The sequence below is a fragment of the Musca domestica genome, unplaced genomic scaffold (genome assembly GCF_030504385.1).
Source record: "Musca domestica strain aabys unplaced genomic scaffold, Musca_domestica.polishedcontigs.V.1.1 4, whole genome shotgun sequence".
Taxonomy (NCBI): Eukaryota; Metazoa; Arthropoda; class Insecta; order Diptera; family Muscidae; genus Musca; species Musca domestica.
The window spans coordinates 20445861-20590039 of NW_026712328.1; the positions used below are offsets into that span (position 1 = coordinate 20445861).

At 34.2% G+C, this 144179-nt stretch overlaps 1 protein-coding gene across 2 annotated transcripts; it reads right to left on the reverse strand.

Moving 5' to 3' along the window:
• Nucleotides 1-2721: 2721 nt before the first annotated feature.
• Nucleotides 2722-112633, reverse strand: LOC101897500 (homeobox protein abdominal-A homolog). Of its 2 annotated transcripts, XR_002194114.2 has the most exons (3): nucleotides 112527-112633; nucleotides 111639-112156; nucleotides 3607-3702 (listed from the first exon to the last, which is right to left on the reverse strand). XR_002194114.2 is itself a non-coding variant. In XM_020035090.2 (2 exons), exons 1-2 carry the CDS (start codon nucleotides 112531-112533, stop codon nucleotides 3419-3421), a joined length of 291 nt encoding a protein of 96 aa, XP_019890649.1. In that variant the 5' UTR covers nucleotides 112534-112633; the 3' UTR covers nucleotides 2722-3418. The 2 variants fall into 2 exon arrangements, 1 of the variants encoding a protein (XP_019890649.1); XM_020035090.2 differs by lacking the exon at nucleotides 111639-112156 and having other exon boundaries at nucleotides 2722-3702.
• Nucleotides 112634-144179: the final 31546 nt, after the last annotated feature.

Sequence of the window (144179 nt, forward strand, 5' to 3'; positions counted from 1 at the left end):
ACACCACTTTGCATATCTAGTAGAGCTTCACATAACAATTAAAAGTTTTTGTGGGATAATTAAATCATACAAGCTATGATTATAATTATAATTTAAGTTTAAAGGACTAAATTTGCCGAAGAATTTGTATCTTTTCAATTGGGGCTTGTATTGCCCATTTGGTACACAATTAACTTGAAATCGGATAAAGATATATATGGGAGCTATATGCAAATCTGAACCGATCTCGATAAAATTTGGCATAGATATTTCTGAGCTGTATTTGATATATGTCCCTGAATATCGTTGTTACGGAGTGCATATTACTGCTGTGGGGATCAAATATAACTACTCGGATGAACAATATATATGGGAGCTATATCTATATCTAAACTGATCTTCACGAAATTTGACGTACTAGCTTCTAGACTATATTCGGTCGTAAGTTATTCGGACGAAGTTATAAATGGGAGCTATATCCAAATCTGTCCCGATCTCGATAAAATTTAGCAAAGTTATTTCTGAGCTGTATTTGATATATTTCCACAAATATTGTTGTTATAGAGTGCATAATACGGATGCGATAGACAAAAATAACAAATTGGTTGAACAATATTTATGGGAGCTATAGTTATATCTGAACCGATTTCGATCAAATTTGGCATACTTTATTTCAGGCCTAATTTGATTGTATGTGCAAAATTCCATACTCTTTGGGCTGATATTACACGTTTGGTGCACAAAAAAGGCAAATCGGACGAATATATATATATGGGAGCTATATCTAAATTTTGGCCGATGATCTCAAATTTCAGTAGGGTTCGTCATTGGGCCAAACAAATGACTTGTGCAAAATTTCGTCTCAATCGAATAATAAATGCGACCTGCATTTTGTTTACAAAAATACATGGACAGACGGACGGACACACATGCATAAATCGACTCATACTGTGATTTTATGCTGATCACCAAAAGGAACTATGGATCTATCTCGTTTCCTTCTCCATGTTACAAACAAATGCACAAAGACATAATACCCTTACCACTATGTGGCGTAGGGTATAAAAGTGCGATTTTTGAGGTAGAATTTTTTTTGAGATATGACACTCTTTGAATATATTATCGATATGTGCCAGTTCTGAAGCATTCATACTGATGCAGTCACCAATGTTATTAACCAGTACAGTACGAATATCGTCCTTGGACTCCCCATGAACGTAAACTGGCTGAGATATCCAGGCTGGACTTTGCCAACTACGTCCGGGGTGATGTAGTCGTCTCAATTGGTATTGGGCACTGATTGGTGAGAGTGAGCATATCGTCTGCCCAGCATTGAGCCCGACACATTACACTGCATCTTTCCATTTGATGTTGAGCAAGAACCAAATTAGCAGGATTTAAACGTGCAGCATTTACTGTTACAATAACAAACCAAATATACCACGACCACTTACTTAGCTCCCAAATCACAACTTATGGCATACTCCGATCCATATACTATTTAAATACAGATTTTATACTCCCACGGATATGCTAATTTTGTCATTCCACTCATAACTCGTTGAAATAATCATTTAAGATTCTATAAATTACATATACCCTTGATCAGCATAAAATTCTAAGAATATTTTAAATCATGTTCGTCCATGTTTACCACTTCAACTTTTGAAGAGATATATCCAGATTAAATTGCTTCAGGTTTTCTATAGCCTCCATAACACGGAACCAAAAATTTGCGAAATTGATACACATAACGTTGCTGTACAAATTAAATTTTTTTGAGGGTTTCGACCTTGTTCTAACTCAATTGGCTATAATTAAAGATTGTATTATAATATTTTGTAATAAATTATCTTCGACAAAATACACATACATGGTGTATTTTTTCGAATTCGGCAACTGCTTCACTCGGAGACCTTTGGTCCATTATGCACACATACATAGAAACACAACAACGGTATGGCAAAAACTAAAAAGTGCTCTGCAAAAGTAGATTCTGCTCACACACACGCATACATATGTGTAGAAAAACAAAATAATTCCTAAAACTAGAAAAGGGCTCGGTAAGAGTAGATTTTGCTCGTTTTTGAACGAATTTTGTCCCCACATTAAAAGAATTGTGTCCCCACATTAAAAGGAATTTTGTCCGCACATTAAAACGAGTGAAGTACGCACGCCCTTATTCCAGCGAAACCGAAATATTAAGTTTGTTCGTTTTGTTTTTTCTACAATTCAAAATAATGACGACTGCTTTTGAATTAAAAGTAAAACAAAATAATGCTTTTATTATTCCAGATAATGAGTAACGGCTACAAAACTATATGTCGCTGGTTCGAATCTTTGCGCCAGCAAACAAACAAGGAAGAAAAAATACGAAAATGTTGCCTTCATACGGAGACGACGTTAGACAACAATTACGGATGTAACAGGGCATGGTGTGCACGGCTACCATTTAGACAATCGGGCATTTATATGATCAAAATACAATTATATGATCAAAAATACACTATATGTCTTTGGAAGGAGCCGACCTAGCGATGTCCGTCCATCTGCCTGTATGGCTACTACGTACTATAAATCTTGGAGAGATTCAGTTCGAAGATGGGTCCTTTTGGAAACAAAATTTAGTTGAAAATTCGCAATCTTTTGGTCAAATTACAAATTTCGATCAAGAACAAATGGCGTCAGAAGCGCATATGCTGAATATAGGTCTACTTATTCTTTCCCACAAAGGGTCAATAATTAGATTGTACAAACATTTTTGAATTTCATGTTTATAATTGACAACAACACTATTTCAATCATGTGGAAATTGTCAGCAAACATATGCCTGTTATTATGGCATTTACCTATAATTCATTCAATTATTCATAGAATCTCTATTTAGGAAACAATCATGATCATCTAAATTTGTTTCTGTTTTTACATAGGCTGCTGGCACCAGACTATTTATATCTGGATATCTCGTAGGAATAATACAGCTTACTGTAACCGCTGTCGAAGGAGTTGCAACAGTCGAGGGACTAGATGAATTTGTAACTTCTCTCCAATCCTGGTGGAGATTATGAAGCTGTTGGGCGGAATACGGGTTTGTATGATAATCATGGGTGGTAACGGGATGAAAATAGAATGGTTGATGAGTATGAAATTGCTGATGAAAGTGATCGTGATTAGTTTTATTTACACTGCCGTACGTGTAAACCTCATTATCTAATATTTCTGGTCTAACCACTACCCTTTGATTTGGAAATTCTGATGAACGGCTATTTGATGTTTTTGCTTGTAATGTTGTCTCATTGAAAATAGATTCTGCTGTTGTTATTGCGTATACACCTGGTCGTCTGTACACACAATTATTATTATTGCATTTATTATCTTCTCTATTGTTACCATTATCTTGAGTACTATAATTATAATAATTTATAACATTTTCCTAATTTTATTCGCCTAAATGATGTCCTGCCGCCGCCGCTGCTGCTTTAGCTGCCTGTGCCTGTTTCTCTTGTTCGTTCAGTTCTTTGATGGCTTGTATCTCCTTTTTCAATTTCATTCGTCGATTTTGGAACCAAATTTTAATTTGTCTTTCGGTCAAGCATAGGGCATGCGCCATTTCGATTCTGCGCCGGCGGGTTAGATAGTGATTGGTGTGGAACTCCTTTTCCAATTCAAGAGTCTGATAGCGGGTGTAAGTTTGTCGGCCACGTCTTCGAAGGCCGTTTGTACCTGATAAATAAAGAAGAATAAAGAAATTTAGAATTAATACAATGCATAATGAGTGTGATACAATATTTGTTTTGTTTTTGCGAATTTTTATAATTGTTTCAAGATAAAAATTGAAGGGAAGAAAGCAAGCCATTATATGACTTTTTCCTCGAATGAAGCAGCTCATTCCAATTCTAAAATACTCATATACATTTTACAAGGACATGACGCACAAAATAAGCACTGCTTTTATGTTCGTAAAAATATTGGGATTTAACACCCCTGCATTTGCTCCCTTCATTTTCTACTAGATTTATGATTTTATTATCCCCAGCATTATGAATGAAGAGAGAATAGATCATTTGATACGGCCAAAATGTGTCCAATTCAAATGCGTTTTAAAATAATCGCGTATGAGCTTCTAAATGGGATATTCAAACTGTACAGATTTAGAGGATCAGAAGTCAAATTTTCTCCTATTGATAAATATAAAAGAAGACCGGGTCGGAATAAAGTTATGAGTTGTGTGTGGGACTAATGTCAAATGAAAAGGAAAACCGATGGCAGGATTCGAGGGCTGCTCTGGCATTCTTTTATGAGATGTCACAAATTATACCACACAAAGACTTCAAGATAATTTGGCGGGTGTAGTGTTAATAATGTAGGTTTGCCCAAGAAAAGAAGATGGGTTTGCCAAGAAGGTCGAGTTTGGAATTACTGTGGAAGACCTTACACTGCAAATTTCGGACCTTCAAACATATACGCTATGATTATAATTATAATTTAAAGTTCAAAGGACTATACATGCCGAAGCATTTGTATCTTTTAAATTCGGACTTGTATTGACCATTTGGGAGCTATATCCAAATCTGAACCGATCTCGATAAAATTTGGCAAAGATATTTCTGAGCTGTATTTGATATATTTCCCTGAATATCGTTGTTACGGAGTGCATATTACGGTTGTGGGTAACAAATATAACAAATCGGATGAACAATATATATGGGAGCTATAGCTATATCTGAACCGATCTTCACCGAATTTGACATACTAGCTTCTATATTCAATACGGTCGTAAGTGCCAAATTCCATCCCATTTGGACAAATATTAGACGTTTGGTGCACAATAAAAGGTAAATCGGACGAAGTTATATATGGGAGCTGTATCCAAATCTGAACCGATCTCGATAAAATTTAGCAAATGTATTTCTGAGTTGTATTTGCTATATTTCATCTGGATAGAGATAGGGCGATAAATGCGATCTGTACTTTGTTTACAAAAATACATGGACAGACGGACAGACACACGGACGGATATTGGACAAATATTAGACGTTTGGTGCTCAATAAAAGGTAAATCGGACGAAGTTATATATGGGAGCTGTATCCAAATCTGAACCGATCTCGATAAAATTTAGCAAATGCATTTCTGAGTTGTATTTGCTATATTTCATCTGGATAGAGATAGGGCGATAAATGCGATCTGTACTTTGTTTACAAAAATACATGGACAGACGGACAGACACACGGACGGACAGACGGACATGCATAAATCGACTCAGAATGTGATTCTATGCAGATTATAAAAGGAAGTATGGGTCTATATCGTTTCATTTTGCCTGCTACAAACAAATGCACAAAGACATAATACCCTGACCACTTTGTGGTGTAGGGTATAAACATGATCTTGGTCTTATCATATGTACAAATGTATTCAATATATACAAAAAACAAACATCATTCATAAATAAAAGATGAATTTAAAAATTTGTAATATTGTTTAATAATATTTATGATTCTGGACGAACATAGAACTGAGTAACTGTCTATTTGGATTTGTTTGTTCAAATTTGTTCCGACGTTAAAAACAACATAAACACTCAACAAAACAAAACCATTCCATATCCTGACAACGCACATATACCAACACACTTGCAAATACCGAGATAAGTGTATTGGGCTTTATGACTGTAATAATTTTAGTGGTAATATTCGGTGAGATGGTAGTCAAATGCGGTTGATGCATGATTTTAAAATTTGTGCTTCAACACAAATTCAAACACTTGCACACACCAGCACAAGCTCAGAGTACATAGTAAAATGCAAACAGCATGCCTCGAATTCGAGTTTTCAACCGGAGACGGATATTGCATGTGTTATGGCAAATATTTTACGAGACGACATATGAATGTCGCAAACACGCAGACAAACGCTGGCAGTTGTAAAGTAAAAGGTATATCTTTTACTCGCACATACATACATGTATATATATAAATAAGCACTTAAGGTAAATGTAATAATGTGCATTGTGGGATTCAAACTGCGCATAAATATAAGGGTCATCAGGATATTGAAGTTATTCCAGATTGTCAGTATTAAAATGGATTGAAAAAATTAGCTTATAGTTTTAAAGTAACGCCACAACGCATATTACGGCATCAAATATCTTTGAAATACAGAGGAATAAAGTATAATAATAATATATAAAAATATTACTTTGGGTAAATCGTCAAAGGTGACTTATTCTAACAAATCTAAACTTATTCTAAAATTTTATGCTATTTCCGATATTTTTGCTTTCATTCAATAAAATTTTAAAGTAATGTAAAAATTATGGCGTTTGACTTTGTTACAGTTTTTTATCTCAAATTAAAATTAGGGATTAAGTACTAAAAAATAAGTGGCCAACAACACGGTCCTGGTATGTTAGTTGAACATATAATAACCTTTTCACAGAGTGGTATAGGGGATAAATACCTCTTTCCACCAAAATCTCCGGATACCAATCCGTTGGACTATTGTGTCTAGAGGATTTTGGAAAGCAAGGCTGACACTAAAAATTAACATCAAGCAAGCGTTTGCCGGGAATGGGCCAAAATACCGCAGAGCAACATTCGGGCAGTGTATGACGGTTTCATTGGCCGTTTGGAGGCCTATTCGAACAAATCTAAACTTATTCTAAAATTTTATGCTATTTCCGACATTTTTATACCCTCCATCTTGGAAAGGAGGGTATATTAACTATGTCATTCCGTTTGTAATATCCTTAAATATTCGTCGTAGACCCCATAAAGTATATATATTCATAATCAGCATAAAATTCTAAGTCGATTTAACGATGTCCGTCTGTCTGTTGAAATCACGATACAGCCCACATTATTTGACGTAGAGCGCCAAAATTTAGCAGAGCCATTTGTATTGTGTCTAGGACAGTTGGTATTGAAAATGAGATATATCGGTCCAGGTTCTGGTATAGTTCCCATATAACGGTACCTCCCGATATTCGGTATTTTGATAATTTATGCTACATTTTTTCACGGATTTGTCTGAAAATTGGTATTTGTAGGTCATAATGGGTTCTAACTGCAGTGGCGAAACATTGCATGTATAGGTCCACGTTTTGGTATAGCCCTCATATAACGGTACCTCCCGATATTCGGTATTTTAATTTTTTTGCCACATTTGTTCACGGATTTGTCTAAAAATTGGTATTTGTTGGTCATAATGGGTTCCAGTTCCGGTGGCGAAACATTGCATGTATGGGTCCATGATTTGGTATAGCCCTCATATAACGGCACCTCCCGATATTCGGTATTTTGATGATTTTTGCCACATTTTTCACGGATTTGTCTTAAAATTGGTATTTGTGGGTCATAATGGGTCCTAGTTCGTGTGGTGAAACATTGTATGTATAGGTCCACTTTTTGATATAGTCCCCATATAAAGGTACCTCCCAATATTCGGTATTTTGATGATCTTTGACACATTTTTCAAGAATTTCTCTGAAAATTGGTAGTTGTAGATCATAATGGGTCCCAGTTTGTGTCAGTCATTGTAATTATAGGTCCACGTTTTGGTATAGCCCCCATATAACGGTACCTCCCGATATTCGGTAATTTAAAGATTTTTGCCACATTTCTTCTAATGTTTCCTTTACCCTAAGGTGAAGGGTATTAAAAGTTTGGCCCGGCCGAACTTAATGTTTGCTTTCATTCAATAAAATTAAAAAAAAATGTAAAAATTATGGCGTTTGACTTTGTTGCAGTTTTTTTTTATCTCATCGTGTATATTCTTAAAATTAGGCATTAAGCACTAAAATTAGTGGCCAGTAGTTGAACATATAATAACATTTTCACAGAGTTGCATGGGGGATAAATACCTCTGCAAAATGTTGTTGAAATCGTTGCAGATTCGATATAGCTCACATACGTAGCATCTAATCGGCATAATAAAAGCGGTAATGAACAATCAAATAAATAAGGAAATTAAAATCACTTGATTGTCAGCTTTCACCAATTTGTGCTAAATAACAATTTAAAAAGTATCAGTCGGTTTTGCCGTCAGATTTATACCCTCATACCATGTCCATATGTTTAAACAAATTTTGACTTGCGTTATAATTATTCAAAATATTAACCCGTTGTGGGAATGGTATCAGAAGAAGCAGCCCGATATATTCCATCTTCAAAGCTGATCTTGTGTTTATAGAAATGTTGAGATGTGCCGAGTTTGAAAGGGTTTGAATGCTCATTTTTCGTTTCATGACCTTCATGATTATTTTACATGTTGACGCCTTGTGGGTATGTACCCGAAAGTGTAGTCCATTCTATCCGTTCTACACACCAGATCTTGTTTTGTTAGAAATACTATGCGAAATTTGAAGACAATCAGAATTTTATTTCATTATACCCTACAACACTTTGTGTTGGGGGTATTATAAGTTTGATTGGGCCAAAAATTATGTAACACCTCGAAATATTGATTTCCCACATAGGAAAGTATATATGGATCTTCCTATCTCGCCGAGCTGAGTCGATCTAGCTATGTATGTCCGTCCGTCCGTCTGTCCGTCTGTCCATGTTAATTTGTAATCACTCTACAGGTCGCAATTATGGCCCGATCTTCACGAAATTTACAATGGAGGTGGGGATAAGGTCAGAATAGTACCTTATTTCTTTTGGAGATGATCGCACAACATTTAGGGGTCGAAATGGACAAAAAACTGAAAAAAATCCTGATTTTGCAGTTGCTCTACAGGTCGCAATTATGGACCAATCGACGCGGAAATTAGCATGGGGCTAAAGCTTCGGGCTGGGTAGAAGCCTTCCGATTTTGATGGTCATCGGGTAATATTTAGTGGGTGAAATAGACCATAACATTTGTGTTAAATAAAAGTCAAATTTTCCATAAAACCGCGAATATTTTTAATCCCGGCGAAATAACAAATAGACGAACAGGTCAACTCTAACCGTTACGTAGATGCCGATAGTAAATATATCGGATATATACAGCGAAATATAATACAATGTGTATATACAAAGGAAAGGAATGTTAGATGGAATGCTTATATCTCAAGAATGGCTGGACCGATTTTGACAAATTTTGTCAATTCAGAATGCCCTCTTGACATAAAAGTATAAAATCTAAACAAATCGCATGAAAAGATGCCAATAATGATGCTAATATAGATTTTTTAGTATTTTGTGACATTTTTTTATTTTTTCATATTTTTATCGCATGCTATTTTTTCAATTTGACTTATAATATTTAGGTGTACATTTTGTAATATTTTTCCACCTTACAACACAGGTTTGGGATATTATATACAGATTACAATTATCGTCCGATCCTCACGAAAAGGGTAGGGTTAGGCTCAGAAGGGCTAGGCTTATTGTTTTTAAAGATGTTCGCAATATATTTAGGGGTTGAAATGGACCAACAACTAAAAATGTTCCTGATTTTGCAGCCGTTATAAAGGTCATAAATAGAAACCAAGGGACACGAAATCTCGCATGAAGAGTTTAGGACAGCGGGAATGGAACACTACTTTTGTCTAAAAAATACCAACATTACTTACAGGCGATAGCCGAAATACACAAAATGCGAACTTCTGCCTTTTTTTGCTGATTTCGTTGACGAATATAGCCAAATATAGTAGACAAGAAGATCGTATAGAAGAGTCTAAATTTGGAGATATGATCGCAAAATACGACGGAGTGCGTAAATATTGGGCATCTGGTCAAATATTGGGGTCTGGTCAAAATGCTAAGGGTAATACCTGGGCAGTGCTCCATCACATAATTTCAAAAGCGAAATCTTCCAAAATGGATTTGGACATAAGGGGGCTTCTAACATATTGTAGTGTTGTAGGGTATCACATGGTCGGCCCCGCACGACTATAGCCTTTGCTTACTTGTTTTTATTTTATAAGAGTTACGAATATAACATATTCAAAAGTTATTATATAGTCAAAATTTTGACCCTTTGTGGGGGAGGTACTTGATGGAATTACAACAGGTTATCCATTTTCATACCTGATATAGTACCGGTGAAAATATTAGTATTTCCCATAGTTTAGGATAATTTGAACAAAATCGGATAAATTTTTTTTCTATAAATAAAAAAAATGTCATTTGAAATTTTGATCATTTGTTGGGGTTGTACTCGAAAGATTGGACCGATAATGCCCATCTCCCAACTCGTTTTAAGTTTGACAATAATGTTACGATGTTCCAAGTTTGTACCAAATCGGATACTCCCTTCGAGAGTTATCGTGCAGCCAGCAAGACGGATAGATGAACGGACGGACACCCCTAGATCGACTCCAAATTTCCTGAAACGGCTCAAAGGGACCCTGAGTTTGAAATTGTTATTTCGATGAGGTATGTTTTCGGGCGTATCAAATGATATACACCCCCTGTATCCACATGACTAAGGGTATAAGAAGGATATTTCGAGGTGTTACAGAATTATAATATGTCCCTAAATTTATGGTGTGGATATAAATAGGTAGCCGTATTTCTATGCTTTTAATTTAGTACCCAAAAAATTGATTGGTTCAGTTTTATGTCCTAAGGTTTATGTATTAGGTACCTAAGGGATTCGTTCCTGTGTTCTATTCTGATTAAAGCTTGAAGAAAGGATGTTGGCTTAGAAACGTAGCATATAACTTTTTATGACAATTCTTTAATAATATTGCCATTGAAACTATTATATACTGGGGAGGTACCGGCAACGTAAATTTGGGAATCACGTGTCTAATGCTTTCAAAGATTTACCAAACATTACTGAACTGGATATAGCAAAATAAGTATGAGGTTATTTTAATCTCTGCATTTTCCATTTTTTTTGTCATTTTGCCAAATCTGATTAATTCCGTCTTCATTATATTCTCCTTTTATACTTTCCCTACTGATTTTACTCCTTAAATATTACTCATCTAGAGAACGTTTTTTTACTGTATTTACCTTTCATTAATTTTTTGTTTGTTCAACCTAATATTCATGCAATTGTTGGTGTTGCTTGGCTGACTGTCTGATTCGACTATGTTTGTTGTTGCATTATAAAATGTGAGTTATTACACTTGAGGCAAATTAAACTTCATAAATATGTTAAATCAGAGATTAACTGCCAAAGTGTTCACAAAAGATTTTATGAGCCATTAAAGTGTGAGATGTCATATGGATATTCTCGCACGAATAAAACACCAATAAATTACAAATATTATGATATAAAATTTAATTCACTTTGCAATAAACGCTATGGTTAGCTATGGCTATGTGTGTGAGTTTGTATTGGTGTGCTGTTGTTTTTTTCTCTTACTTGCAGCTACATAAAATACTTAATGCAATAATCTCAACACCTTAAGCTTTATCAAATGACCATCATAAGAAATGAAGACACACTGAGCCATGTACATACATACATTCTTACATAGCCACAGAAAAATATAGAAAGAACAAAACAAACATTAGTTAACCCATTTTTGGTTGTGTTATTTTGGTTCGGCTGATATCTTTAAATGTAACATTTTCTCTTCTAACACCATTAATTTTAGCCAACATTTTCCGCGTTGCTCTTTGCTGTGGCGGCCTGGCTGCTTACTTGCTTCGCTGTTTGTTATGTTGCCGGGTATTGTGATCAATTTAAAATAATGATCTGGCTGGCGTACGCGAAAATGTACCATCATCATCGTAGTCATCATCGTCATTACCAACAACTTAGCCATAGCCAAAGCTTAGTTAGCCACGGTCCTCTTATTTGGCTTTAAACTTAACAACAGCATTTACTTTGGCTGGCCATAAAAATGAAATGTTTTTGTTTGGTTTGCTGAACGTTTTTTTCTGCAATTCTTTTGGACATGTTTTCTCAGATTTTTTTCTGAGCTTAGCATGATTTTATTTACCTGCTGTTGTAACCACATACATGGGGAGAGTACTACAATTGCTAACAGTTACAACAGTCTCGTAGTCGTCGTCATCATAGTCGGTACCAGCACCAGAAAATTGCACAAACAACATTCAGACAGACTAGCAGACATTCAGCTAGCAACATCGGCTCAATAACCGTCTTTTTTATGGTCACACATAAAAAGTATCAACAGCTTTTCGATCTTACGAACATGAGTGAGTTTTTTCTGAATTAAGTCGTTGAGAATCGCTGGAGGACTAGGGGACTTTCAAAATACCACATTATATTGGGAAGTTATTAAGAAAAACTTAGGAATATTGGAGAATGTAATACATTTTTTAAGATCTGTTCTAATTACAGATCAAAGTCTAGATCAAAGTTGTATGTAAATCATGGTATTGAGCAATTTATAATTATTTGACATGTGTATGTAATATATGTAAATAGTAATATATTTAAATAGGTAACTAAATTTAGAATAAATTAAATCAAAGCTCAGTGAAATTCCATTTAATATACGAGGGCTGTCTCCATGCCATGAATAGAACAGTGTAGGGACTTTACGATAAGGCGAATAAATGCTGATATTTTTAGCAAGGATTTCAATTACCATCTGGAACGCAAAATATTAATGTTTAGATGATGTATATGGATTAAACTACTACTACTACTAATTGAATCGGGTATAGTTATATGGGGGCTCCGGTGTGACGCTAACATCACACACTGCACGACATATTATAGAAGAAATATGATAGCCTATAGGAATCTTCCTGGATAATTTTTTATACCCTCAACCATTCTACGGAGGCTATTTTAATTTTGCCATTCAGTTTGTAACTCTTCGAAGTATTCATAACACACCCACAAAGTATATATATTCTGGATCAGCCTGAAAATTCTAAGACGATCTAGCGATGTCCGTATGTCTGTCTGTTGTAATCACGCTATCTTTCGATCGAATTGAGATAGAAGGCTAAAATTTTGCATGTATGCATAGTTTACCAGTAGACAGGTTAAGTTCGTCGGTCCACGTTTTCATGGAACCCCCTTATAACAGTACCTCCTGATATTCGGTATTTTCATGATTTTAGAAACATTATTTACCGGAATTATTTAAAATTTGGTATTTGAGGTTCGTAACGGTACCTCCCGATATTCGTAATTTGGATGATTTCAGTAACATTATTTACCGGCATCGTTTCAAATTTCGTACTGGAAGATACATATGGGTACTACAGCCTATGGTAAAAATTATTGTATGCAGGTTCAGATCTTCGTATAGCGCAAACGGTACCATATAACGGTACCTCCCGATATATTAGCGACATTATTTACCGGAATTATTTCGAATTTCATATTTGAAGTTCGTAACGGGTACTACAGCCTATGACAACAATTTTTATATGCAGGTTCACGTCTTCGTATAGCCCCCATATAACGGTACCTACCGATAATCGGTATTTTGACGATTTCAGCAACATTATTCACCGGAATCGTTTCAAATTTCGTATTGAAAGATCTTAATGGGTACTTCAACTTATGGCAAAAAATGCGTATGCAGGTCCACATCTTCGTATAGCCTCCATATGATAGTACCTCCGGATACTCCGTATTTTCATGATTTTTGCGACGTTATTCACCGTAATTGTAACAAATTTCGTATTTGAAGTTCGTAATGGGCACTACTGCATATGACAAAAAATTTCGTATGCAGGTCCATGCCTTCGTAAAGTCCACGTATAACGATTTTGATTTATGTGGTAGTTTTCGGATTTTTTTTTTTTTTTGACATTTTTCAATTGCTTCGAAATGGTGGAGAGCATTAAAAGTTCGGTCCGGCCTTTTTTACTTGTTTATATTGTACCTTTTCTTGTTCGAATTCCAGTGTTTATTTATGTCTGTCAATGTAGTTGAAGTAAAGTAGTGGTCACTTTTATAGTCCAACTGCCATTTTTTTCAGAATTATTGGGCATAAAATGCACTACAAATGCCACAATATATTGGGAAGTTATTAAGAAAAGTTTTAGAAGATTGGAGAGTGTATTACATTTCCTTCAGATCTATTCTATCATTTCCAAAACGTGTAGATTTTAACATTTAGTAGAATAACGGCTTCCTAGTTCGATTCAAACCGAACCTAGAATTTATTTGCGTCAGTAAAAGTAATTAGTACCGTCGGTATAGAGAGTGCGCAACCTACTACAAAAATAAAGTTGTGAGTACGAAACTTGCCAATGGCAAACGAAGAAATACATTACTATGACACCCTACAAAAAAAAAAATCATATTAACAAATAAGGAACTCTGAACTGACGCCCGACAATTACCTTTTCTATATGGCTTAAAATTACAAATTGAGTACTCCATGTAAAGGAGTAGCTAAGCTCGGCCAGACTAAACTTTTTACAGCCTCCACCATTTGAAAGGAACTTGATAAATGTAAAAAATCAATCTATAACTCATTAAAAACTCGAATATCAGGCGCTGCACTTATATGAGGCTAAACAAATCGTCGGTTATCTGTCAAAGAAGGTATTGCCTATTACTAACTTCAAACACCAACTTTAAGACAATTCTGTTGAATATGTATATAAAATTCACAAAATACTGAATATTGGGAGGTCCCAATATTTAGGAGATAAACAAAGACTTGGATCTATACAAGTAATTTTCTGTCATAGTAAGAAGTACCAATTCAGAAGTCTAAATTACGAATAGGGAGGTGTCGTTATATGGAGGCTGTACGAAAACGTTAACCTCTATAGACAATTTGCCAGAATTTTTGTTTGAGATAATTCTGTTGAAAAATGTCGCTAAAATCCTCAAAATACCGAATATGGGTAAAATGTGAGCCATTATCAAAGTCATAGGAGTAGTACCCATTGCGAACTTCAAATACCAAATGTTCCGGTGAATTGTGGTCTAAAATTATCAAAGTGCCGAATATATATGTATATACAATTTTTGTCATAGACTGTAGTATCTCTTAGGAACTTCAAATACGAAATTTGAAACAATTCCGGTGAATAATGCTCTAAAATCGTCAAAATACCGAATATAGGGAGGAACCGTTATATGGGGGCTATATTCTAAATTTGAAGATTTTCCGGTGAAAAGTGTGACACAAATCATCAAAACACCGAATATGTGGAGGTACAGTTATATGGGAAATGTACCGTTCTGTGCAAGAATGCTGTTTACATAATGACATACTGCCAATTTACAGTAAATTCAAGTTGAACATATAACTAAAACACACAGAAAATCTTAAATCTGTCGGTACAGTTCTATGGGGGCTATGAAATATTATTGAAAATACATATTTTAATGAAGAAATCAAAATTTTTGCGACAGATTGAAGATATGGAGATACACCAGGGCCGGGTAGATAATCCCACCTTCCACACGTTATTTATATATAAACGAAGGAGTTCATGGGTATATAGCATGAATCATAGTTCCGATGTAAAAGCGAAATTCTGATGCCGCTAAATGTGGCAACAGCAGGCCTATTTTCCATCTGTTGTCGTTTAGAAAATGATTCGAATTCTTCCTTCTTGACAGGTTTTCCTCAAGATTTCCTTCGCAGTTCGATGTCATATAACACATTTTCTAGTGACTTCTTGGCTTTTCCCTTTGGCCGTCTACTTTTTTTGCCGGTTGACTTTGGCAGTCAAACCTATCTAATGATCAATATCCTTCTTTAGGAGCAAAGTTTGTGAGCGACTCTCAAGCCGCTGCTGGTGTTCTTCATATATAAAATATTTTTTAGTGACCATAGCCGATGATGTCCTGTTAGCCTTTTCTAATCATCTTTTTAGGTTGGTCAACGGACCTGGTTCAATGTAGTGAAATATTGTGCTAACGCCTTCAGGCTTCATCCGCTTCGAATGAGAAGTTTCCTGTTTCGAAAGAGATGAAATACTTGGGGTTGTATTTCAAGAGAGTTTTCGGGGTCCAGGGCCAATAGTCCGTATTTCAAATTCAGTGCAATATTAAAGATGAGTGGTGTTCATCTATTAGACCCTTTTTTTGGTTTGACATTTCTGCTCCGGCCTATTTGGGCATAATTATTTATATGCTTTGAGGATGCAAACTAGCTAGAAACTTGAAAATATTTTCCACAAGCCGCCCTTACCAAGCTGAATGAGGTCGGTTTTCTCTATGGGAATGAGGACCTTCTGTTTTACTATGCGCTATTTTTAGCCTCGGACTTGAGCAACCTGGTGTACAACGTCGACCAGCCTACCACCTACGTTATATTTTACCACTTGTAAGTTTAAAGTAAATATCTGGTATTTATTATTAAAAACTTAAATTTTTTACCTTTCTTTGAATTGTAGTTGTAGTCTTTAGACTGAACTGCAGAAGCATTGCAATGCTACCAATGCATCCAGAAAAAATCAAAGTTTGGCGCGGTTTATGTGTTGGTAATACATTGGATCATATATAAACCCGAAAATGAGATATTTATCCACCTAATATGTAATATGAATATATCATTTTCAGATTTCTGAAATATTCTTTCAATATCTTTTTTTTAACTTCCCAGCATGGGTTAAAGGGCAAACAGCCTACATACAATTGAAGCTCATATTGTTTTGCTTGATGTGCTGGTTCATATAGTACATGATCATGTGAAGAGAAAGGGGCATCTAGAGCAAGAAAAAAAAACTGATGATCATTTCAAGAAAAACGTTTATTTATGGTATTGCTTAAATTTACCACAACAACATGAGATCTGATCATGTTTGTATTTCCACCAAACCGCACAAAAGTTGATATGGCTTCCAAACGTGTAGGTTTTGCTGGCAATTTGGAATCAAAACTGAGAGAGGAGAAGTCTTCATAGTTTTTATTAGGAATTTTTTCAATTGATGCTAAGTAAAGAACCACAAAAGATAAAAATTATCTCTTCTCGAAATGAAAAAGAACTTGCTTTATTTCTTTATAATTTATTAATAATTTATTATACAAAAGATGAATCTGGGTTAGCCATTGTAGCTTCCTAAAAGATTGTTATCAAATGTAAGCAACATATAAAAACAAGTATTATCTCATCATCGTTGCTGGTGGAGTTAGCTCAGTAGTGATTATTGTCATTGTCTTGCGGCGTGGAGGGAGACAACCCTTTTTGTCAACAACAATGTCATTTGTTGGCTGGTGGTAAATGACCATTTATGGCGTTCGTTTAGAACGTGACTTTTATTTCAAAATTTAGATTTTTAAGATACAAAAAATGGCTCATTTTATGCTTTGTATGGTTGGACCAATTCCAAAGGAGAATTATTACAAGCCACACAAAATGGTACGCCAACACTACAAACGATGACGACATGAAAGGAAAAACTTGTTTAAATGCATTAAATAATAAATTTGGAAGCAGTCGTCTACCAAGTTAAGGAAGAACATCAACCCCAGCAACTATAGTCTCGCATAATGGAGTATCTGAAGAAACAAGTGGCACCCAATTAAGCTAAATTTATGCAACAAGACATTCTTCAAGTTAATTGGCAAAAAAGGCCATTTTTGTTTAATTTTTCCCCCACTTTGGTTGTTCAAACCCGCTGGTAACTTCAACTGGTAGTGGTGTCTGGTTTATTGTGTTTTGAAATAAAACAAATGGCATGTCCAAGGAAGCACAAATGCTGGTAGACCAAAGGCCAAGTCGAAACGACTCATATGATTAAACCAACGACAGGACGGGAGAAAATACAACTATATACAAAAACTTAAAGTTTGAAATAAAAAAATGTTTACAAAATAAAATGTATATATCATTCAATATCAAACCGCCTTGGAATATATATAGCCCGACATTTGCGGTTCAAGATAAAAACGCATTTGCTCTTTCCGCCCCTTTTAAGTAACAAAAACAACTTTTCAAGAGGTTTCGTCTATTTTTTTTAGAGACAAGCCTTACCTTTAAAACGAATTCGAATAGCACAGATATTTCTAAAATAACAAAGTAGGCCAAACGAGCAAAGGACCAAAAAACCAAAGGTAATTTCAAGCGGACTGATTGCATGTGGTAAACACCTAGAAGCGGGGACGAAATCGTTAACATGTTGTTCCGAGACCTTGTTTGCAGCCAAAGTGCTACCGGCTTGCGCTTTGAGGTCCTTGTTCCTACTTGCAAAACAGTTTTTCTCATAGATATACATCTTCGTCTGGTCTCATTTTGGTCAACACTGGTTTCAAGACATGTTATGAACAAATTGAAATGTATGATAGTTAGGTAGGTTAAGGATTTGTCCGTAATAATCAGTATGAAGATACTAAATATCGAATATCCGGAGAAACCGGGGATGTTATCCATATACACCGTTTCCATCCAGATGGCTGTGTGCACATTGGGAACATAAAATGTGGAATTGGAAATAATTCCATTGGAAAAAGTGAGGACCTATTTTATGTGTACTGATCGGAACTGAATCTTCGCCAATTTGTGCCCAATACGATTTGAGACGACTTCACCATCTTTAGGATTTGACAAACCTACCCTGGTTTGTCTGGGCAGCCGACGTTCTTCAGCTGCAATGGATGGGGGTGGACTCCGAGGACGGCATTCATATTAATGCCACGCAGACCTACCTGATAGGCCTTTTGATCTAGAGGCTCTCTGTTATAATGTTGGAACTCAATCTCTACATCATGAATGTCTTTCATGATACGCCTGGGTGGGAAGTTTTATCCCCAAAATGATGGTTTGAATGTCTCGCACGATAACAGCCGAGCAGGTACTGCAACAAAAGCATATGGTTATGCTGACGTACGGGAAGGACCTTTGCTTCCTCATGTAGATGGTCCACGGGTGTCATGAAGAGGCACTCTGCCGCAGTTCTCAGGGCAGCATTGGGTCAGGTCTAGATGTTCTCCCACTGAGTAACACTTTTATTTGCAAGACTGGGCCATACAACTGACCACAGGCCAATATATCGCGTTCTAAGAGATCAACAAGGTCTTCTTGTTCGCACCCCAAGTGCTGCCGGCTTGCGCTTTGAAGACCTTATTCCTACTTATACAGATAACTATGGCTTGAGAGGACGACTTGAACATTTTGGTGTAGTTCGGGGTCAGTATCATATATCCCTCGACTGGACAGTCAGGTCTGTTCTAATCTCCGCAAACCATGTGATAAAGAGTGTAGGGGTTGATTTTATCTTATTCCTCGCATAGGAGTAGGCAACAAGGCCCGGAAGATGGGTGTTCAATTTTGAACATATGCCATCAAAACAGGGGTCCGAATCATTGATTGCACACTCCTCCGCATACAATCTCTATGCCGTCGTGATCAGTTTCGATGCGACGTAATGGATGCGGAGCATGTGCACTTTAGACAGTTTCGTTGGAGATTATGGAGAAAATCGTCTAGATTACAAAATAAAAAATGAAGATTAAAATTGAACGAATTCAACGCCATTTTCATTAATTTTACTTCATTTCATCATTGGCAACAACGATTTTCATTGCCACTGCAAATATTGGGTGGGCTGATGTGTGACAGACCTGACATTGTTGCAGTTGCTCTGGCTTAGTTGCATGGCTGCAAACTACCCCATCTTGGAGGTTGGTGGTAATGATGGCTCTGGACTCGATTGCAGCTGTAAAAAACGTTTAAATATTTACGCAATAAAACACCCAAACAAGTACAAACAACTGAAATAAACTACTTAGTTAACTGGAGACAAAAAGAAAACAGAAGATAAGACGACAAAAATATTCCTTAAAACTCAACAACATCTGAAAAAACAACATCTGAGAAAAAATGTTAACAATCAGTTTGTTATTTCTACGTTTTCCTTCTGGTTGTTGTTTTACTTGTGTGTGTGTTGTCTTTTTTCTAAATACATCATTTTAACGTTTTCTGCCTTTTTTAGTTGGATTTTTCTTTTACTCCTCCCCTTCAATTGTCGGTTGGTTGCTGACTCGTTGCTTGTTGATCTGTAAAGAGTTAAGACTTTAGTTTTGTATTCGTCGTCGTCATCATTGTTGGCGTCTTTTTTGTCATTTGGCAAATTTTATGCGAATTGAAATGTAAAAAATGTAAATTAATGCAAACCATTTTTTGTTGTTTGTTTTGTTTTTGCTGTTAGTTCGGCTGCTTGCATTTTGCCAATGTTTAGTTTAGTCAAGCCAATGAGGGAAATAGCGCACCAGCAGAAACAGAAAAAAGAAATAACAAAATTCAGCCTTATTATTTATACAGTCAGTTTTGAAAATGTCATTGAAATAAAGGAATCGCAACAAAAACTACAACGACTACAATGTCGAAAAGGGGGAAATTTTAAGTCGTTTTATTTTCATTTAATTATGAATAAATGCATTTTAATGCATTTCAACCTCCATTGTAGCAACGAATTGTCTGTCAAAAAAGGAAATTCGTCATTTTGTTGAATATTAGCCAATAACCACAAAAAAAAAAGTGGAAAGGCCTCTTACATTTGCAACTTGTTTAATAAATATTTATGTTTTAACATTCTTAGAAATAGTATTTTTATTGAAAAAAAAAAAAAAAAAAACATAGTTTTAGTTAAAATTATAATTATTTCATTATAGATCAAAGTAATGGAGGTGGGGGTCTACAACGCATTTTCCTTTTTCAAAGAATACAGTTCGATCGAAATAACATGAATTATGTCCGGCCAAGACTTTTGTATCCTCCTTAAAGAGTTTATAACCGCTATTTATTTGCACATTGTGTGTGAAAATTTGACTGAACCATAAACTACTTCGCATAGAGAAATATACGCTAAAATTAAGTTGACCGGTATTAAAAGTCAAGTGATAAGATACCTACTTTATTTCAAGTTCAATGAGAATAGCCCATATGATTCGACTTGAATTTTTGGCGTCGGTATATATATGACGGGACTTTATTTTTCTAGGACTAAAATCCTAATTAATATTCAAAAATCTGGACATTGGGGACTTCGAAATGAACTTTTATACGGGTTAGTGAGAAAACCATATGAGTCAAATAAACTATTGCAAGGCAAAGTAATCAAACAATAAGTTTCTAAAACTTGAAGAGACAATAACTTTTGTATAGACATGTCTCTGCTAAAACAATGGGCTAGTAGTTTGGTTTAAAGAAGATACAACATTTACAATTCTACGAGAAAACTTGTTATCTGATAATGGAGGTTTTTGAAAACTTCCATTCCGTTATATAGGGAATATATGATGGTAGACAAAATAATTGTTTTTGTTTTAAAGCTGTATACTAAATAACATCGTCTGTATCATAATTTCAGTGCGCAGACGGCCATAGTTAAATGCTCGTACAGTTTTATTCCGATCAATAATTATATTTGAGTTTTCCATTCATGGTAAATATCACATGATTTTAATTTAATTCGTTAATATTCAATCACGATGAGTTCTTTTAATTGAATTTATCAATGAGGCAGTCACTATCGTAGGATGTGTCTCTCTCAGGGTGAGATAAAAAACTGCAACAAAGTCAAACGCCATAATTTTTCCATTTTTTTTTTTTAATTTTATTGAATGAAAGCAAAAAATATCGGAGATAACATCAAATTTTAGAATAGAATTATGCCCTCCAAACGCCCAATGACACCGTCACACGCTGCCCGAATGTTGTTCTGCGATATTTTTGAATATTCCCGGCGAAGCGCTTGCTTGAGGTGATCGACACTTTGGTATTTTTTTAGTACCAACCTTGTTTTCCAAAATACTCCAGACACAATAGTCCAACGGATTGGTATCCAGAGATTTCGGTGGCCATTGAGCGCTGGAAATGAAGTGAGGAACCTCATTTTGTAACCATTCTTGGGTGGGGCGTGCTGAGTGCGATGGTGCGGGGTCCTGTTGGAATGTCCAAAGTCTGCGGCCAAAATGTTTGCGTGCCCAAGGTTTTAATTCACCTTTCACTATATTTTCGCGATAATATTCGGCATTTATTATGATTAGTCGATTAATACGAGCGGAGAGCGACCATATGCCGGCCCACACCATCACCATGGCTGGCGCTTGAGTTCTGGTGGCCAACCGAAGGTCCACCTTTTCAGCTGACCTCTTTGGCAAGTAAACACGATCATTTTGTTTATTTCAAACTGCTGGATAACGAATGTTTTCTCATCGGAGAAAACCAAATTCGGCAGTTCACAACTTTCGGCCAAGCGAAGCAACTCTTTAGCTCTTTTGAGTCTATTTTCTTTCTGTTGTGGTGTAAGTTCTTGTACTTTTTGAAATTTCAAAGGCTTTACCCCGAGTTCATTTTTCAATATTTGCCGAATGGAATATTACGATATGTTCAGCTCACGAGCAATTTTTCGGCCACTGGGACGCGGGTTTCGATCGAGTCGCTTCTTTACTTTTCGAACCATTTCTGCTGATGTTGTTGTTTTCTTCCGTCCGCTTCATTGACGTCGGGCTACGCTACCAGTATCACGGCAACGAGCGATGGTACGAGACACAAAAGATTTATTCACATTTAAAAGCTGGAGTGCTCTAACAATAGCCACTTGTGGTTTTCCAGCCTTATATAAAGAAATAACACTATCACGCTTGAATTCCATCACGAATAACTTTTTTTCCGGAAAATTATCATCAAAATGCTTTTGTACGCTTGTAAACAATATAATGAGCTGTCACTGGAATAATTTTAACAGCTGTCAGACGAGTGGTTTATAAATGACAGCAGTCTGAAGTTGTTTGCAGTTTCTTCATCTCACCCTGTATGTGGCTTCTGTTGTTCCAAAACTTGGTTCTGTTTAAGGATTTAAAGTTAAGTGATCTTTGAGGTACTAGAAGATGTAAACCTACACGTCTTCATGTGAAATCTAATAGATACATGAAAGATATATTAGATTTTCAAACTTACTCTAACATAGACAAAATTTTTAGAATATATACAATTTGAAGAAAAACGGAAATTTATTTTTAATATTAAAATTGTTGACACCTTGAATGAATTGATCCCCTACTTGAAGGAATTGATCATTTTCACTCCTAAGTTAGGCCTTAAGCAAATATTACGATTTCTTTACTCTTTCACCCAATGTGAGAATTTGATTTTTGTTTTTAAAAACTTTGAACTTTTATGGGGGAGCTGCCAAAAACAGTTACTTCAGTATGGGCGAAAATATTAGGATGTAAAGAGTTAGGGTTGAAGCAATCACATATTACAAATGTTGACCTTTTGTGGGGTAGTCCCGAACTCTATTTAAGTTTTGTGAAAATATTACGATATACCAAATTGGATACTCCAATCGAGAGTCATCGTGCACATTGACAGACGGACTGAAATTTCGACCGTACCAAAAGATATATTCTCTTAGCCATGCGGTGATGCATGCGAGGTAATACAACAACACTACCTATGGAAATAACTCTATTTTTATATATGGATGGTATATTAAGTTCGTCATTCCGTTGGTAACTCATCGAAATAATCATTTTAGACCCAACAAAGTATATATATATATTCTTGATCAGCGTAAAATTCTAAGACGATTTAGCCTTGTCCGTCCGTCTGTCCGTCTGTTGTAATCACGCTACAGTCTAAACGAATTAAGATAGGAAGCTAAAATTTTGCACAGATCTCTTTTGTCTGCAGGCAGGTCAAGTTCGAAGATGGGCTATATCGGTCCACGATATCGTATTACCCCCATATAACCGTACCCCCAATATTCGGTATTTTGATAATTTTACACACGTTTTTCAACGGAATTATCCGAAAATCCACACAAGGAGTTCCTTGTGGGTACTTTATACTTCGGAGGAGAATTATCTAAATGGGTTGACGATATCGTATAGCCCCCATATAATGGTAACCCCCCGCTATTCGGTATTTTTATGATTTTAGCCACATTTTCTAATGGAATGGTCTGAAAATGCATACAAGGAGTTCCTTGTAAGTATTTCACCCCCTGAAAGAGAATTGTCTATATAGGTCCACGATATCGTATATACCCCATATAACCCTCCTATATTCGGTATTTTGATGATTTTGGCCACATTTTTCAATTAAATTGCCTGAAATTCCACACAAGGAGTCCCTTATGAGTATTTCACCCCCTGAAAGAGAATTGTCTATATAGGTCCACGATATCGTATATACCCCATATGACGGTACACTCCGATATTCGGCGTTTTGATGATTTCAGCCACTTTTTTCAATGGAAATGTCTGAAATTCCACACAAGGGGTTCTTTGTGAGCACTTTAACCCCTGACATAGAGTTCTCTATATAGGTTAACGATATCGTATAGTCCCCATATAACAGTACCTCCGATATTCGGTATTTTGATGATTTAAGCTATATTTTGTCTGAAAATCCACATAAGGAGTCTTTGTGAGCACTTTAACCCCTGAAAGGTATTTGTCTACGTAAGTCCACAATATCGTATACCCCCCATATAACGGAATGGAATTATCTGAAAATTCACACAAGGAGTTCCTTGTGAGTACTTTACCCCCAGACATAGATTTGTCTATATAGGTCCACAATATCGTATATCCCTCCATATATCGGCACCTTCCGATATTAGGTATTTTAAAGATTTTAACAGAATTTTCAATGGATTTTATTTTTTAATTCGTTCCAAATGGTGGAGGGTATTCAAAGTTCGACCCGGCCGAACTTACTGTTTTTTTACTTGTTACGCTTACTGATAATACAGAGGGTATGTAGCTATTATAATTTGTCGTCCTACTGGTAATTTATAGGGTTTGTAATTCAGATTACTAGTAATTCTGAAGTTGACACATAAGCAGTGTGACCATTTTAGCATTTTTGCAGCAAAATTTCGTATTTATTTTTTGTATTTAGCATCAAAATTTTCATTTAGCATTTTTTTTCCAAAAATTTTCATATATTTTAGTACTTTCTTATAAATCCAATTTTTCTTAAATCTAAAAAATTAAATTACATGAACATTTTGAACAAAATTACTATTTTCAAAAATAAATAGCAAAAGCTAACTACATATGAATGGGAAAACATAAACTCAACGATTTAATTTTGGATATGTGCATAAGAATTTAAAAATGTTTTAAATTAAAACCCGAATTGCCTTTTTTTGTTATGAATTTTCTAGTTTTACCATTTACTAAGGCAGAAGTTGGAAGAGTTTTCCGTGGCATGAAACTTATAAAAGCAGAAAATAGAAATATATGTGAATCCACATCTTTACATCAGGTTAAATAAAGGTTGCGAAGGTTTTAAGATTACAAACGAGCTCATTCTAATCATCATTCGGACTCTAATTTTCAAGTAGTAAGTCCTGCTTTTTAATTAAATCATATTAAATTAAAAAAACAAATCATGGATCTGGAACCAAACTATTTGTCAAAAAACTGTCATCTCTAAAAAATTTCATGGTTTGGACCGAAGTAATGCATATTCTTATAGAATTTGCCCTATACTAAAGCTCAAGGAAAGAGAGTCATGCTAATGGCTATTCAGAACAATATTTGTAAATTAAGGTATCTCTATTTGAATTGCTGTAAAAAAGATCAGAAGTGCACCATTCGTGTATTTTTTAATTCGCCTGGAATACAATTTCAGCATTTCGCTGGAATAAACATTTTGTTATTTTTTCCCATAAAAATTGGGGCCCATTTTATCCGCTAACTAACGATTTAAAATGCTTGGCAGGGCAGATACCAAACTTCCACTTAAAATTTCCTAAGGATCGGACGATAATAGAAGATAGACGTATAAGAAAACTTTTTTTGGTCCATTTGAACCCCTGAATATTTTGCGATCATCTCGAAAAACATCAGGCTTCTATTCTGACACTAACCCCACCTCCATCCAACATCTTGTGAGGATCGGGCCATAAATGTGCCCTGTATATAATATTCTAAGGAATAACAAGTAAAAAAGCAGTAAGTTCGGCCTTGCCGAACTTTGAATACCCTCCACCATTTGGAACGAATTAGAAAATTTAAAAAAAAAAAAAAAAAAAAAAATAAAATAAAATCCTTTAAAAATTATTTTAAAATCTTTAAAATATCTAATATAGGAAGGTGCCGATATGGGGGGATTTATGATATTGTGGACCTATAAAGACAAATCTATGTCAGCGTGTAAAGTACTCACAAGGAACTCCTTGTGTGGATTTTCAAAATACCGAATATCGCGGGGTATCGTTATATGGGAGCTATACGTTATCGTTAACCTATATAAAAAATTCTCTATCGGGGGATAAAATGCTCACAAAGAATCCCTTGTGTACAAAGAATCCCTTGTGACCATTCCGTTGAGAAATATGGCTAAAAACATCAATACGGCTATACGATATCGGGAACCTATATTGATAATTCTCTGCCGAGGTATAAAGTACCCACAAGGAACTCCTTGTGTGGACAATTCCGACGAAAAATGTGGGTAAAATCATCAAAATACCGAATATCGGTGGGTACCGTTATATGGGGGATATACGATATCGTGGACCTGTATAGACAATTCTCTCTCAGGGGGTGAAGTACTCACAAGGAACTACTTATAGGGATTTTAAGACAATTCCATTGAAAAGTGTGGCTAACATCATCAAAATACCGAATATCGGGGGTACCGTTATATGGGCGCTATACGATATGGTGGACCTATATAGATAATTCCCTGCCGAGGTATAAAGTACCCACAAGGAACTTCTTGTGTGGATTTTAAGACAATTCCGATGAAAAATGTGGGTAAAATCATCAAAATACCGAATATCGGGGGTACCGTTATATGGGGGATATACGATATCGTGGACCTGCATGGACAATTCTCCTGGCTAAAATCATCAAAATACTGAATACCGTGGGGGTACCGTTATATGGGGGCTATACGATATCGTGGACCGATATAGCCCATCTTCGAACTTGACCTGCCTGCAGACAAAAGACAGACCTGTCCAAAATTTTAGCGTCCTATCTTAATTCGTTTAGACTGTAGCGTGATTACAACAGACGGACAGACGGGCGGACAGGGCTAAATCGTCTTAGAATTTTACGCTGATCAGGTATATATATACTTTGTTGGGTCTAAAATGATTATTTCGATGAGTTACAAACGGAATGACGAACTTAATATACCCTCCATGGTGGAGGGTATAAAAATATTACAAAATGTAAAATTCTATGTTGTAAGTCAAAATGAAAATATCTCATGCGACAAAATGGAAAAATATAAGGAAAAATTACAAAATTAATATCCACATCTTTATTGAGATCTTTTCATGCGTTTTTGTCTAGATTTTTTTCTTTCCTGTCAATAGGGTATTCTGAAATGACAAGATTTGTCACAATCAGTCCAGCTATTTTTGAGATGTAAGCATTTTATATATCAGATATCTTCACTATCGACATTTACGTAACGGTCCGTCTATTTGTAATTTAACCGGGATTTAAAATATTCGCTGTTTAATGGAAAAATTGTTTTTTTTTTTTTAAACAAAACTTATGGTCTATTTAACCCGCTCAATATTATCCGATGACCATCCAAATTGGAAAGCTTCTGCTCAATTCTAAGCTCTAGCCCCTTGCTAAATTCCGCGTCGATTGGTTTATAATTGTGACTTGTAGCGTGATTGCAAATTAACATAGCTAGTTCGGCTCGGATTAGCGAGAATGGTAGATCAATAAATATTTTCCTATGTGGGAAGTCAAAATTTCGAAGTGTTACATCATTTTTGGCCCAATCAAACTTATAATACCCCCAACACATAGTGTTGCAGAGTTTAAAAACGTATTTATATTTAGCATTATCTTTTGGCAGTTCAGTTTTTTGTTTGGCATTCTTAGCATTATTTTTATTCTATTTTAGCTGCAACACTATTTGATATCTGGTCACACTGCACATAAGAGCAACCAAAATTTTGGTATTCATCATACGATTAATTTTTTTTGAAGATTAAACGTAATATTTATCATTCTTCTTTTCATATTGGAGTCTTACACGCTTTGTTTAATAGAGCTGCCCGTAAAAATTTATCGTTTATATTGATAACATATGTGGAGTAAATCATACCAGCTATTATTGCATATTACGGTTTTGGGCGACTTAAATAAAAAATCGGATTGAATATGTGTATGAGAGCTATAGCTACATCTGAGCCGAATTTAACTACATTACATAAACTTGGTTAAGTCCAAATGTTAGATATTGTGTGCACAATAGACGTGAAATCGAACGAAGATATAAATGTGAGCTATATCTAAATTTTCACCGATCATCGTGAATTTCAATACAGTTCGTTTTTAGGTCCAACAAATGAATTTTATTTAGGTCATCAGTGCGAAAGTTCTGGAAATTTGTAATAACGAATTGCGGTCTCTATTAATGATCATTATATCCTAAACTGCCTTGAATCGAAATGAGCAGTCATGTTGGAGCTATATCAAAACTCGAAATGATTTAGATGTACGTTATGTTTTTTAAATATTTTAACAATGTGGAAAATTATTAATTATTCGGTGTTAAATTAGCGAGTTCGACCACTGTAAGATGGTTGGTTTAACCTCTCACTTTAATTAATTTATAAATGATATATGTGTATGTTAGAAGTGAAGCCCCTATCATTGAGCTAAATTTGAAAGATGGGAAATTAACTCTTAGGTATATTTCCCAGCCATATTATTTTTCTCTTCAAAAAAAAAAAAAAAAAAGGGCGGATGCCCTTAAAGCACGTACATCACGCTTAGGTGGTTATTTCTTTGCTTACAACTTTAATTTTATTTATTAACTTTAAATCCCTACAGCAGAGGGAAAAGCAGAAACCAACACTACTTAAGCCAACTGTTTGCTATTCATTAGACATCAACACAGTTACCAACTCTTTGTACATATTGCGGAGAGCATTCATCCCACACAAAAAAAGATTGTAATACATTCCAAGTTTTTCTAACAATGTACGTGAATTTCAGTTACATTTGATTTGATTTTGTTGTCGGTGGTTGTGGCGGGCGGGCGGTCGGCATTATTTATTTAAAGCGTATTGTAAATTTTAGAATGGCATTTGTCACGCCCGTGCTTTATGTGCGGGGATGGCAAAAAAAGAAAAGATTTCACAGCGCAAAAAACAAGGCTAAAAAGAAATACAGATAACAGCATCAGCTGTAGCAGCAGCAGCAGCAGCAGCACAAGGCCGCCAAAAAGTTTAAGCAGCTGAAGAAAATTATATAAAGTATTATACCAGATTCTAATATACTACCAAAACTCATAGATATCTCTTTTTTCGCCTTTGCTGCCATTAATACAGCTTTACTTTTATGCAAAATATAAAGTTTTGGCTTGCATGGCAAACTAAGATGGTTCATACATTTTTTTTTTTTGGAAATCTGAGCATGCCGTTTCCCCTCGCATTTCGTTGCTTCCATTTCATTTTATTTCTGTGTATTACTTTACGTAGCAAAACTTAAAATTTATTATGCGAAAAAGTGCGAAATTCATTTTGGCGCTTAAGCCTGGTTCTTTATTTTCCCCAAAAAAGTTTGGTTTTTTTATTTTTTGGTGTTTTGCTTAGACTTTGTCTGTTGGCGAGGTTCATGCTATGGCTGCTGCGTGCCTTATAGCTAAATGACACTAACAGTTTTTCTCTTTTTCTACTCTTTCTTAAAGCTTCTGATTGTAGGACTTTCTTCCAGTTGTTGTTGCTTTTGTATGTTGCCGAATACAAAGTACGAGTGAGTATATAATTTAAATTGTTGGAAGAGGCCATAAACTTAAACATCTTCAAACAAAATTCCGTTTCTGTCTTGGCTTTTCTTTTTTCTTCGATATTTGGGTATTTAGATTTTTTATGTGTTTTTCGTTTTACTTTTTTCTTTGATAATTTAAGGCAACAATGGAAGAAAACCTTTGAAAAAATCTCTTATAACAGAGTTTAAAGTTATATAAAGGAATGCAAAACATAAAATCTAGTTTAAATATTTATAAAACAATTTCCTAGCGATATATTGTTGACAAGTTCAGACTTCACGTAGCAAAGACATAGAAGTATAAACATAGGACAAGTCGACGTCAAAATATTGACACCAAGTGGATTTACCTCTGTTGTTATGAAATCGTAAAAACATACTCACAAATATTAAGTGGTTTTAACACCAAATACAATTTTCATTACTTGAAAACGTAAATAGAATACAATTTTGAGCCCAATTTTTTTTTCGTAAAACTACTGTGCACTTGTGTTTTTATATCCTCCATCATACTATGGAGGGTATATTAACTTTGTCATTCCGTTTGTAACTCCTCATGTCAGACCCCACAAAGTACATATTCTTGATCAGCGTAAAATTCAAAGTCGATTTAGCTATGTCTGTCTGTCTGTCTGTTGTAATCACGCTATCTTTCGAACGAATTGAGATAGAAGGCTAAAATTTTGCACACGTATTTATTTTTCCAGTAAGCAGGTTAAGTTCGTAAATGGGCCATAATAATATATAAGTACCTCCCGATATTCGGTATTTTGATGATTTTAGCGACATTATTCATCACAATGGTTTCAAATTTGGTATTTGAAATTCGAAATGGATACTACAGCCCAAGGCAGAAAAATGTCTGTGCAGGTTCACGTCTTCGTATAGCCCCCATATAACGGTACCTCCCGATATTCAGTATTTTGTTGATTTTAGCTACATTATTCACCGGAATTGGTATTTGAGATTCGAAATGGATACTACAGCCTATGACAAAAAATTGTCTATGCAGGTCCACGTCTTCGTATAGCCCCCTTATAACGGTACCTCCCAAAATTCGGTATTTTGACGATTTTAGCGTCATTGTTTAACGGAATTGTTTCAAATTACGTATTTAGAGTTCGTAGTGGAAACAACAGTCTGTGACAAAAAAAATTGTCTATGCAGGCACAGGTCTTCGGGCCTGGTAGGCCCCATATATCATTACCTCCCGATATTCGGTATTTTGACGATTTTAGGTACAATACCCACCGAAATTGTTTGAGATGTCATATTTGAAGTTCGTAATGGATGCTACAACCTGTGACGGAAATTGTCTATGCAGGTCCAGGTCTTCTCACAGTCTCCTCCCTATATACGATATTTTGATGATTTTAGCTACATTATTCACCGTTTAAGTTTCAAATTTGAATATAGTAATGGCTTATGACAATCAAAGCCTATGTAGGTCCACGTCGTATAGACCCCAATATAATGGCTATATTCGGTATTTTTAAAATTTGAACAGAATTTTTTAAGTACATTATTTTTTGAAAATGTCCAAATTCGTTCCAAATGGTGGAGGGTATTCAAAGTTCGGCCCGGCCGAACTTACTGCTTTTAAACTTGTTTTATTCTACCATGTCTCTGTTTTGAGAATCGCCTCTACATATTTTTCACATTAACTATTTTTCTATAATGCATTTTGTCTAGTCCTTATCATTTTTAGTCTTTGGTACTTGCTATATCTTCCGTTGGGATAGTAATAACTAGTACTTAAGGGCTTGATTTTCAAAAAGCCAAGGACAAATTCTATTCGGACTCTACAAAATATACCCACTGTCCAAATTGATCTGCTAAAATTGTATCCGAGCACTATGAATATAACGTATTGGGGTCCTCTAAAGCCAATTCTGCCGGAGAAAGAGGAGAAAGAGGAACTCCAAATACAGAGTTTGAGAATTGCCGAATTTTGGGGATACCGTTATATGGTACCCATTACGAAACCCAAATACCAAATTTGGAACAATTCCGGTGAAATGTGTGACACAAATTATCAAAATACCGAATATGTGGAGGTACAGTTCTATGGTACAGTTCTCTGCAAGGATGTTTCCTCAAACTGAAAACACATATTCATAACTTAGGGAAAATTCATTTTTAAATTGTGACAAAAACACTTTATAGCCCATTTTCTGTAGTAAAAATTTTATCAACCGACATCATTTCGTTCAATAGCTAGAGTAATTTCACAGATGGATGTAGAAAGTATATTTGGAGGAAGTCAAATAATATTTGAAAATTTAGATTCATGCTTTATCTGACGTCAACAAAATTTGTATCAATGTAAATGTCAGAAGTGCCTTTTCATAAATTAAAAATATATGAACATCCAAAATTGTGGTCTTATCCTAAACACAAATCTCTCGCAAAGTTACTGCAATATCTGTAAAAAAATAATATTTTATCTATTTCAGCCCTAAATATTTTCGGATCGTCTCCAAGAGAAATTCACTTCTATTCGGACTATAGGCCTGAGATCAGACTATAATACTGGTTTGAGAGCAGGCTATATTACTGGCCTGTAGAGTGATTACAATGTAACTTGGCTAAGTATATTCATCCCAGTGAGATAGAAGATCGATAATAGCAAGATTTAATTGAGTTTGTGTTAAATTCTTTTTGTGTCTCTCATAGGAACCTTCGATTATCTGGTACTGATAATATCGGATAACAAATTTGCATCAAACACTGTGTTAAAACTGTCCTTTATTTTACACCGAGAAGAATAAATTTTACTTACATTGGTTTTCTCTATAACTCCTCAGAACCTGTCAAAATACAGATGCAGCAGTTTATTTATTGGAAAATGTAGCTGGACCTTCAAAATCCTAAACCCACAGTACTATTTATTTTTTTGAAAGTCTTATTAAAATGAAAAATATAAAATTACAAACTGCAGAACCTTTTAAATACGAAAGGAGCCCATATTTGGGGCATGTGTCAAGGACGATATACAGTCAAATAGTTTGGAACTTGTATTTGTAACCTTGTAAAATACAGATGGAATCTTCAAATACTTTAAACCGATGTGCGCCATTATATCAATACTAAAAGAAAATACTGAAAACATTTTACAGATATATATTTCATCTACTAAGAACATAAAATTTTATAGTTATAGGCTGTAATTGATGTCTGGTACCGAATGTCATTGTCATAGAGCTGAGTGCGATGGTGCTGTGGTCTGCGGCCAAAACGTTTGATTGCCCAAGCCTTTAATACACCCTCCAGAATATTTTCGCGATAATATTCGGCATTTATTCTGTTGCCACGGTCGATTAATACGAGCGGAGAGCGACCGTCGGCTGTTATGGCGGCCCACAACATCACCATGGCCGGCGCTTGAATTCTGGTGGCCAAGTGAAGGTGCACATTTTTAGCTGACCTCTTTGGATAATTTTGTTTGTTTACAAACTGGTGGGCAACGAATGTTTTCTCATCGGAGAAAACCAAATTCAGCAGTTCACCATTTTCGGCAAAGAGAAGCAAATCTTTAGCTCTTTTGAGTCCATTTTCTTTCAGTTGCGGTGTAAGTTCTTGCACTTTTTTGAATTCCAATGGCTTTATCCCTAGCTCATTTTTCAATATTTGCCGAATGGAATATTGCTATATGTTCAGCTCACGAGCCATTTTTCGGCCCCTGCGACGAGGATTTCGATCAAGTCGCTTCTTTACTTTTCGAACCATTTTCGCTGATGTTGTTGTTTTCTTCCGTGCACTTCCTTGACGTCGGTCTACGGTACCAGTATCACGGTAACGTGCGATGGTACGAGACACAAAAGATTTATTCACATTTAAATGCTTGAGTGCTTGAAATCACACTATCAGGATTGAATTCCATCACAAGTATCTTTTATTCTTGAAAATTCTCACCAAAATGCTTTTGCACGCTTGTAAACAATATAATGAGCTGGAATAATTTAAACACCTGTTATCTCACCCCTGTATATGGGAGTTTCAGCTTTATCATTTTTATTTTCTTTTCAGATTTTTATTAACATCTTCTTATGCATTTTTATAGATTTTATTCCTTTCTGTCAAAAGGCCACTCTGAAATGGTGAGAATTGTCAAAATCCGTCCAGCTGTTCTTGAGTTATAAACGGAACTGACTTCCCCTTCCTTGATAAGTGAAATTGTATATATTTTGCCATTTTTGCGATATCTTGGATATCAGCATCAATATAACGTCAGAAGTGGCCGCTGGACTGCACAGTTTAATAGAAATAGTCGTATTTTTTACATACAAGTTATGATATTATTCGATGACCATTCAAATTGGCAGCCCTAAACTCAAGCACAATGCAAAATTTCAAATAAATTGGTTTAAAATTGTTACCTCTAGAGCAACTGCAAAATTTGTATAAAAATCGACACAAGGAGTTCTTTGTGAGTACTTTATCCCTTGGCGGAGAATTATCTATATAGGTCCACGATATCGTATAGTCACCATATAATGTTACCCCCCGATATTCGGTATTTTGATGATTTTCGCTACATTTTTCAATGGAACTGTCTGAAATTATACACAAGGAGTTCCTTATGAGTACTTTACCGCCTGAAAGATATAGGTCCACAATATCGTATATCCCACATATAACGGTACCCCCTCCCCCCGAAATATGGTATTTTGATGATTTTAGCCGGAATTGTCTAAAATTCTACAGAAGGGGTTCTTTGTGAGCATTTTACCCCCTGAAAGGGTATTACCTCTACAGGTCCAGAATATCGTATAAACCCCATATTTTGATGAGTTAAGCCACATATTTGAACGGAATTGTCTGAAATTCTACACAAGGAGTTCTTTGGGAGCACTTTACCCCTAGACATAGATTTTTCTATATAGGTCTACAATATCGAATATCCGCCCATATATCGGCACCTTTCCCGAACTTACTGATTTTTTACTTGCTTCACCTCAGTCCTCTCTGCAATGACATTTCTGATTTCCCTTAAAGAGACAAAAGCTGGAAGAAAAACACTTTCGTATATCTTCACTGTGTTGGAGTGCAAACTACCAAATCGTTTACCTATTCTGTGCATATATCACCGAGACATTGTTTGTATGTAAGTGTGTGTGAGTGCGTCTTCTTTGTTTTGTTAAGTTTATTAACACAGCTGTGACTTTTTTGATACTTCTGGGATTTCGAAGTTTTATAAAGCATCACAATGTTTTTTGTTGTTGCCATTGCATTTCCCTTTGTATTGGAGTTGGATAGTTTTTTTTTTCGTTTCTTTCTCTTCATTTCTAGGGAGCGTGACACTTTTAAAATTGAGTATTAGTCCTAGCTTGTCTCGGAATGATTTTTTTCGATGTTTTTTTTTTTTTTTTCATGTGCATGTCTACTTCGTTTAGATGATAGAAAGTGGAAAAGTCTATCATTGATGGTTTATGCTGCAAATATGCCACCATATTACACACAATCTGTTCTCGTCCCACTCATGAATATATACGCCTGTCTGTCTGTCCTTGTGTGCCAGCTCACTTGTGTGACAGATAGACAGACACCATTCCCCACGAGAAAGTGTAGATATCACACCCTACTTTAGACGACAATCAACATTTTAAAGTAACAACGACGGACGTCAATGGCAAAGATAGCGGCGACAATGGAGTTGGGCTAGAGAAAGAAAGAAGTTGGTGTATTCATTTCGTTGTTGTTTTTTATTCTGGTTTCCGATATTTTGTCTGTTCTGTATTTGTTTTATTTTCTGGTTCGGTATTTTCCTTGATTGTGTCTCGCATTTGTTGTTGTTTCTGTTTTTATTTCGAATTGATACAATTTCATTGTAACATTTGTCTTCAGCTATTGTTATGGGGTATGGGCTTTGAGTACAACATTTACTACTGGTGGTGCCGTATGCGACATGGCTAATAAATCACAGGGCTTACACTATATTCATGTTGGTTGTTACGTACGATTCTTGTCGCTGTTGTTGTTCTTATTGCAAGTAGTGGTGGTGGTGCTGCTGCTGTTATTCCTCATGTCGCATTGCTGATAAATCGAGTACATATAGAAATGCTGCTACAACTACACACACAAACTTCAAAACATTTGTTGATGTTATGCCATTATAACGTGATACATTTATATAAAATGTGTGCATATATGACACCACATAAAAATATGTATGTATACTTATAATTCTTAGAAGATACATTTGCAAGTGTAAGAATGTATTGAGATATTTTGAATTTTTAAATTAGAAATTCAGAATAGTGTAAAAGAACAAAAGTCGGATTTTTTAATTGTGGACATATTACAGATCATCGATTCCAGTTGGCCTTAACGTCTCATAGTATCTCGCTGTCGCTTTGAAATTTACCTATTTATATTACCTCTAGTACGTTTGGTATTGAAAATGGGACATATCGGTCCAAGTTTAGCTATGATCCCCATATGGCGTTACTTCCTGATTAACGGTATTTTTAATTTCTGATCAAAATTTTTATCCAAATCATGCGTAACTTGACATTGCGAGTTTTGACTGACAACACTTTACCGTAGGTATCTGTAGAGCCCAGTCGTTTGATCTCCAAATAAAAAAGATAAATTCAAGTAAACATTATGCTGCTCTCATTCTGTTGGTTTTACACCCTACAGCACTATGTGTTGGTGGCATTATAAGTTTGATTGGGCCAAAAATTATGTAACACCTAGAAATATTGGTCCCCGAAATAGGAAACTATATATAGACTTTCCTATCTCACAGAGCTGAGTCGAACTAGATATGTGTGTCTGTTCGTCTGTCTGTCCATGTTAAATTATAATCACGCTATAGGTCGCAATTATGGTCCGATCCTCATGAAATTAAGATTGGTGGTGGAGTTAGGGTCAGAATAGAAAATTATTTTTATTATTTTTTTTTTTTTTTTTTTTTTTTTTTTTTTTTTTTGAGAAAGCAAAATATTTTGGGGTAGTAATGGACAAAAAACCGAAAATTTCCCTTATTTTGCAGCTACTTTACAGGTCGCAATCGGACAATATTTAGCGTGCAATATAGGCCTTAACTTTTAGGTAAAAAATACGAAAACGTCGCTACCCCGCGAATCGAAAATTTCACCGGCTAAATCACAAACACATTAAAATGTCACTTCTGGCTGTGACCCTGATAGCCAATCCATATGTACAAGAAATGCACAAAAATGCCAATAAATAGCGAATATTTATCGCATGCGATTTTTATAGCCTACACCACAAGGTGGTCAGGGTATTATGTCTTTGTGCATTTGTTTGTAACAGGCAAAAGGAAATGAGATAGACCCATAGTTCCTTTTGATGATCTGCATAGAATCACATTCTGAGTCGATTTATGCATGTCCGTCTGTTCGTCTGTACATGTATTTTTGTAAACAAAGTACAGTTCGCATTTATTGCCCTAACCAGATGTAATTTTGCACAAATCATTTGTTTGGCCCAAGGACGAACCCTATTGAAATTGGAGATAATCGGTCAAAATTTAGATATAGCTCCCATATATATCTTCGTCCGATTTGCCTTTTATTGTGCACCAAACGTGTAATATCAGTCCGAATAGTATGGAATTTTGCACGTACGATCAGATTGGACCTGAAAATAAGTATGTCAAATTTGATCGAAATCGGTTCAGATATAGCTACAGCTCCCATATATATTGTTCATCCGATTTGTTATTTTTGTCCACCGCCGCCGTAATATGCACTATGCAACAACAATATTTGGGGAAATATATCAAATACAGCTCAGAAATACATTTGCTAAATTTGGATATAGCACCCATATATAACTTCGTCCGATTTACCTTTTATTGCACACCAAACTTCTAATATTTGCCCAAATTGGATGAAATTTGATACTTACCGAATTGAGTCTAGAAGCTAGTATGTCAAATTTGGTGAAGATCGGTTCAGATATAGCTATAGCTCCCATATATACTGTTCATCCGATTTGTCATATTTGTTACCCAAAGCCGTAATATGCACTCCGTAACAACGATATTCAAGGAAATATATCAAATACAGCTCAGAAATATCTTTGCCAAATTTTATCGAGATCGGTTCCGATTTGGATATAGCTCCCATATATATATATATTTATCCGATTTCAAATTAATTGTGCACCAAATGGGTAATACAAATTTAAAAGACACAAATGCTTCGGCATATTTAGCCCTTTTAACTTTAAATTATAATTATAATCATAGCGTGTATGATTGAATTCTTCCATAAAAAGTTTTAATTGTTGTGCGCAGCTCTACTAAATTAGCAAATTAGGTGTAGGGTATCATAAAGTCGGCCTCGACCGACTTTAAGACTTTCTTTACTGGTTTCATATTAGACTTTCATTTTTTTCCCAATATTTTTGTACCGATTCTCAGAAAATTATGCATTGAGGTAGGATAAGGGTATGAATAGACGCCTATTATTTTGAAGAGGCACATTTAGGGTTTAAAATGGACCAGCAATTTAAAATTTTATGGAGTTTACTGTCGCTCTATGGGTCACATATTAAAACCAATCGACACAGAATTTTACATTAGGAGAGAGTTAAGGACTGGACAAAGTCTAGCATTTTGGAAATTGTTTTGTATACTAATCCGAACGACACAGAGGGCTAAATATATGGCAAATGCCTCGGCCAAAAACCAAAGGAAAGATTTGTGCAGGACTGTATGGCATTATTTAAAAAAATTCCAATAAAATGGGTTTGAACCTAATATTTTTCCAATATATTGTAGTGTTGTAGGATATTACATAGTCGTCGACTATAGCCTTTGCATACTTGTTTTTATACCCTACACCAAAGTATGGAGGGTATATTAAGTTTGTCATTCCATTTGTAACACCTCGAAATATACATTTTAGACCCCACAAGGTATATATATATATATATATATATATATATATATATTCTTGATAAGTATAAAATTCTATGTCGATTTAGCAATGTCCTTGCCTCTGTAGAAATCACTCTAGCTTCCCAACGAAATGAAGTAGGTTGATAAAATTTTACTCAAATATGTAGTATGTCTGCAAGACTTTTGGTGTTAAAAATGAGTCAAGCGACAATATTCACCGGAAACGAATAAAATTTGGTATTTGAAGTTCGTAGTGGATAGTACAGTCGAAGACAGAAAATTGTCCGTGCAGTTCTACGTCTTCGTATAGACCCTAATATAATGGCTATATTAGGTATTTTTAAGATTTTAAGAGAATTTTTAATGGAATCGAATAATTTATTTTTTCGGCCTGGCCGAACTTACGGCTTTTTTGCTGGCTTAATATTCGTATCATATTCAGTAATAAAGAGCAAAATCTGAGCTAAGACAAAAAAGAACTTTATTTTAAATGATGTTTTAGATTTACCGCTAATAATAGGATAAAAACTCAGGAAACTAGATCAAAGCGCATATACAAAATTAGTTGTTTTTAATATGCCTTCTTTCGTCATTTTTAAATAAACCAAATACGGCACGAGTTTTTTTGCTGATTAGGAAAGATGACATCCCATAAAAATACAAAATTAAAATTTTAAGACTAAATTTGTCATTCCGTTTGTAACGCCTCTAAATATTCGTCGTAGACCCCATCAAATATATAAAATTTGGCGCAATAGTTGGTCGTGTTTACTTGCCAAAGATATCAGCTGAAAATGTGCCCCTTTGGTTGGCCACCAGAACTCAAGCGCTGGCCATGGTGATGGTGTGGGCCGTCATAACAGCCGATGGTGGCACTCCGCTCGTATTAATTGACAGTGACATCAGAATAATGCCGCGAAAATATTCTGGAGGTTGTATTAAAGCCTTGGGCACGAAAACATTCCAACAGGATTCAGCATCAACGCACTCAGCACGCGCCATCCAAGAATGGTTACAAAATGAGGTTCCTTGCTTCATTTCCAGAGCAAATTTACCACAAAAATCTCCGGATACCAATTCGTTGGATTATTATGTCTAAAGTATTTTGAAAAGCAAGGTTGGCACTAAAAAATACCCAAGTGTCTATCACCTTAAGCAACGCTTCACCGGGAATGGACCAAAATACGCTTTACATTTGTCCCAGTTCCGGTCTCTGTACGATAAGTTGCTTAAGATGGGTCTGTCGTATAATCTCTTGGTCATATTTTCAGCTATTGATTCAATATACACTGACACACCTTTATTTTAATAACGCTATCTTCGACAAGTCGGCTTACATTTCAGTGTAGTTTGTTTGGCGTAGTTATACCCTACACCACATAGTGGTAAGGGTATTATGTCTTTGTGCATTTGTTTGTAACATGGAGAAGGAAACGAGATAGACCCATAGTTACTTTTGAGAACCTTCATAGAATCACTTTCTGAGTCGATTTATGCATGTCAGTCCGTCTGTCCGTCCGTCCGTCCGTCTGTCCGTCCGTCCGTCTGTCCATGTATTCTTGTGAACAAAATGCAGGTCGCATTTATTATCCGATTGAGATGAAATTTTCCAAACAATATTTTTTTGGCCCAAGGACGAACCCTATTGAAATTGGTGAGAATGGGATCAAATTTAGATATAGCTCCCATATATATCTTCATCCGATTTCGGGTTAAATGTGCACCAAATGTCCACTATCAGTCCAAATTACCTGAATTTTGGCACACCCAACCGAGTTCGGCCTAGAAGCAAGTATATCAAATTTGGATAAAATCGGTTCAGATATAGCTATAGCTCCCATATATATCTTTCATCCGATTTGATCTTTAAGTCCCTCACATTCCTACTATGCACTCCACAACCGTGATATTTGGTACCAGGTATTAGATGGAGCACAGAAATAGCTGTTTTAAATTTTATCGAAATCGGTTCAGGTTTGGATATAGCTCCCATATATATCGGGTGATTAACCACCAAATGGCCGTAATAGCATCAATTTTGGCAAATCCGACCGAAACCAGCTTAGAAGCAAGTACACCAATTTTAGTAAAAATCGGTGCAGATATAGCTATAGCTCCCATATATATCCGATTTGGTCTTTAAGTCCCTCACATTCGTAATATGCACTCCACAGGAATGATATTTTGTACCAGATATCACATAAAGCCCAAAAATAGTTGATTTTAATTCTATTTAAATCTGTTCCGATTTGGATATGCCTCCCATATATATCTTCATCCGATTTCGTGTTAATTGTGCATCAAATGGCCAATATCAGCCCAAATGGCATGAATTTTGGAAAATTCAACCGAAACCAGCCTATAAGCAAGTACACCAATTTTAGTAAAAATCGGTGCAGATATAGCTATAGCTCCCATATATATCCGATTGGGTCTTTAAGTCCCTCACATTCGTAATATGCACTCCACAGGAATGATATTTTGTACCAGATATTAGATAAAGCCCAAAAATAGTTGATTTTAATTCTATTAAAATCTGTTCCGATTTGGATATGCCTCCCATATATATCTTCATCCGATTTCGTGTTAATTGTGCAACAAATGGCCAATATCAGCCCAAATCACCTTAATTTTCGTACATAAGACCGAATTCAGTCTAGAAGCTAATACGTCAAATTTGGAGAAACCCGGTTCAGAGATAGCTATAGTTCGTAAAATGCACGATAGGATTAGATAGATTTTGATTTTGTACCAAATATCTCATAGAGCTCTGAAATGCCCTGTATAAACCTTTTCACGAGAGCTCAACTAAATATGCATAGTGGTGTAGGGTATCATATAGTCGGCCCCGCCCGACTTTTGAGCTTTCCTTACTGGTTTTTTCTTATTTTTGAAGCTTTTTTTCACATTCTTCAGTTTGGCATTTTATTGTTCCCCAAAGCCAATTGAAATGAACACGAAAGGAAACCAGTAGCTCGAAGTTAAATTAATGTGGGGTTTTCTCATTATTTAATTTAGTTCTTTATTTACGTATACCATACGTTTCCCTTCGAGTTGACGATTCTTGTCACCATTCGAGTAAAAAGTATAGTTAAAATCAAAGGAAGCCTTTCGATTGCCTTAGCGCAAAAAGGCCATAAGTTCTCCAAAGAGGACTGAAATCTTTTGCACAAAATAGTAAATTTGTATCTATGTTCCCACATATCTTTTTTACAGGGATACAGACTTTCAACTGAGGGGATAATCTATTTACGATCTATCAACAAAATACCGATTCCCAACGAAGATATATAGACTATATACTTTCAACCTGACTTACAGACAGTTTACCGAAGTTCTATCGACGTGCTTTCGGCGTCCTATCGGCGACATTTTAATCACTTATTCTGCCGACAATATATCAGCTACCTATTATCAACCTTTGATGGACCCTGATCTATCAGCGACATAGTAACGTCGCAAATGCATGTATCTTGTATGGCTTTCAAACTCTAATTAGCAAGCAAATCGCCTTTAAATCGCAATTTGTATTAATTGGTTAAATCTTAATCCTCATTAATAACGATTTTAGAAGTAAATTGTTAGTTGTCTATACCCCAATTTGTGATCTTAATTCAACATGCAAATTAGTAAAACAGGTTGTTCTTGAAAGAGAAAATAAACGTCACTTTTAATACCAAAAACATGATTTTTTATTGCGACAATGATTGTCGTGAATCGATTTTTAAATGGAAAATAACACCTTATTTTCTTTATCGAATCAGATATGTGTAGATGTGTTTGTATACACACAATAAATATATGTGAATACACACAGAGTAAACGTCAATTGTATATCATCAATAAAACACACTCCAGCAATGAGAATATGAATTAAAGTCATTGGTTATTTGTATTTTTGACCGCCCCTTCGAAATGAAACGAGAATGAAGATTGAAATTATTGATTGAAAACAATGGCACGTCGACTTTAAAGTTGTCGGGTGTTAAGATTCAGCTTCTTGTCATGAATTGTAGAAATGAAGCATGCCATAGTTACCTTGCAGGCTTTTGTTGCATTATAATTATCAGAAGCTGCATGAAGACAACAAACCATCGTACATATTAAACCGCAGAGACAACAAACATTGGCACTCACACTAACGGAGAAACGTCGGCCGCAAATTCGTACCAAGTCCAGACTTCCTGGGTATTTTGGTTGTTTGACTTGTTCTACATCTTGGAGATCTCTACTTCTGGTCGTAGATGTCGTTGCAACAACATCGGTTGGTTAGTTGCTAGGTTGGTATCATACATTGGCTACATGTTCCTGCAGTGAAGCAGCTGTCATTCAACATTTCTGTTGTTTTTGCTGTTCACAATTCGACTACTGTTCTTTTTTTTTTGGGGGGGGCTTAATGCAATTCTGGTGTACGTTCCTGTTTTGATTAAGAATATCACAAAAGTATTCGATGAGCGGTGTGGCAAAGGGGCATGTGACTTGCAATTCAAGGATAACGTACGCCTTTAGACTTTGCCGATTTTTGTTGCTATTGTCGTCGTTGTTGTAATTGCTGGCTTCATCATGCCAGTAAGAAAAACCACACAAAAGTAATTAAAATGTGATTGCATTCAGGAAAGACTTGCACTCATATACATATGCACATATTCCAAAGAATCTCTTATATGTTGAAGAAGAAGGATACAAATAATGGGTTATTAAATAAATATTAGAGAAGAATTATATTTAAAACAAGTAAAAAAGCTGCTGAGTTTGGCCGGCCGAACTTTTAATACTCCCTCCACCATTTGGAAGAACTTGAAATTTTTCAAAAAAAGATCTGTCGAAAAATACCTCTTAAATGAAAATCGTTATATGGGAGCTATAGTAAGATGTGGACCTACATACGTAATTATTTGTCAAATGCTGTAGTACCGATTCCGAACTACGAAATTTGAAACTATTCCGATGAATAATGTCGCTAAAATCATCAAAATACTGAATAAAGGGAGGTACCGTTATATGGGGCATATACGAAGACTTAGACAAGAATAGACCACTTTTTGTCATAAGTTGTAGTACTTTTTATGAGCTTAAAATACGATATTTGAAAGAATTTCGGTGAATAATGTCGCTAACGCACATAGATTCCAACAGAAATATAAATATCAAATTTCAGAATTTTCTCTCTATCCCTTTAACCCATACTAAATATAGTACCATTCCGTACCTTTTAGTAGAAATATTTTACATATTACGAAACCATCTCCATATGTCCAGGCTACATATGAACAGCGACCCTTATACCAAAATTTCTAACTGTAATTATCTTTCAGTTCCCTCAATACCAAATTTCAAACTGCAATTATCTTTCAGTTCCCTCAATACCAAATTTATTACCTTTTCGCACAATTAGTACACATTTCCAAGACCACCTTCATATATCAAACATATTTTCCAACCTTGACTCACATAATATCAATGAAATTTAGTACCATTTTCGAACTTTTCGTAACCTCAAAGTTCGAATTTGCCAAAACCCATTAGTGACTATCGTTCCAAATTTCAGAATTCAAGCTCATTTCGTTTGTCCAATACAACATATTCTATGATTAGCACATTTTGGTAAGTTTCGTTTCCATTTAGTACGGATTTTCCAACAACTCAGCCTTGTCATATACCTACGCATCAATACCGATAATCGTGAAAATTTTCAGTATTCTGCTTCAGCTATTTCGTCTGGGCGTTGGTTCTCAGTCAGTCAGTGATTTCACTACTCTTTCTGTCCGTATGTGGAAATCACTGTAGCTTCCGAACGAAATGAAGTAGTTTATATAATTATAAAAAATATATAATTTATCAACTATTGCTCAGATGTGTGTACTGACTGATAAATGTAACTGCACTGACTGATAAAAGTTTTTTTTGGGAGTTTTAGTCACAATTTTAATGCGAATTTGCTGTTAATTGGCAGCATTTTCCCCCATTATGTAAGAACATCCTTAATAGAACTGTTAATGTAGGTCTAAACTTTGGTATAGTCCCCATATAACTGTACCTTTATATAAAGGGTATTCTCATAATTTGTGTCACACTTTTCTCCGGAAATGTTTGAAATTAGGAATTTTAAGATCCTGATATGCAAGATCACGTCTTCGTATAACTCCCACATAACGGCACCTCTTTACATTCGGCATTTTGTAATTTTAGCAGTATTTATCAACGGATCTTTTTTTTTGAAAATTTGCATATTCCTTCTAACTGATGGAGGATATTCAAAGATTGGCCCGACTGGACTTACTGCTTTTTTAAATGGTTCCTCGAAACAATCTTCAATTGAGAATTTGTAAATTATTCGATCGGCTATACGATGTTAAATGGCGATCTTTCATGTAAACAATTGGCATCTAGCTTTCAACTCCAGGACCTACATCGTGCTTCAGCTGGTCCTCACATTAGTGTATCCGCAAGTAAGCTTTCCCAACTAATGTGTGAATTTGTAACCCCCATTGGTTGGGAACGTAGATTTGGGATGTATGTCTATATGATATAAACTCCGAAATGTCAAACCGTTACACATTCAGTCGGAAATTGTGGCAGAAACATGAAAAAAATTGCGAATATTAGAAAGTATCACGGGAACGAACATTTTTTAATCGTCATTAAATTATACTGTGATGAAAAATATAAAATGACAATAAAAATTAATTCCCATCTGACGGTAATGGGCGAAAAGAGTGATTATCTTTGACTATTCTGAAATCATTCTGCGCTCAATTATGAGGTGGACAAAACTAAATACCACGCAACTCGGTATTCTAAACGTTGGAAATACAAATTCCAAATTACAGTTCATTTGAATGGAAAATGTAGTTCTTTTCAATACCAAAAACTGACCTGAGTGTTCACATGGGGCTATTATAGACGTACTATATCACTCAAATTAAAGCCTATGACTGAAAAATAAGATCAGTCTAATGAAAATATATAAAACCGACATCTATTATAATTTTTGCCATGAATATTTATTTCTATTTAGAAATTACTATGGAGTCATTACTTATTATGAAAAGTGTGACTTTTAGTAAGAATATGCATTTTTTAGTCAAGATATTTCAGTCAAAACATATGCATTAAAGACTAAATGTATGGGCCGTCAACGCGGACCGGACCAGCTAGTAAATACATAAAAATACACTTCTGACCTTTTCAATTATGCTGATTTTGTTGACATATAGGGTCAGATATTGGAGATATTGTGAAACATATACAGGAATCTTAATTTTCAAATATTGTTTGTATTTGGCACGATAGCGGTCACGAAATTAGCAGGAATATATGACATTATTTTAAGAATATGAAAAATTCTTCTATCATACGAGATGTTTTTCTAGTGAAAATATTGGCTTCAGATCCACACGGATTGTTTGGACGCACAAACGTAATAATGACAACAACAAAATGATAATTAATACAATTCATAACCCCAAATAATTAAAAACTAGGGAAATTACATCTAAGTCGTTCTAATCTGGACCCCAATATCTTGAGGGATTTGTTCATTTTTCAGTTGCCGCAATTTATAAAAGTGTAGAGTGTTACAAGATCGTCTCCAACGGAATATTTTCAAAAACTATTTTTCATATTTTACATTCCTTTTAAATTTTACATCCAATAACCCTTTCTGTGGGCCACTTAATCAACCATTTACCTATGCTTTCGAACATTTCCTTAATCATAGCTGAACATTTATCTAAATGTTGCAGCGTTTGCCGAACATGAAATTGAAACTTTTCAGCTCAAATCTTTAATTTCAAACCAATCATACCTTTACCAGGAAGAGGTGGAGTGCCATTTGTTACTTCTATACCAAAAATTGCAACAACCTTTAAGACCTGCCCCATAGTTCTATGGCATTCTTAATTCCCTTCACATCCCCCCCCCCCCCCCCCCCCCCCCTCATTTTGCATGAACCAACAAAGTATGTGTAAATTACTCAATTTTTGCATTTGAAGCCATGTCGAGCTCTGCACCTTCGTGTCGTAGTTACTTCGTTCTACCGGTATATGCACCACAATTGCAACAATTGTTCCTTAGTTAGTTGGGCAATCATTTGGAAATAGTTGTTGTTGTAGTTTTTGTTGCTGCCCCATTCCAAGTCACTTGGTTAAGTATTTGGCTTAAGGATCATTGCAGTTATTTTGGTTTGTTCGGCTAATGGAAGGAGTAACCGGCTGGGGTAACAGATAATTGCTGCCCGCATCTTTTTGAAGATGGTTTGAGTTCGAGTACCGGAATTATTTTACCTTCAGCTACAGAGTCATTTGTAGCACGAGTTTATTACGTTCGATTTTCTCATTTGAACAATTGCGTGGTTTGATTTGGACCAAGAACATGCCAAGAAGGCTAAACGGGAAAAAGGCGGCAATAATAATGAAGCATTTTTCTTGCCCGGTTGTTATTGTTTAGTTGGCATGGCGTGGCAGTAGAAGTTGTGCAGGAAAAAGGTAAACGTAAACGAAAACGCACTCCCCGCCGGCAATTTAATTGACAGATTTAGTGGTTTTCGATTGTCAGTGTTTTTCGTGCAGAAATTAGTTTACTTCTACCCACCACTACCACTGCTGCCACAATCACTACCAGCGTTTCTCACAGCCGCGACTGTCTCGGCAGCAGCAGCAGCGGCAATACCACCATCATCATCATCATCATTGCCATCTCCATCAATTGGTGGTGTTAGGACTGGGTATGAATTGCTTGCCGCCACCACCACCTTCACTACCACACCGCCACCACCACCACCATTACAGCCATCGGTGTTTTTCCATTTGATTATAGGTATTGTTAAAAGTTTCAAGTGTTTCTTTTTTTTTCCGTTTTTCCTTTGCTACAATGCCATTGCTATGGCATGAGCCTTTCTGTCTGTCTGTCCATCCACCCGTTCGCTGCCACTTTCCAGCCTGCCTGCCTGTTTGCCTACCAGCCTCTTTGAATGGAACGGGTACGAGTTTGTGAGCCATAATACAAAGTAATGTTACGCCTTTTTATCCACCCCATAAACTATGCGATACAATTGTAATTTAATTTGATTTTATTTCATTTTGAAATCTATTGAAAATGGATTTCCAAGTGCAAAATGAAAACAATGGCTTTGCTTTGATACCAAGTTAATTATTTTCCAAGGACGATTACAAGTCTGGAATTGTGGTAAGTGTGGGAGAATTAAAGTTGGGATTTTTAAGCGGTTTTGATTCTTTATTTGGATATCTTTAAAATACTTAGCCAGAAAATTTGTTACAGGCCGAATATGATTAAAACCTAATTTTTTAAATCAGTGCTGTGCACAAAATGATTTGTGATTGTACGATTTTTTTTTTATTTTATTTTATTTATTTTTTTTTTTAGTAATGCAATTGCTTCTTTGCATCTCTATAAACAGAGAGCAATATTTGGTTATTTTCTAATATAAAATATCTGTTTTGCAAACAATTTAAAATTTAATGTTTAAGTTAGCTTTGTTTTTCAAGAGTTAGTTCGTTAAAATTAATGTGTTGATAAGGAGAATTCAGTGCTAAATTCGCACAATAATTTGGTGATATTTTCACTAACCTCAAACTATTTTTTTGAATAACGTGGTTTAATTTCAGACATAACATGCGTATAACCAAAATGTTGGTCATCTAGGTAGACCCTTTCAAAAGGAAGAGTCGTGCCAGTAGGACATACGAAAATCGCCTTAGAATTTTGTGGTTATTTGTTGGATCCTAAATGATTATTTCTATGAAATGCAAACGAAATGACAAACTAAACTTACCCTTCATCATATGATGAAGAGCATAAAGAACTGATTTATATGGTCCAAATTTCACACAACCTGTTATTTTTACAAAACATTGACCAAATAGATCGTTGTCATTTATACCATTTTGAAACAAAAACAAAATATTTTTTTACAATTGTGGCGTTAGGCACACTGACATCCCACAAATGAAAGTAAATAAACAATTATTTTTGAAGCTATTACAAAATAAGTTAAATTTTCCATTGCAGATATATTTACTACATCATTTTGGTAAGTTCAAAAAAAAAAAAAAAATATTTTCCGATTTTATTCCATTTTATAACTTTGAAAGAACTTAACATAAAATCGGTGAATATATATCGGAACTATATATAGTCAAACTTAATCGTATGATTCAAAATTCTAAATAGAATGTAGAATAATGAAATTCTAAATAGAAGAATTGCATGGAATGCAAATGAATTATAAGGGAGCCATAGCTATATCTGAAACGATTTTCAAGCATTTTAGATACTTACTGCAAGGCTGATATCGGTCTTTTGTGATGATATCGTCGTACACTGGAATATACATTTATTAAAATCCAAGATATACATGGGACCTATATCTAAATCTGAACGAATGTTTACAAAATTTTATAGGATCTATATCTATAAAAGAGAAAAAAGTTCGTATGTTTATTTGTTTGAAATTTATTGACCCGAAAACCGCTGCACAGACTTACCTGAAAATCCAAGTATACTACAACATCGCCTGAAAGTAACATAGGCTATATACATTTTTGAAATTCCACTTGAAACTGGAGATGTATATATTTGATGCACCAAATACGATACGCATGTCCGATTCCAATGAAGTTCGGCATGAGTGACTAAATTTGATACAAAAATACATTTTTCAAATTATATTCAAATCAGTTCAGGTTTGGATATAGCTCCCATATATATTTTTGGCCGATTTTACATATTTGATGCACCAAACACGATACGTACATCCGTTTGCAATGAAATTCGGCATGAGTGACTAAATTTGGTAAAAAAATAAATTTGCCAAATTATATTGAAATCGGTTGAGGTTTGGATATTGCTCCCATATATATTTTCCCCCGATCTGAGGGGGAAACACGATATGTATGTCCGATTCGTATATAAAATTTTGAAATTAAAAAAGGGGTAGAGAAGCGCACCCGGTTCATTGTATAAATTGATTCGAAATCCAAAATACACAAAAGGTGATTTTCTGGCTTTTTCTACGATGATTTCGTTGACGAATATAGCCAAATATCGTAGACAAGAAAATCATAAAGTTGAGTCTAAATTTAGAGAAAAAGAGGGGCCTCTGGCTTTTGGAGATGAAAAAAATTGTATCAACCTATTTTATTTTGTGCGACAGCGAGACGGACAGGATTAAAATATTGCTTACTTCTTGAATGGTAAAATTTAACTCATTTCTTATTTGAAAGATAAATATTTGTATCCTTCCGCTGAACGAGTATGGTTGTGCATACGCCTAAGCAATGAATATACAGCTGCACAAAATCGATAATGCGCTTAAAAAATGGATCAATGGTGTAGCCTTCGAAATGGACAGCCGAAGCAGCCGTTTTTTGTGAAATTAATTTTTATGTTTTTGATAAAAAAAAAAGAATTTTGAGAAAATATTCAGTAGTTTTTTTATAGCACGTACCCTGTAGATACCTTGTATATACTTTATACGACCGCTAGAAGGACATTTAATATCTTTGAAGCAAATGCATATGTTAATGGCAATTGCCCAATTATATGTGCTAATGCGAACCCAAACTATAATTAAATATTTATATTTTTGTTCTCAATTTGAAATACATCCGACATTTTCGTAAATACGTCAACAAAATCAGCATCAATGTAAGTGTAAGAAATGCAGTAAATTTGCGGTATTATGTTATTGTGTTTTCACCGGCTAATTATTATTCCATTACCATACGAAATGCAATATCAAGTGATGTAATGATCTCAAAATTACAAAAAAAATCTGGTGTTTGTCCATTTCAACCCATAAATATTTCGCAATCGTCTCCATAAACAATTTTGACCTTAACTCTATGAAATTTTTCTCGAAAATCTCCAAAATTTATAGGCTTCCATTTGATTATAACTTCATAAGAATTGAACAATAACTGCCACCTGTGGAGTGATTACAAACTAACATGGCAGACAGACGGACGATTTTCTGGCTTTTTTTACGCTGATTTCGTTGACGAATATATCCAAATATCGTAGACAAGAAAATCATAAAGATGAGTCTAAATTTAGAGATACAAAGGGGCCTCTGGCTTTTCGAGATGATCGCAAAATATGTAAGAGTTCAAATGACCCAAAAACAGAAAAAAAAATCCAGATCACACAATTGAAGCTAATCAACACACCTGAGAAGAGAGTTAAGCCAATCAACCTACCTGAGAAGAGAGTTAAGGATAGGAAAGAGTTCTAGCATTTTGGATGACCATTGGATTATATTTAGTTGTAAAATGGACCACATGAACTAACAGCACGGCGGAGTGCGTAAATAGTGGCCAAATTTCCCTGGACAAAATGCTAAGATTAATATCTGGGCAGTGTTCCGTGACATAATTCCAAAAGCGAAAACTTCCAAAATGGATTTGGACACAAGGGGGCTTCTAACATATTGTAATGTTGTAGGGTATCACATGGACGGCACGCACGACTACAGCTTTGCTAACTTGTAACTTACCTATTCTTTCTCAAAACTAGAGAGCATACAATTATATTCTTGTAAAATATAAAAAATATATAATGTTGTAGTCTTCTTTATTTCTTTAATATCATTTGAGACGAGCTTAGTGATTGGCAATTTGCAGTGCAAAACTTTTATTTATTACGGGCAATAAGCTCGAAAATTCTAAAAATGGCTATCAATATCTTTTGCCAGTCAGTGTAAGCTGTTTCCCTAAAGTTCGGCATGTCATGTTATCAAGATTTCTGGTATGACTTGCTTTGGAGTTTATCAATGACATTTGATTTATGGCAACGGAAATTACAAACGCCTAATGACATTCAAAAGTATGCCAAATTATAGAAATTACATGAGTTTGCACCCCAAAAAATCTTGAAACACTGCATGCAATGAAAAGGACAAATCATATGCCTTTAATAGCTGTAACAATTTTCTTCCCTATTGTTGCTCACTTATTTTATTTTATTCTTTAATTTTGTTTTTCTTTTTCATTCTAGCCAACGTCCTTTTTATGGCTGCACTCGAACATATACCAAATGTTTACATGTTTTCTAGCATTTCCTATTGCTTGTTGGCAATTAAATGAGCTTTGAAATTGAAAAATTATTGGTTATGTACAAAGTTTAACACAAAACACAACTTATAAGCTGAGTCAAACCCTCTTTGGAAAAACGAATGCAAAGCTTTACGGAATTCCAAACAGAACAAATGGTCAATTTTTATAACTGATAATTTAGTTGAGATTATAACTATGATGATAATGATGAGCATGATGTCTATGTTGTCGTTGTCTAGATAATCTTCTTGCCATCATGACTTCCAAAACAGCAACAACGTCAATGAACAAATCGAAGCCAAGACGGTCAGAAGTGTCCCAAACGGAAGGAAAAGGGGCCAGTCGAAATCACACAGACGCCATCATTATCGAAATGAAATGATACGTAACGCTTGTGTATAACTTTTCGAAGAGTTTTTTTTTTTTTTTTTTTTGAATTTTTCAAATGCAAACAAATGTGAATATTGATATGATAATGGTTATGTCGGTGATGGTGGTGGTGGCACTGCCACAACAAAATAGAGACATTTATTATAATAATGATGCAGAGGCGTTTCTTGGTATTCCTTTTTCATTTGGACAAGCCCCATGTTGTGTGGTGGTTTCCTGTCGCCCGCCTGTCCTAGTTCAAGATCGCGTGCTGGTTAGAAATTAAAGGCAAATCACCAGAAATGCTTGTTGAAAAAAAAAAAAAAACATAGCGACTTAAACAACAAATTGTGAATTTGTGTGGTGGCAATGATGAGAGTGGTGTTGAGAATGATGATGTTATTTTGCTTAATTCCCTTCATGAGGTTGTAAATTAAGACAGAACTTAGATCTAATAGAGAAATAGTGAAGAAAAAACATTGTGGAATGAATGTTTCTTTTCCAAAGCAGGTCAAAAGATTTGAGTCAGGGATATCATTAAAAAATTATGTTTGATTAGAAGAATGTCTAGCTTTTCGGTTTTGACGCTGCAAACAATGATGTATAACACGAGGACGGCGATGATGATGTCATTAAAATACATCGTTTCTCTTTCATTTCTTGTATATATTTATGGTTTTAAAACGAACTTCAGGCAACACATTTTTCTGATATATGTATGAGTTTATTAATTTAGAATATTTATTATGTATGGCCATTTTAGAATGTTGCTGCTGTTGCTGTGGTGGCCACTGTGTGTGTTTGTTGGAATGAGCCTTTAAAGTCAACGCTTAATAAACAAAAATCATTATTTTAACTTATGGACCATTGTGGCCAATCATTATGCTACTGTTTCTCATATATTCGTATCGAGGTTGGACATTCCAATGAGTGCATCTACGTTTAAGCCATTTATGGCAGACGCATGATGAGGTTTAGAATGTTTTAAAAAAACAAGTAAAAATACATTAAGTACGGCCGGGCCGAACTTCTAATACCCTCCACCATTGGGTAAAAATAATATTTGTATGAAAAAGTATTTGGATTCAAACGTATTCCACTTTAAACTACAAACTCCAGTAAGATCGGTAGGAGAATGGTTAGAGTCCTTATATGGAACCATACTAAAACGGGAACCTATATTGACAAATTCATACTTCAACGATTGTAATCTATGGCGAGTCTTAAATAACAAATTGTTCATAGTTTCATGGGTTAATGTAACTAGGATGACTAGGGCCAATATGAATAAGGTTTTGACAATCGTTGAAGAACCCATTATGTTATTAATTTACTTTAATTTCATACAAATCTGTTAGAAAATGTGGCTTAAATCATGGATGTGATAAAAAAACTGCAACAAAGTCAAACGCCATAATTTTTATATATTTTTTTCAATTTTATTGAATGAAAGCAAAACATTTTGGAAATAGCATATAATTTCAGAATAAGCTTAGATTTATTCGAATTGGTCACCTTTGGTATATTTTTAGTGCCAACCTTGCTTTCCAAAATGCTCCAGACACAATAGTCCAACGGATTGCCGCCATGGCGGCCCACACCATCATCATGGCCGGTGCTTGAGTTATGGTGGCCAACCGAAGTGCACATTTTCAGCTGACCTCTTTGGCAAGTAAACACAATCATTTTATAATGAGCTGTTACTGGAATAATTTTAACAGCTGTCGTACGAGTGGCTTGGAAATGACAGCAGTCTGAAATTGGTTGCAGTTTTTTCGTCTTACCCTGTATACCAATTTAGAGATAATTATGTTTAATAATGTAGTTATATTCCTCAATTTACAAAATATTAGGAGGTACCGTCATATGGCGGCTATGCAAAAATGTGTATACAATTTTCTGTCACACGAAGTAATACCCATTGCGAACACTATATTCATTCATTCATAAAAATTCCGCATATTTTTGGGTACATTTGCATGAGTACCACACCAAAAGTTGGACCTACCATTGTATGGGGGATATACGATACCGTAAACCTCTATAGTCAATTAATTGTCAGAGAAAGGGGCAAATACCAAGTTTTAGATAATTCTGTTCAAAAATGAAGCAATAAGTATCAAATACCGAATATTGAGAAGTATCATTATATGGTGGCTATACGAAGGCGTTGATCTGTTCAGGAAATATTCTGTCATAGGAGGTAGTGCCCATTACGAACTCCAAATATCAAATTTGAAACAATGCCGATAAAAAGCGTGGAACAGAGAAGGAAATCATCAAAATGCCGAACAAAAGATGTATGGGGACTGTACCAAAATTTTGCCTATATAGACAGTTATAAACATACCGGGAATAGCAAATTCGAGTTAAAATTTCAACTAAAACAATTAAAAGGCCTTAAACCTGCTGGTACTGTTATATGAGAACTATACAAAAATGTGGACCTATATAACCCGTTTTCAATACTAAAAGTCCTATAAACCTAAAACACATCAGAGAAAAATTGTAGCAACCTACTTCATTTTGTGCAATATTTAGAGTGATTTCCACAGACGGACAGACGGCAGACATATAATTTTATGATGATTAGGAATAAACTAATGCTTATTTCGTGAATGGTAACATTTAACTCATTTCTGATTTGAAAGACAATTATTTTTATCATTTAGCTAAAGGAATATGGTTGTGTACACGCTTGAATAATGCTATTAGTGAAATACAGATACACACCATCGATAATGTGCTTAAAAATTGGACTAATGGTGTAGGCTTTTAATGGCCAACCCAAACAGCCGTTGGGGTTCTTGGGGTTCCGTTCTAAGGAATTGTACTATTTAATAATTTTTTTTTGAGAAAATATTCTGTAGTTTTTTTAAGAGCACGTACCCTGTTGATATCTTGTGTATATTTTATACGGCCGCTAGAAGAACATTTAATATCCTTGAAGCAAATGCAAATATTAATGGCAATTGCCCTATTATATGTGCTAATGCGAACCCAAAACTATAATTAAAATCTGGTGCTGGTCCATTTCAGCCCATAAATATTTAGCAATCATCACCATAAACAATTCTGGCCCTCTATGAATGTTTCGCGAAAATCTTCAAAATCAATAGGCTTCCATTTGACCATAACTACACAAGGATCAAACATTAACTGCCACCTGTGGAGTGATTACAAACTAACATGACAGACAGACGGACGGGCGACAGATACATAGCAAGATCGGTGTTGGGTCTAGGACCATTATATCGAGGTGTTTTTTTAATTGCTGTCTAAAAATTCAGCTGCAATGCTCTTTTTTCTTTGCGAAATTCATTACAGTATAAACAGTTCACACCCATTTTTGGCGTAGATGTACAAGTTTTTGCCCGTATTCCTCAGTTTGCTTAATTTATCATATATGAAATCGTTGGGAAAGCTCCTTGTAAAGAATTGTACGCTGAAGATTTTTAAATTTTACTGAAAATTTTTCATATAAATCCATATAAAAGTGCATCACATTTTAATATGAAGTAGAAAATTTCATCACTAGTTTTGTATTTCCGATGTGTAGGGTAAACCATGTTCAGTGTAACAAAACAAAATGTATAACAATTTACGAAAAAATCCCTGTGATTGTAAAGATTCTCGTTTTAAGTTTTTTTGTGTTTCCTTCATTTGTGAGTATCTTTAAACTTAGCAAGGAGCCATGTTGATGTTTAGTCAGCAACCAGTTTGTCTGCCTACTTCTTTGCAACGCTTTTGTTGTTGGTTGCGACGCCGACTTTGTCATCATGCTAGATGCTGCTGTAGTTGTTGTCCTCTTGTTCTGTATCCCAAACACAGCATCCTACCACTTCCACAGTATTTTCGCCTTTTAGGCTTCTATTTTTTTATTTTTTGTGTTTTTCTGCCAACTCAAAAATTAAACGTTGCATGCTACACTCTACATGGGATTACTTTTTTGCGGTGGTTGCAGCCTGTTAAAGTCTATCTTCCTACCTAACAGCCAGCCAGCCAGCATGCCCGCTAACTAGCCATTCGATCAACCTACCTGTTACCTGCTGTTGCAAAATGCGTTTTTTCATCAATAACATTATTTGTATTTTTTAGCTATGCGTCTGCATGTTTGTACCGGCCTTTATCGTATAGCCAGTCCATAATGAATTATTCTGATGAGTGTTTTCTGTTTTTTTCCTCAAACAACTTTTTATTTCCATCCGACCAACCATCAGCTTGCCAGACATGGCTCTAGACTTATTCTATATGATCTTATAAACATATTGAAGAATTTATGATCAGCGTTTTATGATAATATACACGATCACATTGCAATGATGATGTGGCTGATGACGACGATCATCATCATGCTCCATGGCATCGTCACTATGAGAAAGAAAATAAAACATTTATATTCACCCGTTTTTTCTGCCATAGATCTTTTTTCTTTACTTCTGCGATCAGGTTTTTAGTTTCAAGGAAACAAGTATTAAAGGGCTGTTTTTATGATCGTTTTATTGCTGTTCCTTGGCGGCTTATGGCGTAACACTTAGCATGGCCATCAACGATACCTTAATTCATACAACAGACCTGAACTGAACACAGCCCGAGGATGTACAAAAGAAAGTCAAGTACTGTCCGATGTCCGCAAAAAAGTTCATTGAGCTTTTGTGAATGATGTAGGGTGAATTATAATTGGCTGCGTGAGTGAAAGGATAAAGGAGACAAAAATAAATTGTGTGGTCACATATTTCTAACCTGGAGGGGTCATTGTCCATGGTGAGTCGCCCCTTTGCAAAACCTGTTGTTTGTAGGATTAAATATAAATTTGGAGAATAAATAAATGTTTCAAACGGGCACATGGAGACAAATTTAGTTGGTTTTGTCTCGAATTGTATTTGGTTTAAATAGTCAGGGTTCAAGCTTATAAAAATATGGGACAAGCTTAATGTAGAAATATACTGATAAAGATTTTGTGCTAGGACTCCCAAATACTATGCGACTGTTTATTTTCAATCACAAACTGCAGAATCTAGTAAAAAAATATATGTTAAATAGATGTAGTGAGTACACAACATTTGGGAGACTGTATTGTTAAAGTTTTTTCCAAAGTATATTATCTGCTATAGAGAATAAGGGATATTTAGCATTTGTTAATTATATGGGGTTAAGATTATATGTTTTTTTAAAAATAGATATTTTTCGCGTGATGCCTCGCGATATAAAAATCTTGTGTAAACAAACAATAACTCCACTTTCGGTGTCTGAGAAGCATTCCATGAAAATTCCTTACTGACTCGCCATCCTGTTAGACAGAGTCTTATGTTAAAAAGCATTAGGCAATGACACATAAAGCCGGTTCCTTCCCGCAGAGTCAGCAGCAGTCAGAATCGTTTTCTTCCCATTGGTTTTATATGCGGATACTGAGCCCGGTCTAATGCATGCTTTAGGTTCAGTTTGATTGGAGGGTATATAAAACCCTTTCGTTTTTTGGATAGGAAAGGCCAAATTGCCTTCGAGATACTGTATCTAGTCTTATTTAGTCATTTTGTTTTGCCTTCCTTTCCACAGTCAGCAGCAATGACAATCGTTTTCTTCCCATTGGCTTTATATATGGACACTGAACCCGGTCCAATGTATATTTTAGGTTCAGTTTCATTAGAGGGTATACAAAACCCTTTCGTTTTTTGGATAGGAATGACTATACTGTCTTTGAGGTACTGTATCTTGTCTTATTTAGCCATTTTGATTTGCCTTTCAGGACTTGTGTCCGTTAATCGTTTGGACCATGTGACACAGAGGATGTTCTAATCACTTTTATCTGCTTCCTATATTGTCAGTATGACCGCAGTTTCGTTTATAACGAATATGTTTGTCTTCAGGACGTTTCAGCATTTCGGAACTCGCATTGTAAACCTATTTTTTCGAGAATTTATATGCAGCTTTCTGAGCTGTTTATATATATATTATATTAAAATCGGTTAAGGTTAAGATATAACTCTCATGCATATTTTCCATTTCAGATTGACACTTCTTATGCCTTAAAATGAAGTATGGATTCAATACATATATGCAGATATTTCCGTTCCGATTTTAGCTTTCACAAATGCCCGGTGTATAATTTAGAAAGTTTTGATAATTAAAAATTTGCGATTAATTTATCTGAAATATATTACCTCAGCTTCTGATAATTTATTGTTGGAGGTCTCCTTTACCATAACTTTTGTCCCAAGCGACCCAGCGTCTAAATTTTTTATTTTGATGGGGTTGATTGCGCTCTCATCAAATTATTTATACCCTATATAGCCATGAGTCTGAGGGCATAATAGATTACTTCAAAATAAGTTTTTTTATATAAATTTTATATATTTCCTATAAAAATCTGAAGACAGCAGTGTTGGCGTTTTATGTGGGATGCTGTATATTAATTTGTAGTTGCTAAAAAGTCGAGTTTAATATCATTGTTTTAAACAACACGACATTCATTTATTAGTGAAGAATTTTTGCAAGGGGCAGGTAAAGAAAAAGTTCCCCAGGGTTTTGTCTGGGGATATTCTCCCCAAGAGTTATTCAAAATCAACTATAATGACAAAAATGTTTTTGTATCGAAGTGACCATCGTAAGCTCTTTATTAACTTGGTAGACAACTGCATTCAAATTTATTATATATATTCTGTGTGATAAAGTGCTTCTTTTAACAGATATATAGCGAGTATATATAAAAATTAACTTGAAAAAATTTACCAATTATCATTCAAATACCGAATATTGTGGGCTACAGATATATGAGAAATATACGATATCCTGGATAGACAAGTATCTGCCGTATATGGTGGGGCTATTGCTACCTCCAAATACAAACTTTGAAAAAATGCATAGAAAATGTATCTAAAATCGTTGCCGTTATATGTGAGCAATATGAGCACGTGGACTTACATAGACAATTTTCGGTCATAGATTGTGGTACCCATTACGAGCTTCAAACACTCAAATATGAAACATTTCCTGATAATAATGATTTTAAAATCTTCTAAATACCGAATATCAGAAGGTATCGTTAAGGGGCTATACGAAGATGTGTACCGTTATATCGGTCTATGGTACCTGTCTGTCCACATATTTTTGTGAACAAAATGCAGGTCGCATTTATTATCCGATTGAGATGAAATTTTACAAACAAGATTTGTGTCTCAAGGACGAAGCCCATTGAAGCCCATTAATGTCCCATACATGCGTAATATGCACTCCACAGGAATGAGATCGGATCAGATTTGGATATAGCTCCCGTATAAATCTTAATCCGATATCAGGTTTATTGTGCACGAAATGGCGAATATTAGCCCAAATGAACTGAACCTTTGCAATTCCGACGGAATTCGTCCTAGAAAAAAAGATCTTAAATTTGGTGAAAATCGGTTCAGATATAGCTATAGCTCTTATATGTACGTTTCATCCGATTTGTAGTTTTAAGACCCTCGCATGCGTAATATCCAATCCACAACAATGATCTTCGGTACCAGATATCAGACACAGCTTAGTAGTAAGTGCCTAAAATTTTGTCCAGATCGGTCCAGATTTGGATATAGCTCCCCTATATATCTTAATCCGATCAGCCCAAATGGAGAGAATTGTGGCACATTCGACCGAATTCAGTCTAGAAATAAGTACATCAAATTTGGAGAAAATCGGTTCAGATATAACCATAGCTCCCATATATATGTTTCATCCGATTTGGTATTTTAATCACTCACATTCGTAATATGCCTTCCACAACAATGATATATGATACCAGACAACAGATACAGCTCGAAAATACCTTTGCCAAATTTACAGAGATTTTCAGATTTTTATGTAGCTTCGATATACATCTTTATCCGATTTTAAGGTTATTGCTGAAATTGAATATATTTTTTCATATTCCATTGAATTCTACCATTTGGTAATACTCCGTCCTATTGCTCCAATAAATATTTTTTAACATAATTCTTATCGAAGCCATAGCATGCTCTATAAAGCAATGTTGTTTGGTTCATATGTGGTATTATCTACTTCACATATATTCCCAATATCCTCTACTAAATACGCATAATGGTATGGGGTATCATATAGTCAGCCTAACTTTTGAACGTTTCTTGCTGGTTTCTTTTTTAAAAGTTGTGTAAAGAAATATTTTTTCGAAGAGCTTGGTTTTACTTGGAAGTCCCCATAAATGCTTTGTGAGTTTTTAAATTCTTAGTTCATGGAGTTACAAATGGAACGACAATAGCAATGTAAATGTTAAACAATTAAGCAAAGTCTATAGTCGTGCCGATCGACCATGTGAAACCCTACAACACTACAATATGTTAAAAGCCCCCTATCTCCAAATCCATTTTGGAAGATTTCGCTTTTGAAATTATGTCATACAGCACTGCCAAGATATTACACATACCTTGTTGTGGTCTATTTTACAGTTAAATATAATCCAATGGTCATCCAAAATGTTAGACTTCGTCCCTGCCCTTAACTCTCTTCTCATGCAAAATTCCTTGTCGATTTGATTCAATTGTGTGATTAGGAAAATTTTTCTGTTTTTGGCTCATTTGAACCCCTAAGTCCGCTTTGTATATCAGAATTTAGACTTTTCTATATGATTTGCTGTCCTAAACTCTAACTTCACGTGAGATTTCGTTTTTCTACTTGTGATCTTTATAGCGGCTGCAAAATTAGGAACAAAATCGAAACCAATAGGCTTAGCACTTTTGAAAATTTTCGGATCGGACGATAATTGCAATCTATATATAATAACCCCAACCTGTGTTGTAAGGTAAAAAAATATTTCAAAATGTACACTTCAATATTATAAGTCAAATTAAAAAAATTGCATGCGATAAAAAATATGAAAAAAATATCACAAATATACTACAAAATCTATATTAACATCATTATTGGCATCTTTTTATGCCAAGAGGGCATTCTGAATTGATAAAATTTGTCAAAATCCGTCCAGACATTCTTGAGATATAAGCATTCTAGCTAAAATCCCCTTCCTTTGTATATACACAATATATATATTTCGCTATATATATCTGATATTTACTATCGGCATCTAGGTGACGGTCAGAATTGACACTTTCGTATATTACTGATTTGGTCGGGATAAAAAATATTTGCGGTTCAATGGAAAATTTGACTTTTATTTAAGACAAATGTTATGGTCTATTTCACCCACTAAATATTACCCGATGACCATCTAAATTGGAAGGGTTCTGCCCAGCCCTAAGCTCTAGCTGCGATCTGTAGAGCAACTGCAAAATCAGGACATTCTTCAGTTTTTTGTCCATTTCAACCCCTAAATATTATGCGATCATCTCCAAAAACAATAGGCTTCTATTCTAACCATAACCCCACTTCCATTTTAAATTTCGTGAGAATCGGGCCATAATCGAGACCTGTAGCGTGATTACAAATTAGCATGGACAGGTGTTACATAATATTTGGGCCAATCAACCACAGTGTTGAAAGGGTGGAAAAACAAGGGAAGTTCATCGGGATTGAGCTTATCATATCTTTCGCGGTAAAACAAACAAAGAGTTCCAGCATTATATTTTCACATCGATGTTGTGATTTAGACTTTGATCTGTTTCACCCTTTGGAGCTTAATGCAAATTAATATACCGCCTATTGCACGGTGGAACGTATAGAGTCCAAAAAATGATTCCACATAATTGTTAACATATTTATAGTTCTATCCCATTGAAAAGATATTTTGAATGGTCTATTTTTATTGTTATAAGGTATGTGTACACAACTCCGCTTTAACGCTGTTTCCTTTTCACAATAATTTTAATATTTTTTTATTTTATTCCAACTGAATTGATTTCAAAAAATTTGGTATATTTGTTAGGCATTAAAATCTTCCTTCCACAAGTATAACAATTATCGCGATAAATAATATGTATTCCGTTAACGACTTCTTAGCTGACAATTAAAATTATTTATTACCTTCGGCGAAACAACCAAAACAAATTGTGGTTCAAAAACTTTGAAATTCTCCATGCAGGACACTTACACATTTGGGCCAGCAGCATTAATGTCTTCTTATATCAACAAAAGTTAATAGAATCAAAATAATGTCCTTTTATCTGTTGGAAAACATTCACGAAAATGACAAATAAAGCCCATAAAATATAATTACTTAGATATTTTCATAAGCTGATGCTGCTGGCCCCTTGCTAATGGAGTCAAAGAAAATGGAGAAATTGGATGTTGGCTGGTTTTCATTCGTCCAAGTTAGGGGATAAGAAGTACAACAATTATGTTTCGCGCATGACTTAATACCACACTTATAATTAACTTAAGATTTATGATCATTATTTTTTCCCTCCAAAAACCGAAAACAAACAGAGAAAGAAGACTCAAATTCGATTTTTTTCTCCATTTTGCAGTTCATTTTCCAGGCTATTTCTCAAGCAAGAACTAAGGCGCGCGTGCTTTATGCTGAAGTTTGTAAACTAATACCCGGCAAGAATACTTATTTGTTTAGGCCAAGACGAAGTAGAGGCTTGCCAAACAACAATGACTTTCCGAACGAAATGAGGCTAATTTATCAGTTAAGGTAAAACAGAAACTGAAACTTTCCTTCCGAATTCGACAATCAGCTGTGCGTTGGTGTTCAGCCAAACACCTAGCAAAGATATTAAATGTTACTCTGGGGATACATTACGATGAAATATTTCTTAAAAAGTGTCTACAACATTTCCGAAAAACGAAATGTGCGTGCAGCATCTTCTTGTGCCTCGTTGCCGGTATCTTTGTGTCGCCTATCGTTTCTTTGGCGGAAAAAGAAAACTTTCTCTTTGGGTAAAAAATGGAAATTTTTTGTGAGTTTGTTGTTTTGATTTTTTTTTTTTTTTTTTTTTAAGAAGCGAGAATGTAAAGGAAGAAGTTTGTAAATTCGTTACAGAAACCTTGCAATGCACAACGAAGGAAAATCATCCAGCATTACAACACAGCGAGATGAAGAACCACCCTCCGAAGTAGTGGCAGCACAACTAGCGTATGGGCGGCAATGTGGCCACCACCAGGCCTTAAGGCAGGGTGTTCTTGTTCGAATACAAAATACTCTCGGCTACGACTGCAAATGTTATAAATACAGCAGTTGTAGCGGCAACGGCAGCAGCATCTCTTGTATGTTTTCAAAGAATTATTACAAGCCAAATAAGCAATATATCTCGAGGGATGAATGTGCTTTGGTGCGTGTTTTATTTTATTTCGTTGAATTACAACATGGTATTTGGATGGTGTAAAATGTGGCCGTTTCTGCTGCTTCTGCTCCTGCTCCTGCTACACAGCTCCTGTTTCGCTATAAGTTCATGCTACATTATTAGGGGGCGACTGTCTTTACGCCGTAAGCTCATATTTCACAAAGGCGACTGACGGGGTTTGCATGCTTGTTTGAATGTAAGTGAATGTATGTGTGTGCGTGTTTCTTTGCCCTGGGAGGATGCCTCCCATGTTTAGCAATATAACATTCAGAGAAAAACACACACACACTAACTTACTCACACTTTCGCATACACAATACGGAAAATGTCGAATGTTAAATTAAGAAAAAAACATGGCCGTACAAAATATCAAAATTCCTTACAGGAGAGTTCCGAACAAATGGCAAGAGCTATGCGCCAGCCGCAACATTTCTTTGGCAATAAATCAAGGCCAAAAAGCCAAAAGGTTTAGAAACAAATAATGCGTAAGCTTTGTGTATCTCATATTTATTTGTTTATTCTGTGAAATAGGAAGCGGAAAAGGAAACGGTAATAAATATAATTACAGGTGTAAAGACATAAATTTTAATTTCCACTCTTGTAAAATTTTGAACCCGGCCTCGACTTGGGGTAGGAGTTTTCTTTGTGTGTTAATACAAGTTTGGGTTCTGGTTAATTAAAAGGATATAGGTTGGACGTTTTGAGGTATTATAAAGAACGTTAGTCAAATTTTTTTAAAAAAGTTGAGTTCACATAGGCTTTATAGGATCTAATAAATTGATACAAATCAAATAAAGAGTTCCTATTGGAGAAATTGCATATTACTTTGGAAAATAATCTTGCTATAAAGTGCAACTATTCATTAACGAATCAGAGATTTCTACATAGAATTATGTATCGTTCTTGATCTTGGATTTTGAAATTGAAAATGGATAAATTATTTCATTCTTTTTTTCTAATAATCAGCCAAGAAATGTATGATAGATATCAACGTTTCCTATGCCGCCTTAGCGGTTTAAACCTTTTTAAGATTGTATGTACAAAAATTTTGAACTTTGCTTAATATTTGGATTGGAAAGGCTTAGTAGTTTGAGTAAAAGATCCATGTATCTTTATGTCTTTGTCACCCTTTGTCGGATCTGGATTGAAGTATTGCTAAAAAAAAAAACCAAAAAACCAAACATCGGGGTTTCCGTTATCTGGGTCAAACATTGATTTATTATATGACTAAAAACTCCATGGAGTAAGTTTATACCACAATTTCACACCTTTAATAAAAGCGATATCATTAAGTTTAAAAATTACTTCATTATTTTATGGTTGCAAATTTCTTTATGTTCCATTTGAATCATTTGTAACGAAGCGAAGATGAGGTATCCAATTAGAATGAAAAACAACCACCGTTCTGCTTTTTATCTTCTTCTAAGACATATGAGACTCGACTAAAAATTGAAAAGAAAAAACCCAAAGCCATTCACCCTTAAAATGGGAAAAATCTACATACACACATCCACACTTTGTTAAAGTATACGACAAAGGATTTCGATATTTTATACGACAAGTAGGAGCTGCAATGTGTGCGTATGTAAGAATGGCTGAGAAATACATACATACATTCATTGTTGATAGGCAGGTAGGCATTAAAATAGGGATAGGGTAGTTATGAAATCTAATATGTGCGTTATAACGACATACTATATTCAGTCTAACTTACTCCTTCCCTTTCATACCATTCTTGTGAATGTATGCCATGATGATGCCAAGAATGGAAGACAAAACTAACAGCGTATAAAAAGTGACAAAAATATATATTTTATCAGCATCTAAAAAAGAGACAATACCAGGAGTTTGAATCAGGGGGCAGTAGCAGAACCATCGTCATCAATAGTGTGAAGCAGCACAAGCTAACAATGAAGCGTGTAATTACAATCTTTTGTGCCGCAAAGTTTGTAACTCACACCGAGCGATATAAAACAACCGACAAGTTCTATAGAAGACTATGTAGGATGGTACGATGTTGTAATAATAGCGGGTTATCAAGAAGCATCAAAATGAATATAGAGAATATTATATGAGAATTTTGATTTAAAATGAATGTATGAAAAAATTGTCTCTTGGCTTTTTGTTTCTATAAAATCGTTATATTTGCCTATTATAAATGAAAAATTCTCCTTATAAACAATTATTTGTCAATTTACAGAAATTGCATCCAAGGACAATAATCAAAGATTCCACGTCTTCAATATTTCAATATTTGGAATGGGGAAATTCCTTCTAAACACTCCGAGTTATTTAAAACTACTAAGCTGCATTTTAGCAAAAATTTGCTGTTCTTTAGAAGAAAACAAGTAAGCAAAGGCTATGGTCGTGCGGGCCGACCATGTGATACCCTACAACACTTCAATATGCTGGAAGCCGCCTTATGTCCAAATCTATTTTTGTTTTTGAAGTACTGAATTGCTTATTTACGCACTCCGCCGTATTGTTATGTATTCGAAATTAATTCAACAAAAGTTGAATTTTACAACTAATGGTTATCCAAAATGCTCGACCTCTTCCCTTTTCTTAACTCTCTCCTCATTCAATTCATGTAGATAGGTTTTCAATTGTGATCTATAGAGCGACTGCAAAATCAGGAACATTTTTATTTTTTGGTCCATTTGAACATCAAAATGTACATCTCCATAACAATAGGCTTTAATTTTGACCCTGACCCTCCCCCATGCAAAATTTCGTGAGGATCGAACGATAATTGCAACCTCTATATAATACCCTCAACACATAGTGTTACACGGTGTAGAAACATGCATGCGATAACAAAAATTAAAAAAAAAAATGTAACAAAAAATATTCACTTTTTTGTTGGTAGAATTTTACACCATTTTTTTGAGGCTTTATCTTTTTTGGCAAGAGGTCATTGCAGATTGGTGAAAACTGTAAAAATTCGTCCAGCGATTCTTGACTTATAAGCGAAATTACTAATATCAATTTCATTTACATATAGATTGTAACTATTTCGCTACATGTCCGATATAATGACTCAGCATCACTGTAATGGTCAGAAGTGACCTTTTAATGTATTTGAGATTTCGTCGTGATAAAAAATATTCGAGGTTCAGTGGAATTTTTTGTACGTAAAAGTATTGGTTTTTTACCCGCTAAATATTGTCCGATGGCCTTCCAAATTGCTAGGCTTCTGCCCAGCTCCAAACCCTAACTCCATGCCAAATTTCTTCGTCGATTGGTCCATAATTGTGGCATGTAGAGCAACATAGAAAGAGAAAGGATCCTCCGATTTTGATCAAAATCCTCACAGATGTAAGGTAAGTGGTAAGTCAGGCCAATATCGGTCCACTCCTTCTAGTAACTCTCCCACAAAGGGTTAGTCATAATACCTATAAAATGTAGAATAAAGTGTTAGGTTTTCTTCAATACCGGACCTCTACTTCTGATATCTACCTCACATGCAAATCAAGCTAGAAATTTTTAACTTGAAACTTCGTATATCTCAATATATTACCATATATAATATGAATATGCGATTGGTCAGTCCACCCCTTCAGGTTATATCAAATATGGGAATAAAAGTATAAATAGTTGAATAATTGTGACACTTATAAAATGAGAAAATATTTCATGGTTGCTTCACAGCTCGCATATTGCAATATTAGAACTGAGATTAGATTTAGATTAAAAGTAATATAACGAGGACCAATCTCTATAGCACTTCCCAAAAAATGTATACACATATAAATGGTCAAGTGCTGACGGCATTCAACTGTCGGAAAATAGACGAAAGCTTTTTAATTGCTTTTTCTGCAAATTTCCAGAACGGCACAAAATTTCAAAATTTTAGTTCCATCTTAACATAGAAATCTTAGAAATCCCGTACCAATGTACATTAACTTCTAGCAACCTTTTTGTTTTAGAGACCTACATAAACAAATATTTACCGCCCTACATCAATATGTAGATATTTTGTGCTTTTAGTAACCTTTCAGTACGGGTTTTTAAAAGATCCTCTTTTCGCTTACTCAGATCAGCAAGAAGTGCCTTTGATATATATTTCAAATTTATATGTTTACAGGGGAAATACCAATATTTAGTTCATTTTTGTACTTTTCGTACCATTTTAGTACAATTTCCCAACAAAATTCACCACATAATTTGATGGTCATAGACAAATTAATATCAATACCATGTTTTGGTAGGACCCCAAGGTCTACAGTTATCCGAGAGCTAGAAGATACCTCAGCTGGAAATGTGTTTTAAATTAATGTTTTGGAATGACAAAACCAATATTCTCTCTACTCACCATAGGCCCGCCGTACTTAATGTTTATACCTTACACCACATAATGGTAAGGGCATTATGTCTTTGTGCATTTGGTTGTAACATGGAGAAAGAAGCGAGAGAGACCCATAGTTCCTTTCGAGGATCTTCATAGGCAGGTCTCATTTATTTTCCGATTGAGACGAAATTTTGCCAACAATATTTGTTTGGCCCTAAGGACGAACCTATTGAAATTGGAGATAATCAGACAAAATTTAGATATTGTTCCTATATATATATTTAATTTTTATTGTGCACCAAACGTGTAATATCAACCAAAATGGTATGGAATTGGGCACATACGACCAAATTGAGTCTAGGAACAAGTATGTCAAATTGGTTGAAAATCGGTCCAGATAAAGCTATAGGTCGCATATATATTGTTCATCCGATTTGTTGAATTTGCCCTGCACAGCCGTAATGTGCACTTCGTAGTGACGATTTTCGGGGAAACATATCAAATACAGCTCAGAAATACCTTTGCCAAATTTAATCGAGATCGGTTCGAATTTGGATATAGCTCCAATATATCTTTAGTGCACCCAATGGGTAATATATGCCCGAATTGAAAAGGCAAAAATGCCTCGGCAAATTTAGTAGAAATATATTCAGAGGAGTATTATTAGTTCCTCATTATTAGTTCCTTTAGACTTTAAATTATAACTAGAATCATAGGTGGTATGATTTAATTCTCACAAATTCCCCATAAAAGCTTTTATTTGTTATGTGAAGCTCTACTAAATATACAAAGTGGTATAGGGCTATATAGAATTTCGTTACTGGTTTTATTGTTAATGAAATAAAAATGATCAAAATATAACTCTGTTTTGATAACCCTTTGGACGATAGGAGCCACATCGAAAATCATCTTAACTTTGTCTCTAAGAACCGAAGGGAAACATGTTGCCATTTGTTTGAGGGTACAGTGAAGAAAATACCCAACCCGATGGCAGCGATGCTATTCTCCAAGTCGCCGTACCTAACTCTCGCCTCCATAAAGCACCGAATAAAAACTTCAAAAGATATAGGATTTCCATGCAGACATACCGACAGACGGGCATACATATTTTATATGCAACATACAATACATTTTTCTATAAATTATAAGCACCATCCCTATGTATGAGTGTGTTTGTCTGCATGTGCGAGAATACTGTGCCTAAGGATAACAAAGCTAATGAATGTCCGCCTGTGAGTGTGTACAAGAGAGAGAGAGAGAGAGAGAGAGTGAAAGAATTTGAACGTGTGTAACATCAACAATTACACGTTCCATTCAACACATAAGCTTAACACAACACCAAGGAAAAAGGGTTAATTTCCTCAGCCAGTCACGAACTTGAAGGCATATGCGTTCGCTTGCTTCCTTGGGTGCCACAAAGGCTGCAGGATAGAGTTAATTTTTGATATTTAGTCACAAAGGGAGTGTCGGGGGTTAACAAGATACAAAATACCCAAAAGTGGCATCCTCTAACAAAACTCGCACACACAAACGCGTTGCAGCGCATAATTACTTTACAAGTTCATTATAGACCAACATAAATCTATGGTACAAAAGGATAACAAATACGCCCTCCCACATCTTGCAGTCCCCATTCTCAAGTAATAGAATATAGAAGATCGTTGTATGTATTAAGCTTACCTTCATTAAGGTATTGTATGGATAATGTTTACGATTTCTTTTATTCATTGCCCCTGTTGGTGTTGTTTTTTTTTCGCTTTGCCCGAAAGTCAAGAAGTTATTGTTGGCAATTGTTTGAGAGAAGACCACGAGGAAAGGATAATGATAAAAAAAAAAAAAAAAATCAACCGGAAGCTTGGTTATAAACTTTAACACTTTGTGTTATTTTTGTGTGTGTTTTTCAACAACCTCTTTCCTCTATAACTAACATTTGAACTATAATTTAAAAAAGATTGTGGAAGAAACATCATGGATATGGAAGAGATACAGTTAAGGAAGGTGGAGCATTCTGAAAAATCTTGCTTCAATTTTTTTTTGAAACTTAAGGAATTATATTCTCCCATTGTTGATAATTCATTTAGTCATTATAAATTTTGACCACGGATCCACTTTTATAATGTAGTTTAATCTTAGCTAAAACCTCGACATTTACAGCCTTATTTCCTCCTATTTTAAAATCTCATCAGTGGTACCACCATGAAGCTTTTCTTTGTACGTTACACTATTACCCTTCCAAAGAAAGCTCTTTCATGGATAAAACTGCTGTGATATATCATCTATGTCTTGCATTGTATGTACATGAGATTGACCAAATAGAAACAAATGTTTTTTTTTGGTTTATTAAATAACATTTTCCATATAATAAAATCAATGTGATATTAGTTTTGTTAGAGCAGAATCAAGTTCATGCGCGTTCATTAATCCAACGATATTCGTAGTCTTAGAATAATCAAATCTTAAAAGTATTATCAACAATAGATTGAGTAGGTAGTAGTAAATAAACAAAAGTTTTCTTTTATACGACTGATCCGTAATCGCCACATATCCACCACACAATAGGTGTTTTATACCCTACGATATATAGTCTATATATATATAAAAGAAAGTTTTGTTAGTTACTACGCTTATAAATTAAGAACTGGTACACGTAAAAATGTGACACATTAACATTTTCATTTTGACTTTTGAAATGTACAATAGCAATGTTTTATTTTGCATGATTTTTCCATTTTGACTTACTTTTTCTAATGTACATTTGAAGTGTTTTTTATATTTTATTTTTGAATTCGAATATTAATATCAATTTATTTAACTGACTTGATTTCTTGAGAACTGAAATTGATGGCGGGTTACATGGAAGTGTAGTACCGAATTATGTTGTGGCGAAACGGAATAGATGATATCGAAATAATTTAACGCGATCACGCCAAAGTTAAAAGATAATTACTTTTTAAAATCACGAAAAAAGATCTCATTGCAAAACTTCTCAAATCGGTAAAATATGAAAAAAAAATTCAATGGAATTGAATTTTAAAATAAGAGCACATTCTATTGACAAACTTTGTAAGGACCTTTAAACATTTGCTGTAAAAAATCAGCGAACAATTTGAAGATATTTTCAATTTGTTATTCTTCTTTTGTCAATTTTTTTCAATTTGTATTATCATATTGGATTCAGTGGATTTTTTGTGAACAAAATAAAGAATAATTTTTCACTATATACAACTTTTCACCAAAAAAATGAAATAAGTGCGAAATACGATGTTAACTGACATATACCTTTCAACTCCAAGGCCTACATCGTGCTTCAGCTGGAAGATGCGAACACATTTAAACAAACAACAAGTAAAAAAGCTGTAAGTTCGGCCGGGCCGAACTTTTGATACCCTCCACCATTTGGTACAAAAAAAAAAAAAAATAAATAAAATCCGTTTAAAATTCTGTTAAAATCTTAAAAATACCGAATACCTATACGGCGACGTAGACCTGCATAAACAACTTTTGTCATAAGTTATTGCAATATTTAAATGCGAAACTTGAAGAAAAATCTGTATATAATGTAGCTAAAATCATCAAAATACCGAATATAGGGGGTACCGTTATATGGGGGCTATACGAAAACATGGACCTGTACAGATAATTTTCTGTCTTTGGTTGTAGTATCCATTACATACTTCAAATGCCTAATTGGAAACAATTCCGGTGAATAATGTCGCTGAAATCATCAAAATACCGAATACCGTTTAAAATTCTGTTAAAATCTTAAAAATACCCAATACCTATACGGCGACGTAGACCTGCATAAACAACTTTTGTCATAAGTTATTGCAATATTTAAATGCGAAACTTGAAGAAAAATCTGTTTATAATGTAGCTAAAATCATCAAAATACCGAATATAGGGGGTACCGTTATATGGGGGCTATACGAAAACATGGACCTGTACAGATAATTTTCTGTCTTTGGTTGTAGTATCCATTACATACTTCAAATGCCTAATTGGAAACAATTCCGGTGAATAATGTCGCTAAAATCATCAAAATACCGAATATCGGGGGTACCGTTATATGGGGGCTATATGAAGACGTGGACCTACATGTCTCATTTTTGACTTTGGATGAAGTATCCATTACGAACTTCAAATACCAAATTTGAAACGATTCCGGTAAACAATGTCGCTAAAATCATGAAAATACCGAATATCGGGGGGTACCGTTATATGGGGACTATATGAAGACGTGGACCTGCACAGATAATTTTCTGTCTTAGGCTGTAGTATCCATTACGAGCTTCAAATACCAAAATTGAAATAATTCCGGTGAATAATGTCGCTAAAATCATCAAAATACCGAATATCGGGAGGTACCGTTATATGGGGGCTATATGATAACTTGGACCTACATGGCCCATTTACGAACTTAACCTGCCTACTGGCAAAATATACATGTGTGCAAAATTTTACTATTCTATCTCAATTTGTTCGAAAGATAGCGTGATTTCAACAGACAGACGGACAGACAGACACACAGACAGACAAACGGACATAGCTAAATCGTCTTAGAATTTTACGCTGATCTATATATATTCTTATATATACTTTGTTGGGTCTGACATGAGTATTTCGAGGAGTTACAAACGGAATGACAAAATTAATATACCCTCCATAGTATGGTGGAGGGTATAAAAATGACCGAAAAAGACTAATGGGGCTCATTTCAAAGCGTGGACCTACTTCTTTCATGTGACAATAATCCGTCCAATGAGAGCTCAAAATGCAAAATTTTTTGGGAGTACAATCAGTAAAATACCAAATATAAAGGGTGCAAAATAGTAGAGCGAATGGGACTTTTAGTAAGAAAAGGATTTCTATCCTTCCAGAAATTGCTTTCCGAACATTCAAGATACCTTAAATCGCTTTTGCAGGTCATGATATCGATCATATATAACCATCGTATGATTTAAGCTATTTTTGGCATCTTCGCCACTTTCTTCTATCTTATTTTCGGTGTAGGGCCCATCCTTCACCACATTCATCAATTGATTTAGCTAAAAAATTGCAGTTATGCTACCCTGGGGTAAGGAACAGATAATGGCCACATAGAATTTTTTTAAGTAAAGTCCCCACATTGGAGTATCCCCAAGTCCACTTTTACATCTAATGTGTGGTCAGAAAAGAAAATTTTGTATTCTATTGAATTTGTAACCCCCAAGATAATATTGGTTGGGATTGTAGATTTGGGATGAACATCTATATTGGATGTACATCTGTGAAAACATGAACAAATTACAAATATAAGAAAGTAGCACGGGACCGAATATTTGTTGAATCGTCATTGAATTATACTATGATGAAAAATATGGACTTTATGGGGTCTCCAACTTACCATTTAAATGACAAATAAGATTAGTTCCCATATTACGGTAATGGGTGTAAAATAGTAATTATATTTGACTATTCTGAAATCAGTCTGCCCTCAATTATTAGGTGGATAAAACTATTTTTACTTATTTAAATCACGTCATTTTTTCAGTTTGACATGCTATGTTGTTCTGCTATATTTTTGATTTGGCCTGTCTTGTCATCTTGGATTATAAGGGGTAAAGAAAGTTTTCAATGTAGGTCGATGTTTCGCAGTAGTGCCCATATAAAGGTACTTCCTGATTTTACCATATTTCAAAGGATTTGGCTAAAAATGTCTTACACAAAAATTTCAACATATTTACAAATTTTAGAATTTTCTCCATGTAATAGTACCCCCTCAAGTCCACCTTTTGACGGAAAAACAGACTGACATGGTTAGGGGGACTTATGAGGACTCTAATGCACAATCTGAGGTGCTAATGGGTTTAAAAAAGTAATTAACTTTGGCTATTCTTAAATCATTCAGTCCACAATTATGAGGTGTACAAAATACAGTAAATTCCAAATTTCTGCTCATTTGACTAAAAATTAAAAATTAATCGACCAGTGCGTGAACACATATAACAGTCATATCTGTGAATAATTATGCTTTGACAAATATGCAACGCGTCACTCATCGAAATAATATTTTTAAGACGAAACAAAGTATATATATATATTCTTGATCAGCGTAAAATTCTAAGACGATTTAGCCCTGTCCGTCCGTCAGTTGGAATCGCGCTACAGTCAAAACAAATTAAGGTAGGAAGCAAAAAATGTTGCATAGATCTGTATTTTGTCTGAAGGCAGGTCACGTTCGAAGATGGGCTATATCGATCCACGATATTGTAGCCCCCATATAACGATACCTCCTATCGGTATTTTGATGATTTTAGCCACATTTTCCAATGGAATTGTCTGAAATTCAACACAAGGAGTTCTTTGTGAGTACTTTACCCCCTGAAATAGAACTGTCTATATAGGCCCACGATATAGTATATGCCCCATATAACGGTACCCCTGATATTCGGTATTTTGATTATTTTAGACACATTGTCTGGAAATCCTTGGGAGTACTTTATCCCTTGGAAGAAAATTATCTGTATCGGTCCACGATATCGTATCGCCCCCATATAACGGTACCCCCGATATTCAATGTAATTGTCTTAAAATTCACCAACTGAGTTCCTTGTGAGTACATTACCCCCTGGAAGAGAAATGTCTATATATGTTCACGATATCATTTATCCCCTATATAACAGTTCCCCCGATACTTGAATTTAGTATATAAAATTTGGAACATTTATTACAGTCTATGACACAAATTACATATACAGGATCACGTCTTCGTATAGCCCCCATATAACGGTTTTCATTTGAGCGGTATGTTTTTACTTGTGAACTTATGAACTTAAAATATGTTAATATTTCGTTTAATTTTTAAAAATTCAGAATATCAGCTGTTATGTATATGGGGCTATATAAAAACATGAACCTCTACCTTCAATTTTCTGCCAGAAAACGTGGTGCCTATTACTTTGAACTCCAAATTGAAATAATTCTGATGAAAAATGTAGCTATTATTAAAATACCGAATATTGGGAGGTACCGTAATATGTGGCCTATACGAAGAATTGAATTAGTATAGACAAATTTTTAGTCATAGGAGGAAATATCCAGACTCCATATACGACATTCACAACAATTCCGATGAAAAGTGTGACACCAACTCCAAATTCCAAATATGAGAAATTTTTTGTCCTAGTATCCATTACGAAAGCCATATACCACAGTTTAAACTAATTCCGGTGGAAACTGTGTCACAAATCACCAAAACGCCGAATATTTAGAGGTACTATACCAAAACGTGGACCTATATAACCCATTTTCAGTACTAAAAGTCCTGCAGACATAAAAAAATCATCTGAGTTAATTTTTATCAACCTACTTCGTTTTGTTTGAAGCCACAGTGATTTCCACAGGCGGACTAACAGCTAAATTTACATAGAATATAATATTTTTGTGGTCCAAAATATATATTTCGAGGTGTTACAAACGATATGGCAAACTTAATATACCCTTCATACTATAGTTGAGGATATGAAAAAATATTCCTATAAATTTTGAAGCAGAATAACTTATTTTTTGTTGTGTAAACACAACTTTAACATTTTTGTTCCTATAACATATCCGTATAAGGCCCTAGGGATGAAATTTAATTTTTAGCTGTGATTTTATTTAATTTCGATATTGAGATTTCTGAAAAAAATTTGTTAATATCGATGGCAAAAAAAATCAAAATTCCTGTATTTAAACACTAAAAAGCCGAATATCTGGAAGTATCGTAAAATGATGACTATATCTACTTAGAAACCGAAATTAAAAATTGTAGATAAAATGTTTAAAATTACCTAAAACTGGAAGAAGTATTTAACATGTGTGACATGGAACCGTAAATTAGGGACCCAAAGAACACTTTGTTGCGAAAAGGGGTCAAACCCCACAAAAAACCTAAAATTTATACCCCTCTTCTCCTGACCTATGCAATTTCTGGCTATATTGCTAGTTCTTAGGCTTCTTAGGGAAATGTTGAGGACAAGGGGTGGTCCTTTTGATCTACCGGCAAGTGATTGGCAAGTGATTCTGGCTATATGACAATAGGTGGTCCTTCTAAGTATGTTAGGCTTTTGATCTAACGGCAAGTGATTGGACCTATCGTCGCATATGCCATTCCTTTTTTGTTTTCATATTACTCACCTCTTGTCTGAGACTCCGACTCCCATATGCAGGTCAGACGGCTCCTATAAATCTCTTTATTGCGTCTTTATGAAAAGAACTGCTCTGACAGACGGGGACAGATGCCAGACAGAGGCCGGTCCCAACCGAGCTTGTAAGCATTTGCCGCCAGTCATCCTCTCAAGGCTGAACGAGCTCTACGTAGAAGAAGGTTTTTTGTTCTACCATAGGAGATTTTAGTCTCTGGTGTATAACACCGACCGGGTCGCCAGCGTTAGTAGAGGTTGTTGTAAGTGTATTACAAATATCTACTTTATGTACTACTTTTTTATACGCTACACCACACTCATTATCAGCTTAAATTCTAAGTCGAATTGACGATGTCCGTCTGTCTGTATGTAGAAATTATAATACATCCCACATTATTTGGGGTATGACTTTGTAATTTGGAGGAACGGTTTTCATTGTGTCTAGAATGCTTGGTAATGAAAATAATATCTGTTCACGTTTTCGTATAGAACCCATATAATGGTACCTCTACGTATTCCGTATTTTGATGATTTTAGTTTTTTTTTTTTTTCACGGAATTGCTCGAAAATTTGCATTGATTTCAGCCACAATTTTCAATGACATTTTTTAAATTTTGATATTTAAGATTCACAATTGCAGAATATTGTAAATATTTACAAACGATTTTGTCCTTTTTGACAAATGTTTAGCGTTGTTTATTTTTCTACAAAGTTTTACTTATTTTGCCTGAATAAAAACTACATACTTCTTCCAAAAAGACAAAGAAAATACTGATACCTTAAATTTTTAAATACACCCAACCTATATGTTCACGTGGATAGGTTTTCAAAAGTAAATAACAAACAAAAAAAAAAACGCCCCATATTTTTATTTAATTTCATTACAAAACGCTTCTGGTATTCGAAATTTATAACTTTTTTGCCTGTTGGCGTTTTGATTTTTTTTTTATTTTTTTTTTTTTTTTGTGAAACTTAAAATTCTGCTCTTCAACCAATTAATTGCTTTAATTAAAAGTACGACAAGTACATGTTTTATTGTAGCACGATTCCAACACCACGACTGGGCATGCTACTATGTACGTCTTTCGCTTTCGAGGTGGAAGTCTTTTTTAACCACTTTTGAATAGACTAACAGCAGTCAAAGATAGTTACTGAGATTGCCATAGAAATGCTTAGTTATAACTGGTTTCGCATTGTGTCATAAATTATTTAAGCACGGATTCGTCACGCCTACTCATTTAACGCCATTGCTACACCACGCTGGAGGAACATAGACTGCGGCGTATTTTCATGAATCTTAACAATAAAAAAACGCAAGTACATACCTTCTTCATTCATACCTATAATTTTTTAACTTGGTTCTAGTTATTTGTAATTTTACTAGAGGCAACAACAAGAAATGTTTTGTCGTTCGGATGCTGCCACGTTGTTGTTGCATCGCCGTAATTCAACGTACACACAATTATTTTATTCACAACTTGAAAGTAAATACGTGCATTTATTTAAGGTTTGTTACTGCGAACTGTCGGTTTTTTGTTTTCATTTTCATGGCCATATGCAGTAGGCACGCAGGCAAAACGGCTGGCAGAAGGCTGTTAACTGTCTACAACTTGGTTTAGTTATCGCATGTAAAAAAATCTTATTTTGCAATGCGTTTTTAATTGCTTTTTCTCCGTTTTGTATGAAGAAGGCAGACAAAATAAAAAAAAAAAACAACTGAAAAATTTACAATTTTAAGTCAATTTTCAGATTTGTTGTAGGTAAACCCAGTTACGTTTTTGTTGTTTTCCCTTTTTTATCGTCTGCAGCGTAGACAATTCTTAACGGCGTTTTTGAATTTCCTTTTGGTTTATTTTGAGTACGATTCTTGGAAAGGAATGTGGGCCTCAAGGCGGAAACACCCATTACAAAAAAATACGAATAGAATTTATTGCCATGATTTTAATTGGCTTCCACAAAAAAAAGAATTCAATGTCTAACTATAAAGCAAGACTCTCTCAAGAATATATCGAGGGTTTACTTTAAAAAAATCAAAGAAAGAAGGAGACTGTTTCTCTAAAGACAGAAAAAATTAAAATTGTTAATTGCCAATGCTGAAAATAGTAACATATTATGGAAATAGATAAAGGGTGATTATTGGTGAGATGATTTATTTTCTAATTTCGCAATTTCATTTATTTTCCCATAACGTACTAGATCAGGCGCGATATGTATTTTTCAATTAATTTTTGGGGAATAAATGTGCTAGGTTGTGCAAGAAATATAATAAGGTAAATACTTTTTCTTTTGAATTATTTAAAATTTAAAAATCACAATACGACATATTGCAGTGGACTTGTGCTGATATTATTTAGAGGAAGTGATTAAATTATTGGGACTTATAAAACAAGTGAAGAGATTATTGGCAAACGAACACAAAAAAACTTAACCACATAAAGTTTTATTTAAATTTTTATGGAAAGCCTTTTTTAAACAACTAAAAAACAATAAGTTCAGTCGGGCCGAACATTCAGTGCCCTCCACAATTTAGAAGGAATTAAAAAAAAAGTTGAAAAATAATATTAAAATCATACAAATACCGTATACAGGGAGTTACCGCTATTTTGGGGCCTATACGAAGGCGAGTATCTGAATAGGTAATTTTTATCATAGGCCATTAGAGACTCGAAACTTAAAACAATTCCAATGAATAATGTCGCAAAAACAACAAAACACTGAATATAGGTATGTACCCCTTTATGGGGGCTACTTAAAGACGTGGACCTGCACTGTAAAGTTTCTACCGCAGTCTAAAGAACCCATTACGAACTTCAAGTACGAAATTTGATATAATTCCTATGAAAAATGTCGCTAAAATCATCAAAATACCTAATATAGGGAGATATCGTTGTATGGGGGCTATACGAAAACGTGGACCTCAATATGCAATTTTCTGTCGCAGGGTGTTGTACAAATTCGGAATAAAATTGTGACCATAACACCTAAAAACCTTTAATCTGTCGGTACAGTTGTATGGGGGCTACCTGTCCTATAGATGTGTGCTAGATATCTGAGTAAAACTACTCCATAAAATGATGAAGAGTATAAACAAGTAAAAAAGCGTAAGTTCGACCGGGCCGAACTTTTTATACCCTCCATCATTTGGTACAAATTTGGCAATTTTCCAAAAAAAAAAAAAAAATAAATAAATAAAATCAGTTAACAATTCTGTTAAAATCTTAAAAATACCGAATGCCTATACAACGACGTGGACTTGCATAGGCAACTTTTGTCATAAGTTATTACAATATTTAAATGAGAAACTTGAAAAAAAAAATGTTTATTTTGTAGCTAAAATCAACAAAATACCGAATATAGGGAGTACTGTTATATGGGGGCTATACCAAGACGTGGACTTGCACAGACAATTTTCTGGCATGGGCTGAAGTATCCATTACGAACTTTACATGCGAAATTTTCAACAATCTCGGTAAATAATGTCGCTAAAATCATCAAAATACCGAATATGAATATCGGGAGGTACCGTTATATGGGAGCTATATGATAACGTGGACCTACATGGCCCATTTACGAACTTAACCTGCCTACTGGTCAAATATACATGTGTGCAAAATTTTAGCCTTCTACCTCAATTCGTTCGAAAGACGTGATTACAACAGACACACAGACGGACATGGCTAAATCATTATACCCTACACCACAAGGTGGTCAGGGTATTATGTCTTTGTGCATTTGTTTGTAACAGGCAAAAGGAAACGAGATAGACCCATAGTTCCTGAGTTGATTTATGCATGTCAGTCCGTCTGTCCGTCCGTCCGTCCGTCTGTCCATGTATTTTTGTGAACAAAATGTAGGTCGCATTTATTATCCGATTGAGATGAAATTTTCCAAACAACATTTGTTTGGCCTAAGGACGAACGCTATTAAAATTGGAGATAATCGGTAAAAATTTAGATATAGCTCCCATATATACCTTCGTCCGATTTGCATTTTATTGTGCACCAAACGTGTAATATCAGCCCGAATAGTATGAAATTGTGCACATGCAACCAAATTAGGCATAAAAATAAGCATGCCAAATTTGATGGAAATCGGTTCAGATATAGCTATAGCTCCCATATATATTGTTCATCCGATGTGTTATTTTTGTCCTCCGCAGCCGTAATATGCATTCTGTAACAACAATATTTGGGGAAATATATCAAATGCAGCTCAGAAATACCTTTGCTAAATTTTATCGAGATAGGTTCAGATTTGGATATAGCTCCCATATATAACTTCGTCCGATTTACCTCTTTTTGTGCACCAAACGTCTAATATTTGCCCTAATGGGATGGAATTTGGCACATACGACCGAATTGAGTCTAGAAGGTAGTATGCAAAATTTGGTGAAGATCTGTTCAGATATAGCTATAGCTCCCATATATATTGTTCATCCGATTTGTTGTATTTGTTACCCACAGCCGTAATATGCACTCCGTAACAACGATATTCAGGGAAATATATCAAATACAGCTCAGAAATATCTTTGCCAAATTTTATCGAGATCGGTTTAGATTTGGATTTAGCTCCCATATATATCTTTATCTGATTTAGAATTAATTTTGCACCAAATGGGCAATACAAGTCCGAATTTAAATCATACTCCCATAAAAACTTTTACTTGTTATGTGGAGCTCAACTAAATTAGCAAAGTGGTGTAGGGTATCATAAAATCGGCCCCGCCCGACTTTAGGACTTTCATTACTGGTCTTAGAATTTTACGCTGGCATGAGTATTTCGAGGAGTTACAAACGGAATGACAAAATTAATATACCCTTCAATTCTCAAAAACAATGAAATCCGTTAAAAATTCTGTTGAAATCTAATAAATACCGTCATATGGGGGCTATACTAAGACACGGACCTGCATTACATTATACTTTTTTCCGTGTTAGGCTGTAGTATGCATTACGAACATCAAATACCAAATTTGAAACAATTTCTTGGAATAATGTCGCTAAAATCATCAAAATACCGAATATCGGGAGGTACCGTTATATGGGGCTATACAAATACGTGGACCTACATGACCCATTTCAATACAAAAAGTCCTGCAGATATAATATACATTTGAGTAAAATTTTCCCAATCTACTTTAATTCGATCAGAAGCTAGAGTGATTTCCACAGACGGACGGCAATCGCTAAATCGACATAGAATTTTGTGCTGATCAAGAATATATATACTTTGTGGCGTCTAAAATGTATATTTCGAGGTGTTACCAACGGAATGACAAATATACCCTCCATACTATGGTGGTGGGTATACAAAGGAATCCTAAGAATCGTCGCTAACTCGGAAGTCTACATGCCTGCGACTTTAACTCTCGGAATGTTCATAGAGAGCAATCGCTGAATAATTGAAGACTTTCACACAAGATCCATAATTGAGAAATAGGAAGAGAATGATGTTGAAAATTATACTCTGTGAGGATGAGGGCGAAATAGAAATTATGATGCATCATCGCTGTAACCGACTACTTCCTCTAGACGTCAATCTATATCTTTAAAAGGGGAAAATGTTTTTATGTTTGTTTGTTTGTAATTTATGGACTCGAAACTTCTGCAAAGTTTTTTTGGAAATTCCACTTGGAATCGGAGGTACCTCCCAAAATTTAGATTTTATATGCACGTATCTATTGATAGATCAGTACAGTCTCCAAATTTGGAATGCATAACGAAACTTGGAACAAAAATAAATTATCCAAAATATATTGAAATCGGTTCAGATTTACATATAGCTCCCATACACATATTCGGCCGATTTCATGTATTTGATGCACTAAACAGGCTATGTATCTCTAATTTCAATGAAATTTAGAATGTGTAACGAAATTAAAACGAATATACATTTGTCAAATTATATTAAAATCGGTTCAGATTTGGATATAGCTCCCATATATATTTTGGCCGATTTCATATATTTGATGCACAAAACACGATACGTATGTCCGATTCTAATAAAATTGGGCATAAATGACTAAATTTGGTACACAAATAAATTTGCCAAATTATATTGAAATCGGTTCAGATTTGGGTATATCTCCATATATATTATCGCCTGATTTGTTTTACTTGATGCACCATGCACGATATGTATGTTCGATTCTATTGATATTTGGAATGTATGACGGGATTTAGAACAGAAAATAAAATCTTTAAATTATATTGAAATCGGTTCAGATTTGGATATAGCTCCTACATATATTTTCGGCCGATTTTACATATTTGATGAACCAAACACAAACATAAATATTTCGGCTGATTTACTCACCAAACACGAAATATATAACCAAATCCAATCAAATTCAGAATGTGTGGCAGAATTTGGTAACAATAATAAATTTGACAAATTAATTGGAAAGATTTGGATATAGCTCAGTTAAGATTTGGATATAGCTCTTATATATATATTCTAGGCTAATATTTGACGCACCAATTTCAATGAAAAATGGAAGGCGTGACGGAATTTGGCGTAAAAGTAAATTTTGTCATATTATATTGAAATCGGATCAGAGTGGGATATGTTTTATTAAGAACCATTGACCCATAACGTCTTTGAAATGGTATTAGGCTAACAGTAAAAAATTACACAACAATTTAATGTAGATACGCATCGAATTCTTTAATTGCAACAGAAATGCCACTCAACTTCAAAAGATTGCAGTTTCCTGCACGATTGGCATTTGCTATGAAATTAAATAAATCCGAAGTACAAACCCTTCATGTATGCATGTCATGTTCCTGATTTTCTCATGGTTTTGTTTATTTAAGCATTAAATTAGCGCAATATTTTTTTTTAATTTTTTTAAATTTGTTTTTTTACCAACATATATAAAATTTTGAATGCATATAAAATCAAAAGGGTAGGACCTTCAAATATTTGTTAATTGCATAAAATTCTAAGTCTTTCTATCTGTTAAAATCATATAGATTGTATTATATCTAGGATGATTGATACTAAAAATGGGCTATATCGGTCATCATTTTCGGTCATTTAACGATATCTCCGGATTTTCGGTATTTTGAAGATTTTGATCACAATTTCCAACCAATTAAAATCAGTAATTTATATTTCTCTATTTGTTAGAATCCTCATATAATGGTACATTCGGATTTTCTGATATATTTTTTATATCTTTATTTTTATCTGGCACCATCAAACTGTTGCATTCAATATTTATTATATATTTTCCTCCTGTTTTATGAAATCTGATTATTTTCTTTTAATTGTCTCAAAAACTCAATCACTCCAAATGTTTATATAGTTTGAAACTTTCATGAAAATTGCAAAAGGAAAACAAATGAAAGCCGCAAAATGAACCTTACAACAGTCATGACAATAAGAAAACGCAGTCTCCAAATGCGAGGTCATAAATAAAAGGATTAAGGACAGATATTTCTTTTTCCGTATTTCTTTCAGTTGTTGGTGTCTATGCTGCCATTGGCAAAGCATTCAGTAACAACAACCGACAATGGAAAGCCCTTCAAAATAAACATTCAGAGGAAGAATGAAAGTAAGAAGGAAGGAGAACGGACATGATTTCGTTCGGCTCTTTTTGGTATCCCAGTTGGTTCAACCATTTCCCATACCCGTAAAAGGCATTCGAAATTGAAAAACAATTCTGTTAACCCGTTAGATATTTGAGCAACAGCTGTTGTTGAAAACGCAACAATGTTCTTCGATTGATGTTGTTATTTTTTGGCTGGGTTATTGTAACGATTTTCTTGCTATTCCACGGCTAAATTATGGACAACAGCAGTTGTTGAACTTTTTTTTTAAATTATAAAGAAATTAAATTCAATAAATTTGCAAAATAAAAAATGGCCTTCGAAAGAGAAAAACAAAAACTCATACACACAGTCACAGACACAATGTGGTAGTATCATCCTAAAGCTCTAACCAAAAGAACGGTTAAATCAAATCTAAATGTCATAAAAAGGCAAGACACAAGTAAACAATGGATCTACTCGTTGGTTTTTTGTCCAGACAAATCTTGGGAACGCAATGTTTGTGCGATGGACCGAGCTTAAATTCACATGTTTTGCGTTGAAGACAATTTATATTTTGTTTATGCAACATATGGTGTTGAAAAATGCTGGTCTAAGTGTTGAGTTATATTAAAACATAAATATAATGTATGTGAGTGTGCGCGTATATATGTGTGGGTTGCCCAGTAATATATAAAATTGTCATTGAAGATAAATGTTAAGCTCGTGAAACATGTGGAACCCTCAAAGAATATTTTTGATATTCAAATTCACTTTTTACGAGGAGACATAATAATGAAGAATCCGTCATCTTAACAAAATTTAAATATTTTGTGTGTGATAAAAAGTAAAGATAAATGCTTTTTACTCTTCCAGATAACCTATAAACGTGAGCAACTAATCACAAAACAATTGGTCGAAACATCGATCTTAGCATGCAAAATTTTACTCTCAGTACTGTGAGAGAATATGCTGTCCTACGTAAAAATTTTGCAAACATTATTTAACGAAATTTAATATGTTGAGCGAGAATGCAATTGTTTCGCAAACTGAATGCGATGTAATTTTAAATTTTTGAAAAACTCAAAAATTGTTGTTCATTCAGGTAATGGCCGGGTTGAACTTTATATACCCTCCACCAATGGGCAACGAAAACATTTTTATGTAAAAGTATCCCAACACATTAAACTAAACCAGTAAGACCGTCTGGATAATGCAGTTAAACATATCAAAATTCTATGAAGTAAGTGATGCCGTTATATAGTGGCCATACCAAATCGGGTACCTATATAGACAACTTTATATTGCAAATCTTAAATGCCAAATTTGAAAAATAATCGTGGGTAAATGTGACTTGGATTATCAACAATGTGGCAAAAAGCATCAAAATACCGAATATCGGGAGGTACCCTTGTATGGGGGCTATACCAAAACGTGGACTATACATGGAATGTTTCACCACACGAGCTAGAACCCATTATGACCTACAAACACAGATTTTTAGATAAATCCGTGGAAAAATGTGGAAAAAATCAACAAAATACCGAATATCGCAAGATTCCGTTATAATGGGACTATAAAAAAACTTGGACCGGCACATTTTCAATACCAACCATCCTAGGCACAGAACAAATTGTTCTGCTAAATTTTGACGCTCTATGTCAAAAAATGTGGGCTGTATCGTGATTTTAACAGACAGAAAGACAGACGGACATCGTTATATCGACTTAGAATTTTATGCTAATTACGAATATATATACTTTATGGAGACTTCGATGAATATTTAGGGATGTTACAAACGGAATGACCTTTCCAAGGTAGAGGGTATAATAAAATATAATAATAATAATATATTAAAAAACAAGTAAGCAAAGGCTATTGTCGTGCGGGGCCGACCCTACAACACTACAATATGTTGGAAGCCCCCTTATGACCCAATCCATTTAGGAAGATTTCGCTTTTGAATTAATGTCATGGAGCACTGCCCAGATATTACTTTTAGTATTTTGGCCAGTGACATTTGCCCAATATTTACGCACTCCATGGTTCTGTTAGTTGTTGAGGTCCATTTTACAGCTAAATATAATGCTAAATTTCTTGCCTCTCTTTTCAGGCGTGTCGATTGGCTTCAATTGTTTGACATTTTTTCTGTTTTAGGCTCATCCCAACCCTAAATATTTTACGATCTTCTCCAAAAGCAAAAGGCCCCTCTGCATCTCCATATTTAGACTCATCTATATGATTTGCTTGTCTACGATATTTGGCTATATTCGTCAACGAAATCAACCCCTAGATATATTGAGGACATCTTTGAAAACAATATGTTTAGCCTGTGACCTGTAGAGCAACTACAAAATCAGGAAATTTTTTAGTTTTTGGTCCATTTCAACCCCTAAATATTATGCGATCATCTCCAAAAGTAATAGGCTTCTATTCTGGCCCCAGCCGCACATCTATTCTAAATTTCGTGAATATCGTGCCATAATGGCAACCTGTAGATTGATTACAAATTAACGTGGACAGACGGACGGACATACATACCTAGATCGACTCAGCTCGGTGAGATAGAAAGATCCATATTTTCTTTCCTATGTGGGAAACAAATACTTCGAGGTGTTACTTAATTGTTGGCACAATCAAATACACATAGTGTCATATGGTATAAAAATAAATAATAATATAATTCCATATGAGTTATTATAAAAACTGTTCATATTTTTTGGGGGAGACGAACCGTTTGGGCTCTGCCAAGTTTGGATAGTAACATTTAATAAAAATATATCATTAAAAAACGCAGGAACTAAGAAAATTACAATGTGTTAAGGTTTAAGAAAATAGGCGAAGTAATTAAAACGTGTCTTTGTTGGAAAGGTAAAATCTTGCCCAATTTCATACCTGATATCTAAATCGGATGTTCCTTTCCGTCTGTCAATCTACCAGACTTAGCTTTAATTAGGTATTTGAGATTCTCACTAAATACAATAAAAAGATAAAAAAGTTTTAGTGGTCGAACCAAAAGTACTTTAGTTTTCCATAATTTAGGAAGTAACTCATATAAAAATATTTTTGTACTTGGCGAAATTTTAAGGCCATGTGTCACTTTTCGAGGGCATGCGTCACTTTTGTCGTTACGAACATGTGGCTAAAATCATCAAAATATCGAATATCGGGAGGATGGGGCATAAAAAAACGTTAACATGTATTAACATTGATCTGCTACAGTTATAGAACCCTTTACGTAGATCATACCAACTATGAACCAAATAATATTGCTGAATAAGGCATGATAAGACTTCAATAAGGATTGTATTAAAAAATATTTATTGGTGCAATATATATACCGGAACGAGTTTCATCAAATATTATAATTCGGTTGAATATGAAAAAAATCTATGGGAGCTATATCTATATCTGAACCGATTTTCTCCAAAGTTGATGTACTTGCCTTATTAGGTTGAATGTGCCCAAATTCAGGTAACTTGGAATGATATTAGCCATTTGGTGCATGAAAAACCTGAAATCGGCTAAAGATATATGGTAGCTATATCCATGAATTTAAACATTTATTTGGGAGCCATATCTGATATCTATTACGATACATTATTGTTATGGAGTACAATTACGCATGTGTGGAACTTAAACTACAAATCGGATGAAGCATATATATGGGAACTATAGTTATATCTAAACCGATTTTCACCAAATTTGAAGTACATGTTTTTGTATGAATTCAGTCGGTGTTGCCAAAACTCAGTTCATATGGGTTTATATTAGCCATTTGGTTTTGAATAAACCTGATATGGGATAAAGATATATATGGGAGCTATATCCTAATCTGATCCTTCCTTCCTTCCTTCTGCCAAACAAATATTGTTTTGGAAAATTTCATTTCAATCGGATAATAAATGCGACATGCATTTTGTTCGCAGAAATACATGGACAGACAGACTGACATGCTTAAATCGACTCAGAAAGTGATTCTATGAAGATCCTCAAAAATAACTATGGGTTCATGTTGCTTCCTTCTCCTAGCTACAAACAAATGTTAGCTTGCTGTCACATGCCTTGTGGACTCCAGCGTGATTACAAATGGCTATCGTGTTAAAGTTTTACGCAGATCAAGAATGTGTACGCTTTGTTAGGTCGAAAATGATTATTACGGTAAGTTACAAACGGAATGAAAAGTCAGATATAAAATCTATACTATGTATGGTGAACGGTATAAAAATTCATTATCGGTCCACTTTTTCATATAGATCACATTAAAGGGTAGGGTCCTATTTAAGGTTTTTTAAAGATTTCATCACATTTTTCATCGAAATTAACCTGTTATATGGTAATATCCGACTTTTCATTAGGTACACTGCCCCATCAAAAATTTCAAGCTTGCTCCACCATATAATAGTAGCGACGATTTTTAGACTTCTGGAGATTTCGATCCTTTTAATTTCAAAATACTTTTCATTTGTTAAAAAAATGGAAGTAGATTTTCGTTTTTGTATATTCCCCGCCCTATTTTATATATTTTTGAAGTAATATCTTCATTTTCACAAAATATATACAGATAATGTCTTGCTCAAAATAATTATCGACATTTTTTTGCTTTAGTATACAATGTTTCACATTGTTGATACCCTCCGCCATACAATATATTAAGCTACATCCGACGCGTGACACACTTTTCATCAGAAGTTTTTAAAATTTGGTATTTTGGGTAACGTATAACGATTCCTATATATATTATATTCGGAAGCTTAATGATTTTAGCGACATTGTTCAACGGAACCTTTTTACAAAATGTACCGTAGAAAATAATATACTGGAAACAGTCTGATAGAAGATTATCTACAAAGTTCACTTTTTCGTATAGTCCAAAATCTATATAACTGTACCTAACTATATTCGGTATTGCTCATGATTTATGCCACATTCTCACCTATACAGTTCCATATTTTAAAAACTTTTATTTTTGGTTTGCACTATGCACCGCCTTTTCTGGAAGATAATTGTCGATCGTTGTGTATAGCTCTTACTTTTTCCGGAGGAATTTTTTGAAACTTTGCAGGTTCTTTCCAGATGGTGGATGTGTTAAAATTAGGCCCGGCCGAACTTAGCAGCTATGAGTTAGTGTATGTTCTTGAATGAAAATGTGAAAAAAAACCCAATTTCAATTTTGTCATATTATATTTTTTTAGTTTATTTCAAAATTAAAAAAAAAAACCTGCAATTTTGCAGGTTCTTTTCAGATGGAGGAGATAACAATAAAGTCGACGCTGCTGAACGTAGCAGCTTTGACTTAGGGTCTGTTGAGATGAGAAAGAAAGCCGCAATTCCAAATGAGTTTATTATATTTTTTTCGGACTCTTGACACATAAAATATTTTACTATGTATTTTACTATAATAAAACAATTATAATAAGAATTTATCCATTATCACATCAATTACAAGTCGAAAATAAAGTCAAAAGCCATCCCCATACCATGCTCCTTTTATCTCTGTCCAAGCAAAAAAAAAAAAAATATTCATTTCTCATTAGTATATGACCATACATATTTCATTTCGAAGCCATAACTAACCCAAACAACAGCTCTGGATTAGTTCCTGTTCCATAGTATTTCCTTTTCCTCATATTCCTGTATTTTATATACCTTTGGAACATAATTTTCACAACAATAAGAGATTGTTGCTCCATTCATATGAGCGCGATGATGAACAGCAGCTAGCCACACACTCACACACTTGTATTATTTTCAATTGGTTTATGGAAAGCCTGCATGTAAAACTGTGTATGTGTGTGAAAAAGTGTTTCAACATTTATGCATTTTACTTCCTTCTTAGAGCACAACAACATCTATGACAATATCCTAAAGCCTTAACATAAAGCCATAAAGTCAGTTTTTCGGTTAAAGGCTAAAAATCTACTCTACAGTACCTTTGAAGAGAGAGATGCAGCCGCCTTTGTCGAAAATGAAAAGATTTATGCAGTTCATATTCACATTTTACAAACACCGCATTCACAGCAACAATGACGATGGCAACGACGACAACAGCAGAGACTTCAAAATGAATGTACACTAACCAACTAGGCCAAAGTATGAGGAACTTTTGCTTGGCCATACAAGGTTTGCTATTTTCCAAACATCATCTCTCGACCATCGGCTCAATATTGCACAAATAACCGACCCACAATTGCATGCATCCTGCCATATACTCTCTTATTGGGACGTGTGCATACTTGCAGACGGTACATGGATTTTCCCCGAAAAAAAATAACTAGACAGAGCAAAAACTATTTTTTTGCTATTCATTTCATTGAATATATGAAAAAGTGTAGAATTGTATAGCGATGACTGCTTTGAAAGACGAAGTTGTAAATATATTAAGGCATAGCAAGGTTAAGGCCTTTATTTGTTGCTAGTTTGCAAAAATTCAGCTGATGTATAGAAAATAGAGGTTTGGAATCGAGTTCAATAAAGAGCCTTAGAGATGTTAAACACTTGGAATACGTATAAAGGGGGTCTAATTTGGCTTGGCCGAATATAAATACCCTATATTATGTTGAAAGTTAAATTATTGTGATATTAGTTGTTGTAAAATCGCACAAGTTTTACCATATGCCAAGAATCGTAAAAACAACAAACAAACAAAATATTTGTTCCACTCTTAAACTAAACGTTTACTCTTTTTTGAGTGATTCGACTTTCACTTTAATTTTTCAAAGAAAATCCGTATAAAACCCCTACATTTTGGGCACTCCCGCTAGTGAGCAAATTTCACTCCCGAGAGAAAATGAGCAAATCTGTGCTCTAACAGAATCACATCGTATATGTCCGTTAGTCCGTCCATGAATTTTTGTAGATATTTCTAAAACTCGAGGGATTACCATCAATTTCATAGGGCTCGTTTTTTGAGCCAAACAAATTAAAAGTTAAAAATCGTCTCATTTGGACAATAGATTTTTTCACTTTTTATTTGTTTGTCTCAAGAAAATGATGATAATCGTTTCAGATTTAAATATAGCTTCCATACATATTTTCGCCCGATTTCAGGCTTGTTGTGCACAAAATGTGCCCAAATAAGATAGATTTCGGTAGATATGACAAAATTCAACCCAGAAGCAAGTAGTGAACAAGTGGTGAACATCGATTTTTCATTCAATATTGTTCCACAATTCTTCCTGGATAAAATCACCCAGAAAAGATTTTTGTTACCCCCTAACAAAAATATTTTGTGGATATATATATATATATATATATATATATATATATATATATATATATATATATATATATATATATATATATATATATATATATATATATATATATATATATATATATATATATATATATATATCCACAAAATATTTTTGTTAGGGGGTAACAAAAATCTTTTCTGGGTGATTTTATCCAGGAAGAATTGTGGAACAATATTGAATGAAAAATCGATGTTCACCACTTGTTCACTACTTGCTTCTGGGTTGAATATATATATATATAGATATATATATATATATATATATATATATATATATATATATATATATATATATATATATATATATATATATATATATATATATGTATATATATATATATATATATATATATATATATATATATATCAAATACAACTCAGAAATATCTTTGCCAAATTTTATCGAGATCGGTTCCGATTCGGATATAGCTCACAAATATATGGGAGCTTTTTTATCCGATTTCAAATTAATTGGGCACCAAATGGGCAATACAAGTCCGAATTTAAAAGATACAAATGCTTCGGCATATTTAGTCCCTTGAACTTTACATTTTAATTATAATCTTAGCGTGTATGATTGACTTCTCCCATACAAACTTTTAATTGTCATGCGGAGCTCTATTAAATTACCAATGTGGTGCAGAGTGTCATAAAGTCGGCCCCGTCCGACTTTTTTACTTGTTATCATTGCCTTTTTTGTCATTATACCCTACAACACTATGTGTTGGGAGTATTATAAGTTTATTTTGGCCAAAAATTATGTAACACCTTGAAATATTGGATTCCCACATGGGAAAATATATATGGATCTTCCTATCTCGCCGAGCTGAGTCGATATAGCTATGTATGTCCGTCTGTCCATGTTAATTTGTAATCACATCACGAAATTGAAAATGGAGGTGGGGTTATGGTCAGAATAGAAGCCTATTTTTTGTTTGGAGATGATCGCATAATACTCGTAGTTAGGGGTTGAAATGGACCAAAAATTGAAAAATTTCCTGATTTTGCAGTTGCTCTACAGGTCACAATTATACAACAATGGACATCGACATCGGTCATCGAGTAATATTTAGTGGTTAAAATAGACCATAATATTTGTGTTAGATAAAAGTCAAATTTTCCATTTAACCGCGAATATTGTTAATCCCAGGCCAATTCTGACCGTTACGTAGATGCCGATAGTATATATAGCGAATTATATACAATGTATATATATAATGTTAGCTAGAATTCTTAAATCTCAAGAATGGCTGGATCGATTTTGACAAATGTTGTTAATTCAGAAGGCCCTCTTGGCATAAAAGTATAAAATATAAAAAGATTGCATAGAAAAAGGCTAATAATGATGTAAATATAGGTTTTGTAGTATTTTGTATTGTGTGAAAAAATACTAGCATTACTTGCAGGCGTTATCCGAAATACACAAAAGCGAATTTCTGGCTTTTTTACTGATTTCGTAGACGAATATAGCCAAATATCGTAGACAAGCAAATTATATAGAATTTTTGATGACCATTTAGTCATATTTAGCTGTAAAATGGATCACAATAACTAACAGCACAACGGAGGCCATTTGGCCCTGGTCAAAATGCTAAGTGTAATATCTGGGCAGTGCTCCGTGGTACGCGAAAATCTACCAAAATGGGATTTGGACATAGGGGGGCTTCTATCATATTTAGTGTTGTAGGGTATCACATGGTCGGCCTCACACGACTATAGCCTTTGCTTACTTGTTATGTCTATTTTTGCCGCACTTATAGGGGAATTCGCAAATGGGCAAATGTAAATAAACTTATCAAAAAAGAGTACAGACAAAAAATTAAAGATAAGTCTTTGGAAAAATCTGTTTCATTTTAATACATATTAAAAGCGTTCAGTGCACAATTTCAATTCTTTATGAAAAATCTGGATCGATGTATATAAACTGTTTTGAAATTAGGTCAATAATATGTAATCGAAAACGCATAATTTCGAATTTTAATTGGAGACTTTCTTCCAAATTGGCAGTAGACCTTTTATTCCAGCATTCATGAATGTTCCGGGGCCTTTAGACGCTTGCTAATGTTAACTTCCAACACAAATTGTAGAAATTTCTGCCTGAATATATGCCGTTGTATAAACGTATTTTTAACTTCACTATAAAATAGACGGCCTTTTCGTTTTTTCTGTCGATTTTTCATAATGTGTTTGTGTGAATATATGGCAGGCCGTTGGCTATTCTGATTCGCCATATACAATCGCTGGATAGGCAGTGGCGGAATATTACACACTCTCTTTGTTGGCATCTCTTTTGTTCTTTTTTTGGTCGTTTATATTTTGGCAGTATTAGATTTTGATATTTATAAGACCCATTCTCTTGGTCATGCTCTTTATTCATCTGCCTGCATATTTTCCTTGAAAACGCATTTATCACACACTTGTAATGTTTGCAGTGAGCCCTCATGTTCGAGTGGGTAACTGCGTGTGCAAGAGGGCAGAAAACACGCGTGCCTCAGCAACCCCCTACGTTTTGTTTTTCGGTACATTCTTGGTCGGTCATCTTAACAAAGAAATTTGCTATTCATGGCTGAAGCACTCTACTCTTCACTCTTTGGCCAAAACTATTAGACTGCGACTTCTGCACTGCTGCTGCTGCTGATGTTGTTGGTGTCGTTGCTACAGCAGCCGCCTTGTATTGCTGTGATACGTATGTGTGTTTGTGTGTGTGCGAATGTATTGCATATTAAGTTATTGTATATTAGGTGTTAAATCAGATAAATTTTCGCATAATACCGCATGCAGCACTTGGATTTTACAAAGATTAACAATGTGCAGCAGCAATATTCATTGGAGTTTGCCGACCAACCGACCGACAGACAGACCAACTCTTTGCTTTTGTGCTCCTATATAAATGATCGTTTGTTTTTGTTGCTGTAGTAGCATTGGTTTTACTCTAGCTATAGCTGTTGCAATATCTGTCTGTCCGTCCGCCGTTTGTCGTTGGATGGATACTCGAACTGTTGTTACTACTGCTGCTGCAGCCTGCCGTACATTCCAAAGCTCTCATTCGTTTTCAGAGTATAACCCATACAGTAACACGAATGTATTGTACCACATCAACTGCCGGACAGACAGAGGGCTGGCGATTGTACATGCATGTTTGGAGTACAATTTGGTTTATATTCATACGACCGACCGTACCAACAACCAACATTCATGCTCACACACAAACAGTATAAATTGTTTGGTCTATGTTTTGATAGCAATGTTTCGACTGCGGCGGGATGTTTAGATGGAATATTTTTCCTAGTCTTCATTTAAGCCTCACAGGCATGCCGGCATGAATGTGTTGGAATATTTCGATGTAATGAAGTTTGAAAACCTTTGGGTTGTGAGTGGTTTTATTTTCGTTGCTGGCCGTTTTTCACCATAATTTCGCGCCTTTTCTGTGTGGCGGAAGATAATATTTAACCTTTTACTAGATTCTAACTGGGGCATAAATAGGAAATGTAGTTGATTAAAAACATCTATGTATTACTATGGCCAAAAAATATTATGCTAAATCCTAAAGTTATGTGAAATCAACTTTCTTTTTCAGAATTCATAAGATTCTTTTGCCTTTGCTACAGTAATATTGCATGCGTATTGTAAGGTAAGTTCATATTAGTATTGAATTAAATTTGATGAGAAATTTGATATTGCCATTTGACTTACGAAATTGAATACAAAGTATATAAATGGACTCGGTTGAAATAACTAAGTAAGAGAGTAGGTTGGCGCGCACGATAGCTCTAGAATGTAATATCTGATTTGGCCCAATTTGTGTTATGTTTTTTAGTTCACATCACACTTAAGTCAGGTGCAACAAATGCTCAATATCATACCACACCTTCTAGTAGCCCTCCTCTATGAAATCTTCCTCACAACATTTGAATTAAGTGACCCTTTTTGTAAAATTTTGCGCATGATAATAATTTTTGTTGGTCCAACAGTACACATTATAGTGCTGTTGTGCGGCTAAATTCCTGTGTGAAGAAATGTTACACACCGTTCTTTAACACTTATTATTATGTTGGTGTTATATGGTGTTCAACGTGATTCATCGAAATTAAAGTTTTAGACCTCACATCCTATTGATCTTGTTGTGTAGATATAGGCCACCATAGAATTCAATCCAAGTCGGACCAAGAAATTATAGCAAGTCAAAATATTCTAAAAGTTTATATGTCATAAAAATATACTACAGGTTCTAGATTACATCAATATATGGAAAATATTTGCATCAATGTTGCCAAAAACACGCAAAAAAGTCCTACTTTTTTGGATCAGATAATCCTCATACCTACTGGCAAGTCTTAAGACATGTTATAACAAGTACTAGGGCGAGGTCGAATATACTAAGAACAAGTAAAAAAGGCTTTAATGTTTAACAAAGGTACCATTATATGGAGCCTATACGAATTAGTGGACCTTAATCGAACATGTTTCGCAAGTCAAGTTTCAGCTAATTTGGTTGGAAATTGTGGCAGAAATCTTCAAAATACCGAAAATTGTGAGGTACCGTTATATGGAGGTCAATACCAATCAGCCTGGATATAACATGAACATTTGTTCCAAATTTCAAGCCTCTGATTTCAACAGACAGACAGACGGACAACCCTAAATAGTTTTATAATTTATTCTGATTAAGAATATATATACTTTTTAAATATTTCGAGATGTTACAAACGGAATTAATTATTTAATATACCTCCCTGTATGGTGGAGGGTATAAAAATTCTGTCGCAAATTTTTGCAACCCGATAGAATGGGTCAGTTCGGCAAAAACTGTCACAAGAACTCAAGGCAATTTACAACATCAAGAAAATATGCGGATCAAAAACAAACTCAGACTGAAACAGTAAAGAAAGTCTTAAAGTTGGACGGAGCCGACTATATGATACCCAACCCTACTTTGCTAATTTAGTAGAGCTCCACATAACAATTAAAAGTTTTTATGAGAGAATTAAATCATGCTATGATTATAATTATAATTTAAAGTTCGGGACTATACATACCGAAGCATTTGTATCTTTTCAATTCGGGCTTGTATTGCTCATTTGGTGCACAATTAACTTCAAATCGGATAAAGATGTATATGGGAGCTATAGTCAAATCTAAACCGATCTGGATAAAATTTGTCATAGATATTTCTGAGCTGTATTTGAAATATTTCCCTGAATATCGTTGTTACGGAGTGCATATTACGGCTGTGGGGAACAAATATAACTATATGAACCGGTCTTCACCAAATTTGACATACTAGCTTCTAGAATAAATTCGGTCGTCAGCTCCAAATTCCATCCCATTTGGGCTAATATTACACGTTTGGTTCACAATAAGAGGCAAATCGGACGAAGTTATATATGGGAGCTTTATCCAAATCTGACCCGATCTCGATAAAATTTAGGTATTTCTGAGTTGTATTTGATATATTTCCCCAATATATTGTTGTTACAGAGTGCACATTACGGCTGCGGAGGACAAAGACAACAATCCGGATGAACAATATATATCGGAGCTATAGCTATATCTTAACCGATTTCGATCAAATTTGGCATACTTTTTTGCTTTTGGTGGCAATTTAATTTCAAGAGCTTCGACATTTACAGTCAATATGGTGCCAGAGAATTTGGTGCCATCTACGAACTCCAAACACAAAGTTCCTACATACTATGATAAGATATTCGCTATTTACAGTTAATTCGGTTTGAAATTGTGACTAAAAAAGTCTAAAATCTGTCGGTACAGTTATATGGGACATATACCAAAACGCATACCTTACAAGGCATTTTCAATACCAATAGTCCTGCAGATCTAAAAAAGATCTGAGTAACATTTTATCAACCTACTATATTGTGTTCGGAAGTTAGAGCGATATACTCAGACAGACATACAGGTAGTCATCGCTAAATCGACATAAAATGTTATGCTGATCAAGAACACTTTGTGGGATCTAAGGAGGTGTTCGAACCGTATGATATAGTTAATATTGTATATTAAATTAATAAAAATGTCATTACCTATTGAAAGGGCATTATTGATCAAACATGTATTGAAATACTTTAAATTATAAGCATTTGAATACACCGAAAAAACGGCTTTAATAAAACTTCGCACAAAATAAAACTTAATTTATGTATTTTACGTATTTGTTCAATAGTAAATTATAGAAAACTGCAGTTTAATGCTGCTGCAGAAAAAAAATTTGCGAAACCATATTTCATTTTAGATTTTAATCTTAGGCACTTCATTAAAATTGTAGTGGTGGTTGTGTTGTTATTGTTTGTATGTGTGAGTTTTTGTGCAACATTTTCCAATTTTTCATTGTTTGTTTGGTGAATATTTAGTGTTGTTGTTGCGGTAAATCTTGACTATAAATTTGCATAAATTTCACTACTATTATTTTATAAAAAATATCAACACACAAATATATGAATGTTTTTGTTCATTCATTTACCGAACGAGCGTAAACAAAAGCCATAAACAAAAAATCATATCAAATAAACCGAAACATAAAAAAATTGTATTGTTTTGTTCAAAAAAAAAAAAAAAACGTTAGTTTCCTTTTGTTGTTGTTTTGCCTTTGTTTCGAATAGTGCCGGCTGATATTTATGGCGAAAAATAAGCTTATAAATGCTGACCATCGTTGCAGAAATTTATTATGACAAGTTGCTGTGGCATTTTTATCTCGACAAACACAAATTCATGGTATTTCCCGAGCGCAGACACCGTTGTCGGCCAGCCAACCAGCACCAACCCCAACATCAACATCAATGCCAATAGGGACTAGAAGAAGTCGAATTCCATTTGAAAAAATGAGACGAAAAATATCACAGGATATATGGATAGGAACCTCATTTGTCTCTTATTGAAACGAATGACCAAACTCTCTTTTATGCCCCATAGTTCTCACATACCTTTCTATCACATACTGATGCTATGCAAATTATGTTCGTAATGACCAATAGAAAGGATAGGAAGTACTTTTTTGTTGATTTTGCAAAAAAAAATTTTGAATTTAGGCTCATGGAACTATTGCGGAAATTATTTTTCTGACACTAAAAATCAAACTAAACCAAGAAAAGGAATATTATTGTTATTATTAAAAACCAATACAGTACAGGGTTGCCCATATTCAACGGACCTTTGGGCCCATTCCAATCGACGAGGCTTGTCCGCAGGCAACATTCTTTGCGTCAATTGAATTTTGTACGGGAACAAATGCAAATCAATGCGAATAATCCGTTGTAAAGTGGGCCGAGCCATGCTCAACTGCTGAGGACGGCGTTTTTGGGATATTCTTGGGGACCTCTCAACACTGGCTCGTACGGCAGCGATATTCTCGGCCGATCGCCTTGGTCTACTTTTATATGGCCTCTTCGGATTAGAAAGAGCCTTACCAGTCGAAAATTTTTCGTATAAACGCTTAATGGTGTTCTTAGAAGGCACACTTCTCATATTTTTTAATGTTTTAAAAGCACGTTGAGTTTTCACAATTGACTTCTTCTGTTGAATGTAAATTTCAGAGCGCTCGCGTGGCGTTTTTTGGTTCATGGTAAAAATCTGCTTTGACTGACGCTTCAAACGCGGTATGTCATTAAGCGATGTGACATCTCTGTCAAAAGTTATGGCGTTGCCAGATGGGTCCGTCGAATATGGGCAACCCTGTAGTTTAAGATAGTATTTGTTACCAATTGTGAAACAAGAGGTCAAAAAGCGAATTATAATTTATTTAGCAATACTAAAAATGTTTGAATTTAGATATAAATAAAAAAATGTTGATTTTAATTCTACTAAAATTAAAATAGAATTTTTCAGAATGACGTGTACAGCTTTACGTGATCGTATAGCATAAGAATTTGGCAATATATTTTTAAGAAGCTCTCGTAAAACCAGGACTATGATCATAATTCTTACAATTTGTACAATACGCCCGCAATTTAATTCATTTTGGAACCGTCTGTATAATTAGATAGACCCACCAGAACAGCTCTCGCGTCTTTATCAGGTATTATTAACTTAATGTAGGTGAAGTTGAAAAAGGTGGATATGATATCACAAAATTGGTGAGCTACGCGTTAAATGATACGACTCATTTAAATGTCCAGGGTCCTGGCATGTCCAAAACGCTACCCTCTTGGTTGTCCTAGCCAAAGCGCAGTTATTACTGCTTGGAACTAATAAGATCTAGTGGCTTGCTCCTAGCATGACCAGGGTCCTGGCATGTCCAAAACGTAACCCTTGATTGTCCTAGCCATTCCGCTCTTATTACTGCTTGGAACTGATAATATCTAGTGGCTGGAAGTAAGGACGCAGCATTTGCACGGTATTAAATTTGGATATAAGTGTCTGGATTCAATTGGCGGAGCATGAGTTTTTGGATTAATAAATACTTAAAATCTCTATTAGCAAATAAAATAAGCTCTATTGAGCTTACGATCTCGTCATTTGGGTTAACAAAGTTACACTGCCAACACTGTTCTTCTACAAATAAAATATTTCTGATTTATGTAAAAATATATACTTTTGGAGGGGAAAAAAACTATAAGAAAATATTTTCGTTCCTTTTATATCACACCTCTTTTATATAGAATGTAGGCATGGGTCCCATACATTTGTGAATATTTTAGATCGAACCGTTAATTTTTAGTTAGCTAGTTGTTCTGCCTTCGAATTGGTTTTAAATGCATCTCTTGGTTGCTGATTACAAAAGCAAAAAAATAATTATTTTAGAAATTCAGAACTAATTATGTTAACAGTACATAGACTTTATATGGGAACAAAATAATTCGTAATTCAGTTTCCTTTCTTCCGATTAAAGGTTGATGTGATTTATGCAATTTCTTCTGCTGCAATTTATTATAGTGTCATGTAAAAAATTATTCACAACTCTCCTTATGTGTTATATGGGTTCTTTTCAATAGGTATGTGGATACACACACATATGTGCGTGTGTTGCTTTACTAGTTTAGAGGCTAAGTAAAGTACGTACACCATCCAAAACAGTCCAGGGAGCAAAATACAAAACTGGAAATAAAGTAGAAAATAGTCCAGTAGAAACGACAGCTATAATTACCCTGTCATCCATAACAACTAGGATACATATAAACAATTATATATAATAAGAAAAAAAAATAATAAAATACTGTGTAGGACTACAACGACTACCATAACCACTATATGGGTACATTTTAGATTTAGCCTATGGACATTTCTTACCAACATTTGCGGACCATTTTAAACTTAAATTACATTTAAAATTATCGTCTTTTTCAATTCTCATAAACACTCCACTCCGGCATTACACCTCATATAAAAATACAAATGTGGAAACTTTAAAAATGATATGATATAAAAGAAGAGTTGTTTGAAATCTTTAATGACCATCATAAGAATCTTTTTAATTCTGTGGTAGACTATGATATTCACAAGTTTTCTGACGCGGTAGAAAACGCTCAGTCAGTTTATTTAGAAAACGTTATTTTGAAAAGAAAAATTGCATTTTCAGATCCAATAAAAAACCCTTAAAAAGAATACATTTGGCAAAAGGATTTAAAAAGAAATTTCAACCGAAATCGATACAGATCTGATCAAAATTATCGTATGTTATCAAAACAGGTACAACTGTTAAATATAATCATAAAAAGGCAAGTTGAAATTGGACTAGCTAGAATATTTTCTGTAAGGATTTGGCATACTTAACCTGGACCAAGTGCTCATCAATAAATTTATTATATCGTAGGCTATAAAAGAAGAGTAAATATTAACAAACTGTCGGAGAACGGAGTATTTTTCAACGATGATTCAGCTGCGTGTGAAAGATGAAGGGAATATTTCAGTAACATTTACCAGCATACTCCAGTACATCAGAACAGATCTGAATTGGAAAGCGTTGTGGAAAGAGCTACACAAAGTGATTTTAATATGATTGTGTTTAATGCTAACGAATCTTCTCTTAATTTTAATCAATAATCCTAGACTAACGACTATGGAAGAAATAGTCGGTTAATAATAAAAAATCATGTGGTTTGGATAAATATCTAACTTTATTATTAAGAATCTTCCTGCGAACGGCTTAAGCAATTCTTATTTTCCGGATAAGTGGAAAATTTCTAAAATTGTTTCAATTTTGAAAAATCCAAGAAATTACGACATTAATAATTTAAAACCTATTTCCATGTTTTCCAACATAGGTAAACTACTGGAGCGAATTATCCGCAATAAAATGTATTATGGAATACTAAAGTCTTATATTCCTGAATTACAGTTCGGCTTTAAAAGAGGACATTAAAAGCATTTCTTAAATTTCATAATGACATTATTTGTACATTGCAAGAGCGAAAATGTGCGGTTCCGATTTCACTCGATCTTGAAAAGGCGTGAGATGCATGATCATTTGGGGATCCTTTTCAAAATGGCGCAACTTCATTTTGATCCAATCGTTTCAAGATTATTTCAAAGTTTCTTTGCAAACAGAATGTTCTGAGTGGAATTAAATCATGTTTTGTCTGAACAGGGTAATGCCAGTTGTAGGGTCCCCAAGGGATCTATTTTATCATCTCATTTATACAGAATTTTAATATACTATTTCCCCCATATAGACACTGATCCGGGGATTCTATATGCTGATGATTCATTTACTAAAGTTAGGCACCATTTGGATAATATAAATCAATCCTACGCTGACTGGGTTATTAGGATTAATCCATCCAAAACCAAAGAAATCTGTATACGCAACGCCTCTGGGAAATGCCGAAAATTTGTTGTACCAGTAAATTAAAAAAATAATAACTACTTTTAAAAAATTTAAGACAAAGATGTTAACAAATTTTTTTAAACTTATATATTTTAAAACTTCTTATTGACAAGATAAATTAAAGAAAATACAGACCTGAATATTATTATTTGCAGGAGTCTCTTTGGAAATGTTGACCACTTCCAGGGAAGATACGAAAATGTAGACCCATAAGGGTACTTTTCAAAAATCCAAAATCAAACGAGTACCCATAGGGGTCCCTGCTTTGGAAATTTTAAACAAAGAATGAAAACATGGATATATTTGGAACCAATTTAGGAAATTTTGAACATTATAAAAATGCTGTCTAGTTCCGAGCGAGGTGTGAAAACGTGAACGCATAGCTTAACTTTTTAGATCATTTTGGCCAATTATTTTCAAAAATGTTGAACCCTTGCGGGGAGGTAGACAAACATGGACACATTGAGAACCAATTGTGGAAATTTTGCATAGTTAAGAGGAAATTTTAAAATGTTGACTAGTTGACTATCACAAAAAACTGCATATCCTTTGCGTTAACAGTAAGCTGAAAAATTAACTATTTTTAAAAAAAAATCAAGAGGCATATGTTTTCAAATATTTCAAGATTAAAATATTTTTACAACTTATTATTGCCAGAGTTGGACATCCTGTTTTATATGAAGTAAAAAGTGACAAAGAAAATTCAGGGATTGATATTTTTATTTGCAGTGAGGTTACCTTGAATTAAGATTGGTCAAAGATACGGTATCTATGTTTGGAAAATTCTGACCAGTTCCGGGGAGATACGTAGACCATTTGGTCTCCAAAGAGACGTCTAGCTCTCACATAATAGTACTTCTCTATTACCTGTCCATGTATTTTTATGAACAAAGTGTAGATTCAAATTTGCTGAAAATCGATTCAGAAATAGCTCCAATGTATATTCCTCATCCGATTTGGTGTTCAAGTCCCTCATTTTCGTAATATGTACTTTACAACATCGATATTTGGTACAAGATTTGGAAAGAGATTTCATATATATCTTCATACGATTTCAATGTTATTGTGGACCAAATATGCAATATCAGCCCAAAAAACCGATTTTTTTAATTTGATGAAACTCGATTCCCATATATCTATGCCCAGATACATATTTTTATATCCACCGTAGTATGGAGGGTATATTAAGTTTGTCATTCCGTTTGTAACACCTCGAAATATACATTTTGGACCTCACAACGTATATACATTCTTGATCAGCATAAAGTTCTATGTTGATTTAGCGATGCCGTCCGTCTATGGAAATCACTCTAGCTTCCGAATGAAATGAAGTAGATTGATAAAATTTTACTTAAATGTATATTATGTCTGCAGGTATTGAAAATGGGCCATGTAAGTCCACGTCTTCTTATAGTCCCCATATAAATGTACCTCCCTATATTCGGTATTTTGACGATTTTAGCTACATTATTCACCGGAGTTGTTTCAACTTTAGTATTTGAGTTCGAAATGGATACTACAGCATAAGATAGAAATTTTGTATGTGCAGGTCCACGTCTTCGTATAGCCCCTATATAACGGTACCTCCCGATATTTGGTGTTTTGATGATTTTAGCGACATTATTCACCGGAATTATTTCAAATTTGAAGTTCGTAATGGATACCACAGCCTATGACAGAAAATTGTCTGTGCAGGTTCACATTGTTTTCTAGCCCCCATATAGCGGTACCTCCATATATTCGGTATTTTGATGATTTTAGCGACATTATTAACCGGAATTAAAATTTGGTATTTGAAGTTCGTAATGGATACTACAGACTTAGACAGAAAATTTAGTGTGCAGGTCTACGTCTTCTTATAGCCCCCATATAGTGGTACCTCCCGATATTCGGTATTTTGATGATTTTAGCGACAATTTTCACTGGAATTGTTTCAAATTAGGTATTTGAAGTTTATAACGGATAATACAGCCTAAGACAAAACAATTGTCTTTGCAGGTCCACGTGTTCGTATAGCCCACATATAATAATACCTCCCTATATTCGTTATTTTGTTAATGCAGGTCCTCGTCGTCGTATAGACCCTAATATAACGGCTACATTCGGTATTTTTAAGATTTTAACAGAATTTTTAACGGATTTTATTTTTTGGAAAATTCTTAAATTTGTCGCGGGGGTATTTAAAGTTCGGCTCAGCCGAACTTATAGCTTTTTTTACTTGTTTAATAGAATGCATTTTTAAATTATTTCATGCACTCTATAGTAATGTTATTTGGAACGAGAGGTACAAATGCCTCAGCCAACTGGGGTGGAAATAGACTCAGAGTTGGATATATATTTTATATATTAGTTCCTTTTAATTTCAAATAACAACTGCTCTAAGGCCATAATACATATTCAAAAAAGTTCCTAGATGGTATGATCTAAGTTTACTTGTAACTGATAGCTCTACTAACTGTGCATAGTGGTGAAGGGTATCATATTGTAGGTCCCGCCCGACTTTCCTTGCTTACTGACTTCTCTCATAGCGAATTGAATATTCAATTAACAAATGTTGTTGCACCCACTCATTGTACCATAAACGAAATTTTTTTCCAAATTACAGGTAGTTTCTCAGCATTTATATTTGCAGTTCTCTTTTTTACAAACAAATGCAAAACAACAGGGATTTTACAAGCGCTGGGTGTGTGTGTGTGCATTTTTTTAAGAATGAGGAAACACAGCGCGCTAAGTATCTTTGATAAAAAGGTAGGTAACAAACATGTATTTCGACGGGTAATTAAGGTATTTTTCTAAGAATTTCGATTAGCAAGTTACTAAGTTCTATTAAAAAGATTTTATGTGTCACATTGTGAATGGTACGCAACATGCTGTCCTCACATAGTGCAGGGTATTTCCAATGAAATGCTTGAATAAACGATGATACTTGTAGTAGTATTTTAGTATGTTAAACAACATCCACTACAAAAGGAGGACTAGCAAAAAAATAAGCCAACAACAGGAACAATATTGAAATAAAATTAAAACTACGACAAAACAACAACTATGTTATAGTTGTTTCGTTGTCGTTGTTGTTGCCGCTGTGGGTTTACTAGATTATTCGCATGTTGCATGCAATTCAACATATGCTTCAAAAAATGCACATGTTTTGATTTTTGCTCTTAACGCTCTCCTTTGCCGGTCGCATTTTTCACCTTCATCTGAAATTTCCCAAATACAAGAGTACTTGTCAAGAAGAAATAAACACCGAAGGTTTGCCCTAGTACAAACGAAAAAGAAAATTTGCGCTGCATGCATGCTTGTGGTGTATGTTCACATAAATTACTTTTGATTCGCCAATTTTGTCGGCGTTGTTAGGCCCTTCCGCTCTTAGCACTTCAGTCCATGTACACCGAGCAAAGCGTTGCGCCAACCAACTACATACTTATTTAGTACCTCTCCATGCCTGTGAATACATGGCAAGGAAGACGAACTGAAAATACGAAGAATGAAATAGGCGAACAAAACACGGCGTTTAAATTTTCGAGTGTAATGCGAATGCGCGCACACTTAAATTGTTGGTTATTAAGTAAATTGATTTTAAGTATGTTTTAAACTTATTTCCTCCCTGCTAGTTGTGCTACACTTTCACGGCATAGGAGCAACGGCAACGATATTGGCGTAAAAGTGTATTTTACACGAAAAGGTAAACAGTATTTCCCTCACTACCACCAACATCACGGTCACCACTACCACTACCAGACATAAACGCTTAGGTAAATCGCAGCAAACTTGTCGCTTGCCTTGCCATGGGATTACACCTTAACAAGTGTGGCTGGAGCATGGAGTCTGATACGGGTGTTTCCTCGACATAACGTGGAACTTGAATGAAGGAACTGCTGAATGGTTGTGTGGCCGCCGTAATAGTGTAGTTATTCATAGTGCTGGGTGTTTTGGGTTAAATGTTATTTGCAATTTTCATGTTTTATTATAAATTGCCAGTATTTGTTAAAACAAAATAAAATAGCATTCAAGCCGAACAGCCAGCCAGCTAGCAAACTAGCTTGGCAGCAGCCAGATAGTGAGAGAGTTGCCGTTTTTATACAAAATGTTCATATGATTTTTGTAAATTTGACAATTTAAGGAAGAATGGCAAACACCCGGCGGAGACTTCATTGAGTATATATTGTTCGGCTTAGGTTTCGTCAATTGCTGTCATGAGAGAACACTCAATTTTGCACAGATATATGGTTTATTGGTGGGAAATTTGGTATTGAGATTTGTGGTATTATAACAATTTAGGTAAATTTTTTGATTCAAAACAGTCATTGTTACTATTGGTCCATATTTTGTTTTGCTCATTTGAAATTATTATTTAAATCTGAATGAAGTCAATATGATCTTAATCAGAGTAATATTTGAAGGCGGTTTGATTTTTCTGTCTGTCCATCTGTGTTAATAAATCTGAACTTATGCAGAGATCGACCTAAATATCTAAAATTTAGCTTACATTCATATTACATAGTAATCTATTTTTGGATTGGAAATGAGATATATCGGTCCACCATATCTTCCGTTTTTAGGTGTTTTGAAACAGTACGCAAGTATCGTACAAAAAATATAAATCAGGTCACATTTTTGTGTATCCCCCATATATTTATTTGCCATGTTCAGCCTCTTTTGGATATTTGAAGGCTTTGACCACATTTTCTATAACTATATTTTTTTATTTAGATCCCAGTGCAAGTTCTGTATTAAATATGTCGAAATCGGCTAATGTTTTTATTAGCGTAATACCATCTATAACATTTTTGAAAAAATGGTTAACGTGAATTGGTATTGTCCACATATAACCAAATTGTTTACAAATAGGAATTGGAAATGCGATGTGGAATTATTAATGCACTGTCCCTCTAATTACAACCACGGAATGGGTACAACTCAACATATTTGATTAGTTTTTTTTACCAAGTAGTCCGACTTTTTTATAAGCTCCATCATTGTATTGAGGGTATATTAAGTTTGTCACTCCATCCAAATATACATTATACACAAAGTTTATATATTCTTGAGAAATGGTTGTTTGTCGGCCTTTTTATTTGATTTATAAATAATAAGATTTTTTTCGAGCTTTTGGCCATTTTCGGATTTATTTTATTGTGCAATAATAATACCAGACAATGGTAGTAAAAACTACATTAGCTGTTAAGTAAATCTGGCTATTTTATGTAAATATTGCCCCTGAAGATGCAATTTGATAATTGCGAAATATTGGGAACATCTTATTGTAATCAGTAAAATAAATCCGAAAATAAATCTCGAAAAAAATCGTATTATTTATAAAAAATATACTTGATTAGGATAAAAATCGGTTTTGACTTTGTGATATCCGTCCGTCCGTAGAAATCACTATAGCTTCTGAACGAAATGAAATAGGTTGATAAAATTGTTCTGAGATCTTTGTTAGTTCTGCAGGGCTCTTGGAATTTAAATATTGGCATATAGCTCCACATTTTGGTATATATAGCCAATGACAGAAGATTGCCTATGCAAGTTTCGCCTATGACAACTATTGCATATAGAGGTTTATGTCTTCGTATAGGCCTCAATATAACAGTGACTCCCTATATTCGGTATTTTTATAAAGGTCTGGCCGAACTTACTATGTTTTTAACTAACTAGTCTGGTATTTTACAACCACGAAACGGGTATAGTCCGTCCGAGAAAACTTTTTTATACTCTCCACCTATATATTATATTAACATTGTCATTCCGTTTGTAACATCCCTAAATATTCGTCATAGACCCCATAAAGTATAAATATTCATAATCAGCAAAAAATTCTAATTCGATTTAACGATGTCCGTCTGTCCGTCCGTCTGTCTGTATGTTGAAATCCCGATACAGCCTACATTATTTGACGTAGAGCGTCAAAAGTTGGCAGAACAATTTGTATTGTGTCTAGGATGGTTGGTATTGAAAATATAGGTCCACGTTTTGGTATAGTCTCCATATAACGGCACCTCACAATATTAGCTATTTTGATGATTTGTGTCTCGTTCTTTCACGGATTTGTCTAAGAATTAGTCTTTGTAGGTCATAATGGTTTCTAGCTCGTGTGGCGAAACATTTTATGTATAGGTCCACGTTTTGGTATAGCCCTCATAAAACGGCCTTATTAACTTTGTTTTTTTTTTTTTTTTTTGATAAGTTTACCTGCATTATTCAAACTGTCTTACTGGTATATGAAGTTTCAAGTGAAACACGCTTGAATTCAGATACTTTTATATAAAAATCCTTAGGTGGTTATTACATTTTTACTTATCTGATTTTTTTCAAGTAAAGTGCCTATAACTGCACATTTAATATGCTCAGTTACTTCTTCTGATTAAATCTTCTATATTTGTCTACGTTTTGGCTTTGGGCAAATGCAAAAGTGCGGTCCTTTTTCTGCAACTTTGAAGATTTCGTCACATTTATCAGCTGAATAGACAAATTTCAGCACAGAGAAATTTAATCTTTAAAAAGGAAAAAAGAAAAAACAAATACCACAAAAATGGCCCAAACATTTTCCCCATTACAATGGCAACGCTGTCCAGCACGCCCCAGCCAGCCGGCTAACCATCCACCGATGAAACAACAGCAACGTAAGGTTGAAAGTTAATTGCCCTGCACTACATTCACTCAACACGGAGCTATATTTGCGCTTAAGTGATGGAGAAGAAGGTTGAGGAAAATCACATATAAATATGCATGAAATGAAATGAACAGATATTAAATCAAATTATAAAATAAACAAGAACAACAACAACGGCAACAATTTTCATAATAAATTACATTTCATTAAAAACGTGCAATGAACGTTTAATCAAAATAACGAGTTTTATTTTTAATCCGTAAAATTTGAAGTACTTTTAAGTTCATATCAAATTAAAAGCCATTAAAATCTAAGGATACATATTTAATGTTCATACGTATATATTTTTGTTGTTGTTTTTTGCGCTATTATATCAGCGAAAATAATTATTTGCAAAACTTCATATTTATTTTTACCACATAATATTAATTGGAATATTTAAACAGCACATAAACACTGTAATCAGCATTGACGAGAAGAGCAGGGGCATAAAATGCATTATAAGACGTTAGTGATTATGCAGAAACCGGGCTTTGGATAACATGAAGAAGTCCACGATCAAGACCACACACACACAACATCTAAAGTAATGACGATTTGTAATTATGCAGTCAATGGCATCAATATAATTCAGAGAAGAAGAGTGAAATTTATCATACAAACAGAAATTAAGTGTGTGTTCCAGGCATATTCATATAAAACAATTAAACATATATATAATAAAAATCTGTGAAGTGTTTTAATAATTTACTGAATGTGAGTATTTAGTTTATAATAAACAGATATAAATACATGCACAGAAGTTTGTACATAATAGTGGCATATGTTTAAGCTTCCGTAAAAAAACGATCGATATATTAAAATCACAATTACTCAGGGATTATTTTGCTTCCCCTCCCGTAAATGAAGGCTCAAGAAAAGACTTTATTTAAGCTGAAACTGCAATATAATTATGTAGTGCTGATAGAAAAATGAATTTAAGTTATGACGACTTTGTAAGTAATTTCACTTCTATGGAAAACCATATATAAAATATTTTGTTACCAACAATACCAAATAGTTTATCAAAAAAATGGTACAACCAACACAGAGAAGGACATGTTAAATGAAATTGAAATAAAAAAGAAATCCGAAGCGAATGCCGTTTTTATACCCAGATCATACTATGGAGGGTATATTAACTTTGTCATTCCGTTTGTAGCTCCTCGTATATATATTTACTTGATCAACGTAAAATTCTAAGTCGATTTAGCGAAGTCCACCTGTCTGTCCCTTGTCATAACACTATCTTTGGAACGAACTGAGATAGAAGGCTAAAAAATTGCACATATGTGTATTTTGCCAGGTTAAGGGGAAATTTCGGTATTCGGTATTTTGATGATTTTTGCGATGTTATTCAACGGACTTGTTTAAAAATTCGTATTTAAAGTTCGTAATGGATTCTTCCACATATGACAGACAATTGTCTATGCAGGTCCACGTCTTCGTATACACCACATAATGGTACCTTCTTTTTTTTGGTATTTTGATAATTTTTAGAAGCATTATTTACGGAATTGTTTTAAATTTCGTATTTGAAGGCCCTAAAGGGTACTACAGCCTATCACAAACAATTACTTATGCAAGTTCTTGTCTTCGTATAGCCCTCAAATAACGGTTTTATTTTAAAGGGTATTTTTGGACGTTTTACTACTTAATACATATGCAAGAAATTATTTTGTTGATTTCACAAATATTTAAAATTATGGAAAAGATATTAATAAATGAAATATCAAGTGTTTTCTAATCGAATTTATTATATGTGGCAAATTCAGAGCAACAACCACTGTAAGAAATTTTATTACAATTAAGAAAAAATACCTTAATTTTTTTTAAACTATGCTACGTACTGTAAATAAAAATCTAATAAGACTGTACGTTCAAGGAAGACTTTTATAAATATTATTATATTAGTTTGAAAAAATAACGTAAATATTGGTAAAATCTCCTCAATATTACACTAAAAAAATCAGATAATATATATCACCTGACTCTTTAAGCTGTGTCTCCATGGAATCGTTCTAGAGAAGTTTGTCTGCCTGTCTGTCGGTCAGGCCTGTTAGCGGACAAGATGGATATCTAAAGGATTATCTGGTTTGGTTCCCAAGAGTCATAACAATATTTTTTTTCCAATTTTAGATCGAGTTCGAAGGTAAGTGAAAATGGATTATACTGACTCACTTTTTTCGCACTTTCTCCTTTACAAAGCTTCAAAATTACAATAACTAATCCTAACACTTAATTTTTTTGTTCAATTATTTAATGAGTTTCTTAAACTCAATACTGTCTTTAAATTTATTTTTTAATGATTATCTGTCCACAAATATTTTTTACAACTTTCTGATCAAGACTCGTAGATTTTTTTTTAAAATATATATTTTAAAACATCAAGACTAAAATTCGCTGTTTTTAAAAATTTTTCAAAAAGTAAGTAAGTAAGAAAAAATTTCAAAAATCTTGTAACAAGAATAGTGGATTTTTAAAAGTATATATATTTATTCATTTCTTTAAAAGATTGAGGGATTTTTAAAACAATATTTTTTTAAAGATTTTCTTTAGACAATGCCATCAAACATGGTGGAATTTACAAAAAAAAAAAAAAAAATATCGAAAATCTGCGATTTTTGTATCCTTCACCAAACAAAAGTAGCATTAACTTCGTTATACACTTCACCATACTGTCAATATATAAAAAGTTTATATATTCTTGATAAGCCTAAAATTCTAAATCTATTTAGCGATGTCCATCAGTCTGTTGTAAACACGCTATCTTTCGAACAAACTGAGGTACATGGATAATTTTTTGCACACATTGGTATTGGTAATCTTTTAAATGATTCAAAAATATTTTTCTAAAATGTACTAAACCATCATCGTGTATTTTCAAAAATATTTTGCAACAAAAATTTTTAATTCGATTGAGTATGTTTGTCTGTTGAAATATCGATACCTTCCACATTATTAGATGTAGAGCTATGAAAGCTGAAAGTATTTTAGTCACAATTTTCCACGAAATTATTTAAAATGTGCCATTGAGTAACGGCGTCCACCTTTAATTATAGCGCCATTAACTGCAGATAATCGACATTTTTACAATTAAGGCCATACTTTTCACCGGCTTTGTTATAAAATCGGTATTTGTAGTTCCTAATGGGGTCTACAACAAAGGTTATTGAATGTTCGGCCTGACCGAAATTAATGTTTTTTTAGTTGTTTAAAGAATACTTTTTTTCAATCAAACATTTTTTGGAAGCAAAGCTATATATACAAAAACTTTGGTTTTTGTAAAACAGCTATCTCCCTTAATGTGAGTATCCCCATGTGTCCAACATTTTTCATGAACGTCCTGCATCGTGCATTCTTGTGGTCGATTTGAATTTCTGTGCACCAAATGCTTACAATATTTTCAAATTAAATGTAATTTGCTACATGAGTTATTATAAAGGCTTTAAGAATGTTCTTCAAATCAGAATCGGTTGACATATAGCTTAGTTACACAGTTACAATTACTTAGTTACAATTACACAATTAAATGCATATTAATTTTTGGAAGGGAGTTTTATTATTTTACGAAAATTCTGTCATGTATTCACGATCAAATGTTTCCGTTATGATACAAATTTTCACATTTCATGCTCTTAGTTCTGAATTTTTAACTTTTTAAAATCACCTGTACGATTTGAAAGGAATATAGGCGAGAAAACTCCGACTATAAAAAATACAGTTTATTTTAATCACAAAAATAAAAGATTAAAAATTAAATTTAAATGCAAAACCAATTGAAAGTGTGTAACAAAATGTCCATGACTACACATATGTATGTTCGATTTCACCTTTATACTATTACAAAATATCCAAAGTGGCGTAATCATCCTACCGGGATTTTTCCTTTACATTCAACGATAATCCAATAATTATCAATTGTCGTCCTTATCTCGTCGGCAGTACAACACAATCTTTTAAGGAGTCGATCAAAAGATGTATCTTCATGTATATTTCAAGTTTAAGATCGAATAAATTCGCTGAAATGTGCATGTGGTCGGTATACTTAAATGAATTTATTGAGATGACTTTTATTTTAACTTGAGCTCTAGTTTTAAACCATATGTTAAATTTTTGTAATTAACTTTAAAACCAAAAATCACCCTTTCATTTATATTTCCATTCTTCACAAACCACATGCATATGTTTCACATTCACTTTATGGCCCATTTATTCACGGATAAATCCCTTCGACAAATACTGGTATAATTACGAAAAGAACAGACCAGACGAATGCAATAGATTCGTTCAAGTCGATGATGTGATAATCCAACGTTAATTCCCATAGTTTCTCTCCGATGAAGCCATTCGCCGAGATGTTTATCTTTCAAGCCACGGAAACCTTCTCCCACTCTACGGATGATATATAAAAATAAAGTTATTTCGAAAGCAATTTTGAAGACCAGTTCAAATCGTTTAAATAATTTTATTGAAATTTATTCCACAAAACAAGAAAAAATAACAACAACGCACACGCAACGACTATCAACGCTCCTCCCCCGAATGCTCTTTTTTTTTTTTGGTTTATTGCTTAATTTCCTCACATAATGATAAATTAATTTTTAATGCCACTTAATATGATCCATATAGTGGAAAAAATGAGAGTTTACGTTGAGAACCGACAGAGAACGATCATCAGCTACGGACCCCAGAGCAATCGAGGTGTGCAAAGGCAGCTAATCGTTATCTGAGTGTCTGTCTCTAAAAAAAGACTACTACTTACTGCGCATGCGTTCACAGAAATGTAACCGGTTCAAAAAGTAGCAGTCAGGCTGCCATAATGTCTTATCTTAATGGAATGAATAACAGGCAGTCAGGCAAAAACAGAACTACGAAACAACAAACAAACGAACTGGCAAAAAAAGATAAAATATGAGGCTGTGTGAGCGAGAGTAAAGGAATGATGTTGGTGGTGGTTGTGACTTTAATGGCTTCCCAAATCATCATAGTTTCAAATTTAATGGCAGCCTTGTTCACACGCATACAAACAAATATAACTATTACACAAATATTAGGGTGCATTGGCATTTTCAGAATTAAAAGTATGTATGAATCCAATACTTATTTTGTGGCAAACTACCGACGGCGAACATTTTTGTAAATTGAAATATTTTTATTTAGAAAAATTAATTCTTTTCTCCAATGATGTTGTCAAATTTAAATAAAAGTTGTTAGTGTGGACTAATGTTTTTACGGATTTTGAAGGTTTGGATTCTATTTCACAACACAATTGGTTCTGTTGAGTTCGTTGCATTGTTGTATAAAATATCAACAACTACTCTTTTGACAAACCATTAACTTGTGCAGTTTAAAATACTTTTGGTAGACATTTCCTCCCAAACAATTTGATGAACTACTATTTTTGTTGTCATTTAAATAATTTGCGATTCCAATCGAAACACCATTATTTTCCAATTATTTCAGAAAGTTTACTTATATAAAAAGGAAAACTTTAAAATTTCATTTACAATTGTACAAAATTAAAATAAAAGAACAAGTAAGCAAAGGCTATAGCGGTCCGGCCCTGTGATACCCTACAACACTACAATATCTTCGAATCCCCTTATAAAAATCCATTTGGAAGATTTCGCTTTGAAATTAAGTCTTAGACCATTGCCCAAATATTACCCTTAGCTTTTTGACCGGGCATTCTCTAATATATTCGCACTCCGTCGTGTTGTAAATTGTTGTGATCCATTTTACAGCTAAGTATAATCCAATGGTCATCCAAAATGCTAGACTTCTTCGTTGTCCTTAACTCCCTTCTCTGGCAAAATTCCATGTAGATGGGTTTCAATTGTGTGATCAGCAAAATTGTTATGTTTTTATTTCATTCCGAATGCAAGAGGCCCCTCCGTATCTCCAAATTTAGCCTAATCTGTATGATTTATTTGTCTTCGATATTTGGCTATATTCGTCAACGAAAACAGCATAAAGAAGCCAGAAGTTCGCCTTTTGTGTATTTTGGATTTCACCTGTAATTTATTTTCAGTGTTTCGGTAGAATGGAAATGTTGGTATTTTTTCACTTCATGCGTCCTTTTTCACTTCGTGAAAATAAATAAAAAAAAATAAATAAAAAAATATCACAAAATACCACAAAATCTATATTAACATCATTATGTGATTTTTTTTAGATTTCATTCTTTTATGCCAAGAGGGCATTCTGAATTGACAAAATTTGTCCAAATCGGTCCAGACATTCTTGAGATATAAGCATTATAGCTAACATCCCTTTCTTTTGTATATACACATTGTATATATTTATACAATATAACTGATATATGTACTATCGACAGTTAGGTAACGGTAAGAATTGATTTTTTCATCTGTTTGTGATTTCGCCGGCATTAAAAATATTGGCGGATTAATGGAAAATTTGACTTTTATTTAACACAGATGCTATGGTAAATTTCATCCATGAAATATTACCCGACGACCATCCAAATTGGAAGGCTTCAGCCCAGCCCTAAGCTCTAGTCCCATTCTGACTTCCGTATCGATTAGTCTATAATTGCGACTGGTAGAGCAACTTCAAAATCAGGAAATTTTTCAGTTTTTGGTCCATTTCAAACCAGAAATATTTTGCTATCATCTCCAAAAGAAATAGGTTTCTATTCTGACCATAACCACACGTACATGCAAAATTTCGTGAGGATTGGGCCATAATTTCCACCTGTAGAGTGATTACAAATGAACATGGACAGACGGACGAACAAACACACGTAGCTAGATCGACTCAGCTAGGCGAAATATGAAGATCCATATATAACTCCCTGTGTGGGAAAGTAATATTTCAAGGTGATAAACAATTTTTTGTTCAATCAAACTTATAATACCCCCAACACATAGTATTGTAGGGTATAATTAATGAAGTTCAGTCAGACCGAACTTTTAATATACTCCACCAGTTGGAAATTTACACCCAAACGAGGGTCACTATATGTAGTTTTTAATATCAATTAATAATATCTATATATCTATATATAATATATAAATATCTGTGCAAAGTTTCAAAGATTCATTTTAAATATAGCGACGTCTTTCGTGATTTCATAGGTGCTTAGAAACCACTACCGATTCGTTGGATAAAACCTTCAAACTACAGAAAATATATAGTAACAAGTATACTTTACTGGATACCAAAGGAGTGGTACGAGTGTTCATTTATAATTTCATTCATATATTATGAATAGTGAGCAACTTATAGAAAGAATACCCCTTCATTTATGTTAGATTTTCAACGAACGTGGGGTATAGATTTGTGAAACTCAGTTCCAACTATTTTTTGCATAATCCCGTTTACTGGTATCGACCAATTTTACATTTTATAAAGGTTTCGACTATATTTTCGAATGAAATTGACTGTAATTTGATATTTGGGGAATTAATCTGCATTTTAAAATTGTCCTTTACAGCCACACCCTGAGGTTTTGTTTTGAAATTTCTTATTATTATTTTCGGCGGAAATGTTGGCAATATGGAACACCAAATATATATAGGCTCATTTATTTTAATACATAGCTCGTATAGAGCTTTCGAAATGAGGGATTCGTTTTTTTTAATACTGTAATGAAATTATATAGAATTAAATTTAAATAAAAAACCAAATAACAAATTAAACCTATAAGGTGCATTGGGTATTGGACAAATTTTTTACATTGGGTTTCCGATTTATTTTGGATTACTTTTATGTCCAACATTAATTTTACTTTCAAAAGTTCTCATTGAAATCGTATTATGTAATGCTCAGTTTCTTTTTCTACTGGCATGTTCTTGGCTTATTTTCTTTTATCAAAGCTAACATATAATTTTCGAAGGTACAAGAAACCCATGTTTTTATTACTTTAATAATATAAAAAATATATTAAATTGCTATTTCATTCAATACCAAACCATTAATCAAAATAAAAAGAGTGTAAGCAACAACCTACAGAAAAGTTGAAAACGCTTTCAACTAAAGTTTATATATATTGACCTTTAGAAGGTGGCGCAGACAAGGATTGATTTTTTCATAATACGTGCACAGTGGTCGGCAATGGAAAAATTTTAACTCGGGGATTGTTCAACTAAAAAAAAGGAATAAGTGACTTGAGGACATGTTTATACAACATTTTCTTCCTTATATACATTGTAAAATTAAAAAAAAAAAGTAAGTTTGTGCAATCATGTGCTTGCAATTCTTCTTCAAAATTTTACCTTTATTGCAAAATCTATCAGAGATGACAAAATGTATGTTAAATTTGACAGAAAAATTAGGTTAACCAAATTGGAACAAGAAGTGACATTAGTCTATTATGTGGATTTCTAGTGAATTCTATTTAATTCATGGATCGATTTTCCTGTCATCAAATTGTAAATTGTTAATGAAATGCGATTGATAATATATAAAAAATGTTTTTTTTAATATTATAAAAATAGTTTAGATAGTACAAATAGACTATTGCTCAATAAAAATTTAAAATAGTTAACCCCTTAATACATAGCAAATTTAACAAGTAACAAGTAAAAAAGCTGTAAGTTCGGCCGAGCCGAACTTTGAATACCCAAATTTGGCAATTTTCAAAAAAATAAAATCCGTTAAAAATTATGTTAAAATCTTAAAAATGTCGAATGTAGCCATATGTTAGGGTCTATACGACGACGTGGACCTGCATAGGCAACTTTTGTCACAAGCTATTACAATATTCAAATGCGAAACTTGAAAAAAAATCTGTTTATAATGTAGCTAAAATCATCAAAATACCTAATATAGGGAGGTACCATGGGGGTTATAAAACGTGAACCTGTACAGACAATTTTCTGGCATAGGCTGTGGTATCCATTACGAACTTCAAATACAAAATGTGAAATAATTCCGGTAAAAATGTCGTGAAAATCATCAAAATACCGAATATAGGGCGTTCTGTTATATGGGGGCTATTCGAAGACGTGGACTGGCACACCAATTTTCTGTCATAGGCTGTAGTATTCAATACGAATTTCCAATACCAAATTTGAAATAGTTCCCTTAAATAATGTCGCTAAAATCATCAAAATACCGAAGATCGGGGGTACCGTTATATGAGGGCTATACGAAGACGGGGCCCTGCACAGACAATTTTCTGTCATTTGCTGTAGTATTCATTACGAACTTCAAATACTAAATTTGAAACAATTCCGGTAAATAATGTCGCTAAAATCTTCAAAATACCGAATATCGGGCGGTACCGTTATATGGGGGTTATACGAAGAAGTGGACCTACAAGGCCCATTTTCTATTTTATACTGTAGTATCTATTACGAACTTTAAATACCAATTTTGAAACAATCCCGGTAAATAATGTCGCTAAAATCATCAAAATACCGCATATCGGGAGGTACCGTTATATGGAGGCTATACGAAGACGTGGATCTTCATGTCCCATTGTCAATACCAAAAGGTCCTGCAGTCCTGCTGCATTTGAGTAAAATTTTATCAACTTACTTCATTTCGTTCGGAAGCTAGAGTGATTTCCACAGACTGACGGACATTACTAAATCGACATAGAATTTTATGCTGATAAAGAAGATATATACTTTGTGGGGTCTAAAATGTTAATTTCGAGGTGTCACAAACGGAATGGCAAGCCTAATATACCCTCCATACTATGGTGGAGGGTATAAAAAGGAGTTGAATTTTGACTTTAAATTCCGCAATCGTACTTGACAGAATTTTGTGAGACATAAATTGAAGTGCAGTTTAAGATGATATCTGCCTAACTAAAATAACTATGACAAAAATCGTTATCCCTAAGAAGATGAAGAATTTTTATCAGGAATCTCCGATCCTGAATCACTGTGCATTCTTAAGTGTGTTCGTCTTATTTTCGCATTCTGCGCAGATTTTCGTTGTTACTGCTTTTTCCTTGCACTTACAGTGTGTTTATCGATGCGAACTAGTGTCCGTTTCATAAGACTTTGATTGTATTTTACTTTCAATTCAGTCAGATGGTCTTTGAACAACCAATCAGAAAATTCACCAATCTACGATGAAAACCACAACGTTTATAGTGTCTGCCTGTCCGGCAATGTCTATGGACTTATGCCAAAACGATGTAAAGTCCGTAATTGTAAATACCCTTTAGGGTTACCACTTAAAATCAAACGTTTAGTAGATTATAAGCAATTTCGCTGTGGCTGTAATACAGAAAATTGCTATAATTTAACATTTATAATTTTAATACAAAACTTATTATTTTTTCTGTATAGATATTCTTTTTTCGCACAACTATGCACTCGGTTTGTTGCCCACTTACAAAGACAACGAACTATCAGTCTGACCTGTCCGTTAGGTAAAGCCATTGTAATTATATAGTAGAAAAATAAAAAAAGGAATTATTATATTGTATTGATTTTAGTTGATGATTTTTTGAACAAATATTTATTTTTTCAATTACAAAATTAAAAGCAAAAATACAAATATGAAATTTGTACAGCTTAAGGCATCACGCAAGTGTAAAATAAAATTACCATGAATAATATGCCATTAAATATAATTTTAATAAAATTAAAAATCAATATTAAGTTATGCAAAAAATAATAGTTCGCTGAACATAAATTCCAGTTTTCGGGAACTCCTCTGGGACTCTAATAGCAGTCAGACGTTTCTGATTAAAATATGCATATTATTTACCAAAGTTTGAAAAGAATGCGCAAAAGTATAGTCGTTCGGATCCGATCATGTGGTACCCTACAAGACAATAATATACTGGAAAACCCCTTAAATCCAAAACCTTTGTTGTCGATTATTTGAAAAAATGCCATACAGTCCTGCAAAATTGTAATCTTTGGTATTTGACCAGTGGCATTGCCTCTATATTCACGTCCAACAAAGTCAAACGCCATTATTTTCACATGTTTTTTATACCCTACACCACAAGGTGGTCAGGGTATTATGTCTTTGTGCATTTGTTAGTAACAGGCAGAAGGAAACGAGATAGACCCATAGTTCCTTTTGATGATCTGCATAGAATCACATTCTGAGTCGATTTATGCATGTCCGTCCGTCCGTCTGTCCGTCCGTCTGTCCGTCTGTCCATGTATTTTTGTAAACAAAGTACAGGTCGCATTTATTGCCGATCCAGATGAAATTTTGCACAGATCATTTGTTTGGCCCAAGGACGAACCCTATTGAAATTGGAAATAATCGGTCAAAATTTAGATATGGCTCCCATATATATCTTCGTCCGATTTGCCTTTTATTGTGCACCAAACGTGTAATATCAGCCCGAATTGTATGGAATTTTGCATATACACCCAAATTAGTCTGAAAATAAGTGTGCCAAATTTGATCGAAATCGGTTCAGATATAGCTATAGCTCCCATATATATTGTTCATCCGATTTGTTACTTTTGTCCACCGCCGCCGTAATATGCACTCTGCAACAACAATATTTGGGGAAATATATCAAATGCAGCTCAGAAATACATTTGCTAAATTTTATCGAGATCGGCTCAGATTTGGATATAGCTCCCATATATAACTTCGTCCGATTTATCTTTTATTGTGCACCAAACGTCTAATATTTGTCCAAATGGGATGGAATTTGGCACTTACGACTGAAGTGAGTCTAGAAGCTAGTATGTCAAATTTGGTGAAGATCGGTTCAGATGTAGCTATAGCTCCCATACATACTGTTCATCCGATTTGTCATATTTGTTACCCACAGCCGTAGTATGCACTCCGTAACAACGATATTCAGGGAAATATATCAAATACAGATCAGAAATATCTTTGCCAAATTTTATCGAGATCGGTTCAGATTTGGATATAGCTCCCATATATATCTTTATCAGATTTCAAATTAATTGTGCACCAAATGGGCAATACAATTCCGAATTTAAAAGATACAAATGCTTCGGCATATTAAGTCCTTTGAACTTTAAGTTATAATTATAATCATAGCGTGTATGATTGAATTCTCCCATATAAACTGTTATTGTTATGTGGAGCTCTACTAAATTAGCAAAGTGGTGTAGGGTATCATAAAGTCGGCCCCGCCCGACTTTAAGACTTTCTTTACTGGTTTAATTTTATTGAATGAAAAAAAAAACAAATATTGGAAATAGCGTAAATTTTTAGAATAAGTTTAGGTTTGTTCGAATTGGTATTATGGCCTTCAAACGGCCAATGCAACCGAAATTAAAGTCACACGCTGCCCGTATTATGACCTTCAAACGGCCAATGCAACCGAAATTAAAGTCACACGCTGCCCGAATGTTGCTCTGCGGTATTTTTGTCCATTCCCGGCAAAGCGTTTACTTGAGGTGATCGACACTTTGGTATTTTTTAGTGCCAACATTGCTTTCCAAAATACTCTAGACACAACGGATTGGCATCCGGAGATTTTGGTGGCCATTGTGCGCTAGAAATAAAGCGAGGAACATCATTTTTTAACCATTCTTGGGTGACGCGTGGTAAGTCCTGTTAGAATGTCCAAGGTCTGCGGCCAAAATGTTTGCGTGCCCAAGGTTTTAATACACCCTCCTGAATATTTTCGCGATAATATTCGGCATTTATTCTGATGCCACGGTCGATTAATACGAGTGGAGAGCGACCAGCGGCTGTTATGGCGGCCCACACCATCACCGTGGCCAGCGCTTGAGTTCTGGTGGCCAACCGAAGGTGCACATTTTCAGCTGACCTCTTTGGCAAGTAGACACGATTGTTTGTTTACAAACTGCTGGACAACGAATGTTTTCTCATTGGAGAAAACCAAATTCGACAGTTCACCACTTTCGGCCAAGCGAAGCAACGCTTTAGCTCTTTTATGTCTGTTTTCTTTCAGTTGTGGTGTAAGTTCTTGCACTTAATTGCAATCATCACCAAAAACAATATGCTCTATTCTGACCCTATCCCTGCCTTCATGTTAAATTTTTTGAGGATAGGGTAATATAGTGTTGTTGGGTATAAATACGTCAAATTAATGCCATCTTTGGCACCTCATAGATATGTTGACGATTATTTTTCCTATAAATACAATATCGATCGAAATTGTTGAAAAATTAATGCATCTTTCTTATCATTTTAATTTGTTCTGCAATAAAATGTCCAAATTTAATTGTAATAAATTTCAATTAAAAACTATAATAATAAATTTTCTTCAGATTCAGCAATATTTCAACACAGAGACCACAAAGCTCTGTAATCTTTTAAAGACAAAAGTAAATATTCTTTTAACCGAAAGGTGTTTGTTGAACTTTTATCATTTTTCGCTTATAGTATAAACTTTATTGCTATTTAAATATTTCAATGCAAACAAAAAAAATCGTGGTATTTCATTTCTGGCTTTTAACCGCAATCCACCTAGATATATGAGACGCATATAAAGCTTTTGTTGTTGCCATTAAATAATAAATTAAATTATTTACGCGCATAAATTGTTCGTATGTTGTACGACCTCCTGCACTGCCCTCATCCATTCAATGGGCAGGAAAGAAGAAAGAAAGAAATGCGGTAGTAGCAAGAGAAATAAAGAATATTTTTCTCGCATCGTGTATGTAGATGGGTATGCATGGATGTGTGTGCTCGATGAGCACAATTTGACGTTTTTCATGAAAATGCTATTTTCATGGCACTTTATATCGCAAAAGTATAGGAAAGAACTTGGAACTGAAAGGAACAATGAATGACTCTAAAGCCCCTTGGTCAATGCTGGTGCAGTAGCAGCCGCAGTACATCTTTGGCCTGAAGCTTATAAAGAATTTTTCTTTTTTTTGCAACGGGTTTGTATATAGTCTCATATATATTTGTATGAAATGTGATTCATATATTTGTATATGTGTATTTGTACCCATATGAATGGATATTGTTTGTATATATCAAGTGACTTCTTATATTTTATTTGCACTGGGTTGTCATAAAATCGCAATAAAACACATTGGTCACGTAATTCCGTTTGTCTGTGAGATTTTATTGCCATATTTCTGCTTGCCATTCTTCTGCATCCTGTTATTCGGCATACGTATATTTGTCCTTCTTCTCCTTATACCCTGTTTGTTGTTTTCAAATATGTTGCCCATAGGGGGAGTGTTTTGCTTTCAGATGATGCTACTGATGACTCTGCGGTTGTTATGCATCATTTTTATGTGATTTCACAATTGTTTTTATTGATTTACGAGGTGGAAAATTACTACTGCGGAAGTATTTACATTTGGTTAACTTCAACTCATCGAGATATTAAGGATTAACTGTTCATAAACGGATATGTAGAACCAAGGAAAAACACGGTGTTAAGGTTTGATGCTATAGTATTTTTGGAATGATAAAAATATTATAATTTTGGGAATTATTGGAAGACTTTACGTTGTGTAATTTTTGGAGGGAAGTTTTCCAAATTATATTTTTTTTGATTACTTCAAGATGTTACTTTTTATACCCTACGCCACACTATTGTATAGGGTATTATTTTTTGTACATTTGTAACATGCAGGAGATAAAAACATTTTACACAGGACATTTGCTTGACAAACCCTATTGAAAATTTTGATTATCAGTAGTTATTAAAGTATAGCTCCCATATATACTATCGTTTAATTTGTCTTTTATCGATATTGGCTCAAATTTAAATACAGCTTCCATGTATATTTTTACCCTGTTTGAAGTTTACTGTACAAATTCGATGGATTTTGGTACATACAACCGAATTCAGCCTTAAAGAGAGTCCCATTTGTATATTTTACCCGTTTTTTATATATGTAAGTCCCTCACACTTGTAAAATACACCCCAGAACAACAATATTTTATGCCAGCTATCGTATACGGCATAGAAATACCTCTGCTTAATTTTATAGAGATCGGTTTAGATTTGGATATAGCTCTGATATATATCTTCAACCAATTTCACGTTTACTGTGCACCAAAATTGTAATATCAACACAAATAGGACGGATTTTAGTGAAAATCGGTTAAGACACAATTATCATAAATTCGGGGCCGTCCGCCTTTTTACCTTTCTTTACAGGTTTTAATTTGACATTTTGGAAAAAAAAACTTATCCTTTTTATAACCGCCACCATGGTATAGAGGGTATATTAATTTTGTCATTCAATTTGTTACACCTCGAAATATACCTTTTTGAACCAAAAAAGAATATATTATTGGTATGGTATGAAAATGGTATTGAAAATGGACTATATAGGTCCACGTCTAGGTATATCCCCCATATAACATTCCCTACATTTTTTCCCTTATAACATTCCCTACATTTCCGTCCGTCCGCCCGTCTGTCCATGTATTCTTGTGAACAAAATGCAGATCGCATTTATTATCCGATTGAGATGAAATTTTGCACATATCATTTGTTTGACCCAAGGCCGAACCCTATTGAAATTGGAAATAATCGGTCAAAATTTAGATATAGCTCCCATATATATGTTCGTCCAATTTGCCTTTTATTGTGCACCAAACGTGTAATATCAGGCCGCACACAACCAAATTGGGCCTTAAAATAAGTATGCCAAATTTGATGAAGATCGGTTCAGATATAGCTATAGCTCCCATATATATTGTTCATCCGATTTGTAGCATTTGTTACCCACTCCGTTACAACAATATTCAGAGAAATATATCAAATTAGGCTTGAAAATAAGTATGCCAAATTTCAGATATAGCTATAGCTCCCATATATATTGTTCATCCGATTTTTAATTTTTGTCCTCCGCAGCCGTAATATGCATTCTGTAACAACAATATTTGGGGAAATATGTCAAATGCAGCTCTGATATATCTTTGCCAAATTTTATCGAAAACGGTTCAGATTTGGATATATCTCCCATATATATCTTTATCAGATTTCAAATTAATTGTGCACCAAATGGGCAATACAAGTCCGAATTTAAAAGACACAAATGCTGCGGTATATTTACTCCTTTGAACTTTAAATTATAATTATAGTCATAGCGTGTATGATTGAATTCTCCCATAAAAACTTTTAATTGTTATGTGGAGCTCTACTAAATTATCAAAGTCGGCCCCGCCCGACTATAGGACTTTCTTTACTGGTTTTATTTTGGGATTTTTTTTTGTATTGACCTAAACATGGGTCTTAGTTTTGGTATAGTCATTATATAACTGTACCTCCAGATATTGGGTATTTTAATGATTGGTTTCACACTTTTCATCGGAAAATGTATGAAATGTAGAATTTAAAGTTCCTAATGGGTACTACAGCCTGTGTCTTGTCTATGAAGGTCTACGTCTTCACAAAGCGCCCATATAACGGTACTTTTATGATTTTAGCAGTATTTTTCAATGGAATTTATTTGAGAATTTGCAAATTCTTTCCAAATGGTGGAGAGTGTTAAAAGATCAGTCCGTAGCAAATTTGATATTTTTCATTTTCCATGGAAAAAACTTCGGCGTGAGTTCTCTATTCGGTAAAATAATAATGTTAAATACTTTGACTGTTCCGAATGTATTTCCCAATTTAATTTTTGTGATAGTCTTTATAATTTTTTTTCCTTAAGCATCCTTTCTCCAATTTCATTCTACATTTCCACCCAATCATACATTTTTACATTAAAGGTTCTCAATATAAGGATTTTTTTCATGAACAACAATTTATTATGACCCATAAACAACGATACTTTCCACATATGGTTAAATTAAAGATTGTGACCGAGTTGTACAACCAAATAACTTGTAATTTTATTTAGGTTTTTAAAAAAGAATATTTTCAATAAAAATCCATTTATTCGACATAAGTCCTGTATAGGGGACCGACCGATTTTTGGGTATGTTGAAGGCCTTAGCCATATTTTTCACTGTTAATGATTGTCTTTATTTGAGAAAAGAGAAAATTTATTCTAAACAAAAATACTCGGGTTAAGGAAGATAGGCTCTCGATGTTATGGTCACTTAATGAGCTGCAATAATTTATTTTGCTATAAAATAAATTACCTCAGAAAGATATTCGTTTTTTCATATCGCTCAGAAAACTTTTTACCAGATTTTAAGGTGAATGTACCAAAAGTTTAGCTTTTTCGCCATGTGGGAATATTATAAAATTATGTCACTGATCCTACCAGAGTTGTACTGCAAATGTCATTTTTAGACTAGCGAATATTGTGAAATAATATCAATTTTCGTTTCAAAATTATATTTGGGATTTCGAAAAAAAAAAAAAAAAAATTTAAAAACATGCTCTTAGAATTCCAAATTTTCCTGATAACAAGTATTCTTTACTTTAATCCGAAAATCTTATAAAATAAAATAGACAAAATTGATTGGCGCCGTAATGCCGTGGCATTGTTACAATTAGGAAAAACGAGCTTAATTCCGTAAGATTTTTTAATTCGGGGCTGTTTATATTTGTGTGTTATATAAAGACATTAATTTTGTAGCGTTTTTATGCCCTATACCACAAGGTGGTCAGGGTATTATGTCTTTGTGCATTTGTTTGTAACAGGCAGAAGGAAGCGAGATAGACCCATAGTTCCTTTTGATGATCTGCATAGAATCACATTCGGAGTCGATTTATGCATGTCCGTCCGTCCATCCGTTTGTCCATGTATTTTTGTAAACAAAGTACAGGTCGCATTTATTGCTCGATCCAGATAAAATTTTGTAAAAATAATTTGTTTGACACAAGGACGAACCCTATTGAAATTAGAGATAATTTATATATAACTCCCATATATATCTTAGTCCGATGTGCCTTTTATTGTGCACCAACGGTGTAATATTGGCCCAAATGAAATGGAATTTGGCACTTATGACGAAAATAACTCTAGAGACAAGTATGTTAAATTTGGTGGAAATTAGTTCATATTTGCCCTGCACAGCCGTAATATGCACTCCATAGTAACGATATTTGGGGAAATATACCAGAAATACCTTTGCCAAATTTTATTGAGATTTTTTCAGATATGGATATATCTCCTATATATATATATATCTTTATCCGATTTCAAGTTAATTGTGCACCAATTGGGTAATACACGCCCGAATTTGAAAAGCACAAATTTGGTAGAAACCGATTCAGAGGAGGATATTCCTCTCATATATTAGTTCCTTTGGACTTTAAATTATAACTATAAAAATATATATAACTATAAAAATTGTTGGTATGATTTAATTCTCACAAATTCTCCATAAAAAGTTTCAGTTGTTATGTAAAGCTCTACTAAATATATAAAGTGGTGTAGGGTATCATAAAGTAGGCCCATCCCGACTTTAAGACTTTCTTTACTGGTTTATATCTTACAGACCTCTTACAATGACGCAGTGGTATGGCTCCAAATGCCCTTATTCAGATTTCGTTTAAAGGAATATGGATTCTAACATAGTTATTTCGATGAAACACATTTCGAAATACATAAAACCTCATAGATTATATATTTTTTTACACTTTTCACTAGATTTTTGGCACAATATTGAAACATTTTCTAGTCCTGGGTATTTTTCCTTGTATGCTTTACCACCACAGGCTTGTCAAAGTCATAACTTTAAGCCCAATAACCTAAGGTTGTTTCTCCACCGTTAAATTATAAGAACATTCATTTTGTTTCTCGTTTTTTTTTTTTTTTTTTTTGTTTTTACACAAACAAACTAACCATGTTCCAGCCAAAAAGGATTTAACTTAATACCCTTAGCATCCCCCTCATCTATGGTCGAGGAAAAAGCAAGAAGACAAAAAAGTACAGGGCAAATTATAGAGTGGTCATATGCAAATAAAAAGGTAATAAGTGGGTGTTTAATAACCAAAACGAGTGGATGCCAGCAATCAAGCAGACGACACGACTAGAAAATGCAGCAGCAACATCATCAACGCTATTCAGTGGTGAAGCTAATGGCAATGAAATACAAGAAAATACCAACACAAAATGTACATAAATTGTTGGTGTGTACTTCGAAGGGCAACGGATAGGGAGAATAGGTACAAAACAACAACAACAACAACAACATAAACACTTGCACGCAGTCACATGTAAAGCTTTGAGCCAAAACCCTCTGTGTAAATATATTTTACCCGGCTTTTACTGTCGTTTAGGCCAAATTACACACATACACTCGCACACTAACCGGAGATCTGTGAGCTTGGCATTAAAAAAGAAGGATGTTTAATTTGCGTGGCATTTGCAGCTGCCTGTGGCAAAAAAGATAACAACGACGTTGAATGTTACTTAAGCGACGGAGAAAAAACTGACTGCACAACGACAAACAATACAAAGGTATACAGCGGCAACAATATGACAAAAGTCAAACGAGATATGGCAAGCGCACCCGAAGGATGATGTGCTATTGGGATTTCTTGGCACACGAAAAAAAAAATTCTTTACAACGAGGAGGGTGAGTGGTCATGGTTATGAAAAATGGTTTCAGGTATTTAGTTGATATTATTTACTTGTAAATAATTATGGAGGAAGGCGTAAGCATTAACCGTAGAAGAATATAACAATTTAAATATTTGCTTAAATAAACATTTTTTGTTGATTGTTAAATTATAAATCAAACCTATTCTTCTTTGCCATTAAAATTATTCGTGGTACAAAAAAAAATAATGCCAAATATTTTCAGTTCATGGATTTCTTAAATTATATTAGTGGAGGCATTTACGTATGTCAAACGTAAATTTTTACGAAAGAAATAACCCAGATTGTCTCTTCATATTGATTATGTAGTATCCCCGATTTTGTTGGTTTTGAAAATTTGAACTATAATTTTGAAACAAATTTTGTGTCTTTAAAAAATGCGTTGGCTTTACGTTAAACTATTGATTGCAAATCTACTGCTTGCAGTAGTCCCCGTTTAAAGACAACCCATGATTTGAAGTATTCTGAAGGATTGAGATATATATTTTTCAATTAAGTTTTCTCTAATTTATAAATCAGATTGTCAGGGATACAAATCCTCTGTTCAGGGATATAGACCCTTCCAATTTGCATCGGTAGTCCGACGTCAAGGAAGTGGACGGAAGAAAACAGCAACATCAGCAGAAATGGTTCGAAAAGTAAAGAAGCGACTTGATCGAAATCCGCGTCGCTGTGACGCGGCTTGTGAGCTGAACATATCTCAACATTCCATTCGGAAAATATTGATAAATGAGCTCGGGGTAAAACCATTGAAATTCAAAAAGTGCAAGAACTTACACCGCAACAGAAAGAAAATAGATCTAAAGAGTTGCTTCGCTTGGCTGAAAGTGGTAAACTGCCGAATTTGGTTTTCTCCGATGAAAAAACATTCGTTGTTCAGAAGATTTACTTGCCAAAGAGGTCAGCTGAAAATGTGCCGCTTCGGTTGTGGCGTTTGACTTTGTTGCAGTTTTCTTTTATCTCACCCTGTATGTCCCAAATGAAAAGATTTGCAGGCATTCATATATTCCACCAAAATTTTACGAATCACATCTAAGATAGGGTCCTCAATGATGCCTAATATATATTATCATGACTTCAGTATATTTTTTCACATTTAGATTAAACCCTACTCCCTAGTTTGTTTGTTTTTAAAACAAGATATGAGTTCATCATTCGAGCGAGAGTACTCCTACGAAGAGAAAACAATATCAATCAATCTCATCCATTCGTTATTGAGTGACTGTAAACTAGGTCCGAATTGAATTTACTCTCCATAGCACACTTATAGTTTTTGTCATATCTTCGTCATAAGTTACCTTTAGGTTTGACCGCCATTTTATATCCTCCACTATAAAGTGGAGGGTATATAAAATTTGATATTTCCTTTGTGGAATGCCTCATAAAGTATATTAATTCGTGAACAACATGTGTCGATTTCCGATATTTCCGATTCCGAAGAGGTTCTTCGAGACAAAATTCAGCCGAAGGAGTCGGTGTCAGGAGGCCACATACTAAAACAGGAAGGATCTATAAAAACCCAACAAAATGATTGCCAACAAAATGGGTAATAAGATGAAGGCAACTGAAGAAATTGTAATCAGCTTTATAATTCGAAACAATATGCTGAAGTACGACCAATTATGTATTTCTTAAAGAGTGTGAAAATGAGGTGGTACACTATTTTCATTGAGAGTAATAAACTCTTATTCGTGGCCCTTTCGTTAAGACCAATACTACAAACACTGGATATATAAAAAACAAGTGTGAAAAAATGCATTCAACTTCCAATTGGTCCATCATGATTTATATTTTGGAGATTTAATTTTCAATAATTCCCAAATGTTAAGCTTTTATTTAAGGCTTTTAAAGGTCATATGTATGTATGCATATGCATGTGATACTTTATTGCTACTAAATTCAATTCATTGCCACAGTCAAGTTTATTAATTAAAGTACACACGTACGTGCATGTCTATTTAGAATTTATATTCTCTAGTCTAATTGAAATTTTCTGATGTACAAAATACGCAAACATGTACACACATGCCGCGGACAAATCTATAATTTCCTACGCCAACATTTAAGGAAAAATGACAATAAAACAATTGTTCGCTACAGCCGAAATGAGTGACTGTCATCTGACACTAAATAAATTAAATTTTACTCGTATTTCTACCAATTATCATCGTCAGCAACGTCATTGTTGTTGGGGTAAAAGGGGGAAACATAATACGAACAGTAAGATGGGTAATAGAAACTCCCCTTGATACACAAATACGTAAATTCAGAGGGTGTTGGTAAAAGCCTAATTGTTATTGTTTGGCAAATACAAAACAGATCATATTAATGCATGAATAGAAGACGGGAATTAACACAAAGAATATCCATACCTCTACTTACCTTTTACATTACTAAGTAACGAGAATCGTCGGCACAACTACATGACCGAAGGTTGTGGGTTCCAGGCTCGGCGTTTACGATAAGACTTAAGATACAAGAATTTAAGATTCAAGGCATGTATATAGTTGATATTCAGCTAAATACCGGCGTAAATACGTATATTTGGAAACGTATATACGTGAGTTTTATATACGGAAGTTTTAGTTATTTTTAGCCTAATTTCGGTCACTTGTACACAAGTGACTCTTATGTTACACATTACATTGCAGAAATCAAATCGATGAAAATACATCGACATAATCCAAAGACATAAAGAACGTCTTTGAGTCTTGAAGTCTCGGGAAATTGTAAATGCCAGCGAAATAGGTTGTAGAATACAGTTAAAGTTCTCCAAATATCAGAAGTGGGCGGTGTGGTATCTATTGAGAGTTTAAACAATTAATAAAGCTGTATGTTAAATGTAGCCATTATATTAGGGTCTATACGACGTCGTGGACCTGCATAGGCACCTCTTTTTATAAACCATTACAATATTCAAATGCGAAATTTAAAAAAAAAATCGGTGAATAATTTAGCTAAAATCATCAAAATACCGAATATCGGGAGGTACCGTTATATGAGGGCTATACGAAGACGTGGACCTGCACAGAAAGTTTTCTATTATAGACTGTAGAATCCATTACGAACTTCAACTACAAACATTTGAAACATTTCCGGTGAATAATGTCGCTTAAATCACCAAAATACCGAAAAAAGGGAGGTACCATTATAAGTGGGCTATACTAAAACATGGACCTACACTGACAATTTTCAGCCTTAGGCTGTAGTATCCATTTCAGATACCAAATTTGAAATAATTCCGGTGAAAAATATCCCTAAAATCATAAAAATACCGAAAAAGGGAGGTACCATTATGGGAGGCTACATTGTATGTATGCATTTTCAATACCAAATTCCTGCAGACATAATACACATTTGAGTAGAATTTTATCAACCAACTTTATTTCGTTCGGAAGCTAGAGTGATTTCCACAGACGGATAGAGAGACTGAAAGACGGATATCGCTAAATCGGCATAGAATTGTATGCTGATCAAGTATATATACAGGGTTACCCATATTCGACGAACCTTTGGGCCCTTTGGGCCCATTCCAATCGACGAGGCTTGTCCGCAGGCAACATTCTTTGCGTCAATTGAATTTTGTACGGAAACAAATGCAAATCAATGTGAATAATCCGTTGTAAAGTGGACCGAGCCATGGCCAACTGCTGAGAACGGCGTTTTTGGGATGTTCTTGGGGACCTCTCAGCACTGGCTCGTACGGCAGCGATATTCTCGGCCGATCGCCTTGGTCGACTTTTATATGGCCTCTTCGGATTAGAAAGAGCCTTACCAGTCGAAAATTTTTCGTATAAACGTTGCCAGATGGGTCCGTCGAATATGGGCAACCCTGTATATATACTTTGTGGGGTCTAAAATATATATTTCGAGGTGTTACAAACGGAATGACAAACTTAATATACCCTCCATATTATGGTGGAATGTATAAAAATAGACTAAACACTTAATAAAACAAGCCGGAAAATGTGCATAATTGTCGGCAACAGGTGTTGTATATTGTGAACATCAGATATCAATGTTGTTTAAATTATTAAAACACGGGGTACTTGGAGGTACCGTTTCTACTGTCCAAATACATAATTTTAAACCAATCCGTTAGCAAATGAGGCTTAAGAAATCAAAATACCGATTTTCCGAGGCATCGCTATAGGGGGGATATGAGGATTAGTGGAAATACATAGATTATAATCTGCCACAATATATTGAAGATATGGCAAATTCTAAATGGCAATGACATGAAAATTGAAACACTTCCGTAGATAAATATGCTTAATAAAATAAAAAAATAGAAGTGTAGTACCAACTCTACATACCAAATCTTAAACAATTTCGTTATAAACATTAAGTTCGTCCGGGCCGACCGTTCAATACCATTAGAATATCGGGAGGTACCGTTAGGTGGAAAACTTAAAGCTATATATGCAATATTATTCCACCCTAGCTTAAACCCATTACGAACTATAAATAGAAAATTGTAGACAAATCGGCTAGAAAATGTGTCCAAAATCCCAAAAATTGGGAGAACCTTTATGTGAGGATTATACCAGTTAGAGGAACTGAAGAGAATATTTTTGTAAGGTGAGAACAGGCCTGCCGAGAAATCGAATTTTCAAGTTTTACTTAATTTGGTTGAAAATTGTGGCAGAAACCTTCAAAATCCCGAAAATCGGGAAGTATCGTTATATGGGCGCTGTACCAATGAGTGAACCTGTAGGGAATATTCTTTGCAAAGAGAGAGAGAGAGAGAGAGAGAGAGAGAGGGAAGGAAGGACAGAGAGAAAACAGACCCACCTAGGACCCCAAATGTAAAGTTTCAGCTAATTTGGTTGAAAATTGTGGCTGAAATCTTCAAAATATCGAAAATCTGGAGGTATCGTTATATGGGCGGCTATATCTAAACTGAGACCAATATAGGCCATTTTCAATGCCAATCTGTCTACATATTATATAATCATTTCTGCCTAATTTCAAAGCGCAAGACAAAATAATGTGTACTGTATCGCTATTTCTACAGACAGACGGACGGCAGATGGACATCGCTAAATCGCTTTATAATTTTATTTTGATCAGGAATGTATACACTTTTTGGGATCTCCGAAGAATATTTCGAGGCTTTGCAACCGACATGAATCTAACTACGGTTTCCGATGTTTTTTTTTTTTTTTTCAATTCAGTATTTTAAATTATGCATTATTATTTTAAGATACTCAATTGAAAAAATTCCAAAAACCGTTAGAAAATAAAGAAAATATATTAAAATTAATAGTTTTTTATACCCTACAACACTTTGTGTTGGGGGTATTATAAGTTTGATTGGGCCAAAAATTATGTAACACCTCGAAATATTGGTTTCCCACACAGGAAAGTATATATGGATCTTCCTATCTCGCCGAGCTGAGTCGATCTAGCTATATATGTCCGTCCGTCCGTCTGTCCCTGTTAATTTGTAATCACTCTACAGGCCACAATTATGGACCGATCCTCATGAAATTAAAAATGGAGGTGGGGTTAAGGTAAGAATAGACCCTATTTCTTTTGGAGACGATCGCATAATATTTCTTGATTTTGCAGTTGCTCTACGGGTCGCATTTATAGACCAATCGACGCGGAAGTTAGCGTGGGGCTAGGGCTCAGGCTGGACAAAAGTCTTCCAATTTTGATGGTCATCGGGTAATATTTAGTTGGTGAAATAGCCCATAACATTTGTGTTCAATAAAAGTCAAATTTTTCCATTAAAGCGCGAATATTTTTAATCCCGGCGAAATCACAAATAGACGAACAGGTCAATTCTGACAGGTCTCTAGATGCCGACAGTAAAAATATCGAATATATATAGGGAAATATATACAATATGTATATACAAAGGAAGGGGTGTTAGCTAGAATGCTTATATGGCTGAACCGGTTTTGACAATTTTTGTCAATTCAGAATGCCCTCTTGGCGTAAAAGTATAAAATCTAAAAAAATCGCATAATAAGATGCCAATAAGGATATTAATATAGATTTTAAAGAATTTTGTGACATATTATTTTATTTTTTCATTTATTTTATCGCATTCGATTTTTCCAATTTGACTTGATATTGAAGTGTATATTTTGTAATATTTTTTCACCTTACAACACAGGTTGGGGTTATTATATACAGTCTGCAATTATTGTCCGATCCTCACGAAAAAGGGTAGGGATAGGCACAGAAGGGCTAGGCCTATTGTTTTCAAAGATGTCCCCAATATATTTAAGGGTAGAAATGGACCAAAAAGGGAAAAAAATTCTGATCACACAATTGAAGCCAACCGGCACGCCTGAGAAGAGAGTTAGGGACAGAGAAGAATTCTAGCATTTTGTATGGCCATTGGATTATATTTAGCTGTAAAATGGACCACAACAACTAACAGCACGACGGAGTGCGTAAATATTGGGTAAATGTCCCTGATGGAAATCCAAAATGGATTTGGACATAAAGGGGCTTCTAACATATTGTGGTGTTGTAGGGTATCACATGGTCGGCCCGCGCGACTGTAGCCTTTGCTTACTTGTTTAAAATTTGAATATGTATTTTAGGAAACACTGATTGTACTATAACGGCATGAAGAAAGATATAAAGATTTTTGTTTATATTTTTTAAAAAATAATCCTTCATGCCACTGCATCAGTTAATACCTATCCCCAAATAGCGATTTGTTTTTCGTGTTTCCCAGCGTCGATGCATGTATTTGTGCAATTTTTCACTACATCAGAATTAATTGCAAAATGCCTGACAATCAGAGGGGCGTGTGTTAATATTTATGAGGATTTTCAGCATGGCCACGAACTATGATGTAAGGGTAGTGGTGGTCGTGTCGGTGGTGGTTGACGTATGTGTGTGCGTGCAGGCTTATGTATTTATAGTGGTGAAAACTGTAAGATTAAAAACCTCATCATCACGTGCCACGCACTTGTTTTCCATCTGAAAAAATTAATAAAATTTATTATCTTTACAGTACTGGGAAAAAAGTAATTAATTTTGTATTTATACACAGCCTATGTGTGATACAACATCCTATGGATGATGTGATGATGACCTTAGAATATTAATTGCATAGAAATATTTCCTACCCTCACTAACCGTATATCTAAAATGAAATTCAAAACTTTCGAGTACCAATTCCGAATAGTTTAAGCCTGATGAAAAAACGGGAGCATAAGAGGGGGACAAAACAAATGTTCATTGTTTTTGTAGTTGATGTAGACTGCATGTTCCCAACAAGCCAGTCACACATCTACCCACACACACATACACAACCACCCAAGCATTTGTCGACATCACCCAAAGGATAACAAAGTATTTCCGCCTGACCAAAACTATGTGAACCTTAATTAGTGCAAAACTATTTTTTGTGGATGCTTGCCTGGCTGATTGTTATAGTTTTTGCTGGACTCTAACATTTGGTGTCTGGTAGTTGGTTGGTTGTTATTTCGGCCAGCGATTTCACAATCATGTTGGCGTTTAAGGATTTTAGGCAAAACTCATAAAATTTCGCCACGGCAGTAATTTATCAAAGGTTTTGCTATGGTGAATTGTTTAATTGCATTTTGTTGTGGCGGCAAATACTTTTTGTTCAAAAAATTAGAGGATTAGATAAGAACTACAAAAATAGTTGCTAAATAGTTTAAGGATTAAAACGAAAATATAGCAACTATTAAAGTTATGATGGTATTTGAAAATGGGTATTTTAATATTTTGCGACTTAGAAAACAAAATCTTAGATGTAGATTTACCACGGTGGGAAATCAAAAACTGAAAATGTGTCTTCGTTTCTGGAACAATAAATAAAAATATTTAAAGAAATTAAAATGTGATTTATAAATCTTAGATAGAGAAAACCATGTGCTCGTCACAAAAAGTACAATTTTGCAAATACAAGGTGAGAAACAACAATTTAAACCCGTGAAGAAAGTCCTAAAGTCGGGCGGAGCCGATTTTATGATACCCTACACCACTTTGCTAATTTAGTTGAGCTCCACTTAAAAATTAAAAGTTTTTATGGGAGAATTCAATCATACACACTATGATTATAATTATAATTTAAAATTCAAAGGACTAAATATGCCGAAGCATTTGTATCTTTTAAATTCGGACTTGTATTGCCCATTTGGTGCGAAATTAATTTGAGATCGGATAAAAATATATATGGGAACTATATCCAAATCTGAACCGATCTCGATAAAATTTGGCAAAGATATTTCTGAGCTGTATTTGATATATATCCCTGAATATCGTTGTTACGGAGTGCATATTACGGCTGTGGGTAACAAATACAATAAATCGGATGAACAATATGTATGGGAGCTATAACTATATCTGAATCGATCTTCACCAAATTTGGCATACTACCTTCTAGACTCCTATTCGGTCGTATGTGCCAAATTCCATCCCATTTGGACAAATATTAGACGTTTGGTGCACAATAAATGGTAAATCGGACGAAGTTATTTATGGGAGCTATATCCAAATCGGAACCGATCTCGATAAAATTTAGCAAGGGTATTTCTGAGCTGAATTTGATATATTTCCCCAAATATTGTTGTTACAAAGTGAATATTACGGCTGCGGAGGACTAAAATAACTAATCGGATGAACAATATATATGGGAGCTATTGCTATATCTGAACCGGTTTCGATCAAATTTGGCATACTTATTTTCAGGCCTAATTTGGTTCTATGTGCAAAATGCCATACTATTCGGGCTGATATTACACGTTTGGTGCACAATAAAAGGCAAATCGGACGAAGATATATTTGGGAGCTATATCTAAATTTTGACCGATTATCTCCAATTTCAATAGGGTTCGTCCTTGGGCCAAACAAATGATTTGTGCAAAATTTCTGGATCGGGTATTAAATCCGAACTGTACTTTGTTCACAAAAATACATGGACAGACGGACGAATAAACGGACGGACATACATAAATCGACTCAGAATGTGATTCTATGCAGAACATCAAAAGGAACTATGGGTCTATCTCGTTTCCCTTTGCCTGTTACAAACAAATGCACAAAAACATAATACCCTGACCACCTTGTGGTGTAGGGTATAAAAAGAAATCATTTTTTATAAAAATATGTGGATTCAAACGTGTTCTTCTTTATACTGCAAATACCAGTGAGATCGTTTGGATAATGTTGTTAAAGCTTACAAAAAGCATTTGTTTGGGTGAAATGTGAATTAAATCGTCAAAATATCGAACAAGAAAACGTTGACCTACTTACTCAATGCTAAATTGGCTAAAATCGTCAAAATAACGAATATAGCGAGTTACTGTAATAATGAGGCTAAAGTAAAACGTCGACCTCGACCGTCAATGTTATGTTACCAAAGGAAGAACCCGTAACAAACTCTTAATATAAAATTTGAAAAAGTTCGGGAGATACCGTTACATGGCGGATATACGAAAACATGGACCTATGCATACAATGTTCTGCCAACTTTTACGAACCACAAATACAAAATTTTAGACACACCTGTTGATAAATGTGGCGATTACACAATACAAACTAGTGTGCCAGATTTCAAAGCTCTACGTCAAATAATGTGGGCTGTATCGTGCTTTCAACAGACAGGCGGTTAGTGATCGGCTTAGAAATTTATGCTGATCATGACCATATATACTTAATGGTGGACGAATATTTGGAGATATTAAATAAGGAATGACAAAATTTAATATACATGTTTATAACCCTTTATTCTGCCTTCATTAATCGCCTACGTTACTACTAGAATTATTTATATGAAATAATAAACTTTAAATTATGGTACAATAACGGTTTGATCGAAATTGTGCATTTTTTAGCGGATAGAAAACAGATGTAACATTAAAAACAAATTATCCAAAATTTTAACTTTACCGGCAAAATTCAAACTCCATTGAGGGATTGTTAAGAAAATGAAGCTGTTAAAATTTTTCGTTGTTATAGTTAAGCTTTTAATGTGTTACATAGTTGGGTTTAAATCCTTTTATAATGTCTTGTATCTACAAAATGAGACACACATATCCAAATCCAATAAAATATTCGTCCATAAAAAATTAGCATATTTTTAATTATAATGGTGGTGTTATGTAGACTACTTGTCCACCACCATAGCAAGGCTCACTTTTTGGCGGCACATAATTGCAGTAAATTTAACAAGCCTATGGTTGGGTGAATGGCTGTTATTTTGTTCACATCAAAAGCATTTATAATGCATTTAACCATGTTTTATAGCGTCTAAAAACACTTGATTTCGCCCAACAGCCATATACATGTTGTCCTTTGTTATCCTTTTGTAAAGATTGAAACACCAACTCAAAGCTTGGTTATCATGCACAAAAATACATATTATAGGGTAAGTGTACCAGTACTCGGCACTTTTAGGATTTTCGCGTTTTTAATCGCTCACCATTCAGAGTGGAACTTTTCAATTATTACAAAGTTAATTTATTCAGATTCGAAATTTTGTATAGTGTTTGCAATAATAAATAAAGTTTTAATAACTTTTTATTAAATTTCATAAATTTGTAGTTTTATTAAAACAATGCTTTTTTGCCAGTAGTCGGCACCACTTGCCAATTGTCGGTATGGCATGTTCCAACAGTCGGCATATTAATTTTTTTGTAACAATAATTAATAATAATAATAAATTAATTCATTAAAATATAATATTTTTGTTTAGTTAAACTGATTCGACGTCTTTATTGTACTTTTCTTAAGAATATATATTGTTGAGGACCTTCACAGACAAAAATTTATTTTTTTATTAGAATAAACCATCTTTTCTTAGCGAAATTGTACACAAAGATAGCTGACAATATATTTGAAGTAAATAAAATACATTTAGTTATAAAAGTTTCATCTATTTGGGCTTAAAAATAAAAAGTGCCGACTACTGGGACATGCCGAACTTAGGCACACTTACCCTAGTATACGTTTTATGTGAGATATTGTGCTTCATAAGTGAACTCATTTGAAAGATTTTATGGAAATACTCATTGCCTCAGGCTCATAAGTATTCATAAGAATTATAAATGTTCATGTTTCTTTTTTGTTCCACTAGGGTAGACTGCGTGTGTGCAAAATTGGCTGACTTGTCACAAAATGAAAAAAAAAATACTTCAGCACTTGTTTTCATACTTTGTCGTGGCAATATTTAGTGTTGGTCTTTTGTCACATAAAACATGCAGCTTTGAACGCCTTTAGTTTTTGTTATTAGCTCGAGGTGATTTTATTTTTTCTTTCGATTTTTGGTTTGTCTTTTGTATTTTTTATAAAATTGTTTTTTTTTTTAGTAACAACACCCAATCCGACTAAAATAATGCCACTGGGTAAATAACGCACAATACTTCTACGTAGCTGCAAGGTTATTGACATAAATGAAATATCACAGAATACATTGAAATACCATTTTCGACGTAGTCTTTTAAAAATCTTGTAAGAGATTTACCTTAAAAGATTGGTTTTAAGCCCTTTTTCCTTCCGATTAAATATTGTGTATTAAAAGTGTGTACAAAGCTAATGGAAATATTCAGGATGTTTACGTTGTTGCGCAAAGGTATTAAAATAAATAAATAAAACGGCATTAAGTTTGGCTTGGGTGAATCTTTTATGTACTTCACTTTGTAAAACTTAAATTATTGCAAAATCAGCAGGTGTGCCAGATGATTTTAATGAAAATCGATTTTAGAAAATTTAAGATTTTTTATTTAAGCACTTTTTTAAAGAAATTTTAAATTTCTTTTGTATATAAAAATGCCTAAATGAAATGCAAGTTTTTCGACATAATATATTATCATAGTATTCTTAATTAAATCAAATATTTCATCCAAACCCGAAGAAATTCGATTCTCGATTTCTCGAAAATTAGAGAACGAAACCTGATGGTTTTCTTTTATTATTTGTCACAATATCTTGTGGAATTCTGTCGAGTATCTCGCCTATATAAACTGTATCGTTTATTATAGTGTTGTAGGGTATTCAACGGTCGGCCCCGCTCGACTGTAGCCTTTGCTTACTTGTTTTTTTAAATATTTTTATATATTATTATTTTTTAACTGTTATTTTGATTTTACACTTTTCATTTTGCTTTCTTAATACCCCTATAATGATTGGCGCTCGCAAAGGCTGTAGTCCGTTGATGGTAAGTATCTTCAAAACATATGTTATATGGTGACTATTCTAAAATTTCGACCTCGTCAATATGTTGACCCATATTAAATGGTTTTGAAAGTGGAATTTTCATCTAACACAACTTATAATGCCCAAGTACATCTAATTCGATTGAAAATTGTGGCTGAAACCCTCGTTAATGTGAACATGAATTTATGCATACTTTGGGAAATATGTTGAAGCATTAGAAATGAAATGGATTCCCCTAGTTGAGTACATAAATTAGTATTTGTATTTTTAACCTATTTGTGACAACTGGTTGACAATTAGTATTAGGAGGCAACAATGGATTTTCCAAAATAAGAAATTTTAATTTTTCATCTCTTTTTTGTCAATGCATCAGCCAAATCTTCAAAGACAAACAAGTAAGCCAGCTGTTGCTGACCTTACGAATATTGCAAATAATACATTGCAAAATGTAAAATAAAAAACGTTTAAAAATGCCGCTGTAATTTAAAACAAATCCGAATATCTTGTGTTACAGTAACATTGGGTTATATGAACATTATATCCAATTATCTGCTGGAGAAAATTGCGCCTATTACGAACTCAAAACACCAAGTTTTAAATAATTCCGGAAAAATACCGAAATCTGGAGGTACAGTTATGTGGAGGCTATTGCAAAACTTGGACCTATATTAACAGTTCTATTCAAGGATGTTTTCTACATACTGGAAACTAATCTAACCAAAATTCAAATTCCAAATTTGAAACTATGGCTATGTGAAAACGTAGACCCCTATATTCATTTATATTTTAGATAAAGCGGCACCTATTATGAGCTCTATCAGTTAAAAAGCTAAAATCATAATAATACCGAATATTGAGAGGTACCGCTGCACGGGGGCTGTACGAAAACGTGAATTCCTATAGCATATTATATACCAGAGAAAGTGGCGCCTAATACGAACTATAAATATCACGTTTGAAATAATTAATGATACTAAAATCATACAAATATTGAATATAGGGAGACACCGTTATATGGGAGTATACGAAGGCGTGAATCTGTACAGGAAATTTTCTATCATAGAGAGTATACCCATTAAAAACCCAAATACCAAATAATTTTGTTGAAAGTGGCGACCCACATCATCCAAAAAAAAAAAAAAAAAAAAAAAAAAACGAAAGTCTGGAGGCACAATTATATGGGGATAACACCAAAACGTGGATCTGTTTACAGCGAATTTTGGCTAAAATATGGGGGCAATACCAAAGAGTGGATCTACGTCCTGCAGAACTAAAATACATGTGGTTAAAATTGTATAAACCTACTTCATTTTGTTCGGAAGGAAGGACGGACGGACATCGCTAATCGACATAAAATTTTAATAGGAAAAGTGAAAAATAAAGAATATTGGATCCGCTTCCTTTTTTCCAGTGAATTAGGTTGGTAAAAATTCTTCAAAATACCGGAAAATCAATGGTACAAGTTTCCTGCTAAAGTGGTTGTTATTTATTGCGAGTTTTAAGTTTTAAGAAATTCTATTAAAAATGTGGCTAAAATCACAAAATTAGCTTTTCGGAGGTGTAGCTTAATGAGTTATATAAGAAATAATGAGCCTATTCCAGTTGTCTTTCTCGCAGATCCATTACTAACCACAGGTATCGAATTTTTAACAATTCTCTTAGAACACGAGGCTTGAGTCATAATAATACCGAATATCGGGAGGTACAGTTTCATGGTTATATGAAAAGGTGGACCGACCTGGCCTATTTATAAACTTTTTGACTTGAGTTTTTTGTGACGATATAGTTCTTTACAAAAGTTATTGTATCCCAATCCTTACACAGTCACACATTTTGCATACATCTTTTCTCCCGACTCCCGACACTATTTTTATGACAAATTTTTGGCTAAGTTTCTCCATGCCACAATTTCACAGAGACTACAAAAAATATTCTATGGACAACTTTCCAGCACCGAATCCAAAATAAAATAAATGGGTATGTAGTTCTACATCATATTTGGAGATTTGTCATCGTTTTTGCCTGGTTGGTTGATTTTTTCTGTAGCTGGAATGAATGACGTGGGGTGAAGTGGTGTAGATTTTGTAAAATTGCCATTCATAATTCAATTTTTATAGATCCTTTTCCACTTTATCATGTCTATGCAATGCAAACCATAATCACTATAATAAAAGAATATCTGAAAAATAATTTTTGTCTTGTTTAAACATTTGAGAACTAAAATAATTTCTTCGTTCTTTCTTCAATTTTTTTATTATTGGGATCACATTGTTGTACTTCCTGGCAGCATAACATTGCAACAACTTGTTTATTATTGGAAAAAGAGAATCGATAATGATTTTTTTTTTTTTTTGTAAATGTTTTATACAAGCATATTTAATTCCTTTTTATATAGTTTTATCAATGGCACAATAATTACAAGGTAGGGCAGATTGATTAAAATTGAAAAACAGAACCATCAAGCTAAAGTCTTATGATTTTAAATTTATTAATGACACTTTTCTCACAAAATTTTAATTCAAATGAAAATTGTTAAAAATGAACGGAGTGCCGCGGATTTTTCACGATGTTCCTAATACGATTACAATTATTTCTCTTCAAAAAAACGCAGAAATGTATTCTCTCCCAACCTGTAAATAAATGTATATATGTTTTGACATTATAAGACTACAAAGAGAAAAACTTATATTCAGATAATTATTATACCCTACCTTGGAATTGATTGTACCATGGTTTTATCTGCCTGTGTTAACAAGTGTAGTTTCATCTTAAATAATTAAAGAGAGTATTTTGACTCACCAAATAGTTCATTCAAAATATTTCATTCAAAATTGTTGCAAAAATTATTTTCTCGGCATATTAAATTCTTCGTTGTTTTCTATTTGCGTTCAGAGAAGAGTTTTTTTACGCAAAAAATGGTAGTTTTCGACTTACGTAGTATTTGCAGAAAGCCAAACATTAAAACTCTGTTAAACTGAGTTTCAAATCTCGTATACAAGTTGCGTATATTTACCCTCCCGTTTTGTAATTGATTAACTTTGAATTTGAATTGTTAATGAATCTATTCGGATAGCTAGATTTAAAAGGGCCTATCTTATCCTCAAAAACTACTGAATAATTTTCTATGTTTATACAAATGCTTGGTAACATTGATTTTTCTTGTTGTTGCTATTTCAGTTTATACACACTGTAACCAAACACACGACCATCCCCTCTTAGCTGATACATAAAATGGTCCAGTCGATTGTTGTGTTGTTGTTACTTTGTTGCGAAAAAGAAACAAACTAGAGAAAATGGCTAACTATGAGAAACGTGAACTACTGACGTTTAGGTAGAAATTTATCTACCATATTGGTTTTACTATTCCAATAGTATTTATCTTATAACAAATTCTGAATATCTTGTGTTAAAGTTCAATTATCAGGCAGAGAAGATGTTGACTATTACCATAGACAAATAAAGGTATAGACTAAACAGTTGTCTCATCTGTTATCTTCGAAAAAAGTGTTTCAATAGATGTCTATTCACTAAATTCTCTTAAAATACAAAATATTGAATATTTTTATGATTTATTATTATTTATCAATTTAAAGCAAAGCATCGATTTTGTTTACATTGACATTACCTAACTATGTCGTGAAATATAAATATATAAAGCTTAAATAGGAGAAAAATGAATAAATTGTTTTCGAAGTCGAGTGACTTCGCTGGCCTTGAGTGACTTCACTGTCCCAAGATCAACCGTAGTGACATCTGCCGGAAGGGGTAAATTTTAAAAATTTTTAGTCTATACCTTTATTTGTCTATACTATTACGAACTCAAAAAACCAAGTTCGAGTTAATCATGTTGGAAATTTATTTACAATCTTCAAAGTACAATATATTGTGAGGTGCCGTTATACAGGTGTTATACGAAGTCGTGGATCTGTACAAGCAATATTCTGTCATAGAAAGTAGTCGCCATTTCGAACCACAAATTTCGAATTTGTGGGGACTATACCAAAACTTGGATCTATATATAAACAGTTCTCTTCAAGGATTACATTCTGGGAATATAAACTGCCAATTTACAACGAATTCGGACCAAAAATGGTGGCTAAATAAACCAAAAGATCATAAATCTGGCGGTACAATTATATGGGGCTATACCAACAAGTGGACCCATATGTACCATTTTCAATACGAAAAGTCTTGCAGACCGAAAACACACCTGAACAAAATTTTATCGATTTACTTTATTTCGTTCGGAAGCTAAAGTGATTTCCACAGACGGACGATATTTCGAGGTGTTAATCTTCGTATTTTATAATATTTGCAAAAGATTACGGTCAGTTGCAAAAAGGGCAAAAGCATCCCACTCCTTGTGACCCATTATAAAAATGTTGAATAGTAATATGTCTCATAAAATTTGGAATGATTCTTTGATTTCCTCCGCATTACAAGATATCGACCAACTTAAGATGCAGTGTGAAAAGTAAATATGCTAACATTTTCTAAGGCAAGTTAAAAATATCAGTCAACTTAAAGAAAATCGGAAAATGATTTCAAATTTTTAAGAAATACTTGATCTTTTGCGTTGGGCGATATAGACAAAACTTTTATAATATGAAAAATTTAAAGAAATTTTGACCTGCATTTCCATTTTAAGAGAATTATTTTTATTGTTTTAGTATTGGACCACTATTATCCATTTTTGATTCTTACCTGTGTCTTATTCAGAGATGGTCTGTTTGACACTTTTTTTAGGTTTACGACTGGCGAAAAGTTGTAAACATTATATACTTGTATAAAACGTAAAAAAAGTATAAAACGTCATAAACTTCTAAAATACTGTAATATCCGACGATAAGGCAAAAATGCATCAGAAAATTTACGTAAATATGTTATTC